This window comes from Lampetra planeri, chromosome 5 (assembly GCF_965212315.1).
Source record: "Lampetra planeri chromosome 5, kcLamPlan1.2.h2, whole genome shotgun sequence".
Lineage (NCBI taxonomy): Eukaryota > Metazoa > Chordata > Hyperoartia > Petromyzontiformes > Petromyzontidae > Lampetra > Lampetra planeri.
In genome coordinates this window covers 21823016-21924905 of record NC_136111.1, presented here as the reverse complement: position 1 = coordinate 21924905, position 101890 = coordinate 21823016, and the positions used below count along the sequence as shown (strand labels likewise).

The following is a 101890-nucleotide window of genomic DNA, read 5'->3' as shown; positions in this document are numbered from 1 at the left end:
CCAATATGTCGGGTGGTGGCGGGTTTAACGACACATTTCTCTACGAGATATAACCCCCAAAATAAACCCGTATTAAGGTTAACATAACGTGCCAATTCGTTACTGTGTTAGGAGAGCAAACCCACAACATTTACAATCTAATTACAACCGGCATCATCAGGCGGACAGATAGATTGCCACCCCGCCCCCATGGACCACGATGACGACGCCGATTGGTGGCCTCAGCGGTCACGTGCGTGCCGCACGCTCCTACTGGCCGCGTGTTTTGCGCGACCGCAGCCAATAGAAGCGCGCCGCACGGCGATCCGTTGTAGGGTTTTAGTGAGGCGCGCTGATCCGTTGTAGGGTTTGTGTGAGGCGCGCCGATCCGTTGTAGGGTTTGTGTGAGGCGCGCCGATCCGTTGTAGGGTTTGTGTGAGGCGCGCCGATCCGTTGTAGGATTTGTGTGAGGTGCGCCGATCCGTTGTAGGATTTGTGAGGCGCGCCGATCCGTTGTAGGGTTTGTGTGAGGCGCGCCGATCCGTTGTAGGATTTGTGTGAGGCGCGCCGATCCGTTGTAGGGTTTGTGTGAGGCGCGCCGATCCGTTGTAGGGTTTGTGTGAGGCGCGCCGATCCGTTGTAGGGTTTGTGTGAGGCGTGCCGATCCGTTGTTGGGTTTGTGTGCGGTGCGCCGATCCGTTGTAGGGTTTTAGTGAGGCGTGCCGATCCGTTGTAGGGTTTTAGTGAGGCGTGCCGATCCGTTGTAGGGTTTGTGTGAGGCGCGCCGATCCGTTGTAGGGTTTGTGTGAGGCGCGCCGATCCGTTGTAGGGTTTGTGTGAGGCGCGCCGATCCGTTGTAGGGTTTGTGTGAGGCGCGCCGATCCGTTGTAGGGTTTGTGTGAGGCGCGCCGATCCGTTGTAGGGGTTGTGTGAGGCGCGCCGATCCGTTGTAGGGTTTGTGTGAGGCGCGCCGATCCGTTGTAGGGTTTGTGTGAGGCGCGCCGATCCGTTGTAGGGGTTGTGTGAGGCGCGCCGATCTGTTGTAGGGTTTTAGTGAGGCGCGCCAATCCGTTGTAGGGTTTGTGTGGGTTTGTGTGAGGCGCCGATCCGTTGTAGAGTTTTAGTGAGGCGTGCAGATCCGTTGTAGGGTTTTTGTGAGGCGCGCCGATCCGTTGTAGGGTTTGTGTGAGGCGCGCCGATCCGTTGTAGGGTTTGTGTGAGGCGCGCCGATCCGTTGTAGGGGTTGTGTGAGGCGCGCCGATCCGTTGTAGGGTTTGTGTGAGGCGCGCCGATCCGTTGTAGGGTTTGTGTGAGTCGCGCCGATCCGTTGTAGGGTTTGTGTGAGGCGCGCCGATCCGTTGTAGAGTTTGTGTGAGGCACGCCGATTCGTTGTAGGGTTTGTGTGGGTTTGTGTGAGGCGCGCCGATCCGTTGTAGAGTTTTAGTGAGGCGCGTAGATCCGTTGTAGGGTTTTAGTGAGGCGCGCCGATACGTTGTAGGGTTTTAGTGAGGCGCGCCGATCCGTTGTAGGGTTTGTGTGAGGCGTGCCGATCCGTTGTAGGGTTTGTGTGAGGCGCGCCGATCCGTTGTAGGGTTTGTGTGGGTTTGTGTGAGGCGCCGATGCGTTGTAGAGTTTAGTGAGGCGCGCCGATCCGTTGTAGGGTTTGTGTGGGTTTGTGTGAGGCGCCGATCCGTTGTAGAGTTTTAGTGAGGCGTGCAGATCCGTTGTAGGGTTTGTGTGAGGCGCGCCGATCCGTTGTAGGGTTTGTGTGAGGCGCGCCGATCCGTTGTAGGGTTTGTGTGAGGCGTGCCGATCCGTTGTAGGGTTTGTGTGAGGCGCGCCGATCCGTTGTAGGGTTTGTGTGGGTTTGTGTGAGGCGCCGATGCGTTGTAGAGTTTAGTGAGGCGCGCCGATCCGTTGTAGGGTTTGTGTGGGTTTGTGTGAGGCGCCGATCCGTTGTAGAGTTTTAGTGAGGCGTGCAGATCCGTTGTAGGGTTTGTGTGAGGCGCGCCGATCCGTTGTAGGGGTTGTGTGAGGCGCGCCGATCCGTTGTAGGGTTTGTGTGCGGCGCGCCGATCCGTTGTAGGGTTTGTGTGAGGCGCGCCGATCCGTTGTAGGGGTTGTGTGAGGCGCGCCGATCTGTTGTAGGGTTTTAGTGAGGCGCGCCAATCCGTTGTAGGGTTTCTGTGGGTTTGTGTGAGGCGCCGATCCGTTGTAGAGTTTTAGTGAGGCGTGCAGATCCGTTGTAGGGTTTTTGTGAGGCGCGCCGATCCGTTGTAGGGTTTGTGTGAGGCGCGCCGATCCGTTGTAGGGTTTGTGTGAGGCGCGCCGATCCGTTGTAGGGGTTGTGTGAGGCGCGCCGATCCGTTGTAGGGTTTGTGTGAGGCGCGCCGATCCGTTGTAGGGTTTGTGTGAGGCGCGCCGATCCGTTGTAGGGTTTGTGTGAGGCGCGCCGATCCGTTGTAGAGTTTGTGTGAGGCACGCCGATTCGTTGTAGGGTTTGTGTGGGTTTGTGTGAGGCGCGCCGATCCGTTGTAGAGTTTTAGTGAGGCGCGTAGATCCGTTGTAGGGTTTTAGTGAGGCGCGCCGATACGTTGTAGGGTTTTAGTGAGGCGCGCCGATCCGTTGTAGGGTTTGTGTGAGGCGTGCCGATCCGTTGTAGGGTTTGTGTGAGGCGCGCCGATCCGTTGTAGGGTTTGTGTGGGTTTGTGTGAGGCGCCGATGCGTTGTAGAGTTTAGTGAGGCGCGCCGATCCGTTGTAGGGTTTGTGTGGGTTTGTGTGAGGCGCCGATCCGTTGTAGAGTTTTAGTGAGGCGTGCAGATCCGTTGTAGGGTTTGTGTGAGGCGCGCCGATCCGTTGTAGGGTTTGTGTGAGGCGCGCCGATCCGTTGTAGGGTTTGTGTGAGGCGCGCCGATCCGTTGTAGGGTTTGTGTGAAGCGCGCCGATCTGTTGTAGGGTTTTAGTGAGGCGCGCAGATCCGTTGTAGGGTTTTAGTGAGGCGTGCCGATCCGTTGTAGGGTTTTAGTGAGGCGCGCTGATACGTTGTAGGGTTTTAGTGAGGCGCGCCGATCCGTTGTAGGGTTTGTGTGAGGCGTGCCGATCCGTTGTAGGGTTTGTGTGAGGCGCGCCGATCCGTTGTAGGGTTTGTGTGGGTTTGTGTGAGGCGCCGATGCGTTGTAGAGTTTAGTGAGGCGCGCCGATCCGTTGTAGGGTTTGTGTGGGTTTGTGTGAGGCGCCGATCCGTTGTAGAGTTTTAGTGAGGCGTGCAGATCCGTTGTAGGGTTTGTGTGAGGCGCGCCGATCCGTTGTAGGGTTTGTGTGAGGCGCGCCGATCCGTTGTAGGGTTTGTGTGAGGCGCGCCGATCCGTTGTAGGGTTTTAGTGAGGCGCGCCGATACGTTGTAGGGTTTTAGTGAGGCGCGCCGATCCGTTGTAGGGTTTGTGTGAGGCGTGCCGATCCGTTGTAGGGTTTGTGTGAGGCGCGCCGATCCGTTGTAGGGTTTGTGTGGGTTTGTGTGAGGCGCCGATCCGTTGTAGAGTTTTAGTGAGGCGTGCAGATCCGTTGTAGGGTTTGTGTGAGGCGCGCCGATCCGTTGTAGGGTTTGTGTGAGGCGCGCCGATCCGTTGTAGGGTTTGTGTGAGACGCGCCGATCCGTTGTAGGGTTTGTGTGAAGCGCGCCGATCTGTTGTAGGGTTTTAGTGAGGCGCGCAGATCCGTTGTAGGGTTTTAGTGAGGCGCGCCGATCCGTTGTAGGGTTTTAGTGAGGCGCGCTGATACGTTGTAGGGTTTTAGTGAGGCGCGCCGATCCGTTGTAGGGTTTGTGTGAGGCGTGCCGATCCGTTGTAGGGTTTGTGTGAGGCGTGCCGATCTGTTGTAGGGTTTTAGTGAGGCGCGCCGATCCGTTGTAGGGTTTTAGTGAGTCGCGCCGATCCGTTGTAGGGTTTTAGTGAGGCGCGCCGATCCGTTGTAGGGTTTTAGTGAGGCAAGCTGATCCGTTGTAGGGTTTTAGTGAGGCGGGTAGCGGGAGGAAGGGGTAAGAGCCATGGCGTTCCTGCAGTGGCGGCGCTTCGCCTTCTTCGACAAAGAGGCGGCGCGGGACCCCGCGGGAGGCGCCGGGGCCTTCGACGGCCTCGCGGCGCTCAACGTCAGCGTGTGCGCCTGCGGACGCGGGCAGATGCTGTTCGGGGATATCCTTTTGGCCTTCCCCGCCGAGTCGGGCGAGAAACATAAAACAACAAGGCAAATACCCCCGCTCGTGTATCGCCTCCTAACAGAATGTTTGGGGGGCGAGTTCCCCGTCAGCGAGTAGCACCTATGAAGGCGGAGACGGCACACGAGGAGGTGGGTGGTCAGCGCCACGCCCGGCCGCCTTTGTCTTCTGCAGCGGCGATGTCTTAGACACCGCACCAGGTACTCATTAAGAGGCCGAGTCGGCCTAGGGGAGACGCGGGACCGGTTCAGACAATCGTCACTGGTGTTGGTCGTGAAGCGGGAATCGAACCCGGGTCTGCGGGTTCCGTAGCGCGGTGCGCTAACCGCTGCGCCACCGCTCTCTCGGGCAGACACCGCTGAGTGTATCGGGGATTGCGGTGGGTCTCATCAAACTTCTTGGTGTGCCCCCCCCCACCAAAACAACACCACTGGTCCATGCCCCCCCCACCACCCTAGGTTATTAATGCTACAGAGACATAAATCACATGCCCTCGCCATACCGGTGATACGCGTTTGTCGTGTGCGGTGTCTTCATGTTTCATGCAGCAACGTGGCCCCCAAGTTGTGCGCGTTCCAAATGTCTCCTGCGCGATATTCCACGCAGCTTGCCCCGACTCGCAGTGTTGAGAACCCCTGTACTGGCTAGAATAAGGTTGTGTCCGCGCACTTGTACCAACACAAAGGTTTGGACAAATGGAATTCAAATTTACATATCAGGGTTTGCGTTGGGACTACATTGATAGCGTCACAGGCAGGAAATGCATGTTATATATGAACTGACAATTGTGTGGGTAATAGAGCAGATGAGTTGTATTTTATGGAAAGTTAGGCATAATCTGTGAACATGTCTGCAGTGACAACTCGTGCGATGCTCTTGAAGTTCCTTAACACGCGCACATTTCGAAGGGAACATTCACTTCCTCAATCGGAATCTGCAGCTGAGCAGCTTCAAGGCGTACGAACTGCGGGTGTCGCACCTGTACCAGCTGAAGCAGCACAACCTGTTCGTGTCGGTGGGCGAAGACGAGCAAGGAATCAACCCCATGGCAAGTAAATTCTGATGCTCGTTTTGCAGCCAATGGGAATGTGAAGCATTGCAAATCGATATTCCACATTGTCAAGTAACTGCATCACTAATTAGATATTTAAAAACGCTGGATTTGAATACACATCTCGTAAAATAGATTAATTTATAGCCCTTTGTAAATCCACTTCTCGGTGAAGGCCTACCCACCCTTTTCGGTCATGGGCAGGAGCCGGCAACCAAAATAACAAGAGCCATTTTTCCGAATTTTGTAAAAATGTTTGTGAATACACGATTGTGGTCCTTAATAAATAGCGTCACCGAAAAAGTCCTTAAAGAGCCGCATGTGACTCCGGAGTCGCAGGTTGGCGACCCCTGGTCATGGGGTTGTATGACCATGTGCCAGCACGCTGGTCATTGTGGGTTGGAGAAGGGGCCCAGGGCCCACGCTGGTCACTGTGCCATCTCTAATCTTTAGTTTTGTTCAATAATTCAAGACATTTGAATTATACATGTGCATGCCATTCACTTATTACTTATAATCGCTAAATAATGTTGCTTATTAAACAAATTGGCTTTCCTATTAAGTATGTAACTCTCTGAGGAAATTGCTCAATTACGTATTTTTGTCTATTCGTCAACATAGGTAAAAGTGTGGAATATGGACAAACGTGACAAGACAGGCATCCCACTGTGTTGCCGCATCTTCAGAGCCATCCCCAGCAACAAGCCGACCGAAGTGACTTGCCTTGCCATCCATGAGGGCCTCAACTACATGGGCATAGGTAAATACCTGACACTTGGAGAGTGTTTTAGCATTTGTGAATATTGATAACGAGAGACCCTGGAAATGTGGTCATCCATATAATCCAAATACCAGGAAACATACATTTTGTTTTCAACGAATCCCTCAATCAACTGTCCTTCAGTTGTAATTTGACCATTCTCCTCTGCTACCCTCATTGTCTAAAACTGCCATCGACCAATTTGTGTTGTTGATTTCCTGCCACTGTTAAATCCAGGCTCAAGGCATTAATTATTTCCTCTGCCAATGGGCCTACTTCATTTATCTAACCGACCTACTGTTTCTGTACAGCGTCCTGAGATACGGTTGGATTTGGACACGTTGAAATGTTTTGTCATGCGTGGGCGGTTACTGGCTGCTGTTTTGCAAGTGAGGGCCACTGCTGCGTTTGTGCTGCAGGATTCACGGACGGCAGCGTGGTTCTTATCAAGGGAGATATCACACGTGACCGCCACAGCAAGACACAGGTGGTGCATGAGAGCACGTACCCCATCACGGGCCTGGCCTTCCGCCAGGTGGGCAAGGTGATGCACCTCTTCGTGGTGACCACCGACAACGTGCAGGTGACTATACAATTTTGTGTGGTTTAATAACAGACACAAAAAAATCTTACACCTTGCCAGCCTTTATACTGAAAAATTAAGAACCCGTATTTGAATATATATTTTTTATTGAATATTCATATTTGATGCATTTAAATCACACTGCATATGTCACATTTTAATAAAACATTTAAAATGAACAATTTTTTCCCACTGTTCTCTTATACTAATTTTCAGCTTGTTTGTAGCTTCAACCATTGATTTTAAAATAAATAAGAAAAAGTATTTTCATTGTATTTGTACATTTTTTTTTTACTCTGTGGCTTCAAACAATGCATTACATATACATCATCAGCTACCATGATCTGTTCACTGCTGAATGAAGGCCTACACAAGCAGTCGCCATCTGTCAGTCCTGTCGTCAACACAAACGATGTAGCATTTACACATGTGCTGAATAATCACTCCTTGTCGGTCGTAGATGTTCTCTACATTTTTCTAAATACTAAGGTTTCTTCTCCACTCTTGTTTTGACGTTCCCTAGTCATACATACTCCAGGCAAAGATTGAGCGGCACGTGCTGGACCCCCACGGATGTGCCCTGCGCTGCTCCACGCTCAGCGACCTCTCGCAGGACAATCAGTTCATCGTGGCGCGCGACGACTGCGTGTACATGTACCAGCCCGAGGAGCGTGGGCCCTGCTTCGCCTTCGAGGGAGAGAAACGCCTCGTGTGCTGGTTCCGCGGATACCTGGTCGTTGTCTCCAAGGACTCGAAGTCCATGCCTAGGTGGGTCCACGTTTCGTGCAGCCCATTTGAGAAATGTCGAACCTTTATGAGTGATCAATGATGATGATGATAATGAGTAATTCAATATAAATGGCCAATTTTAATAAATGTGCCTGTGTGGCCCTTTTTGGAATTCACTGCTGGATGAGGGCCTCCCCACGCCGTGCGGATTGTGGGGGGTTATTTTACGTAATATTATTTTCCGTATAAGGCTAACGTGTCTTATTCTTAGGTTTTTTCGGTAAAGTCACGTAGGTAAAAAATTTAAATTAATAAAAGTAAAATAAAAATAAAAATCACGACGTTTCAGAGGCAACACAAGCTTCCGCCTTCAGGTGGAACCGTCACAGCCCGACAGCTGTATCAAGTAAATGAGGGATTACAGGAGATACCACTCCGTATATATAATGGTTGAGGGGGGCAGGGCCAGGAACGGCACACTTTTTATTAATATGGTAAGGTGAGGCTTAAGACTAAGAATAGAATGCATAACAAATGACTGAGCCTTTATTATGGAGAGGTGCGGTTTGTGACTAGCGCCTAGCCTACATAACAAATCCTGCAAATGAGACCGAGACTCTGCCATGTAGATGGTAATAGGCTACATAACAAAAGACTGAGCCTTTATTATGGAGAGGTTCGGTTTGTGACTAAGCCTGGCCTACATGACAAAAGTGTGAAAAAAGAAAGCTAAACCTGGTAAAACAGAACTGGCTGTCTATCAGTAACCTGTAATAGTTGTCTGTCAAATAAGATGGTCCAAATAAGTGTAGTTAAATCTTTTTTTATTTTTATTTTACTTTTATTAATTATAATTTTTTACCTACGTGACTTTACCGAAAAAACCTAAGAATATGAATCCTTGCAGTCACGAAAGCTTCAAATCTAGAGCTAACGTGTCTGTCAATGACATTTTAAAATCTATTTTCTCTGGGCTAATAATTTGTTTACTGACTCTTAAAGACGGTGGTAATTTCTGTAATGAAGACCAGATGTTAAATTTACAGATCGTCAGGGAGTGGCTTGGACCGGCAAGCGATGGACATGCACATGGTGACGGTGTACGACTTGGAGAACAAGCTGATTGCCTACTCGGCACCCTTCCCTCACGTGGTGGACGTGCTGGTGGAGTGGGGCTCCCTCTTTGTGTTAACGGGCGACAACAAGCTGGTTGCCCTGCATGAGAAGGACACGCAGACCAAGCTGGAGGTAAGGAACATTAACTTATTGTACCAGACAAAAACAAATCGATCCTTTCCACCCTAAAGAATTCAAAAGACCAGGAAACAAAATAATTTGTTTGATATATTCCTTGTCTGCATTATCTTACTATTATTGGTTTGTTCAAAGGTGGTTATATTTCTGCTCTTATATATATATAAAAAAATAACTCAAATAGTTCAAGAATAAGAAAATTAAACAAAGATGGGAAAAAAATATTCCTTTTCCACAATGTAAATCTATTGGAGAGTGGCGGAAAACTTTGAATGGAGCAACAGGTCACTCAAGGCACCCAATTGATGGATGGCTGAATTACATTATTTTCAAATTATATTAGTATTGCTTTATCTAAAGAGTTTTTACACTTGTCAGTCACTCTGCTTTTAACTCTAGAACCAAAAGGAATTTAGATGAGTCTCTATGTATTCAGTAGCCTTCCTATGTAGGTGGTCATGGGGATGAGATGACACCAAAGGTGCCATTCCAACAAAAATGGGTAAATGTTGAAAAAATTATGAAATCCATTGGGTGTGACAGCTGAGCTTAGGTTCAGGCATGATGGATGTACCCGGTACAGTAGCAGTAACATGCATTTCATTACCATCACAACAGATGCTGTTTAAGAAAAATCTGTACGTGCTGGCTATCAGCGTGGCAAAGACACAACACCTGGACACGGATGGATTAGCAGAGATCTTTCGGCAGTATGGGGATCACCTGTACAGCAAGGGAGATCATGATGGAGCCATCCAGCAGTACATAAGGTGCGTCAGCTGAAAGAGGCATACGAACACTGCATTGAGAGCACTTGTCTTTATTCTTATGATGTTATTAATAACACTGGTCAACACACTTTTTCTGGCATATGGTATTCCAACGGTTTTAAGGTAATTTTGGGATGCTGATTCCAAATCTGGCATCAGTTTTTGTCTATCACATCAGGTTTTTGAGATATCAAATATTGCATTTTCAATAAAAACGGCAGAAGAAAAATATTAAATAAATGTGGATATCTACATAAAATGATATTATAAACACACTATCCTAAAAATACAGCACCATATTTTAACACTAAAGCAGTCACTGACTCGCAACAACTTGCAATCATAAGTGACAGAGTTAATTTCGGGTAAAATCAATGAAAATGGGGTATGCCGATAGCATAAATCAGCACCCTGAAATTAGTCTAAAACAGCTGCAAATGTCCAGGCCAGAATTTTTTTTTGTTGACCAGTGTTATTTTACATGAAAGTATCTGAATTGTGACTTAACATATGAGTGCAATACATGTGCATTAAATTTAGAGCATTGGTTTATGAGATGTATACTATGTGTAGTGTTGAATGAAGTTTTTTTTTCACCAGGACCATTGGCAAGTTGGAGCCGTCATATGTCATTCGCAAGTTCTTAGACGCTCAGCGAATCCACAACTTAACGGCATACCTGCAGGCCCTGCATCGCCAATCCCGAGCAAACAAGGACCACACCACGTTGTTGCTCAACTGCTATACCAAGCTCAAGGACAGCTCGAAGCTGGAAGAGTTCATAAAGGTATGCTGGAGTGTACTTAAGTAATATTTTGTATCACTTCCAAATTGACGTATAAACTACTACTGTATTAATTCTTTAGCATCGTGGAGAACATTTCGTCATGTGGATATATGGTCCTTAAATGGGAATTTGGACTAATCTACACTGACCTGTGTGGTAAAATATGTACAAACAACCCGAATACTGACCTGGTATGTGAAGGCCTTCATACAGCAGTGGATTGACAAAAGGGCTGTGAATGATTACCTTCACCATTATACATTTTTCTGGAGATGATTAACAAACAAGGAAATGTCTTCCCCAGCAACACTTTCCTCTGTTTAAAATTGTAGCTCGCATTGTAACGTTAAACGTGCGTGCCTGTTATGTTAACAGACGAGTGAAGTGGCGTTCGACGTCGAGACGGCCATCAAGGTGCTCCGCCAGGCAGGATACTATGACCATGCGCTCTACCTGGCTGAGAAGGACGCACAGCACGAGTGGTACCTCAAGATCCAGCTCGAAGACATCAAGGTCACTTTTTACCCATGACCCCTGCACGCTTCACCATTTTATCACTAAAATTGTGTTAATCTCGCAAGAGTTCTAGCAAGAATCAGAATATTTATTTATACTGGAGAAATCTGATGAGCTATAAAGCTCTTCTTGACAGATGTCCAGTAGGAGACGAGCAAGACTCAAAGGAGGCTCCTATATAATCCCTTGTCATAGTCATCTCTTTGGCATACTTCTGCGATTGTTTTTGCTGTGGTTGTCCCCGCCTGATGACGGACGCTTGTGTTGCGCCCAAAACGTCGTGTTTTATTTTATTTTCTCTACCTACGTGACTTTACCGAAAGAACCAAGAGTATGGATCCTTGCAGTCACGAAAACGTCAAGTCTAGAAAGCTTTTTATGATTTACTCATCATCATGCTTTACTGCTTCCTTACAACAGATGTGAAAAACTAAGTCAATTTAAACTGTATTTTGCTAATCAATTCATACCGTCTCTCTGGTGCATTAAAGTAGCATGCCATAACAGTTATTTAATATTGCAATTTCATGACTGAAATATGGGAATAAAGTCTTCCAGCAGGGTGTGTTTCTTGTATTGGACTGCTGCAGAGGAGCACAGTATATCACCAACTAGATATGCAGGTGTATGCGGTACGGCACCAAACTATGTTATGGTTCTCTGAAGGCCAAAACTAGATCTTGTTTTTTTTACGTATGTAACTCAAATCACATCTTTGTAAATCACATGCTCTAGTTAAATAATATGTCAGTCTGCTATCTTCCTTGGGAAAAAATGTAATTGTGAATGTAAGCAAAAGTATATTTCACAAGTCCCAAAACATGCTTTGTCTTTTTTCTTTCCCCTTCTGCTTTGTGGACGTCACTCACGTGTGCAGGACTGCCACAAAGCTCTGGTGTACATTGCCAAGCTGCCGTTTGAGCAGGCCGAGAGCAACCTGAAGAAGTACGGCAAGACATTGGTGCAGTACGCCCCAGTGGAGACGACAGGGCTGCTCAAAGTTCTGTGCACGGGGTACCGGCCGCGAGCCGATCCCCACGGCGGCGACGGGGATACCTCTGCCTTTGCGGCAGAAACTGAAAAGGTTAATTCAGTCGCACGAAATTCCCTCTTTGAACATAACAAGTAGAAACTAAATTGTAATGTTTGCAAGAATAGAACAACGGCATGACAAATTCTTGAGCAAGAAACGTCTGCCTGGCACATCCTTGTTTTTTCCTCCCACGTTTGTAAAAGTAGCTGCCATACACATGGCACTGTGGTTTGCTTTTTTTAAACATGAATCTATAAAGGCGAATTGAACTGTAAACGGTACATGGATTTGCTGTAACTAAGTGAATGTAATTGTGGTCCAGGTTGGATGCCTGTTTTGTCTGCGTTGATCTGACGTTTTCAATTGTGTACTCGCGCAGGCAAACCCGGAGGAATTCATCCACATATATGCCAATAACCGGGAGCAGCTGAAAGCATTTTTGGAGCACATGGCTGAGGTGCAGCCACGATGTTCGCAGGGTGTCAACGACACCTTGCTGGAGCTTTACCTGTGCGATTGGATGCACGAGACTGATCCACAGGTGTGCCTGCATCAGAATACGATTCATTGCTTAGCTATTAGGTGTTATTGATATTAAATTATGTAAGTAGGTGCAGACAGTTAAGTGGGTTGTCTATCTCTATTTCTCTCCTTTTGCTGGTGGGAGATATTGAGATACATGAAATCAGAGACATTTTAGTTACACATTTTCCCATTGTATATTTGTACCTCTCTTCAAGGGGGTATAAGACAGACCACTACCAATCACTGCTTAACCAGGTTGAACTTTCTGAGCGTTTGGTAGGTATACTTTTGCCCAAATGGTTCGGTTGTTTGTCAAAATATATTTACATTCATGTTACACAATGACAGCTTTAATTGAGTTTGTTAGACATACCATAATGGGAGTTGAATTCTAATAAAAAGTACACGGATGACTCAACGTTTGTTTTAAGTTAACTCATAATCATGCAATTTTAGTTCTGCCTTGCAAACATTAATATGTGTTGATGCTTGTGTACATATTTCATGTTAATTAGGCTCAAGTTGTAGCTCATCAGTAATATTATTCAGAGGTTTTAAACAGAAGAGAATAGCAGGAGATGCAAGATATTCAATTTTTTAATAACTGCATTGTGTGGTGGAGCAAATGGCTGCAGTGTTCACAAACGCAGCAGGCATTTTCTCTCTAATAGGAGCACATGGAAGTAATGACACTCGGTTTTCTTTCGTTTTGATGAGTTAGAAAAAAAACAACCTGGAAAATGCCACAATGGCTTTGCTGACGAGCGGAGCGTTCAACAGCAACTTCGACAAGGCCCTCATTATGTGTCAGATGAACAACTTCAAGGATGGCATTCTGTTCCTCTACGAGAAGGCACAGCTGTGAGTGGGCACATTTTCCGCTTTATGAACTCTGTAAATATTACTGAATAATAAAGTTACGTTTGCCATGACTCATGAGCATCCGTTGTTGAGCACTATTTGCGATATTGCAAAAAAACATTTATTCGGAAGATTGAGAGCCTAAGGGTATGGGATGATAAAGTGAAGCAATTAGGGAAGAAAAGCACAGTGTGGCAACAGCAGATGCTGGATGCCTCATTAAATGCACTCCTTTGGCAAGTGTGACCGTAATGATTTTCTACATCATTACATGTGTGTGGATATAAGAATTCTGCGTATTTGTTTCCCGGAGCAGATATCAGCAGATAGTGCGGTTTCACATGGAGAGCGATGACTACCAACGTGTAATCGAAGCGTGCAAGCGCTACAGTGATCGTGAGAGCTGCCTTTGGGAGCAGGCCCTGGGATATTTTGCTCGGAAGGAGGAAAACTGTCGGCCGTTCATCACGGAGGTGCTACAGCACATCGACCAAAACAACCTCATGCCGCCCCTTCTTGGTAAAACCACCGCAGCCACATTGCACATTCGCATTCATAAATATTGTCAATGTTATGACTGTTAAACGCTCTTTTCGACATTTATAATTATCACAGTTCCTAATGTACATACCATTGTCAATCAATTGTTGGATGAGGGCCTCCATACACCCTATAGGTAATAGGGAGAGGGGTTATCTGATCATACTTCACCATGCTGGTCAGTGCGGTTTGGTTTGAAGGTGGTTCTGAGCATAGAAGGACAGTTCAACAATGTTGCTGCGCGGCCCCCAACAATCCCACAGCAGTCTATAACACCTGTTTTGTGCATCGTGGTTGCCCTTCCAAGCTCTATCCAGGCTCCACCGTGCCGAGTTTTCAATATCTGTGGGGTCGAACGTATTCTTCTGGGTGATTTGGTCAAATGTTCCTGATATTAAACTTATTAAATCTCTGTCGTGGTACGTACATATTGTCAGTGGTGCAGACCCTGGCTCACAACTCAACAGCCACACTGGCAGTCATCAAGGACTACATCATCCGGCGGCTACAGTCAGAGTGCGAGCAGATAGCGGAGGATGAGCAGTACGTGCGTGGGTATCGAGAGGAAACGGAGAAGATCCGTGGCCATATTGAGGAGCTGCGCACCAGGTGTGTATATGTGCTGGAGAATAAACCATCACACGAACTCTGGTCATCCTCACAGCAGCTTTTGACTGGCCATCGAACAAAGATGGTCACCACATCGCGCGCTTTCAGATGCGCTTCTGTGGTCGTCTGGAACGCTCTTCCTTCTGATATTAGGAAATCACTGGAGCTATGCACTTTTAAATAATCTCGATTGAAAACTAATTTTTTTTAAATTGCTTTTTGTGTAGTTTGTTGTCCTTCCCCCAAACCTCCGATTAGCACGGTTATACATAGAAGTTATACATACATATGGGTGTGTGTGCACAGTTACAGCACCACTTGTACACAAAGCCTCTTTGCCCACCAAGGTTTTACTCAAACTGTAATACACAATTGTAGCAGTTGTTACTGTAATCTAGTTTCTAATGAACTATTTGGATCTTTTAATAACCGTCATGCATGACTATGAAATAGGAACAATTCGATTTTGGAAAATAATAAGTTGTCGAAGTTAATACATTTTTCTTTAAATAAAAAAAATGTACAGCAATTAATCTTTCTACTGTTTTATCAAACCTTCCCTATACTTGACCATACTGCGCCATGCTGATTAATGCAGTGTAGGTTTGTGAAGGGAGGCCTAGGACCAGTTCATATATTGCTTGCCACTGATGTTATCCTTGGCCACAAATCAAGCTCGGGTCGCTGAGTTCATAGCGCATTGCGCCAACCCCTAATAATATTCTCAGTTTGAAATATGAGAAAAGACTGTCTGTGTTCATCATTATCAACTTATTTGCATTCCTGAAGCTATGCTTATGTTTCATTGGCTTTTATTTAGAACTAAGTGATATCTTTTGAGACAACAAGTTTTCATTTCAAGGGAGACCTAGTATGATTTATTTACCCTTGAAAGAAATGACACAAATTTTTATCATGGTTGTGACTAATTCCCGTAGAGTTGCACCGGTACTTATCAACAATGTATTCACTGTTACGAGGAAAGGTACTTACAGATGAAAAAACGCTCTAGACAGCTGTTTAGTGACTTTATAAGTTGATGATTTACAACTCTCTTTTTTCTCCACTAGTGCGAAAATTTTTCAGGTGACAAAGTGCAGCGTGTGCAAGCATCCGCTGGAGCTACCATCTGTACACTTCTTGTGCGAGCACGCCTACCACCAGCACTGCTTCGAGGGCTACGCCGAGAGCGATGCCGAGTGCCCCGCCTGTTTGCCCGAAAACCGCAAGCTGCAGGAGCGCATTCGCGCTCAAGAGCATTCACGGGACCTGCATGAGACGTTTCACCACGAGGTGTGTGTGTGTACAGCCCTTTAGTGAATTCACTGATCGATGAGAGGGGCTGTCGATGTTCTATGTGGTTGTGGGGGTTACCTGACCACACTTCCTGCCGGTCAGTCCGGGTTGGAGAAGGCGGTGAACATACACATGGTATCATCTACGATTAGCACGTTTGGCTACGAATGGTGTGAAAGAAGTTAAACATACATACATATAAATACAACACAGCAGTGGATTTTTGCTGCAATGCCCTCTGCTACCCACTACATTACCCAGCAGCTTTTAAGAATCTGATGTGCATGGTGGGCCACCCTGCCGCACACTATCCAGGGTCAACCTGGTGAGCTTCTGAGATCTGATGAGATCGGGAGCATTCTGATTTATTTAGTTATAACCATGAGGTATTGTATCATTTGGTAAATATATCCAACAATTGTTGGCTTTTTTGGTAAAGTCACGTAGGTGAAAAAAAATAAGAAACGTCGTGATTTAATTTAGTGATTTTCTTATCTTGTTTTTATTTTTTCACCTACGTGACTTTACCGAAAGAACCAAAGAGTATGGATCCTTGCAGTCACGAAAACTTCAAATCTAGAATTGTTGGCTTAGTCATCCACACAAAACTTTTGAAACATTGATAAACAGAATAATTGTTCCCTATAATAAAACACAAGTGGAAAATTGCTGAATATTTATAGTTCTAATTTTCATAAAATTATAACAATTCGATTTGAAAAACAATGTTTGTAGACAATGCCAAATTTTCTGTTGGTAATTATGGTCCCTGGAAAAATATCACATTTTAATGGGTCGTTAACCGCTATGTATAAAGTTCCTGCTTGATTACATATTGCTGAAATAAGTTGCACTCTTCTGTCACGATTGTCTCCCGACAGCTGCAGCATTCATCGGATGGCTTCTCTGTTGTGGCCAAATACTTTGGTCGCGGAGTGTTCAACAAGATCACGCTGGTGACGGACAGCACGGCAGGGGGCCGGCGCGTACCAGTGGGGGGCGACCCTGTGCTGCAGAGAGAGCTCCTACTCATGCCACAGACAGGGCGCATGCTCTGAATACCCACACATCACGCAGCGCCTGGTACTTGTGTCATGGCTGTAGGCTCTACGCATGAGAAAAAAAAGCTAATGCTACACATACAGAATCTGTACAACTTGGTGTAGATATAAAAGGTGCATTGAACACGGTGATATTGTACGGCATGATTAAAAGTGTTTTTGTACATAGTGTTAAATGTCATTCATTTGTTTCCAATACTCTATTTAACAAGTGTGTAATAATGTGCATACTTTAAAATATTAAAACGGCTAATGCATTAATAACGTGAATTGCGTGCAAATGTCCTGATTGATTAAAATGATCAGCTTGTTTTTACATTGTCATTACTTTTCAAAATTGGCAACGAATAGTAATTGGCAAGCAGATACAAAATGCTTGCAGATACAAAATCGCATTATATAATTAGCAATTTCATAATTCAATGCAAGCATCAAATAAGTGTCATTTCTTGGGTGTATATTTTATAACCACTGCCAATTACACGGCGTCATTGTCTATTACGTAACTCGTATGACTGGGAAGATGAAAACTTGTTTTAATTCAAAGTTGGGCATTTTTTCCTCTTTCAATTGAGATTTTTAAACTCCAGAAATACACTGCATTGATAGAGAATGCATTTCCTCTGCTGCTGCCAAACAGTCGAATGTGCGTTGGTGATTTGCACATCCAGAACTGGAGGTACGGGTAGGTGGGTCACGTCCAGAGGTCGCAAATGGGTTTTGATTCCTTACCCGTACCCATACCCGGCCACACCAGGGTCGCAAATGGGTACCCGTACCCTACCCGAAATCAGTGACAAACGGTTACTCACCGGTGACTCACGGCCTACCTGTACCCATACCCGGCCGCACCAGGGTCGCAAACGGGTACCCGTACCCGGCCGGGTATGGGTAGCCGGGTATCGGGTAGGGTATGGGTATCGGGTACCTGGTTGCGACCTCTGGTCACGTCCGTCTGTGAATCACAATGAAGCTTTGCTGCGAGGAGGTCAGTAGATGGCAGTGCAGGAAATAATCTGGGTTGAGCTTTTTGTTATTCCGTGGAATGTGATTTTCTGCGGGTGCTCGGATTTCCATACCACAAATTCGCTCATTAAAATTGGTCAAACATTCCATTGCAGCACCCTCCCTGAAAAAGTGTTGACGGTGAAGATTTACTTTCTGGATTAAGTGTATTTTTTTTACTTAAGTGATTGGGCTTCTTCGACTCTGCCCAATTTGCGAGTTGATTCCTGTCGGCCGAGTTGCATGGCTGGCTCGGCCGGTTCGGTTTTTGACGCAGGGGGAGGTCAATCCTATAAAGTGGATGATGAAGGCGGAGGTGAACGTATTGAAGGCATGGATTTGTGGTGAGGGTAAAAAAGCAATGGTTCAGCCCTGTGATTCCTTGCTCACGCAACTGCTGGCGGATATTAGGAAGCCACTGGAGCTATGTACTTTTAAATTTAGATTGAGAATAACTTCTTAAGAACTGTTTTGTGTTTAGCTTGTCCCCCCTCCCGCATCTCTGATTAGCACAGTTGCTACGTATGGTGCGAAAGAAGTTCCACGTACGTACAAGGGCCTCCACTAGAGAACCCTCAATAGCGATGAGGGGCCGTCCATAAATGACGTCACGGGGGGGGGGGGTGAGCAATGTGACGTCACATCAAAATGCACAACTTTAAATAAATATAGACAACACGTTCTACTTAATTAAATAGACTTTTTAATACATGTTTTCTCCCATTCCCCGCTGTACCACGAGGTGACCAGGAGATTTAAGCACAGAGAAGTTTAAAAAAATGTTTCATTTTTTTCAGTTTCATGTATTTGGTATAACCCTGTGAGCCAATTCGGCTCTTGAATCGGGTTGACGTCCCACACTTGGGTACGTTTGTTATCCTCTCGTAAAGGCGTGGTGGGTTTTTCTTCGTGGGATTCGGTTTTCTTTCAAAACTTAAGCTAATCAAGGACAGTGGACTTCGCCAAAACTCACTAATTACTGGATTCTTAGATTTAAAGCTTTCGTGACTGCAGGGATTAATATTCTTGGTTCTTTCGGTAAAGTCACGTAGAAGGGAAATAATAAAATACTATAAATAAAACAATTACATTCTCACGACGTTTCGATTGCAACACAAGCAATCATCATCAGGTGTGAAAACCACAGCAAGAAAATTTGAAAAAAGTGGCCACTTTTCTTGCTGTGGTTTTCACACCTGATGATGATTGCTTGTGTTGCAATCGAAACGTGATCGTTTTAATTATTTTTATTTTATTATTTCCCTTCTACTTGACTTTACAGAAAGAACCAAGAATACGTGTATTTTATTGTTTAAATTGTATTACTTTATTATTTCCCTTCTACGTCACTTTACCGAAAGAACCAAGAATACTTGGACTTGCGATATCTCGAAGCTGTGAATGAGCTTGCATCATAGCAACTGTTGTCTAGGCAAGCGTTGTCATGGCAACCGTTGTCAAGGACTCGCGGCCTGAGCTGAGGGCGAACTAAGCCTACGGTCTTTCCTGGTCTCGCGGGGCGGAGCATGACGCACCTCGGCCAGTGGGGAGGCCAGGCCCGAGCGCCCCTAGACGGGGACGGTGAGGAGCAGCAGCAGCTAGATACGATGGAAAAGGAGATGACGATGGAGGAGATGATGATGGAGGAGGAGGGCACCCGATGGTGGGAGCTTTGCGCCGCGTTCACCGGCTCTGAGGCGGGGGACGTGGAGGTGGCCCGGGCCCTGTGGAGGTCGGCCTGCCTGGAGCCGCCGCTCGAGTCGCGTCTCGTCTCGGCCGACATCGGGCAGCGGCTACGGGTGGCTGACAGGGAGCGGGGCCCACGTACGTGGTTGGAGTTGGCCAGGGCTTCTTTTTTCTCATACTCTTGGGGTTTTTTCGGTAAAGTCACATAGGTAAAAATAAAGATAATAAATATTTATTTATTTTAATTTTTACCTACGTGACTTTACCGAAAAAAACACCCTAAGAGTATGAATCCTTGCAGTCGCGAAAGCTTCAAATCTAGAATTTATTTTTTCTCATCGCCGAATGTTTTCCGGGTCGCTGGCAGAACGTGGTATACGTGGCATGTTGTGTCTCGTGGCCACAGCCAGCAGCAGTTCGAGGTAATGTGGCGTGTGCCGTGTGCGGAATGATTTGACGGGCCGCTGACCCCGACATAGCCGGCTGAATATAAAGCCCCCCGGCCTCAATTGGCTGGGTTTTACTGAGCGATGAAGGAATACACCGAGAGACAGAGAGGCACGTCGAGACGCAAAAAAGCCACTGGGTTGGAGAGGCACAGACGCACGTCGAGAAATGGACACCTTTGGAACCTCATTTGCCAGTAGAAAAATATGATAATTGTTGTTTTACCCTTTTATCTGGTGTTGGACCAGATGACGCCTCTTGGCGTCATCTGGTCCAACACCATGTGAGACTAGGCTCTAAGGAAAGCTGTCTCGGGTGTGGACCAATCAATTTCAAGGACAGTGCATACATTATCAGAGTTGTGTGTTTTTTGTTTGTATTCCGACTGCAGGTATTGTGGTCAATGCAAACAAGACTCCTTGTAAAAAAGGTGTCAGTTTTGTTGCCAGATAAAAGGGTAAAAACAGCTATCAAAAGGACACCTGTAGGACAGAGAGGTGGTGGCACACATAGAGACATGCACAGAGAGCAACTTTGGTGTGTTATTCATACTGCAGCATCGTATTTGTAGGGTTTATATGGGTACTCGTGTCTCCTCTCACAAGCCAAAGACTAATTAAAGGTATTTGGCAAACATTCACAATGCAGGACCCTCCGGAAAAAGTAGTGAGACACTCAATGAGGCTTTGCTGGTTAGATAATCGACAAAGTAGCATTTCTCTTGTTAAACGGAAGGTAAGATATTCTTGGTTCTTTCGGTAAAGTCACGTAGAAGGGAAATAATAAAATAATAAAAATATCAAACAAGATATTACAGATCTCAAACCACAACTGACACCACAGATCAATTTAACAAGTAGGCTTATGAATGACTCCACAGAGATTTGGTAATAAAAACTGGCAGGCACTCACCGCTGGTTATAACTTAGTTACGATATTTCAAGGACATACAAAGTGAAGTACACAGAGTCTTCACAGAAAGTGTGAAAGATAAACACAAGCTGACTGATGAATTTGTATTGGCATGTGTCTTCAGCAGGAAGCGATACTCAGGCACCACTTTCAACTGACGCAAGTAAGCTGCAGATGAATCAGACACGTTCACATACAGACGGCTATCCACGTGTTTTTATTAAGGAATAGCAATGCACGGTTTGATTGTACACAATTGTAACAATATTAATTTACAGCCAAATTAAATCTGAAAGTATCCATGGGTTGGCTCCCGACCCTGACGTCTGCTGTATATTTGGAGTTTCCGTGCCTCTCTCCCCGTGGTCGCGTGGATTTTTCTCCGGGTCCTCTGGGTTTTCTCTCAACATTTAGAATCAACATCACGGCGTTTAGAATATATAGCTGCTGCTATAAATTTCCATGATAGGCCACTTCGTTGAGCTATCATTTGTTATATGACTTAATCTAAGTTGTTAGATTGATGGCCTTAATCTAAGTTGTCTTGTGGTTGTTGTTTGACTTGCATCCCACTGGGATTTTTGCACAGTGTTGGTGTACGGTGCTTTTTCTGCAATATTTTGCTGTCTTTTCTTGGATTTTCTGTTTGCACTTAGTCACATATTCACTTTAAGATGTTTTCTTGTTCATGTTTTTTTTGTTTGTTGCGGTTGCACCCGATTCAAGAGCCGAATGGCTCACAGGGCTATACCTAATAAATGAACTTGAACTCTGTGATAGCCAGGTCGCTTCTGAAAAAAGCGATATAGCTCAGTGGGCCTTATCTGGTAAAATCAAAAATGGTTTAGTTTATATTTGACTATACTTCACCACGCTGGTCTGTAGGAGATTGTGAAGGCGGAAGAGCTCGGCACGGTTCAGATATATCTCGCCTCTCATGTTTGCCACGGGCGGAAATCTAAACCCGGCGCCACTGGGTTCACAGTGCACACATTTATACTGCATAGGGGCCGTCCATAAATTACGTCACGCGATTTTGGACGATTTTTGACCCCCCCCCTCGTCACACGGCGCCACAAAAAGTCAGACCCCCCCCCCCTTAATATGACGCCACAAAGCTCTCCCCTCCCCCCCCAAAATAAAACATGCTTCAAATCCCTTTAAACTATTGTCATTGTAGTGCGTATTTAATGTACTGCTGCACTCTGATGTTGTGGCAGAATTTTTTTTATTAAAAAGTATTTAATTAAGTAGAACGTGTTGTATATATTTATTTAAAGTTGCGCATTTTTATGTGACGTCACATTTCTCAACCCCCCCCCCCTTGTCACACATCGTCACAAATGTCTGATCCCCCCCCTAGGTGCGTGACGTCATTTATGGACGGCCCCATACAACATATAACAGACCGAAATTTATTTCACTTAATGATAAAATGTTGCATTATAAAGGTATATTTTGTATGTGAAGTAATAATTTTGGATTTTAGAAGTACAGTATTGAGAAATGTTTTACGTGCAAGCAGTGTTACATAACTCATTGAGTTGCTAATTATATAAAAAAAAGAATAATGAAATGTATTTGTTTCTGGCGTGATATTTGTAATGTCTGAATAAAACACCAATGAACAGAAATAATATGATTGTCTCATAATTTTTCTACCATGTCCACAGAGGAGCAACACTTTTCCATGAAGACAAGGTTAAAAGAAAAAGTGGAAGAGAGGGCCAAATATGAAAAATGTGTGCGTATATTAATTATATTATTGATGTTGTGTATGTAGCTTCCCACACCTTTGCGTTTAATAACACACATCAATTACATGCTGCCTACCATTTCTTACACCGATCATGTTGAACAATTATGCACGTGTGATGAATGTAAATCATCGTGTTCCTGTGTTTAACATTTTATCAGGCGAAACGTCGTCAGGAGATTCTGACTTTGCTCCGTAAGCAAAGGGAAGACAGGATGAAGGTAACACATTACTGTACAATCGAGTATTTGTTTCTCATCGTCATCATCAGGCATGATCAACCCACTGCTGGGTGAATGCCTCCCCAAGCTGTTGCATCTCTGACGGTCTCGCAATGACGCATTCATTTTTTTAGAACGTAAAATTAACCAAGCGAAGGTCACATTGCCTGCAGCTTTCGAGACAGTGTTGATGTTTAAAATAATGATGCAGTCTTACGAGAAATAGTCATCTGGCACTGCATCGTGCATGCATTATTTCTGTGCCATTTTGAAGAATGGGGGGGGGGGGGGGGGAGTTTCTCAAGTATAATATTATGGGTGTATCCTCAAAATAGCATTAACTGGTGACTGTCCATAGCATTTTGCTTGGGTGTGTTTGCAGAATCACGAATTGGACCACTCCAAAACATTCTTTAGCTGGGTGTGTGTGTCACATGGAATCTGTGTTTTCACGTTACACAGTTTATCTACAGTACATGGCTCTGAAATATAAATTTCCCTCTAACCTTCTAACTGCCGATTGAGACGAATTTAACTCATCCCTCTTTTACATGGAAAATGTTGTTGAATCGTGATTTACACAGAGATTGCTGTGTTTCACCACAACTAGTTGTGAGCTAATTTGTAATGTGTGGGTTGCTGTAGGGGATTCGTGAAGGTGGGAAACACAGGCATGGCAGTCTCTAAGTATTGTACAGCAATGGATTTTGCTGCAAATTCCTTCTGCTCCCCAAACTGTAGTCCCACAGCCTATTACGCCTGTTTTATGCATGTTGCCCATCCCAGCACGAACTGTACCCAGCCCTTAGATCTGACAAGATCAGGCACATTCCAGGTGAATTGGTCAGAGGCTACTTGAATCTATCGGTACAGAAATCATTTTCCCCAGTACCTTTAGCTTCAAAAACGAGAATCCCTCTTCTTTCGCCATTATCTCATCACGTGTACGTCTTTATTATTGTACATCATCTTCAGATGCATTTATCCTCTTTATATATAAAAATGTGTTGAAATGACATCGATAGCGTCAGTGTAGTGTACAAGCTATGCAATTATATTCGATGTGTGTACTGAACGGATCTGCTCAGAAACCCCTGAAATGGTTGGGTGATTGGCGTGATTTTTACAATTTTTCTTTTTACGGTCGTGCGTTCTAAAATCTCTCATGGAACAGAAAGAGCTGGTTTCCCTCCCATACAAACCAAAGTGATGCCGAACTGCACTGGTACGAACTGCACTCCACCCAACTTAAGGTGTGTTGACTGGCATCTCTGCAGCATGGGTTTATTAACAGGAGATATGAAGTCGAGCGATGAAGTAATTAATTGTCCCTGTCTCTTGGGTGCTGTTTTTAACGTTAAAAAAATATGTTATAGCTGAATAAAATATGGTCGTTATCACTAAAAGTATATTTGGTAATAATACTAAATAGAGGGCTCAATAGTGTACTGTTAAGTGATTATTTGTGAAAGTTAGTTGCATTATTTTATTTTGCTTGTTTACCAATCAAAGCCTCACTGAGCCTCAAGACCCTTTTTGAGGTTTCTGACACGTTTTTTTGCAGTAAAGGATGAATTTGCTAAGTGTCATCCCAATTGAGTCATTTGCAAGTGATTTTTTAGCGATGGTGTGTTTGGCAAATACCATTTTGCACGATTTATTTTAACTCTGTTGTTGTCGTCGTATCCTCAAATCTTGTAACTCAATTTTAACCCACTTCCCAATGTTGTATCGACTGCAAACTTGGAATACTTATGTAATATACTGATGACAATACTATATTCTATCATGAAAAAAAAATGACATTATTTTTTATATGTTATGTTTCGGCTTGGGTCTAATTGTCCACGGTCAACTGACGTTGGCTGTAATTGGCTACGGTCCCTTACGTTATGGCAAGCTTCGGGGCCACTTCCTGGAGTCGTGGAGTTCTGCCATTACTAGTACATTTCTTAAAAGCGTGTTTTAAAAAAAGTGTTTAAAAATATTATTTTAGCTATGAGAGCCGACTGGAGGACCTGGAGGAAACTCGTGCAAAAACAGGGAAGAACATACAAACTCCACACAGAAAGGCGTTCGAGTCTGGAATTTAACTTTTGGATTTCTTTTTGTGACGTGCAAGTCTTACCAGAATCAGAATCTTAAATTCAACCTAAGGCATCCAATGAGCTATGAAGCTCTTTTTGCACAGATGTCCAGTCGAGGCGAGTCAGAAAGTTAGAATAATGCAAAAATCTTTCGGAGTGCAAAGTATAGGTAAGGTAAGCAAGTCACTCAAAATAAATAAATACACATATTAATGCAAATTACAAAAGTATATCAATTCCTGACGATGTATTAATAAATATAAGCTTGGGCAAGGCAGACAGTCCCAGACCACAACAATTATGCCACCCTGCTACCCAAAATGAGTGAAGTGTTTTATTGTATGACTTTGCTATTGATCCTCAAGCATTATCATTTTCCATGAGTGTCATACATATTGAATATCGATAAACATTTCCGCGTGTGTTTGCTATCAAATCTACAAGCCTCGTTAATGATGTTGCCTCTGAACACTCACAGTCGATATTTTTGAAATGCTTCACGCTTTTTTCATAAAAGGTAACAATTGAGGCTGTTGACAAAAATGACAGCCTGTACAGCATGCATTTGTGAATGTGTCTGATGGGATTGTGCTGCTGTTATTATTACCGGTAAAAAGAATGAGGCAAGATGCTTGCACGGACGAAAGTATACTCTTTGGTTCTTTCGGTAAAGTCACATAGAAAAATAATAATAGATCACGACGTTTCGATCGCCACACAAGCAATCGTCCTCACACAAGCAATTGTTCCCATCCGAGGACGATTGCTTGTGTGGCGATCGAAACGTCGTGATCTATTATTATTTTTCTACGTGACTTTACCGAAAGAACCAAACAGCATGGATTCCTGCAGTCACAAAAGCCTCAAATCAACATTGTATCAGAAAGTGTTGTCATAATGATGTAGGATACCCCCAAGTGTTCATCGATGCATGATAAAAAATCTCCCACAAAAAACATACAATTATTGGACGTTAACCTCCTACATAGACATTGGTTTAATATGCGATGTACGTATACAAGTTGATAAAAAAAAATTCCATTACAGTTAACAATGTTAATGTATGTGTATTGTGATTGGTACTTTTTTGTTGTTTATTTGTTCATCTTCTCAGGGTCCCCATGTGAACGGGATTCATTAATACAAATGCGAGATGCCTCCGTCAACACACACCCAAGGGATGACCAACAACATGAGAGTGTGACGTTGGCAGTGAATGTCTGACTGATTGGTGTGACGTGAACATGTGCTGTTTAGAGAATTGGTGGCATCTGTTTCGACAGCAAGACTGTTGGCTGTTTGTCCATCATATATTATCAAACATAAAATCAGGCTTCGAACAAGGCCTCTATTGTTTATGCTGCGGTTAATGTTGCCCTAATTATTCAACTTTGCATGTTCCTACAGCATGAATAGTTTTATACATCACACATTGCTGTGTTGTCAACTTAACCACTATGTTCAAATAAGACTTTCGCATGCTAAAATCATATATCACCCCTTGATGTGTGTACGGAGATGTCGGTGTGGTTGAAACTGTTTCTGATACAGGAGTCTTATTCATCATTGTAACCACTCATAACCACTAAACAAAAACTTTAATAAAAATACAATGCTAAATATTTTTGAGGGCGTTGTGTTAGGGTTTGTGCGTATGCTTCATTAAATAGATACGCAATAGGCACACCCATGGCTTGGGTTGGGTCTTGGCCTTTTTGCGCACTTGCCTGTAAGTGTACGTGCGTACTTGGGTAGAACTTGTGGCTATAAAGCCACTAGGTGGAATTCCGAGGCGTGACACTACAAGCGCTTGCCCCACCTGGCACGTTTAACCCCAGCATCTCGACGAGTGTATACAGGTAAGGGTTTTCTATTGCTGTTGCATTTTAACTTGGCTTTAAGTAATGTGTAGCAGCGGTTCCCAAACTTGGCTCACTCTTATTGTTGTTTTTACCCCGCACCTCCGATTAGCACGGTTAGCTATGTACGGTGCGAAAGAAGTTCAACTTACATACCATAATTTTAAACAACTTTAGCCGATGTGCCACCTACAAAATGGTAATATAACCTCTCAAAACTACTTGTACTGAACGACATAAAATATTTAGCACTGTGTTACAGTTTTATACATATACACGATTTGGCGTGTCGCCGACAGACTGCTCATATAACCACTGCTGATATACGCATGCTGCAGTTTGGGAAACGCTATTGGAGAATAAGTCTTGTTAGCAAAGGTTACAACGTTTCACAGAGTGTATACAACAGCTGCAAAGGATGCAAGTATATTCACTTCACTGCTTCAGAACATTACAGAACCATCAAGTTGGCATAGAAAAATACCATGTAATATAGGATACTTATATATCTGGTTTAATGTACCGGTAAAAACCTGAAGCTGCTTAGGGTTTTTTTCTACGCAAGGAGACGTAATTGTGTACTTACACACGTTTTCGACTGATGGCTATACGTTACCTTTCGATTTAAAGCTTTCGTGACTGCAGGGATTCATATAGAACCAAGAATATACGTTACCTGTTCTGCTCGTTTTATTTGTCAGTGAACTGAGTGATAATCAAGAAACATGACCTTTGATTCAAATGACATGCCGGATTTTTTAAAGGCATTGTGAGAGTGTATAGATAGGGCTGGATTTAAAACTAGATGTAGAGTAGCATACATTTGTCATACACGATGAGAATGCGTGTTTTATAGGTTGCCTGCACTGAGTTGGCATTACAGAACTTTGATGAAAAGTAATTTTTTACTCTAAATTTGCTGCATTTGACATGGAACAAACAAAAAAAATCATGTAGATACTATGCTGCTTGCACGTGGCATGTCGGGCATTATTTACCCAGCACACTGCAAGGCAGAGAAGATATGCTATTCGATTCTGCACATATGCATTCCTTCATACATGATTTATCGTCACGCATTTGCTGCCATTTGTATGTGTGCATCGAGTAGTGTGCAACTTTTAGAAAAGTAAACGACGTTTACAGTAGATGCTTGATGGGCGATCAACATCTTTTATTTAATGGGATTTTAAACGTTTGTAGAGATCGGCGCTGTGGGATTTAGCGTTGTAATAAAACCTTAATTTGGCAATTTTTTTTATTGAATGAAGGTGTGGGGGTTTAAAAATAAGCTAACTTCTAAGTAAATGCAATTTGGTTAGTATTTGAGAAACCTTTTGAACACTTGATGAAAAGCAGGATATTTGGTGGCCTTTAAAATGCCTGTTTATGCACACGTAACATTTATAAAGTTGCGGTTATTTATTTTGGTCCCAAATGAATGACATGTCAGCTGGCGGTGTATAGGAGGACTGTGGGAAAGAGAAGTTGCCTTGAAGGCTATATAGGTGTGGTGCTGATGTCCTGTAATCGTGCAGCTTTTCTCATAGAATTGACGTGCTGTTAATGAATGCCTCCGACCTCCCGTGTCACAGAACAAGCCCAGGCATGGTGAAATACGAAGAGGATTGGTCCTCGGTGACCAAGCTAGTTCGGGCGCTCGTGTTTTTCGGAAATGCCATCATTGCGGTACAACGCACATCTCCCACGAACGTGCTCACACAGTTGTTTTTTTGTGGTATTCATTTGGTGTGTTCATCAGCATGTGGATATTTTGTGCGGTGTTAATGGAACTTTCAAAATAATGTGTTTTTCTAAATAAAAAAATAAAAAAATATATAACTATTTAGGGTACAGTTTTTGATTTTTGAGGGCTTTGGATCTTAGTACTCTCCAGTTCCTGTGTATCCAGTAGAGGTGACGATGTATCGATTCATCAATTAATTTCGATATTTGAGCTCACAATGCACGCATCAAACTACATGTTAATATTATATGTGACCCCGTGCATGCAGTCAATTGTGGCTGCAAAACTGACCAGGTGTTGAACGAATTGAGTCTGTAAATCAAACCGCATCCCTAAATTGTGGCATTCCATCAAATCACTGCCAATATGAACTTGGCCAAAACTAACCAAAAGTACGGGGCGGGTATGCAATGTGGTGTGTCTTCAGCTGTGCGGAGTGGCCCTCATGGCCCTGGCCATATGGGTCGTCACTGACCCTTACAAAATCTACCCGTTCCTGGCCGCCGACAACAACACGGACATCTTCGCCGCAGCCTGGATCGCCATCTTCTGTGGCTTTGCCTTCTTTCTGCTTGGCATCTTTGGGATGTACGCCGTGTGGAGGATGCAGCGGTCTGCCCTGCTAGCGGTAGGCCGCCGAATTAGTTCGCACACACACACGCACACATATATCTCAGATTTAATTGGAGATGAAGATCGAGGATGTGGATGGCTATCTCATGCCATTTTATTACGTTTCTGCCCAACAGCAATGCTCCTTAGAGTGAAGATTGCAATATTGTGACAGTTTTATCTTCATTTCAAGTCTATTTTCTCTTGGGCAGAAAACTTAATACTGAGAGATAACTATCTATCCCATTGATCTTCAGTCAAGTCTAAAGTGTATTAAAGTGTCATTGAAGAAAGCCGCGTGGTTTTGGTTAGTCTGTACTTTGACATTGATGCACTATGAGAGACTGCCAAAACATGTTTGATAACATTTTAAGTCAACACAGCTCTACATCAAGTTATCAATAGAGACGGACCAGTATACAATCAGTGCACTTATTCAGGATTGGGGTGCATAATGACGGGTCTTCAAATTTAGAGTGATTTAAACTTGTGGACCTTATTTGGTAACTTAGCATTAAAACCCTATGAGAGTCTTATACGAGTCTGTATATGACATTGACGTTTCAGTAGAGGTCTTGTACTGTAACAGTTTTATTAACATTGTTATTAGTTATTATGAATTTTGCAAGGACCTTGGACCTTATTACCCGGTTAGCTCTCATAATTTTACTAACTCACCGTGATCGGTACTGGGTATTGAATGCAATTTTGCATGTAGTTAAACCAGTGCGACTAATATTGCATGATGATAAGGTGTTTCACACTTGTGTGTGTTTTTTTTGTATTTTACAGTATTTCATCCTCATGTTAATCGTGTTCATCTTCGAAGCAGCATCATGCATCGTGATCTTCACTCACAGGGACTATGTAAGTCAAATGCCACTGGGAATCATAGTCTGAAGTTTCAGAGACATTCATCTTCGAAGCAGGGCTTCATTTCTCACGAAATATTTTCCATGTTGTTGGTAGACTGGAATAAGCATTTAACTCGTAGTAACAAAGACTCCCCATATAGCCTTTAACAGACTCTTGGGGCAAGTGCTGTTAGCAAGCATGTACGAAGGCTGGCATGGCACTCGAGGGAGTGGATGGCCAAAACGCCTGGCTGCCTTTAACTCCCCAGTGACGATGTGTAATGAGTAAGCATTGCACCAGGTACTCATTTAAGGCTGAATTGACCGAAGGGAGGCCGAGGACCGGTTCAAATATTCGTCACTATTATTGGTCATGAGAAGGAATCAAACTCTGGTTGGCGGGTTCAAAGAGCAGAGCGCTAACCACTCCACTACCGCACTAGTAGCAACAGCTAGAGCAAGAGGCACTTGGGATGTGGTGTACCGGATGCAGACAGATGTTTCCAGGTCATTGACAAAGGCGGTCCCAGCTGAATTTGAGCCCTGCTTCTAAATCCCCAAAAGCCATGGTAGTGGATTTACTTTGTGACTTTTAATTCAGTTTCGGGAGATCGAACTGCAGGACTTGGTGTGGGTGCAAGAAAAGAGGCTTGTGGGTTTGGTTATAGCTCACAATAATATGGGAATTTACATAAATGTAATTACTTAAAATAGCATAATTGTTTTCCCCACACCACTTATTAACGCGGCTTAGTATTTTTTCTAAAAATCTTTTTGCAAGACTTAAATATAAAATTGTACCCGTTATACAAATTTGGAGTGAATTTATGAATTAAAGTAAACATTGCCGATAGATGGTTCAACAGTTAAACTGAAGATGTACTCATGAATTGTCACGTTCCCAGTTGGTGGGCACAAAGAACTTGATGCTCAAGCAGATGCTTCGTGATTACGGCGAGATTCCTCAACTCACGGACAACTGGAAGGACTTGATGTCAACGGTATGTGCATTTTCAGCATGTAACAAGTTCAAGATAACACACAACACTTTAAAATCTAGCAAATATAAGTCACGTGAAACATTTGTTATTGTTACCATTGATTAAATATCACTCGTGTCACACAATGATGTTACCTGTTTTTATCGTGCAGTATTTCAACCTCATAATAATTTATAACAAACATAATTGGTATAAACTGAATCCAATAATATTTTTAACTTTACCCAAAAAATGTACTTGTCATCTTTCGTGTTTTTGTACACGTACATTATGAAATAGGTGCGGTTGTTTTTTTAAGGGCCACTTGTGTGACCTGATTTATCTGCTATGCCCTTGATATTTTTCAGCAAAAATGCTGTGGGGTGGACGGACCTGAGGACTGGATCTCCTACACGTCGTCCTTTAGCAAATACCACAAGCAGGACGATGCCGACAGCCCATGGCCCACGAAATGCTGCGTGATGAACGAAAACGACGAATACATGTACGGTCGCATGGGCTGCATCCTGGGCAAGCCAGATGCCATCTTCCAAAAAGTGAGCACACTTCGGCCCTTTCCTAACCCCGGCACCCGAAAGCAATGCTCGGTGCGCAATGCCACAGGCGCTACATAATACTGCACGGTGACATCATATACTATACTATTAGTATCGTATCATTTGTATAATAAAACGCAAAGACACTTTTTTCCCACTATAACACTCTGCCCTCCTTTGTTTAGTCGTGGTGACGTCACGCACTGCATCCAATCGGCGTGAGCGACGGGACTCATTAACATAATGTTACTTAGCAACCGTTGCACAGGCTGGATGGCGGCTTGCTGCAACCGCGTTACAGCCCTCTAAACGTGATGATAACACATTTTTGCTAATCAAATAGAGGTTAGACACCCTATTCGTGCAATAATTAGTAATCCCGTGCGGCAAAATACAAAATTATTTGTAACTCACCGTCATAACACTTTTGGGCCAGTCCCCTTTTATCTGGCAACAAAACTGACACCTTTTTTTACAAGGAGTCATGTTTGCATTGACCACAATACCTGCGGTCGGAATGCAATCAAAACACATAACTCTGATAATGTATGCACTGTCCTTGAAATTGATTGGTCCACACCCGAGACAGCTTTTCTTAGAGCCTAGTCTCACATGGTGTTGGACCAGATGACGCCAAAAGGCGCACCTATGCTTTTAATTTTTATTGACTTTATTCAAATTTGTTCTATCTACGTGACTTTACCGAAAGAACCAAAGAATATTTTTCAATGCAACTTGCAAACGCCCACTCGCGCTGGCGAAACGAACCGCTCAACTATTTTGAGGTTTGGCCAGCTGTAATGAGTCCTCACGTCACCGCTGAGTGTGTGTGTGTGTTGAAAGTGTGTCTGTGTGTGTGTGGCCTCAAGGTGCACATGGCCTGGCACAAGCGTCGTGGTGACGTCGCCGCCACTTAGTGGCGAATGGCGGTTGTTGTGTGTGTCTGACACGCACATATGTGTGTGTCACACATACACATAGGTCGACTCAGCCTCAAATGAGTACCTGGTGCGATGTGTAAACATCGTCACTAGGGATACAAAGGCGGCCGGGCGTGGTGCTGGCCACCCACCCCCTCGTGTGCCGTGCTGGCCTTCATAGGTGCTCGCTAACTGCACTTGCCCCAACAGTCTGTCAAAGGGGAGATATTTGTCTTTGTCTTTTGTGTGCATGTGAAGTTGTATGAGTTTGGTGATAAATAGCGCCCTGCTCCTCATCATAAAATCCACGCGGAAGTTCCGCGGGTTCCTGCTCGTATAATACTAAATCTTTACTAGGCACCAGAGGTGTGGACTCGAGTCATGTGACTTGGACTCGAGTCAGACTCGAGTCATGAATTTCATGACTTGCGACTCGACTTGGACTTGCATAACAATGACTTTGTCCCACCTCTGAGATGTGGACTCGAGTCATGTGACTTGGACTCGAGTCAGACTCGAGTCATGAATTTGATGACTTGCGACTCGACTTGGACTTGCATAACAATGACTTTGTCCCACCTCTGCTAGGCACTATGTGTACATTGATGTGATTCATTATAATTCTCACTACAGATAGAAAAAAAAGTTAATATTTTATGTAGGCCTGCATCCACAGCTTAAATTTTGGTGAAATTATGCACGAGTGATGAAATAATTACAGGAACAGCAATTGTGGCATTTGTGGCTAATTCTTAATTTCATGTTTTTAGGGCTGCTATGGGCACTTTTCATCGGCTGTTGATGGCTACACCTTCCCTCTTGCCTGGTTCGGCTTTTCCATCCTCGTCTTGGTGGTAAGCACTCGACTGTTTCCCGGCACAGAACATCTTGTGGAAATGATTGCATGCAGTAAGAATATATTGCGATTCGAAATTTCTTTTTGGACTAGGCCATGTAGTTGTGTGGCCACATTTTTGTCGTAAGACCCTCCACCAACTGACATAGCCAAAGAATAGAGGGTTTTTTTACGCTTGAATCTGTGACCATTTAATTTGGTTGGCAATGTTGGTATGGTGAATGGTTTAACCTCAGAAATGTGGCTATATCATTACATGGCATTACAAACCAGTAGTGAATCATATTGGCTATGATAACCTCCGTGTCATTGCCTAAACGACACATAGGTTATCATATTGTTCCCTGAATGATCATACGTGGTTTAAATGTTTTCTTTTACTACTTTGCATTGAGTAGTTTAGTGCACTCCATATGGTCAGAACATAAAAGCCTGCTCGCTGAAATGTAAAGCCAAAGCGTCAATAAAATATAATAATTTGATACCAACGATTATAGTATAATGAATACGTGTGTATTTTTAACTTTAAATTGATTGACGTCCACGTTACATGATACATTATTTAATATTTAAATTATTTCCATGGCGATGGCAGGGACTTTTGTAAATTTTGTATTGTAAACGGAGGATTTGCATTTACGCCTGTTCCTGTGTTTGTGTGATCTGCAGTTCTTCGTGGAGATTGGCACCCTATACCTCTACACGGTGTCGTAAAACACACGTGGGATGTTCCGGCCTGCACGCATCATTCCAATCCAGGACAGCACATATAAGGATGTTAAAGCGTTGCTCAAAACACTTATCGATGTATGCTTTTGCAATTCAACCTAGTATATGTTATATTAAAAGTATTTTTTCAGTCAACGTTTTATCATCGTTACTCTATTATATTTGCTCTTTATAAAGTTGGGAATATTTTTTACCATGATCCAGGAAAAATCTCGGTCCATGTATTTTGTCCTAATATTTGTTTATGTCTCCGATCTGTCCTTAGCAGTTACACAAACGCATCTAGTTTGTTTTTATTGTTATCCTCTTTAAGAGTGTGTTGTGGAACCAGATGCACAAATATAAATGGAGCCGATAATTGTTTTTTTTACCCTTTTATCTGGCAACAAAACTGACACATGTTTTACAAGGAGTCATGTTTGCATTGATCACAATACCTGCGGTCGGAATGCAAACAAAAAAAACACAACTCTGATAATGTATGCACTGTCCTTGAAATTGATTGGTCCACACCTGAGACAGCTTTTCTTAGAGCCTAGTCTCACATGGTGTTGGACCAGATGACGCCAAATGGTATAAATGGAGCCGTGGTAATGTACGAGTCATGTCTTTGAAGTTAATGGCAGGGTGTGGAAACGAAGAGGACGAGGTCTAATTGCAAGTTTCTTAGCCAGAACGGTACTTTTGTTTACAACCTGTTGAACGAACACTGCGTACATTTTGGATAATTAGTCAAGGCAGGGTTATTTTTGATGTTATATTTAATCTGCATTTATTTTTCATTTAAATTCTGAAGGCCCATTCGGAAAAAAATATATCTGCTTGCTTACTTTTTGGATCTCTTTATGATTGTGTCTGTACATTTCTTTTAAAATAACTATAAAGAAAAGTATATGCAAGATTAGGAATACATCAATTAGAATGTTGTATCATGCTGTAACACGAAAACTACCTACAGGGGATGTAGCAGAGCCAATTTTGTCGTATGACGGTAGTTCTTGAATGTTGTTGACGCAGACTGGGAGGTTTCTGGTAACATAATTAGAGTAAAATGGTAGGCCAAAATGTCAGGCGTACCCATTGCATGAGAGGAGTGGCAGGACACCTTCATTAAAGTTAGATGCATTCTTGGACCACTAAACAATTGCAACAACTCTTTACTAGAGCTCAATGATGCTGATTTTGATGTAGTTACCATTGGTGCAGCATTAAGCGTACAAAGAATATAATGGCGTCTTCAGTAAATGGAACTTCAAACTATAATGTATACAAGCTTGGTTTGGATATTGTTAATTCACATTTTGTAAGTATAAATTACTCTTACAGTGGCATTTTTTTATCATTACCCAATGAATATCAGTATTATAAAATCATATCAAGTGTTCTATGCTCCTCCATTTGAACTGAATTATACAAAACCAAAAGTTTACACTTGTGCCTGCTATAAATATATTGGTAAAGCAGTTGATTTACCCATATTGACTACATCATATGTAGGAAAACCTGCCTAGCGAGCATCCACACCCTCAAACCCCAGTCAATGATACATATGTATGTGTGGTCTATTGTTTAATGTGCTCATCCCAAAAGAAGAAATACCTCAGTTTGGATTTTACACGAGTACCAGATTTTAATTCATAGCCAGCTCAGCTGGATATTTTTTCATCAAACATGTTCATACAAGATTAAGTTTAATAGACGTCATTCAAGTGCTGCTTTTCACTGAACGATGCAAGGTTAGTAGGAAAAAGCATGCAGAAGAAAAACTGGTTCTTAGAAATAAAAACACCTCCAGCATTGGCGAAAAATGCAGATATTAATGTACAATGAATCAATACTGTACACAAAGTTTTTAAAATGTTATTTATTTTTTGCTCACATGACATCAGCAACATTGTTTTGAAATCTGGATTATAAACTCGTTTGAATTATTTAACTTCACAACATAATGCACAGGTTGCATTAACTTTGGCACCTGAACAGAAAAACATGTCATCCAAGTTTAATACCAATCCACTGCCAGTTCGTCAATTTTCCTCAGTTGCTGAACACAAAATGATGAATCAGCAATTCAGATTTGTTTTCCTTTTGAACCGTTTTCAAAAACTTCTGTGTGCTTCAGACCTTGGCTTTATACTTTAAGACCATGCAGTTTATTTTCCCAACAAATAATCTAATAGTCAGATAACTGGATATTACTGTGGGCTCCTGAACAAAAGTCTAGGCCTTAATGTGGATGGCCTGGAGGTCTTCGTGGAGCTCCTTCGCGGCATCACGAAGCTCAACGTGCCGGTTGGCCAACAGGGACTGCAGGAAGTGCTCTGGCAAGCAGGCCCGCACACCATCTGCCACTTCCTGGCTGGTGCCGGGCTCTAGCAGCAGGGACTGGATGAGGCGCAGTGCCTGACAACGTAGCTCTGCATCCTGCTCACCTGATACAACAAGCAGTCATTGATCTGTTTAACACGTAGGCTTTCGTGACCAATATCCATAATAGAGGTTTTTTGGTTAGATCGCGTAAATAGAAATGTGTCGTTAAACCCGCCACCACCCGGCATAGCCAATTAGTAAGGTTTGTGATGTGAACAAAACATGCCAATTCGTTACTAGTTCAGCACACCCATGTTGGTGCGTAAACTCACACATTGTAGTACTAGAATTGTAGATGTTGTGGGTTTACTCTCAAACACACCGGTGTGCTGATCTAGTAACAAGATTGGCATGTTTTATTTCTGTCACAAACCTTACTAATTGGCTGTGTCGGGTGGTGGCGGGTTTAACGACAATATTTATATTTATGCGATCTAACCAAAAAACCTCGATTATGGAGATGGTTATTAATCTGTAAACAGTGATATGGAATTTAAGATTTCGTGTTTATATTGGAAAATATTCTACAGTACTTGTAAAATTATCCATACAGTAAAACCTTGGATTGCGAGTAATTTGGTCTGCGAGTGTTTTGCAAGACGAGCAAAATTTTTTAATAAATATTAATTTGATAAACGAGCGAGGTCTTGTAATGAGTAGTACGCATACGCTTTGTCTGCCGAGCGTCACGTGATCAAAACTGATATACAAGTGCTTTGATATACGAGTGCTTTGGAATACAAACACGTTTCCGGAACGAATTATGCTCGTAATCCAAGGTTTTACTGTATATACTTTTTTAATTAAATGTCACCGTTAGAATATGCAGTTCCAACAGCAGTACCTTCTAAAAGCCAACACAGGAGTTTGACCATCCCTTGTTTTTCTGCCAGGTACTGGAGTCCACTAGTGTTGATGCTGACATTATACAGTGTCATTAAAATGAGGCTGAAACAAAACAAAAACATGCACAAATATAGCCGAGATGCTTTCCTCACGATTTTACAGCAAGTTCATTTAAATAAACTACACATTCTATGACGTACGTTTTGAATTTGATGCACTGGCCGGTTGAAAGCTCCATTAATATCTGCAGAAAGACATCCAAAATGGTCTTCCCTCCAGGCATGCTCATCAAGTATTCCCGACCGCAGGCAGTGGCTGCAATATCTGAGCACACACAGGGACATGCATTAGAAGTCTTGCTAACATGTTTATGGAGTCAAAATATTACTTTAAGTACTTGGGCATATACAGTTGTAACACGATACTGTAGTAACATTTTATGAAGGCAGATTTTTGTTGACTTTCCATCTGTAAAGTAACAGGACTTAATATATAAAGTACAACTGTACAAAATGCAATAAACATTATGGTACAGTGAAGGGATTTTTTGGATTGGCTAATAGCTCACTTGTAACAATGCCAGCCATTGCCAACACAAACTGGCTTTCCTCTCCATCTTCAGTCTTAAAGTCGCCAGGCAATGATTTCACGTAGCTCTCCACTGTTTGGCTGGCGAGGGTGAAGAACTCTTTTACCTTGCACTGAATGACAGTTGCAGAAAGGTTAGTACGTTGAAAGCAAAGAACATTTACATGCTCATCACTGCAGTACTTAAGTTGGAATATCAATTCTGAATAAAACACTACACTGATGTGATAGGTGGTGTTTCATGGCCCATTGATAATTTATATTTGGTTTCATGGGAATTCACTCTTTATATAAGTCATAAATGCCCCATTTGAATGCCTATTAAACCGATATCAACATATAAAGAGTATTTTTGCCATCTCTATCAAAGCAACATTATAGTGTATTTTCAATAGAATAATGCTGTACATGCAGTCGGCACTTCAGATAATCTTACTGTATGTTTAGCAGGAATAAAAAATGTACATGAACTACGCATGGTATTTGAATGCCTAATATGCATATTCATCTTGCTGCACGCCTTGAGGTCACATGACAGATATAACCAAAACCAGCGACGTCAGGGAGCAGTCGTGATCTTCGGGACTGCTCGGGGGCATTCGGTAATGCATACCCCTCTAAGCTAGTATTTAATTGATTTTATAACAAAATATTTTAGCAAGATTCTCATTAAGAAGTTGAATTAGGTTTTTCTCTAACATTTTATCTTTTGTCTGATTTTTTTTCATTGTAAGATCAGATTTTTGTACATTAGTTCAGAGTAATATTGCTTATTAACATGCAAGGCTCTAGCTAATGCATGTTACATAAGATAGCATTGAAGATGGTGCGTAATTGTGCACTTTATTCAAATTACTCTAAAAGACAATGTTCAAAGTTGCAAACACATTTCTAGAGGAACGTGTACAGCTAATGCAGGGGTACATTTTTGTGCAAAAAAAACAATGATGCATAACCATTAGTTGAGCAATGCTTCAGGGAATTCAATATTCAGTGAAAAAAAACCCCGTATTACTAAATTGGGCGAAAACAAGCATATAGCACGCACCCATGTATGACAAGAACCAAAATAAATAGTGTAATGGAACACACCCCCACAAGGATTGACTGTACGCTGGCCTCGGAGCGAGAAACCCTCCAGAGAAGCGTGCACACGACCGCTCCCAGAGACGTGCAGAAATCCGCTTGCTGCTCCAGCTGCCGCTGTGCATCAGACAGCTGTCGCCGGGCCTGCAACTTGTCCTGAAGCACAGGAAACACTTAAGACAATATTGCGCATGCACACATGAAAGCCACCCTTAAGTAAAACAGTGAAATATTATACTTTTCGTTCATTGGCATTGATTATGCTATCTGATGAGGTTTCAATTCCATGCAATGCTTCTCCAGTAAGAATGTATTTCAAATTTGGTGGTCTTGTACGGTACTTATTATTGCATGTACTGTATTTAACATAGCCATGGCTGTAAGTTTCCACATCCAGTTTAGTCTAAAAGAGGGATTGTGGGACTTAACTGGTTTTTGCGCACAACTTTTAACTTAGTTTAAATGTTGAGTGTACATTGAAATGATGCAACTTTCATAGCATGAAAAGATGAAAGTTATCTGAAACACACTGACCAGGAACCTGTAGCCAGGAGTAGCAAAAATTTTTTTCATAAGATTAACATCGCATAAAATTAGCCTGTCTGCCTGAATAATTTTCTGCACTCCCTTGGCTAACAAAAGCAGCTTATACATCTGAGAAAATACACGTCTTGAGGACTGTACATTTTTCTTATCAAATATCTGGTTAACTGTGCCAGATCTATTGACAACATTTATTTTGAACATTATATTTCTAGAAAGAAATCTAACCAAAGCAGGTGAAAATCCCTCGGAAGGATTTGTGTGAAACGGCAGATGCATAAATATATGTATATTCTTTTATAAGCCTAGATACACTGGAATTGACGTCTAAAGCAGCAACGTTGTAAAATCCAAGTCGAGCACACTAAATTACCTCCTTCTCCTTTTGACAGTCCCCTAATGCAATGTCCAACTTTGCTCGAAGGTGCTCACAATCCACACGCAGTTTCTCCACTTCCTTGTCTCTATCTTCCAAAACTATCAAAACAGCTCACAATGCAGTGCACGACATAAGGTAATTCAGCGGTTCAGATTAGACAACAATGTACTCGTTAAATAGTTTTTATTATAAGTTCATGACTTCGAAACATGCAAATTCAACTCGTTATTTTATAAAGGAGTTTTTTTGCGGGTAATTCTTACGCTACGGCAGAGTGCTTGTAAGCCTTAGAACACCACCTGCTTGGTGTTGTAATGTTATGAGCATTATGTGCGCATATCTATTTTCATAAATAATGTTCACGAGCTCTGCAGCTTCAAGTTTCCGGAATGTTGAGCTCTCTCTGTTTGCAGCCTACAAGGTGGTGATATAATCAACAAAAGTTAATGTAATATGCATCACATCATTGGAAGCTGTCATGCACCAGTTAAATGGATTTGCTTTGAAAAGGTTATGAAGGCAGCCAGTAGAGTATTTCAAAAAAGTTATTAATGTTTTGTTTCTGAAATAAACAAACCAAAAAAATGCAGATTACAACACATGCTTTCAGAATGTATGATATGCTGAATTATTCTGATTACTTTAAAATAACACTTTCATTTGACTGTATTGATCAACTGACAGAAGATATTGGATCCCACCAAAACCATTTTTGAAAACGAATAAGCTGCTGTATTAGGCTTACAGTACTTGGAGGTGCGTTTGTATTTATACACTAAAAAGGAAAAGCACAGAGAGTGATCCCTGCAACAGTGCTTGTGAATTCAACTCTGCGAAAATGGCTATTGTGCAGTCAGGTGTGGCAAAGAAGACCCTTGAGCGATTTAACAACAAGTGACAGCAGGGTTCAGGGCTTGCTTTTGAAGGTGGTGGATGGCTCGACGTGTACCCATCTCAAGGTGTCCCAGCTTGGTGGTGGCCTGCAGGATGTCACCATGCACCACCTTGGGCAGCAATGCTTTCAACTGCATGGTTTCTGCCACCAGCTTCTGCAGCTTCTGCTGTTGCACCTTGACGAATATCGTTGCCTGCTGTCGTGTGCACACACACATGCACAATAATGTGGCTCAATAAGCCCCCTGCCACGTTATACAGCGTGATCCAGATGTCTTGTGACCCCCCCCCCCCCCCCAAATTAATTGACCCCGAACATTTTGGTTATTTTATAATGGTTACATTGCATTACAGACCGATTGGTATAACAAACATATTAAGTTTTAGAGTAATAAATGGGGGTCACAAGACCCTGTATATGATGGTACCGTATCTAAAAGAAAAAAATCGATGTATTTGTTTACACGCCTATGACGATCATCAAACCAACCCGGAATGTTTTATCATCATCTCGTGAAGATAAGCAGGGGCTAAGTCTATAATGCTTGTACAGGCGGTCACCCACAGATACAACAGTTGTTATAGACTGCTGGGGGGATATTGTTAGGCAAGCACGACTTCATTCACCAATCGATCCGAAAAGGACCAGGGCGATGAAGTATGGCCAAATAAACGAGCCCATACACAGGGCCTAGTTTTGTAAAAAAAAAACATCATTGTGTAGCGAACTACTTTTACGTAGAGCACTGTACCGTGTAAGAAAACAAACCCCCCACCGGTGAATAGAAGATCCAACAATTTTGTTTTGTTTAAGAGATTTTAAAAGCCCAAGGAGTGATGGCGTTCCTGCGAGTTTGCCTCAGGGGTAAACAAGATAGTAAATCATCGCGAGTGCGAGATTAAATACGACACAACACATACATTCTGAAGCAGGTGACTTCATTTGCAGTTATAATTGCAAGTTAAACATTTGCACACACGCGGTTTATATCAAAAGCTCTTCGCTATTTGGCGTCTTACATGATGATGGGCCATGGAGCAGACACGAAGGCCCAGGTCCCCCTCACCGACTGCGCCATAAACAACAAAATAAAAACATAGCATTAGCACAGCAACAAGACAAGTCTTTAGTTTTTTCGGTAAAGTCTTGTAGGTTAAAAGAAAGTAAATTAATAAAAAAAATTCATTTTTTTTTACCTACGTGACTTTACCGAAAAAAAAAAACAAAGAGTATGGATCCTAGCAGTCACGAAAACTTCAAATGTAGAATATTATGAGGGTGCCGAATGAGACGATAATTGTATATCGATTTCTTTTCCCGCCAAAATATCGGTGGGGGGCATGAGGCAGTTGTAGGCCTCAGGCCACGTGCCACTTACAAGACTCTGTCGGGGATTAAAGCAACGCACAAGTTGTGCGTAAACATCTACATTTACTTTACTCTACGGAGCAATTACAGCTGTGCAAAGATACACTTACCAATAGTGTGGAGAAGTATGGTCAAATGATCCCACACACGACACCTTCCCACAGTTGTCCAACCAATGGCGTAGTCTTTGGTTTCTTTCGGTAAAGTCACGGTTATTACTTATAACTACTTATATCTACTTATAACTAAGTGACTTTACCGTAAGAACAATAGAGTATGGATCCCTGCAGTCACGAAAACTTTAAATCTAGATTAGATCCAACCAATGCGGTTTAACCCCAAGTGTGTGTTCTTGTACAGAAAGATTGAGTTTGCAGGTCCATACGGCGTGGACAGCTGTTTAAATAGGGCAATATATATAATTATATATTTGATAAATATTTGTTTATATATTTGTTTATAAATATTTGCTTATGAATATTTATTTATAATTATTTGTATGTTTATACATATTTATTTATAAATATTTGTTTATAAATATTTGTTTGTGTTTCTCGCTTAAGATGGGATTTTGTAGGATGGACGTTGAGATTTATAAGGGCAACGTGGTGACCAATAAGGTCCTGAATTGCCGTCCATAAATGATGTCACGCACCTGGGGGGGGGGGGGGGGTTTGAGAAATGTGACGTCAATCAAAATGCGCAACTTTAAATATATATAGACAACACGTTTTACTTAATTAAATAGACTTTTAATAAATGTTTTCTCCTACATCAGAGTGCAGCGGCACATTAAATACAGCACTACAATGACAATAGTTTAAAGCGATTTGAAGCATGTTTTAGGTTTTTTTTTTGGGGGGGGGCAGAGCTTTGTGACGTCATATTTGAGGGGGGGGGGTCTGACTTATTGTGACGCCGTGTGACGAGGGGGGGGTCAAAATCGTCCAAAATCGCGTGACATCATTTATGGACGGCCCCTAAGGGGTTGACGGATATGCCTCCATTTGGTGGGTGGGGGGGCCCTCATCTAGCAGTGGATTGGCAAGAAATGGACTGAGACTGCCACGTATGCCCTGTACTCTTGCGTTTGTATTGAGCCCTGTGTAGTAAGAAAGCAACGTGGCCAGTTTGCATCAGCACTTCAAAGGACAATTCTCCCTGAGGTTCTTTAAATATAGGAGCCAAGGGAATGGTGCCCTCCTCAAAGTTACTTTACGATGGGCCTTTAACTCTCCCACGGGGTACGTGGCAGTAACGATTCTGGCACAAGAATCTGTAGTGCTTGTCTAGCAAACAATAATGATCTCACGCCGCCTACAGTCAGCATGAATACATTACCTGTACAGTACTTTGTAATCAAAATAAACAACGATTTATGTGTAGTTATTCCTCCTATAGCCCTCTAAAGTGCTGGTGTCAAGTCGCTATTGGTCAACCTCACGCCACCCACACTCAGACGTATTTGTGTCTGATGGTGCCATGCCCTTAAAAAAAGATATCTACCTTTATTTTGACATTTGATACTAAAACATGCATTCTCACGCAATGGAGTTACACTTTAAAAAATAAAGTACACTTCAAGATAAGTTACAAGAAAACTAACATGGTAAAATTTCCAGGGTCACTCCACAGACAATGTTAAGTTGAAAATGTAACCCCACTGATGCATGCCTGGACGGAGGATCACAGGATTTAAAGTTTTCGTGACTGCACGAATCCATACTCTTTGGTTCTTTCGGTAAAGTCACGTAGGTGAAAATAAAAATAATAATAAAAATAACTAAATTAAATCACGACGTTTCGGGCGCAACACAAACGTCCGTCATTAGGTGGCGACAACCACAGCGAAAACTTCAAATCTAGAATAATATTAAAGCTATCAACTCTTTTGGGGGTGCAGCAGTGGCGAATTGATTTGCACATTGCACTGCAGAACTATGACGCTTGGGACCTGAGCTTGGTTCCAGGAAACTGTAATACATTCCTGCGGAGGGAGCTGGTAGGAACGTTGGGTTGCTCGGTCAATGGCCAGTGTCAACGGCGGCGTGGTGTATTCCGCAAATATGTCCGACTGTGAGGGCGGGCACAAGCCGGCGTGAGTAGGTTAAACGTTGAGTTTTATAAGGGCACCACGGGGTGACTAGCCCCTCCCCACCCAGCTCCACCCCTCCCACCCCCCACCCAGCCCCACCCTCCCCTCCCAACCCAGCCCCTCCCCACCCTCCCCACCCAGCACCTCCCCACCCAGCCCCTCCCCACCCAGCCCCACCCCTCCCATCCCCCACCCAGCCCCACCCTCCCCACCCAGCCCCTCCCCACCCAGCCCCACCCTCCCCACCCAGCCCCTCCCCACCCAGCCCCACCCCACCCCCCACCCAGCCCCACCCTCCCCACCCAGCCCCTCCCTACCCTCCCCTCTCTACCCAGCCCCTCCCATTTTTGGATGCACGACGGACGGACACATAATCCCCTGTGGGTTGGTGTAACCAGGTTCCTTCTAGTAAAACATAATCTAGATTTGAAGTTTTCGTGACTGCAGGGATCCATGCATAATTGGTGAGTGGCAAATGAACCAGTAATGGCGCTCAATCTGCTTTCGCAATATCTGATAAGGTATATAATACTTCAATCATCCAATGTATGTCATTAAAGGATATATATGTGTAGAGATTTTATGTAGATGAGGGGCTAAAACTAATTTATACAACTTTTTCATCTGACCTTTCATCTCGATATCTGGGGATTCGTTTTGCTTTCAAGGCAATTTGGAGGTAGGTTTAACATTAGTTTTGTTTAACTAGACTAAAAAAAGTTATAGAATATAAATCACGAAGCATGCCTTTGGTGCCCAGTTTGGCTGGCTGCTGGCTCATTGCAGCATAATAAATTCAGAAGTTTGTCTTTTAAATGCCTGTTCTGGAAATTTAGAGTTTCTCAAACTCTGAAAGGCTTTGTATTGACAAAACTAAATAATGAAGTAAACTAAAATGTAAAAAAAAATGCTTTAAGAAAACTTTATATTGATGTGAACACCAGAAGAATTTGAATTCAGATAATGTATTATGACTGGTCCAAGCTTTTTACTGCTTAAACAAATGCTGCTGTAAAATATGAATTCAGAACAAGAGGCAACCCCACAGCATTAAACAGGCGACACTGCTGGTAAAGGACTCAACAGAAGCCGACATTTGCTGCTTTAAATAAAATCAGCTGGAAAACTAAGTTTTCTGAAGACTCATAAGCTGATGGATCTAAATGTAGCTTTGTGTTATTTAAGGCAGTGAAAGGCTCGTCTCTAATGCATGCTGTAAGTGAAGGCCTGCGATGTGCCCAGGGGATGGCAGTACAGAAGTGGGATGGCTTCATTTGTACAAAGTATTGGGGCGCTATCCCATCACCGCATGCAAAGGGATTTCTCCGGATAACTCTGGTTTGCTTACACATGTAAAACAATCACGTATGGTATTGGCCTATCAATATACGTCTTGAGACAGTGATGTTTTACATGGTTAAACAGAGGTCACCATTACAGCACTGTAGTGTATATTGCCAAATTACAGGACAATCTTGAAGAAGAAAAAAACGTCTGTTGAGTCAGTGAAGATATTCTGGTGATGATACACAGGTCATTACAAAATGATACAAATACTTTGGCCATCGAGTTTGAAGACTCGTTGAAGTTGTACTGGATCAAGTGCTCATCGCTCTTTCAACCCCAGTGTGCATTGTTGCTGCTGATGGACAATCAGGTCCTTGTTCGCTGCTGCTCAAGACATCGTTGGCGTCCTTCCACCCTCCACGTCTGGCGAGAGAGACAGAGGAGACCTCTCAGCTCGCATTGCAAGTGCGTTAGTTACCTTGTGTGTGTGACAAACGCCCTGAGGGCGTCGCCGCGCGATGGGAAGCGCAGCGCCCGCTTTGAGGCCGCCCCCGAGGCAGATCTGCACTTTGGAAGCTTCCATACGGGGCCTCGGTTGGCTTTGTACGAGGAGGCGCTGCTCTCAACCTCGTTTTCTTACCGAAGGGTTTTCCGCTCCCCCCCCACCCGATGTATTTCATCACTCGTTTAATCGCACAGCTAATCACACGACTAATTAAACAACGCACACGATTATTTATAGTCGGGGCTCGTACGTTTTGACACGAGGAAGCGCGGACGCCTGGGCAGATTTGGGACTAGCCTGGTCGATTTGTGCTAGGCCCTGGTGACTTTTTTTTTAAATGTGAAGAATATTTTTTGTTTCAACGAAAAAAAAGATTGTATTTTATATTAAGCGTATAGCGTCGTGGGGTTTTATTTTAAATACGAGTTTGTTGTTGAAATGACTGAAGTAACGCCCGTGAAAGTTATACATTGCAGCAGCCAAGACACGGTAAGGCGATTTTCTCAAAAGGGGGGGCTTCGCTCTGCACATGTGGCGATCCTGCACTACTGTACCGTGTAAACACGCGTGCTGCCCACAGCACGAACAACTGTTCACTCGTTATAACGCGTTGTTAAATCATTATGAGTATACTTTATAGCAAGTTCAGATGCAGAGTAAAACGCCATACACTGAGCAGTTACCCGGTATGTGCCTCCAAATCCGTTAGATTTTTTTTATAGAGACTAAGCATTTGTGCCTGGGTTGGTTTCTTTTGTTATGGGCTGTATGGTGGGCAGCAAACATTAATTGCAGCAACACCAATGGAGACTAGTCTCTAAGAAAAGCTGTCTCGGGTGTGGACCAATCAACTTCAAGGACAGTGCATATCATCAGAGTTTCTTTTTGTTTGCATTTGACTGCTTGTGTTGTGGTTATTGCAAACATGATGCCTTGTATAAAGGTGTCAGTTTTTGTACCCGTTGAAAGGGTAAAAATTTATCACTATTAATTGCAGGACTTTTTTAAAGTCCTAACTGCCTTTAAAGCTAGCACTAACCAGCACGGTGAGGTATGGTCAAACGACCCGCACGGCGTGGGGAGCCCCTCATCCAGCAGTGGATTGGCAAAAGGAGCTGTACATGTACTGAGGCACAGTGATGGGTTGCTCAGGTGCAACAGAAATTAATCCCGATCGATGCAGCCCAATCAACCTCACCAACGTCAATGATCCTCGTGTGTCGATGAAATTGGTAACCACCTCGTGAGGCGCTGCTGCCATGGTATTGGGCCTGAATTGTTCTTCGGATAGACTGGTCCCTGTCACAATAACGCGGAGTTACTTCCCACTGACTTAAGCCTGCCGGCGGGATTGAGCGGTTCCCACGACTTATTTTGCAAGTTGTGAATGTGTCTGCTTTTGATAAAGATGTACAGGGCTATGAAGGTCCTATAGTGTTTTTGTCAATCGCATCAGCTCCTGCTTGCACATTCAGATGCGTGGTGTTACAGGCAGCTGGGGTGCTACATTATGGGCAGTTAGAGGGGCAGTGCATCAAAATCTATGCTGCCACGTGAGCACGAACAGACGTGGTGAAGTATGGTCAACGACCCCCCACGATCCGCATGGCGTGGGGAGGGAGGCCCTCATCCAGCAGTGGATTGACAAAAAAAATCTGTATTTGCACAGTATAATGAAATCTATCAATTACTTGCTAACTTTGTTTAGTCGTGTGTATGTTTTAAAAAATAGTTATTAAACGAATATCGTGTCGAGCTTTCACGGAGGTACTGTTACGTGTTAAAATATGACACAAAACACGGCATTGTGGGGATGACATACTGTATATTGCATCGGCCCACTGGGAAATTAAAGTGGGATATGAGGTGCAATTTGATCACCGATCTTGCTCCGAAAGCAGATGGTGATGTACGGCAGTAGAGATCATGAATGGCAGAACACTGATATGCAGTCACGGGTTTTTATATTCTAAAAGATTACAATTTTGCTGGAAATCAAAGCTTTCGAAAATAGTGCCTTTTTAAGGATAACTTTTGTTCAGTTAGAGTAGATGATTCTTGAGCGTATTTTACATTACAATAGCATCATATTAAATGGATCTACGAACTCTTACTCTCCCTGTAACATTCTTTGTATTGAGGTACATGTCCCTTTACAAGAGCTAAAACTTGCCTCCAATAAAGACAATTGCCACGTTTGCTGCAGAATTAGATGGTTTTCGAAGACCCAAGTCGCTTTCAAATGCACCAAATCTCGTCAGCTTTAGGAAACTGCGGTTGAGCCTGGTTAGAACTTCGATGAGCCTGGATGACCACCACCAGCGCTTGTCAGGTGCTGTAGTCATGGGGCACCGACGAAGTGTCCAGGAAATTGCAGTGCTGTCCCCATCCCTTTGAGTGCCTGGAATATAAAATGTGTAACAGGGTATGTTTCCACAGGCCAAGCAATGCGTGGCAGTCTCAAAATAGTCGCACTAAATAATTTTCCATCGCAGAGTGTGCATTCTCAAAAGTTTGCTGTCTTTGAGTCTGAAATTAACATTTTTTTGACTTAAAGCTTTCGTGACTGCAGGAATTCATATTCTTTGGGTCTTTCGGTAAAGTAGCGTAGATAGGTTCAAATAAATAACAAAAATACAGAAAACTACGACGTCATCTGATGACGACCGCTTGTGTTGCGATCGAAACGTCGTATTTTTTTTGTTATTTCTTTAAACCTATCTTCGTAACTTTACCGAAAAACCCAAAGAATATGAATAATGTTTTGTTCGGATCACACGCGCCCGTTTCTGTTGATGACAGAGCTGTAATAAAAAAAACAAGGAGTAATGCCTGCACGAATGCACTTGAAAAGGACAGAGTCACACGTTAAAACGTGCATGCAATAATGGGGATCATAGTTATTGTACCAGAACCACCCACCCGTTTCAGTTCTTGGCAGATGGTAGAGCACTAAAAATGTTCGGTCAATAGGTGGTAGTAGTACATCAACGGGGAGGCTTTTTTTTACCACTGCGTATCATTTCCTGTCCAGCTTAAAAATGTAAGTTTTGTCGGTTGTGTATACCAGTTAATAAAAAATCCTTGTCATTTAAATGTACATGTTTACAATGGTATTTCACACATTGTGATGGAAGTTGAGTGATGGTTCTTATTTTTGTACTTAGGTTGCCACTGCTGAGAACCTCCTTAATACGGATGCAGACAAACCGTGGAAAAGTAAAAGCTATGGAGAAAAGCAAATCATTGTAACACTACAGGTACATTTACACTTTTAGTGGGACGTGCATTTCATGGGGGGTGGATCTTTGGCACAGTGATTGGTGCACTGATTCCTAGCCTTGGCTAACAGCAGTATCGAGTGATATGTGAACTGGTCTCGTAGTCCACCCCTCTCACCTACCCGCACTGATCAATATGCTGATGTATGGTCAAACAACCCTCTTATAAAGCACGGGGAGGTCTTCAACAGTGAGTTGACATGGCTGTATATGAGTGCATACATAACATGATCTTGAATGTCTATTGACAGTGAAATTGTCAAAATTTAAGTTACTAAATCGGTATTAAGGTCTGATTTTTTAAAATAAATATCTAACATTGATGGGCTATAATCTTGATATAAACAAAGAGAAAATATCGTAATTTTATTTCATTTTGTGACACTTGCTTACTTTCGTAAGAATTAAATTATACCTCTACTTGAGTTACCTAGTTTAAGGACTGCATATACAGGAATTCCTCGAAGTAACGGGTTACATTCCTGAGACCTGTTTGTAAGTCAATGTGTTCATTTCTTGGAACTAAATATTTAATTGTACAAATGGTCAGTGTTAATAAATGTTTTATGGTTCAACAAAAAAGGGAAGCATTGGTTAACTCATAAATAAGAAACATTGTACATTTGCATGTTATGCTGTAATAATAATGTACAGTGAATAAAACAAAATAAAGTCGGATGGTTCACTGTCATGCATCGCGCGGGATGCTGGGGATCATTACATATCGTGGGGGATCGCTCCACCAAACAAAATAGTTCCGTGGTTCTGTTCATAAGGACGTTCACAAGTTGGCTGGTTAAATATAATATCTTATGGTTGTGTGTTTCTAAGTGTTGATGCTCGTAAGTCAGACGTTTGTGTCTTGGGGACTGCCTGTAGTTGCACATACAGAGCTAGTTGTGGCATCTTTTTAAAACACTTACCAAACAAGAATAAATAGCCATTAAAACCAACGCATTGTATAGTGGCTATATGAATCTGTGTTGCAAAAGTATTTTTGGGAACCTCTTTGGTATGATGTTGTGAAATGATTTGGTTATGTTTGGCTTTTTTATTTTGCTAATGAAAATCACTAAATAACTGTGTATCCTTATATTTAAATATACACTTATAAATGCAGTAAAGACTGATGTACATTACCACTACAGATACATATAATTGGAGTAAGATACATTAACATTGTCACTCAAAGCTATTTTACTTCAATTTGGTTAAATTAGTTGAATATGCATTTTTGATAAAAATACTTTATACTCGTATACCTAATGTCTTTTGATTTGTATTGACGTAAACATATTTTCATCTCTTTGCACACTTCATAAAAAAATATTAAAGTTTGAAAATCCAGAGCAAATACATGCTGTGGAAATTCAAAACAATGGGTCTGCCTTTGTGGAAGTGCTGGGTGGCAACGTCAAGTCCTTTGACCAAGATTATGAGGTGAGAGTTATATATTTTTGTTGTATAAATGTTAACATTTTGCCTTTTTCTTTCATATTGTCAACGGAAGAGCAATTATTTGAGATTCAATTCTGATTGATTTAACTATTCAGTTTTGTGAATTGCCAATATGCTACCTTCAAATGTACATTTGGGGCAGTGCGAAAGTTCTGTGGTCCATGGTTTGGTGTTCGTGGCAGCAGTCATACAGGAGATTATTTTATTTTTCACTTATGCATCTTCAGTAGTTTGTGTGGATCTTATTAAGTGCTGCCCATTGTTTCTGTGGACAATTGCAGCCGGGCAGTGTTAACACGTGTAATTAAATATACTTTAAAGTGTTGTGTGCATTGAAAATATAGCATGGACATTGCAATGCCAAATAATATAAATCTCTATAATTGGCATCTCTGAAATTTGAAGGGCTTAATTCCATATTTTCATTATACAACACTTTAGAACATAAGACACACATCTAAACTTTTGCCCGGTGTCAATACATTTATGTAAATGTGGTCTCGCACATCCACAGACACCTACCGGATTATAAGACACATGCCCAACTTTAGTTTAAAAATACAGGGGGGAAATTTACTTGTCATAATCAGGAGAATACAGTAATGCAGTTACTCTGATGTGCACATACTTGTATTGAGTCACTAGTACGTAAGTCTGAACACTCTTATGAGTCAGGTACACTAAAAATGCACACTTAACTTTGTTCTCTCTCTCTGCAGGTGATTTGTGCCATGTCATTCTTTATGAGCCCTGGAGAGAGTAAGCGAGCTCAGAACACAGATAGGGTGCGCATATTTGGCCCTGAGAAGCTGTGTCGGCCTGCAGCTGATAAGCAATTTGAGACTGTGAAGATTGTTTGCACCCAGCCCTACACTAAGGTGTGCACTTTGCATCATAAACGTGACATCTACTGGTTTTGATGATTTATCACTCTTAGTTTTGCCTAGTCTCCGAATGCATATTCCAACTGATTATTGATACAATTAAAATGGTATTTAAGAAAATCCAGTCTCAAAAGAGAGCACATGTAATGCATATACAATCCAATATAACTCATTACTGAACAAGCCATAATTCAAGGCTTACTATGATGCAGGGCTTGAAGGGCAACTGGGAGATTGATAGTTTGCTATAATGATTACTGCTGCAGCTTTGTTTCTGATGCTTTTGGCAATTATGTAAAAGGCCAAAGAAGGCATAAAAGGAAATTACAATTGTATTATAACAGACTAATTAATTTCACATTGGCAGCAGCGATTTGCCTTAACCAATGCTTTGGCTGGCTCCGTGCCGATCTCTTGTGTCCTTACTTGGCAGAATCTCAAGTTTGGCTTGGCTTGCATAAAGTTTTACTCTCCTCCAGAGCCTGGCACCAAGTGGACTGGTCCAAGCACCTCCCATTTGAAAGACTCCCCTGTAAGATTGCACCATTTGCTAACGTCACCCATGACATTCACCACTCTCATTGCAGAGTTAATCTCATTTCACGGAATGAACGGAACCGCACTACATTAGCCAAATGAGTCACCCTGGATTTTTGGAGTGCCAACGGCAGCGGTAGATTTAATGTGTATTGCGTGAGAAAATTGTTAATCATTGCATGCACTGATTTAAGCACACCTGATGTATGCCTCAGAAAACGTGGGTAGACTCGTTAAAATCATCGAAGGGGAGTTCATTTAATTATCTGTACATTAGCATGTGTATCGATTGATTCTTATATGATATGTGTTTTTAATTTCCTGTTCTCTCCCATGCTGTTGGTAGAGAGGGAAAAAACTTGCAGGTTTTAAAATTAAAGAGGAAGATGAAAGTGAAGATATAAAGCCAGGGGCATTATTCTTTGGCAAGAGCAGCCCTCCAGATCATGACTCTCCAAAAGGTAAATGGCAAATGCGTAAACAATACTGTTGACTGTGCGCTTGATGTTTGTCAACATGCTGTAGAGTTCATAATCAACGTTTTTGGGTTTAGATCGCGTTATTTATAAATGTGTCGTAACCCTCCACCACCCGACACGGCCAATCAGTAAAAAAGTGTCACGTTGACAAAAGACAAATTAGTTCACTGCTTTAGCCCACCGGTGTGTTGAAGCGCGAAACCACAACATTTACAATTTGAGTACGACGTTTTGCTGGTAATTGCATCCAGCATCATCGGGCAATTCGCCAGAATGGTGAGGCTCTGCTGTGTCTCCCGTTCTTATATAGAGCAGCAGCAGGGTGACGTCATCATTAACTCATTAACTCATCAGGTGCAAAGATTTGAGGGGTGAGTTATTGTAATTATATACTAGATTAGTAATCAGGCTATTGTTACGATGCGAGTTGTAGATTAGTAATCATTTGGAATGTGTTTTATTGTGATTATGCTACATTAGTAATCAGTTAGTGTTTGTTTCCCTTATAAGGAATTGTAATGTATCTTATTTAATAATACGCTTCCAGGCCGCACTAAGCCTGTAGCTGTCTGAGCGATTAAAGTTATTTCTGTTTCTCTCAATTTCAATCGATTCTCTAATTAGTCTTTGCCAGTAGTAACTAGTTTTACACAACACTTCAACGTTGTCAAAATCAATTGAGTGTCCCTGTTGGCATGCATGTTCTGCCACTGCCGACAGTTGTGTTTGTGATAATTTAATATTTCTCTGGTGTTCTTTTAGTCTTACACTAACGTTACGCCCTATCTGTCCAATATAGCATCTGCCACATACACAATTAATCCGATATACACCTTCTGTTGATAATTTAGGTAATTCGTCTTTAGTGCACGTTACTAGTTGTTGAATTTTGTGTACTGTACCAAATCTTACTGTAATGTTTTGCTTTTGCAAAACACGGGCTAATTTGTCAGTTACTCCTGAGATAAATGGTATTTTTATTGTTTTAATAATCTGATCGCTTTCAGCAGTGTTGCTTTGCGATCGTGATTTGGCATTTAGTGCTCTGTTAATTTGAGCATTATTGTAGCCATTCTGTCTTAGTGCTTCTTTAACATGTTTAATCTCTCTGGTGAAAGTCTAGTGAGAGAGATTAAACATGTTAAAGAAGCACTAAGACAGAATGGCTACAATAATGCTCAAATTAACAGAGCACTAAATGCCAAATCACGATCGCAAAGCAACACTGCTGAAAGCGATCAGATTATTAAAACAATAAAAATACCATTTATCTCAGGAGTAACTGACAAATTAGCCCGTGTTTTGCAAAAGCAAAACATTACAGTAAGATTTGGTACAGTACACAAAATTCAACAACTAGTAACGTGCACTAAAGACGAATTACCTAAATTATCAACAGAAGGTGTATATCGGATTAATTGTGTATGTGGCAGATGCTATATTGGACAGACAGGGCGTAACATTAGTGTAAGACTAAAAGAACACCAGAGAAATATTAAATTATCACAAACACAACTGTCGGCAGTGGCAGAACATGCATGCCAACAGGGACACTCAATTGATTTTGACAACGTTGAAGTGTTGTGTAAAACTAGTTACTACTGGCAAAGACTAATTAGAGAATCGATTGAAATTGAGAGAAACAGAAATAACTTTAATCGCTCAGACAGCTACAGGCTTAGTGCGGCCTGGAAGCGTATTATTAAATAAGATACATTACAATTCCTTATAAGGGAAACAAACACTAACTGATTACTAATGTAGCATAATCACAATAAAACACATTCCAAATGATTACTAATCTACAACTCGCATCGTAACAATATCCTGATTACTAATCTAGTATATAATTACAATAACTCCCCCCTCAAATCTTTGCACCTGATGAGTTAATGAGTTAATGATGACGTCACCCTGCTGCTACTCTATATAAGAACGGGAGACACAGCAGAGCCTCACCATTCTGGCGAATTGCCCGATGAGGGGGAAACTGCCCTGGCTTGCCAGGGGAGACACCAGGAGCATCGAGGTGATCCTTCCAGCCCGTCCGGATCTCAAGTGAGACCTAGCCACCAGCCCCGAGGCCTGCGAGGGCCCTGACCGTGTGGCCAGGGATGACCACGCTGCCAAAAAGCGGGGACTGCTGGAGAATGGAGACGGAAATCGCAACAGACGAAGAGGGGAAACGACGAGAGTCAAGGACCACGAGGGCCACCCGAGTTGCTGAAGGAGACCGGGATGACCGAGCCGCCCAGCTTATGCTCGCAGCAGATGAAAAGGAAGCAGGGAGAGCGCCAAGAGAAATGAATGCCACCTGCACTGCTGAGGGAGCCAGGGACGGCAGAGTCGGCCAGACGGTGACTGCAGGAGACAAGAAGAAGACACGGCGAAAGCAGAGGGCCACCGACACCACCTGTGCCGCCGGAGGGGACTGGGGCAACCAGACCGACCCGCTGGCAGCAGGGGGATGCGTGGAGGAGGCACGGAGACGGATGGAGGGGAACGCGGCGGAGGCACGGCAGAAGGAGAGGATAGAGGAACTGGATGGGAGGGTGGGAGCTGATGGAGTGGGTGAGGGAGGCCGAGGAGAAAAAGGTATGGCGTCCGGAAGCAGAGAGGCGGGTGCCCCCGAGCGGAGGGTGGGGAACGAAGCCAGGGAGACGCCAGCAACCCTGGGGCAGGGGGAGGCCCGGAGGGAGAACGTGACAGTGGACGCTGGACCGGTGGGAGCTGGGAGGCCCCGGGAACGAGACGGGAAATGGCGAGGCGGGGCAGGGGTGAGTCTGACACCACCTCATGTCAAACGACATAATTGCGTCAAGAGTAATGATGAAGGACGAGGTAGCAGAAGAAGTGACCATCGACCGAGCAACCTTTGTACGGTCAATAATGATGGGCTTGCTACAAATAGAGCCGACAGACTTGTACTGTTTGATAACTCTGCCGGGAGGGAGGGCGTTTGATGTAAGCTTCAACTCAAGCCCCCTGCTACAAAGATTTATGACCCGCTTCGAGGAAAAGGTGGAGGAGAAGCCATTGATATCAATGAAGCTACAACTGTTATCAGAGCTGGACACGAAGGTGGTGACTATTTTCCTATACAATGAAGCCCTACTTGACCACGACGTGGAGGTCTGGCTAAGACAGCACTGCTCGGTACTGTCGGGCTGTAAAAAGGTGAGGGACTCGGTGGGGATATGGACAGGGGCAAGACAATGGAGGGTGCGGCTGAAAACAGAGGGAGGGACCTTGAGACACATCCCGAGTGCCCTGAACATAGGAGGCAACCGGGGATATGTTGTGTATGCCGGACAACCTAAACTGTGTAGGAGGTGTGGGGGCAGCGGTCACCTGGCCGCAGTGTGCAAGACAAAAGTCTGCTATAGATGCAAGGCACTGGACCACGAGGTAGAAGAATGCAGTGTTCCGGCACAATGTAACCTATGTGGTAGCCGAGAACATCTGTACAAAAATTGTCCGGAGTCGTACGCCAACAAGGTTAGGGCGTATAGGGTAGGAGGAGCGAGGGATGAGGAAGGGGGTGGGACCAAACTGGACCCGGATAAGGAACTGGTGAGGGAAGGACGTGGGGAGGTGGCTGAGCAGCAGCCACCAGCAACGGACGGAGGGGGAGAAGGGGAGAGGCATGCAAAAAGAGCAGAATCGACATCGAGCGAGCAGGAAGAGGGGCTGGCGGGGGAGGGGAGCGACGGCATGGGCAGCATCTCCGAGACGACCGTGGAAGACTGGGCGGAGGCGGTGGAGGAGGATGAAGGAAAAGGGGAACGACAGCAGGAGGAAGGCGGTAGCGAGACATGGGAGGGACCAATCGGAAGGAAAAGGAGGATAAGGAGAGCCCCAAAAAGAGGCGCCCCTTCAGGCAGCACGGAATCCTCGGACTCCTCGCCGGACACAGAGGCCTCGAGGGAGGGGATGGAGGAAAGGGTGGAGAGCCGGCGCAGGGGGAAACCCTTGAGAACAAGGGGCAAAATGAAATTGTGGGAACTGGCGAATGAAGATGCCCGATGTCCGCGGTTCTATTTGTAATGTGTATGGAACCCCTTGCACAGGCAATGAGAAACAATGAGGAGATTAAGGGAGTGACCATCCCCGGGAATAAGGAACAGGGGAAGGTGGCGCTATATATGGATGACGTAGTCGTGCTCTGTAGGGACGTGGCATCAGTGTGGGGGGCCATGAAGGAGACAAACCGCTTCGGCCTGGCCTCCGGCTTGAAGGTGAACGCGAAGAAGAGCGAATTGATGGCCTTCGGGGACCCGAGACTATTTGAGGGCCGGCCGCCTGAGTTGGGGATGAACACGGAGGAAGTCAAGGTCTTGGGAGTGTCCTTTTGCCGAGAGAGGTCGGCGGAACGAAACTGGGACGGGAGGATAAAGCAGGTAAAGGGACAGTTAGGCAAGTGGGCCGGGAGACGGCTCACGATGGAAGGGAGGATTCTGGTAGTGAGGGTGGTGGTTTTACCAACACTCAACTACCTCGCATATGTGTACCCGCCAGGTAGGAGGGAGGCAAGAATCCTGGAATCGCTGTTGTTTCAATTCATTTGGGGAGGCGGGATGGATGGAGTGAAGAGGGTGGTGATGTGTAAACGCGTCGAGAACGGGGGGAAGGGTGCCCCAAATATTGCACGTGTGCTGTCCTCAATTTTTGTGTGCAACACTTTGAGGTTATTCTTTTCCGAAGAGCCCCGGGGGAAGGCCGCTTGTTATTTAAGGTATCGCCTGATGTGGCTCCTGAGGGGGCTCGGGATGACCCAATTACCGGCGGGCACGCCCTTGGCCTGGCCACAAGGATGGCTGAATGCGGCGGTGGGTGACTACATAAAAGAGTACAATTTGAGTCAGAGAGGGGGACCGTGGAACTCCAAGGAGGTATTGGCCAAAGTAAACAAAGGGGAGGCCTGCGAGGGGGTGATGGGCGCGAAGAGGACTATGTACCGTCAAGTGTGGAGGAACACTTCATCAATGGCGCTCACAAAAGAACAGAGAGATCTGTCCTGGTTGGCGGTGTGGGATAGATTGGAGACGAGGGGCTTCATGTTTTCTCGCCGAATGACACGTTCGCCCAAATGCCCGAGGGGCTGCAACACAGATGAGGACGCGGTGCACGTCATGGTGAAGTGTCCCTTCGCACAGGAGGTGTGGAGACTGAGCAGTCCGCTGTTGTCCTGGTTTTACCCGTCGCAGGTGATAAGTCAGGACATAATAGGCGCGACAAAGGAGGCCTTGTGGGGAGCTCGCAGAAAAGAGTTGGATGGGTCCCCTATATCACCGTTGGAGGTGTGCTACTGGGCGAGGAGGTTGCTAGAAAGGGTGATGGAAGTAGACCGGGTTAGGCTGGGATACAAGGCCGCAGGTGTAAAGTGGAAGTGGCCCCTACCCGGGGTGGGGTAGCAAGGGGACCGGCGGGTATAGGGAAGGGATAGTGAAGGATGGCCATGCACATTTTAGCCGGCCTGCTAAGTCGTGTGGGCGAGGAATGTACGTGTTCGATTGGGGGAAGGCGATGTGATGGAGCAGCGCATGGGTGAATGGTGGTGATGAATGTGAATAAGGGGAACGGGGCGGTGTGCGTTATGGCGGCGAGCTTTTTTTTGTTGCATTGTATGTGGATGGAGCCCGCGGATGTGACGGAGACTCGAAGAGGCCAACCGGGGCGCCCGGGAAGGAGTGGTTTTCAGTACTCTCTTTGGTTTTCCTTGTACCCGCTGAGAAGTTAATAAAAACCTTTAAATCGCAATTACCAGCGAGACGTCGTACTCAAATTGTAAATGTTGTGGTTTCGCGCTTCAACACACCGGTGGGCTAAAGCAGTGAACTAATTTGTCTTTTGTCAACGTGACGCTTTTTTACTGATTGGCCGTGTCGGGTGGTGGAGGGTTACGACACATTTATAAATAACGCGATCTAAACCCAAAAACGTTGATTATGAATAATATTGGTCGCGAAAGCCTATGTGTTAAAATGCTGTAGAGTGCATGAGTCGACTCTTTAAAAATAACACCATTTAATATTTTGAAAAGACTGAGTTAATTTAGCACGATGACAACGTTTTCTTTTAAGTATGCCAAGGATCTTTGGTTTTTGTAACAATTACTGTATCCTTCTTCTTGGTTCTTTCGGTAAAGTCACGTAGAAGGGAAATAATAAAATAAGAAAAATTAAACATAATAAAATACAATTCTCACGACGTTTCGGCCACAACACAAGCAGCCGTCCTGTGTTGTGGCCGAAACGTCGTGAGAATTGTATTTTATGTTTTTTAATTATTTTATTATTTCCCTTCTACGTGACTTTACCGAAAGAACCAAAAAGATTAATCGCTGCAGTCACGAAAGCTTTAAATCTAAAAAATTACTGTATCCTTTTGGGAAATTTATAATAGCAAAAAAAAGTCCAATGAAGTGCAGGTTTTCGCTTTTAAGAAAATGTACACAATTACATTTTCAGCTAAAAATTCTGGACCAAGCTGTACAACACCGACTCTAACAACTGAACAATCGGAGAGTCCAGAGGGATCACCCAGTGCCAAGCAGCTTGAGTTCAGTGGAAGCAAACAGTTCTCAAATAAGGTACAATTCATTATTGGGGCAAACTACTATTGGTGCCTGATCCTCCTGTGAAAGTTGTCAAATGTAATATTGATTATTGGCTCATTTTTTTATTTTAGACATACAGAAACCAATGTTATGAATCTCGCAAGGGAACTGGGATCTTGGATCGTCGTGTTTGTGTGAAGCCACTGTGTGATAGTTTATTGACACTTGAGTCTTATATTCAATACAATACGGTGCAGTTTATGACATACAATTTGAGAGCCGCGTTTATTGGGAGAGTATTTTAGGGAGTTTTTTTATGTAGTGGTCAGGTGCGTGAAGTATAAGTGGTTGAATGTCAAAATAACATAAAATATTAATTGGAGTGTTGCTAGAAGGGATGCAACTTGGTTGAGCTTTTACATATGTTTTTTTAGCTCCTAAATATGAATGCTTTCCAATTAATAATTTTTCCTCCATTTTCAACCAGACCAACTCAGGGAAAAGAAAGGCTGATCACACGGGCGAAACAACGCCTAAAAAGCAACGAACAACTCCCCCTTCGGCTAAAAAAGACGCGCCTGAATCGTCACCCAAAACTAAAGGTTTGATAATGGGAAATAACATTTTACAACAGCTGTGCATTGTATACTTTTACCATTATGAGCAGCGGTTATGGCGAGAGCCTTTCAGCAAGTGATGTGGATTATTTTCATTGGTGTACATTTTCTGAAAAGTTCATAGAGGTCATTCGTTAATTTCACTTTATTATACGTTTTTGTGAGCTGGATTAAGAATGAATTTATTGGAGGAAAATGTAAAAAAAAACGTTTCCATAACCTTTGCAATAATGTTAAACTATATTACCCATAGCATCAATACTAGTAAAACCAATGCTGTGTGTGTATTTGGCTTATGTAAGGTCTTCAGTGAGAAACATTGATGTTCTGCCAATAAAAACACCAGCCTTTGACTACAGAATTACATCTGGCTGCAAAATGGCATGTGTCGGCATGCTCTTGTGAAAATGTCTGAACATAGTATATTCTAGTTCCAATAATGTATTAAAACATGCTTCCTTTATCACTGGAGTGTGCTATGAATTAGATAAAGATACCTCAATATGCTATCACTTTTTTGAAAAGTAAATTCAAGCAATGCTACATTAGAAACCTTTCCCCTTTTTGTATAAAAAAATATAAAGTGATAGGCAATTGATGACGTAATGTTTTATTTTAATATGGGCTTAACAAATAGTCATTTTTGTAAAAATATTAATACAGTAACAAATTAAAGGGATATATACAGAATACGTTACAGTTTATACATCACATGTACACGTGTTGTCAAACTGTTTGACTATTTGTTATGTACTTGCGTGCTGTAGGTGGCAGCAGTGCACCCCTTTCTCCAGGCAGTCTTAAGGCTGGAGACCCCTGGCCAGCAAAGGGTTCCAGAAAGGACTTTTCTCAGCCATTTACTAAGCAGCCAACGCCCGTGAAACACAGCTCGGCCTCCCAGGGCACATCGGGGGCTTCTCGGGGTCCTGAGGGTGGCGGGAAGGCTGTGGAGTTTGGCCAGCTTCTGCGAGGCGTGGCGTTCGTGCTGAGCGGCTTCCAGAACCCATTCCGCAGCGATCTCCGTGACAAAGCCCTCGCCTTGGGGGCCAAGTACATGCCTGACTGGACGGACAGCAGCACCCATCTCATGTGAGTGTTGTGATGGCAACCGTGCATTTTTCATTAATAACATCCGCCACTGCCACCCACGTAAAAATGGCAATTCCTCGTGCAACGCTGGAAGAATGCCACCCCCCAAGGCTCAATGCCATGTCCTCAGAAACTTGCGCAGCCACAATTTGACTATCTCACAACACCTGCTCTTGATTCTATCACTCCTTATCTCCTTAGCCCTTTTGTCACGTGTTTTCAATTTCGAGGCTGCCAATCAATCACACGTTTTTTCCATTAATATTGAATTGCATTCTTCTGCCAACATACAGTAATTATTTTAAATAGTTTGCTGTAACATTATTATTATTATTCATTATCTTCCATTTTCAATTCACCACTGAATGAAATTCTTTATTTTTTTTAGTAGCCATTTTATCTTGAGTTTTGTCCTTCATTTGTCATTTCTAGCAACATATCGTGCCTTTCTCACTTTTTTTTTCAAAGTGATTGCAATGTCTTGTTTTCTGGTTTCCCAATTCATGTTTTTTTCTATTTCAAGGCATTTCAGGCATGCATTTTTCCACACGGATCAATGTCGTTACGTTTTTTTTTACATTTTCAATGAATGTTCATTCTTCTCAATCAACTATTGGTTTTGTGAACATTCATGCATCAGAATTTTCGTCTTCAGATATAATGGCATTCTGTTTGTAATTACAAAAATCCACCAATGAATAAGTGCATTTAAATATTAAGTCACATGGTGCCATATGCCGTACACTCGTATTATCTCCAGTGGACCAGTGGTTGTCGGAAGTGTCTAAGTGTCTTATGTGACCAATACAATTAACACAAGTTGCCTGCAAAAAACTACTGCTAATTTAATAAATGTTCTATTGGCTGCCCCTTAGGTTTTCACACACAACATAGTTTGGCTGGTTAGATGTGAGAGGGCCCAAGAGTACTTGCTGTAATTGCAGCGCTATAAATTCGAGCACTGGCTGAGTAAACAGAATCATGTCTAAAAATAGGGCTACAACTAATGCCATTGAGTAATGCCTAATTAAACCACATTTTCTGCATTACAGTATAATTTTAAGATTTAGCATAGCGTTCTGGCAGTGTGAATAGAAAGATTAACATTTCTCATTAATTTTAACCAGTTATTAAATAGTGTGTGTTTCTGTGAAAGTAAATTACACGATATTCCATATAAAACAATCGTTTTGTAGTCGTGTAATAAACAAACTGTCTGACTACACACGGTCCATTCGTGTCTGAGGCTCTATCGTTGTATGGTATCTTAGAACGCAGTGTCAGTATTTAGTTTTGTATTTTTTCAGTCGTTTATATTCTGATCTGGAGTGAAAATGCCACCGTTTCTTTCGCTATTGAGAAAAAAAAATTCTCTTCATGACTGATGTGGTACCACTCTTGGAAGAATTGTGCAGTGGTGTTCTTCAATAGATCACCGGCTCAATTGTTTCCTATTTTTGGAAAGAGTGCTACAGGAGAAAGAGACAGATGTAGTTTGGGGATTGTGTGTACATCTTTTTTTCTGGGAGGCAAAATTCGCTGTCGTTGGAGAAGCACAAAGAGCTTATGCGAGCCGTTTTTGTAGTGTGCGCTCGATATGAGCCCGCAACTTTGGGGTCGTTGGTCAAGTTGACAGCAAGCTTTATTTTCAGACTTCAGTAAGTTGACTGCAGGAGAGATGTCATGATCTTTGCATGTCCTTTCGTTTCCCACATCTTTGTGTGTGCATTGTGAACTTTTGAAAGTGCTCTGACTTGAACTAGACCAACTTCCCAGCAACCTTGACATGTTTTTCCTTAATTTTGAGGGGTTCATTTCAACATGAAAAAGCAAGCAACATCCTCTAATGGTATATAGAATGCAGTGCGCTATTTAATATTCATTGTGGGCTTATTTATTTTAAAATCGTTTTTTAAGGTTGACATTTGGAATTTTAATTATTTGAATATTATAAAAACAACATCTATTTGCATAACAATATATTTCTATTGTTCCTGAAACACGCTTAGAGAATCAACATTAGGCGGATTTCATTATTATTGCTCACTATTGAATTTTCCTTAAATCCAACTTTAGTATTCATGATTGGCACATTGCATGGAGAAATATATTCATATCCATTCCCATGCTGTTCGTGAAGCAGTTGGACTAACTTTCATTTAGCGCCCATAGCTTATTATTTTTAAAGTGCAATTTGTGATTTGATGCTGTTTGGTTGTGTGTTCTATATTATATATCTATTTAAAAGGACTAATCCTTTTCGACAGTGTTTGTTCAAATTGCAATGTAAGGATGTCAAACTAGGCTGGAAAAAATATGTTTACAAAAATGCGTAGGATAGTGATACATTCCTTTTAGCAACAAAAAATGTAAACAGAGGATAGCTCCTAAGCATGGATATTAAGACAGAATATTTTACCAGAAATACCGACTGTGTGTACGTACATCCGTTTGTATATAAATGTTATTGTGTGGTTTTGTACCATCGTGAAACATTGCTAAGCTTCCAACAATGACGTAGAGCACAGTGAGTGGTTACTAGTAGCCTGGCCAAATCTTAACACGTTGAAGAGGTTTTCAATGTCTTTCACATCAAGAAATCAATTTCCAGCATTCGTTATTTAAGCAACATACGTGACCTTTCTGCCACCATACCGCCAACTGAAGGGCATGACTTGTGGACTGGAAACCTCTTTGCTAGACCCTCGGTCCATCATGAATGCCCATGTCTGTGCAATTTTGATGTGGAATAAAAGCTCTTATAGAACATGAAGGTTAAAAAATGTACTTTAAAACAGTCGTATCGATAAATTGTTACTCTGCATTGGAAAGATCCACCATCCCTGCTGCTTGCTTCGATTGAATTTTGACGAGCATAAATGCCCTTGGTTTGGTAGCGTGTATACATTTTAGACAAAGGCCCGAACATAAGACCGTTTACTTGAAAGCGCACTGTTGTGGTACTCTGTTTAATTGCAATGTTATTGAACAAATAGAGTGGATGGCTCATTTGGGACATTATGGACCTGGTGCAAAGTGGAGAAAGTAACATAATGAAGTAAAGAGGTTGTCCAACTTGGAATAATTTACTGACAATTAACCACATGATGTTAGCTGCACTAGTCTAAGCTTCTAGGAAGCTATGTTGGCAAAATACATGGCGCGTGGGAAATGGCAAACATTGTTAAGTAGCGCAATGCAATGTTGCATGAGAGAAAAACAACCATGTTTTTGCATTCCTACGTGTGTTTATTTGCATCTCAAGTACCAAACACACGATGTGTCCATTTTAGTAGATGGTAATGTTCAGGACAAATACAAAGTCTGTTGTAGGAATGTTTCTTTTTTAAGCATTTTCTATTTTAATTGAAACCTCTTAGCAGTCCTGCAGTGTTGCTTCATTAAGCTTTGTTATAGCTTTATTTTTAAATATCTTTGTTTCCATTTCGTCAGTTTTTCCAAAAAATTCCTTATATTTACTCATAATAGCCTCGTGCTTTTGAACTTTCTTGTGAGTTTTTAACATATACCAATAACCATCAGGAATACCTCTTTATGACGTATTTGTCCTAATTGTATTTGATGGGATATTAACATGAATTATCTAGTGGAGCAAGTGGTGATGAAGGCCATAATTCATCCCAACAGGATGCTGACATCCCTGCTGCTTAACATTCTTTTAGATAGGAATATGTAAGCACAACTTATTATAGAATTTAGACTCGGTGAGGTGCATACATAGGATCATCAACGCTGTTGGTATGCTCTAAATGAACCTGATAAATAATAGTAATAATTTGCACTTATAAAGCGCCTTTCACAACAAATATTTAGGCACTATGAATGAAGAAATTCCATTAAACAAAAAACCGAAATGGCAAAATAAAAGCCAAAGAGGAACACAACTAATTAGGAAAAACTTTTGAAATGATAGACGGTTCAGTATTTATAGATGTCAATGCTATCCGAGAGACTTATCTCCAATGGCAGAGAGTGCCAAAATCGGGGGGCCACCACCGTGAATGCCCGATTACCCCAAGAACGCAACAGATTGTGACGTGCATAAAATAAACACAAATATGTCGTGCTATATTGGAAGATAGTTTTATTTCGATTTAAAGCTTTCGTGACTGCAGGGATTCATCTTCTTGGTTTTTTCGGTAAAGTCACGTAGAAGGGAAGTAATAAAATAATAAAAATAAAACATAATAAAATGAAACAATTCTCACGACGTTTCGGCCACAACGCAAGCAGCCGTCCTCAGGTGAAGAATGAGACACTTCAAGCTAGGAACTTACATATAAGCTGGGTTTGGGGTGGTAGAAGAGCGCCTTAACAAAAACAATGTGCATATCAAGATGAGTTTAGCATATACATGGGAAATGCGCAGGGGGCGGGGGGGCTTCAAAGTCATACCATGCCCACGCACTATGCAGGATCAAGAGCACCAAGGGGGGGTGCAGGGATTAGCATTAACAAAGGAAAGGAATGCCAATGATATGTAGCTGCAGTAACTAAACAACACCGTAGAAAACTAAGGTATAAACTACATACAAAGACTAAAATATAAACTGCATAGCACCATCAGTATACTTACCATACTCTACAATAAGCTGAGTTACTAACAGCAAGTAATACATTACAATACTACGTCGTAAAAGTTATATAATATGCTTCCATCTAAACTTTATTCTCTTACATCAACTGAGCATATACCGTACTATATACTGCCATAGATAAACCCAACATTAAATTATATACTGTATTGCAATAAACCACATTTCAACATAACACTATGTATTTTTCTACCTACCCTAATGTGTATCAAAATGGTTTATTACGTCCTTCCAATGATTGCTAAGCCAGAATCCATCTTCTCGATTAAAATTGTCTCTGTGTTTGTATATGTGGATCGCCTCATGAACGAATCTCTCATGATAGCCAGGTGGCTTGCAGAGAACCTCTGTCTTGGAGAAGTCAATGTCATGTGAGCTCACTGAATTGTAACAGTGATCTGCCACGGCTGAGGTGTTTGTCCTACCGTGTTTCAGGTCAGCTTTATGTTCACGGATGCGGTCCGAGACATGTCGTTTGGTTTGTCTAATGTAACTGCTACCACAGAGGCAACTTAGTTTGTAGACACCAGGGTGCTGTATGTCTGGAACCACATCTTTTACAGACGGTACCAGATCACGGATTTTATGTACTGTGTTGAATCGGACCTGGATCTTGTGTTTAATCAGGATTTTGGAGATCTTTTTTGTGACCCCAGCAATGTAAGGTAAGGTGATGGTCTTGAAAGGCTCCTCAACAGGATCCTTCTTGATGGTTGGAGAGATGGCTTTGCGGATTGTGTAGTCGAAGTAACCATTAGCCTTAAGAGCTTGGCGTATGTGTTTGAGTTCACTGGAAATGTGTTCATGGTCGGATATGCATTGGGCTCTATGATATAGAGTCTTGATGAGGGAATTCTTCTGGGATGGATGGTGGTGGGAATCCGGTTTTAGATAAGCGTCCGTATGGGTGGATTTCCTGTAGACAGAGTGGCTCATTGAACCATCAGGTCTCCTTTTGATTAGGACATCCAAAAAGGGTAGCTTGCCATCTTTTTCGACTTCCATGGTGAATCTGATGGCTGGGTGTATGGAATTGATGTGGTCAAGAAATTGGTCTAGAGCAGGCCGGCCATGTGGCCAGATGACAAAAGTGTCGTCTACGTACCTCTTCCATAAGGTCGGGCGTAGAGTGGCAGTCTGGATGGCGTCCGTCTCAAATTTCTCCATGAAGATGTTAGCTTCTTCTAATGCGAAACGAATTCTGTCTAGAACTAGCTTAGCTCTTATCTCAGAGAAAATCAGACTTACGCGCACCGAACTAGATCAGTTAGACAAGACACTCTACAAATCACACTTATCTTTGAGTGCAACAATGTCCACATCGGATTGGGAACATGTAGAAAAAATGACTGCCTCTTCAGCTGCCGCTATGTCGACTAAATGTAAGGACAACTTGATTTCCAAATTCAACCGCCTCTCAAACAAGAAACCGGACCCACACATTGAAAAGCTAGATGTTAACAAAGTCGTAATTAATCGCAGTAACAAGCCTATTTCTGAAGGTTTGAAATCCGTTTTAGCTAAAGGACTAAACTTTGCAGTCACACCTAGACACATACCAGTTAATGATATAATTGCTCGAGTAGATGTAGCTCTCAAGGGCTTGAGTCACATCGCTGCAGACGTAGCTAGATCCGAAATCTCTGCAACCCTCAAAAACGCCAAGATGCCAGCTAGCAACATCAGCAAAGATGAGCGTTTTGAATTAGCTCAATTAAAAAAGAGGGATGACATTGTCATCTTCTCAGCCGACAAAGGCAATGCCACTGTCATCATGGACAAAATAGAATACAACAACAAAATTCAAGAACTACTCAACGATGGTAGCTATACAAAAATAAAAAGAGACCCCACCAACAGCCTTGTCACTAAAACCAACAATATCATTTCTGATTCAACCGCTTTATTTGATCAGACCAAACAGTTCTCGTTGAAACCTTCTGCAGCCAGGCCACCAAGATTATACGGCTTACCAAAGATACATAAAGAAGATACACCTCTTCGGCCCATTGTCTCTACTATCAACTCCCCCACCTATAAATTGGCTCGTTTTTTGTCTGAAATCCTACGGCCTTTCACTGGAAAAACCACCTCTGCGGTACTAAACTCTACTGACCTGGTATCGACAATCAAGGGGATTGCCCTGTCCCCAGACGACCTGCTTGTCAGTTTTGATGTGGTTTCCTTATTCACCAAGGTTCCTGTACCTGACACCATCGCAATCATTGAAGACTTGGTTCATCAGGGACTGAATGCTGGGGTACCCCCCCTGGTGAGACACTGCTTAACCAATACATACTTCACCTGGAATAAAACTTTCTACAAGCAAATTGAAGGCACCCCAATGGGCTCCTCCCTATCTCCGGTTGTAGCTAACATCTTCATGGAGAAATTTGAGACGGACGCCATCCAGACTGCCACTCTACGCCCGACCTTATGGAAGAGGTACGTAGACGACACTTTTGTCATCTGGCCACATGGCCGGCCTGCTCTAGACCAATTTCTTGACCACATCAATTCCATACACCCAGCCATCAGATTCACCATGGAAGTCGAAAAAGATGGCAAGCTACCCTTTTTGGATGTCCTAATCAAAAGGAGACCTGATGGTTCAATGAGCCACTCTGTCTACAGGAAATCCACCCATACGGACGCTTATCTAAAACCGGATTCCCACCACCATCCATCCCAGAAGAATTCCCTCATCAAGACTCTATATCATAGAGCCCAATGCATATCCGACCATGAACACATTTCCAGTGAACTCAAACACATACGCCAAGCTCTTAAGGCTAATGGTTACTCCGACTACACAATCCGCAAAGCCATCTCTCCAACCATCAAGAAGGATCCTGTTGAGGAGCCTTTCAAGACCATCACCTTACCTTACATTGCTGGGGTCACAAAAAAGATCTCCAAAATCTTGATTAAACACAAGATCCAGGTCCGATTCAACACAGTACATAAAATCCGTGATCTGGTACCATCTGTAAAAGATGTGGTTCCAGACATACAGCACCCTGGTGTCTACAAACTAAGTTGCCTCTGTGGTAGCAGTTACATTGGACAAACCAAACGACATGTCTCGGACCGCATCCGTGAACATAAAGCTGACCTGAAACACGGTAGGACAAACACCTCAGCCGTGGCAGATCACTGTTACAACTCAGTGGGCTCACATGACATTGACTTCTCCAAGACAGAGGTTCTCTGCAAGCCACCTGGCTATCATGAGAGATTCGTTCATGAGGCGATCCACATATACAAACACAGAGACAATTTTAATCGAGAAGATGGATTCTGGCTTAGCAATCATTGGAAGGACGTAATAAACCATTTTGATACACATTAGGGTAGGTAGAATAATACATAGTGTAATGTTGAAATGTGGTTTATTGCAATACAGTATATAATTTAATGTTGGGTTTATCTATGGCAGTATATAGTACGGTATATGCTCGGTTGATGTAAGAGAATAAAGTTTAGATGGAAGCATATTATATAACTTTTACGACGTAGTATTGTAATGTATTACTTGCTGTTAGTAACTCAGCTTATTGTAGAGTATGGTAAGTATACTGATGGTGCTATGCAGTTTATATTTTAGTCTTTGTATGTAGTTTATACCTTAGTTTTCTACGGTGTTGTTTAGTTACTGCAGCTACATATCATTTGCATTCCTTTCCTTTGTTAATGCTAATCCCTGCGCCCCCCCTTGGTGCTCTTGATCCTGCATAGTGCGTGGGCATGGTATGACTTTGAAGCCCCCCCCGCCCCCTGCGCATTTCCCATGTATATGCTAAACTCATCTTGATATGCACATTGTTTTTGTTAAGGCGCTCTTCTACCACCCCAAACCCAGCTTATATGTAAGTTCCTAGCTTGAAGTGTCTCATTCTTCACCTGAGGACGGCTGCTTGCGTTGTGGCCGAAACGTCGTGAGAATTGTTTCATTTTATTATGTTTTATTTTTATTATTTTATTACTTCCCTTCTACGTGACTTTACCGAAAAAACCAAGAAGATAGTTTTATGCCTGGATTCCTGCCTACCTGGCCGGTGCTCGACCAAGCGCTTGTGCGCAGTGGTGACAACACCACACACATCTGTCTGATGACGTCGCCCGCATCCCACAGTGTTGAGATGGGTATGCAATAGAGGAGAAAGAGGCGGGGAGGTATAGTTATGGAGGTGAGGGAGGGAGAAAGAGAAGGGAGGGAGAGACGGAGAGGAATGGAGAGGAGAGGGTTGGGAAGAGAGTGAAAGGGCGTCGAAAGGAGAGGAAAGAGAGCAAAACGGAAAGAGGAGCGCGATGGAAAGTGAAAAGCAATGGGAGGGAGGATTAGGGAGAGGCAAGCGAAATTGACCCGGGAAAAGTAGATGTAAGAAGGAGAGCGATGGTGAGAGGTGATAGAAACAGGGCGAGTGATCAGGGTGAGGGAAGTGGGTGGGATACAGTGGAGGGAGGAGAGGAATAGGGAGGGAGAGGTTGAAGAGAGGACAGAGCAATAGAGAAACAGATATACTAGGCAAGAAATAGAGATAAATGTGGATATACTGCAAAAATATGCAAGAGAAAGGTGGAGAGAGACTGGGTTCTAAGTAAGATTACAAGTTTTGCTCGCTGGCTGGCTGAGAAGGACGGACAAATGGTCACGTCCAAAGGACATGCGAGTTGTTGTTAAAGTTGAAACATTCTAGATTGTGTGTTTAACCCTAAATATTTGTGACTGTTTTTTTTTAGCTGTGCATTTGCCAATACACCGAAATACAACCAAGTCAAGTCACAGGGTGGAATCATAGTAAGCAAAGAGTGGATTTTAGACTGCTACAAACGGCGGCAAAAACTCTCCCACAAGAGGTAAATAAATCCTTCAATAATAACCGCAAAACAAAAATGTTGAAAGTGTTTCCTCTTTTGATTGAAATGACACGTGAAATAAATGAGACGGTTGCCTGCACCCATACATAAATCTAAGCCCATCATACGTGTAATGTAAAGATATATTTTCTGCTGCAGGTTTCAAGGTATGGCATGTCCTTTATTTTTGATGTATTCCTCTGTTCAGTGTGCTTAAAAGCTGTGTTTTTTTAGGTACCTGTTTGATGGCGCTTCCAGTGAAGAAGAAGATGACGATGAAGTGGAAACAACTGCAGGAAAAGTACAAACAATTTCACTCTATCCAATTATTTTTTAACCACAGTTGAAACAATGTTTTCTGTCCCATTTATTTTAATGCTCATTGTGCCGCTTTAACGTGAATTAATTATTGTTTGTACATTTGCGAGCCTTGTGAAATGTTAATTGCTTTCCGGAAAATTGTCATTGCATTCATCGATGCAGGAAAGCAGCAGCTCAACGCCTGTAAAGAAGCATGCAAATGGCCAAGGGACATCCCAGAAGACTGCAGGAATCCACAAAGAAGCGGAGAGTGATGAGGATGAAAAGAGGTATGTTGAAACTCATGCTTTGTAGTAAAGCCCATGCAAGATTGCAAAGAATACTTAACATTTCTAGCAACATAGTAAACATTCTTCAAGGATTTTCATTGTGTGTGGAAGTACGACCGAATCGATGGCCACTGTTCGCGACTGACTGAGGAAGTGGCAGCCAAAGGAGAGATTGCACCCGAAGGGGGGATGAATGCTGCGGAGAGATTGGGAGTGTTGAGATCCGCTGGTGTGCAGGGGCGATGTGGATTGTTGCATCGCGAGACCGTGAGGGATCGCGATGACTTGGAAGGGGGTGGGGAGGCCTTCATTCGCTAGCATCGGTGGCCGATGATTGATATGGTTGATGAAACAATTGTAGCTGATGAAAGATAATTCAATGCAATGATGGAACATTTAAACATCCATGAGCGTTCTTGTAAAAATTCTTTATTTAATTTTGTCACTTAACTCACTGTAAACAATTTCACGCCAAACCTTACAGAAAGCTGCGCTGCAGTGAGTTGTGCGCAGATGTTGGTGGGGATTCAAAGCCATATTTTTATCAGTGGGGGTTGTTCTGCAACAGATTGGTACGGATGAGACGTTGCAGGGTTTATGTTGTTTCCTGCTGTTTTTTGGCAAATCCTTGATGACTTAGGTAGTTTTGAGGGCAATCTGTTTTAATGACTCCATATGGGAGTAAAATAAATAAATTGAAAACGCACTGCTAAGACGATGGAAAAAAGATGATCGTAAGGGGCAGCCTTGCAATTTCACAGCTCGCGGGAGAAAATCTCTTGAGCTGTGGCGATGCTTATTTCGAGTAATAAAATATAAACCGATGTCATAAAAAGACCTAGGTTGGAGAGAATGTGAATGTGACAGCCTCGATATATTTTAATAAAAGTTTAAAGCAGAATTGGCTATGAAGTTGTTTTGTGGAAAATGACCTGGCAGGTAATGTTACGAACACACATTGTATGTACGGCGCACATCAAAAACGTTGGTGAGAGTTTGGAGTTGAGGTGCAACGATGCGTTGTGACGTTTGCTTGTTGCAGGGGGCATCAGGAGACAGAGGAGGACATCTATGATGCATCGACCGATGAAAATACGGATACCGAAGAGAACGGCGCAAAGTCATCAAAATCCAACGGGGATGAGAGTGATGAGAAAGAGTTTCCAATACCAGAACTCCCGGGTTAGTGATGTCTCCTTGAATGACTGGTTAATTAAACATGAGCATCGTTAAATATACAGCTCTGGTCATCTCAGTCTATGATGAATGTACTTCTCCACTCTCACTTGAATGTGGTTGGTTTGAAAATGTGGTTTTGTATCGTCTGTGTTTGGTGGAGGCCCATTCTCTGGAGATAATGTTTTGTTCAATGTCTCCCTTTTTCTTAATGCTACAGATAGAAATTTAAAGGTTCTAAGTGTGTCTGCATGAAACGATATGTGATACAAATTCTGCGTTGTAATGCTTTTTTTTTAATCTTCCCTTCTTTGGCCCCCTTGTGTGTTCCGTCAAAATGCAGACTTTTTTACAGGGAAACATTTTTACTTCTACGGAAATTTCCCAGGCAACGAGAGACGCACACTGTGCCGATATGTGGTTGCGTTTAATGGGTAAGTACCGTCGAAAACATGCTCGAGAGCCAAATCCAGGGGGGCACTTGTTAAGGTGTGAAGTACACTGATCGTTAAGGGAAGACAGATGGAAATAAAAAAAATCTATTAAATTACAGCCCTAATTATGGTTGCAGCATTCTTCGCATTCCAACGAGTGTGGCTGTACAAAAATTACTAAATAATTCTATACAAAAAATTACACCTAAATGTTCCCTTCTTATAATATAATACAATAAGACAGAATTTTTTTTTTATGTCTCCTGAATATATAAGAAATATTTGTTTTTTATTTCGTTTTCACTCTCCATTTGTAATGGGTAAATATGACTAAAAATATCACCGGTTTATTGCAGTATGTCGTTTTACCCTTGAGTTTATAGCAGCGTATTCAGCAGCCGTAATAAACAAGTTCGAAGCCGTTACTGTCTAGCCCAAGGTTTTCCTTGCCTCATCGTTAAATATAAATCACGTGGCTGCTCCTGGCAACCGCCCGTTATATCTAGCACACCTTTGCCGTAACATCCCTCGTTTTAAAGTGATGATTTTCAAAATGTGTGCTGTTTGCCACTTTATCCTTTTATTTAATTGATGGCACTGTTAAAAGCAGAAGATTATGTTTTATACACTTAAACCAATATCTGTTGTGGAAAATAACGGTCATTGGGGTTTAAGTGGAACATGGGTGAAGGATTGAAGCAAGATTTTCAATTCAAGTATGTCTGCAATGCTGAAGATTAATTGTTGGCTTACAACCAATGGAATGTGTATTTGAGCACTGTTATATATGATGTTTGACAAGATTGGGGATGGTTGGAAAAGTATAGATGGAGGTTTTAATTACATTTTTAAGTTAGTATTTATGGTTTATAAGGCAATTACTTTTTTGTACTTACACACACATTTTACAATATATCTCACGCGAGTATACATTGAACGTATCAACGTAGTAAAGGTTTGAATGTTTTTTCACGGTTTGTGTTTTTGCACTAATTGTTGCCGATACTTGCATGCGCACGCCGCCTTCTCAGGCTACTGGAGGACTACATGAACGAGCGCGTGAACTTTGTCGTCAGTGCTCAGGAGTGGGACGATAATTTTTACGATGTGAGTAAAGCACGGTTGTGGAGTGTCCCGCGGGTTGGTTGCTCGTGCTGAAGTGCAATAAGGGGTCTGTTGCGGTGTCGAAGTAGGTACGGCACATTTAGAGTCCGTGATTTGTGTTCATGTTAACCACATACTTAGCCGAATGTCGTGTGGGCACGAAGCATCTAACAAAATCTATTCCGCTCACGATTCGTGCATCAAATCGCGCGTGTGACAATTGATTATTGATGGTTGATTTAATCATATTCAATTTATATGCCAATGTTACATATTCTATTGTAACAAGCAACACTCTAGAGGGGAGACAGAACAACATGAAATATTCATTATTAAATGGCACACAACAAGACAACAGAGGACAGAAGACATCCCAGCCCATCCATGAAAGAATGCAATTCTTCTGACAGCATATTTTATTAGCCTTAAGAGATATCCTCCCAAACGTCAGGTTTAAATGTGTACGCATGCTAGTTCGCTGAGTTGCTTTCAATAAAGAAGGTAACATTTTTAATCTTTTTTTTTTACAATTATTGACCCATCCCTAAACATTGCCGTTTGCTTTTGGGCTCCAAATTTAGAGCACTGGTGGTGTAGCAAATATAATTTGTGGGATGACAAAAGTGCAGCATTTGTTGATATTGAAAGCACAATTTAAACTTTAGAGCTCTTAAATCAAGTCTATATATTTTTTTTACAATGGATTTTAAGGCATTTGGCCATAAAAATTTAAAGAAGCAACATAAATTGCATCGACTTTGAACTATTTATGAATCTTATAAAAACTAAAATAAAACGTTTAGATGGCCCGTGTAGGCAGCATTGCACATTGATAATGGATATTACACAAAACACTGGCGTGCTTTATACTTTACTCTTATTAGGTTTAATAATGTTTGTGGTGAGGTGAGTGGTATTTTTACTACACTTTAAATTATTTAATGCACCTTGTAGAAAGGAAAAAAAAAACCTTTCAAATGTATGTTTTTTATTTCGCTGTGTGGATGCTAAACTTATATTAGCGGAATATGCAATGCATTTTACATTTAGATACAGTACATGTGTAGTAGGTTCAACCGAGTCGCAGACGTGCTCTTGGAGGCAACACATTAATTTAACACCAACATACAGGGTAACTGCCCTTTAACAGAATAACAACCTATGGTGGTGACCACCAGGCTAACTACACTAATTAGAACGTAACTAGCTACTACGGACCGGGACCTCAGCTTGGGTCCAGGTCCACGTGTTTTAGACTCGGAGAACGTAGAGCGTAGACGAAGGTTTCTTCAGGATGAACAACAACGCCGGCCCCTCTGGGGGACCCGGCTTTTATTCTCTGCGGCGTGGCTGGCTCCAACCTTGGCCACGACCACCTTTCAGAATCCTCTATCAGGATCTCGACCCGGACCACGTGACCACCCTAGCCCCCACATGGGGCCCCTTTGTAGACTTATCTGGTCACGTGTTCTCTCGGGTCAACCAGAGTGCCACGGCCTTCAGTAACCCCTTCGTTACGGCCGGCACTCTCACACCCGATCATCTAGGGCTGGCACTGCACGCCGAGCATGATGCCCTCCAGCGCTATCAATCAGCGCTGACCGAGCCCCTCTAGGGCCGGTATTATTTTATTATTTCCCTTCTACGTGACTTTACCGAAAGATCCAAGAATATGAATCCCTGCAGTCACGAAAGCTTTAAATCGAAAAAATTGACTGAATCATGCTCCTGCGTATCTGTCATATGCATGAGAATGTGAGTGCTCAGGACAGAAACACAGACTGTGTGGCAATGCATAATAACATATACATGATTTTGTACTCACGGTTAATAGCACATGCATTCCAAAGTATATTATAATACATTCAGGTAATATTACTCAAGCGTCCGTCATCAGGTGATGATCAGGTGATGACAGATGCTTGTGTTGCGACCGAAACGTCGTGCTCTTTTATTATTTTTTCTATCTACGTGACTTTACCAAAAGAACCAGTGTGAGTATGGATTCCTGCAGTCACGAAAGCTTCAAGTCAATATTTAAAAATGTTTCCAATAAACAGACAACCAATCGGCTTCGGTTATTACCCTGGTAGTGGAAAGTGCAGCATATTTAGGCATATCAAATGTTCCCACAAAGAAATTAAATGTAGCGACAGATGGGCGATAGGCACTACAAACATCCAGCGACGTCTGGTCAAAGTTACACACTGCCATGTGTGGCATAAGGCAGTGTAATGGCCCTTTGCAAGTGTAATTCAGCTTGACTGCTGATCCAATAAATATAGCAATTCAAATGCCTCTCTCTTAGATCTCTCATGCTCACATGTCCGTTGCATTGCACTCTCATACTCACAGGCCCTTTGGATAACACCCGTTAGTATGCACTCCCTCGTCGAGGAGGCCGCTCTTCTTTTTTTCTACAGTTACATGCTAATTTCTCACATTAACAGGATGCTATTAACCAGCTAAAACCCTAACTGCTTTGTAGTGGTTGTCGTTCTTGATATCTGCCAGGTACCACTACTATATTTCTCCGAGTTAACTTCTCCCCCTCCCTGCATCCCCAGCTCTCTCGGCCTCCCACTCCCAGCCCCGCCCTCTTCCCCCCCCCCCCTCAGCCTCACGTCCCTCTCCTGGCGTCCACGCAGCACTCCCCCTACCCCACACCCCCACCTTTCCCTCTGCCCCCTTGCTCCTCCCCCTTTCTTACCTATATAACCTCTTACCACGGCAACTTTCTCTCCCACTTCAGCAAAAAAATTCTTGCTGTGGGTTTCCCACCTGATGATGATTGCTTGTGTTGCAATCGAAACGTCGTGATTTATTTTATTTTATACCTACGTGACTTTACCGAAAGAACCAAAGAGTATAAAACACATTCCTTGCGGAGGGAGCTGGTAGGAACGTTGGGTCAGCGGTGGCGTGGTGTATTCTGCAAATATGCCCGACTGTGAGAGCGAGCACAAGCCGGCGTGAGTAGGTTAAACGTTGAGTTTTATAAGGGCACCACGGGGTGACCAGCCCTTCCCCACCCAGCCCCACCCCTCCCACCCAGCCCCACCCTCCCCACCCAGCCCCTCCCCACCCTCCCCACCCAGCCCCACCCTCCCCTCTCCACCCAGCCCCTCCCCACCCTCTCCTCCGCACCCAGTCCCTCCCTCCCCACCCAGCCCCTCCCTGCACGACGGACACAATAATCCTCTGTGGGCTGGTGTAACCAGGAGGTTGCTACCAGTATAACAAGTGCATTATCCTTATTATAAGTGCTGCTGCATGAACTATGTAATTTCTTTACTCTTAAAAGAGAATAAAGTGTATGATTGAATAGTTTTCAATGATGTATCTGTATTTTTTAAATGTATTTCACCAAAACTCTTGAATGTTTTTGCACACAAGTGTCCGTCATCACCTGATGGCGGACGCTTGTGTTGCGACCGAAATGTCGTGTTCTTTTATTATTTTGTCTTCTATCTACGTGACTTTACTGAAAGAACCAGAGAGTACCTTTTAAATGTTGAGTGTCTTAATCTTAAGTTAACCATGGGTGAACTTCCCATTGAGCTGCCATGCTTATTTGACCTTTCAAAGACGAGCTTTCACTGGTTTTCCTTTATTCTCATTGAAGGTCTTAAGACACGTGATGCGTTGGAGTATTTACCGCAGAGGGCAAACGTGTTTCTCCCTACCCTTCCAAGTCAGGGGTCTTGTGGATTCAAAGTGGGACAAGCTGATTTTGTTGTGCTGTGACTGATGGTGCAGGCCCTGACGGAAAACCCGAACTTGGCGTTTGTGAAGCCCCAGTGGATTTACTCTTGCAACAGCAAGGGGAAGCGTCTGCCACACCAGCCATTTGTAGTCATCCCCCAAGAGTGATGCTGCCGACGGGCAAGAACTCGTTCCTCTTTTCTGAGAGAACGTCACGGTGATGCAGCATAACGACCTTGACGCAAAGTGGCAGAGGACATGGGATTAACAAAGACGTGTGTCCAGAAACGTCTGTGTTGTCGAAGCAAAATGCTGTTACTCCCAACATTTGATTTAAAAGAAGTAAAAAAGAAAATACAATAGGGGAAAGCAATCTTTTTTTTTTGGGGGGGGGGGCGGGTTATTTTTTGTACAAAATGACAAAGCGCTAAAGTATTTCTACTAAGTAATGAATTGCAAAAAAGAAAAAAAAATGTATTCAGCAGATTCTGTCAACCAATTGTATTGTTCTGTATGCATGAAAAATTAATACGCCCTCGTTTTTTGTGTAATTCAATATGCAGAAGTTAATCACTCGTGAATAGCGTTCACACATTGCATCGCGTCCCTTTTGTGGATGTGTATGGCATATACCTCATCGTCACAGTTCTGTCAACACCTGGTCGTGGTCGAGAAAGGTTTTTCTGTGATAATGAGTTCTGAGTGGATTAGCATAGAAAGCCAACACAGAATAACATTCACCGCTATTGAGAAAGACACTTTGTGTTGTGGTTGCATAATGGATTATTTCCATTAAAAGTTGTTACCAACAAGTTGCATGGTACTCCATTAGCGTTTAGGTACATGGAACCAATATCAATGAGTTAAAAGCTGGGATAGATCATTTTCTGTATTGGTCGTTTTTTTTACCATTTAAAAAAAGTTATCTCTTTAAAAAAATGTAATCATCAGCTGTCTGCTGAATGAGGACCCCTCCCCCCAAGCTACCATCATCCCTCGTGAGATCCTGTGATGTAAAACTCCACCTCATCTAGTATTTAAAGAAATACAATTGCTGAGCATAATAAGTAGGCTTTAAAATGAAAAAAAACCCAATGTATTCAATTAACTTAATTACCTGCAAATATTATTTGTAAACATACCACACTGTTGAAGGAGTTCATCACATTTCCCCGGACACATCAAGTGGCAGTTTATCCACTCGTATTTCTTGTTTGATTTTCTGAATGTCAATAAAAGCTGTAGAAACACTTGTGCAGGTGAACTCCACGGGGCAAGGCTGTCTTTAGCTTTGGCATGCCCGAGAGGTGGTGTTATATAAGTTGTGTCCCAAGTATCTAAGTGTTGGGGTCGGTATCTTATAAAGTGCTCATCTCTTGTAGATGTAGGTCCCTTCGTCAGTCCACTGCAAGGTGAAGGCCTCTCCATGCCATGTTGGTATTCTGAGTTGTTGGACCATACTTCACCATGCTGGTCAGTGCGGATTGGTGAAGTGGTTGGGGATGGGGGGGGCATTGCAGGATTGGATCACATATCACTCGCCGCTGATGGTAGCTGTGGCCGGGAATCAAAATCGGGTCGCTGATTTGTAGTGCACTGAGGTAAACACTGCGCCACCGTGTCACCCGGTCAATTCTTGAGGCCACAGTTGTTTCGTAAGTGTGTTTTGATACATAAAGTGTTTACATTGCGTTTCCTTACGTCTGAGCGTGGCGTCATTTTTCTATACACGTAGTACAGTATATGTAAGCTATGAAAATACGCTTTGTCACGAAACGTGTTTTTCACTGGACTTTAGGACGTCATGACTAAACCTGAATGTGTGCGTATCATTTGGAATGTCTGGAAATGCTGTATTATTTTAATAAACTGCAAGGTGCGCTTTCAAAGTTTATTGTGTATACAGGAGTATTGAACATACTTATACTTTGCTGTGTAATATATTGTATACAACTTTAAAGAGCTCTGCTGTGGAGTATCCTGAATAATGATTCATAATTGAATGTTTGCGTCAAACCGCATAAACAAAATGTATGTCATAAACCCTCCTCCATCCAACAGCCAATTAATAAAGTTGTCACGTAAACAAACGTGCCAATTTATGACTGCTTCAGCACACCGACGTGTTGAGCGTATGTCAAGAACATTTAAAGACATTTTTGCTGATAGTTCAAACCAGCATCATCACGAAGTTGCCAGGATTGTGCTGCTTGAATCATAATATTGGTCGTGAAAGTTCTTTAGGTAAAGTCACGTAGGTGAAAGTAATAAAATAAAGAATGAAAACAACTAAAATAAATCACGACGTTTCGGGCGCAACACAAGCGTCCATCAGGTGGGGACTACCACAGCGAAAACAATCGCTGAAGTATGCTAAAGACATGGTTGTAACAAGGGATTATATAGCTGAGTGGGCGGGGGGGGGGGGGCCAGGGTGAGTGGGGGCGGGGAGAGCGGCAAGGATGTTCCTAGAGTTCGAACTAAAACTGCTAATACGTTGGGGGGGGGGGGGGCGGTTGGGCCGGCGAAACACTGCACGTCAAATTTCCTATTGATGGTAGTGTGCAAGGCTGGGAGTAAAAGACTGGAGATGTGGGTATGAATATAAACTATAAGGCAGCTAAGGTGCAACTTGGTTAATAACATCCTTCCAATGATTGCTCAATTTGAATCCATCTTCTCGGTTGAAGTTATGTCTATGTTTCTATATCTGGATGGCTTCATGGACAAATCTTTGGTGGTATCCAGACGGCTTGTAGAGTACTTTGGTATCAGAGAAAACAATATCATGAGAGCCCACCGCGTTGTAGCAGTGTTCAGCTACGACAGAAGAGTTCATCCTACCGTGTTTCAAATCTGACTTGTGCTCGCGAATGCGTTCAGATACATGTCGTTTCGTTTCCCCAATGTAACAATTGCTTTCACACTCACATCTGCTACATGGATTTTGTTTAAAGCTAGCCTATCACTAATCTCAGAGAGAATAAGATTGCTCCGATTTGAACTCGATAATTTAGACAAGATTTTCTTACAATTACATTTAATGTTAACACAAAAGATGTCGCTTTCCGATTGGGACCGTGTTGACAACATGACAGTCTCCTCTGCTATAGTAGTAGGTTTTTACCCTTTTAAACTGGTACAAAACTGACACCTTTATTCAAGGCATCATGTTTGCAATAACCACAACACAAGTAGTCAAAAAAGCAAACAAAAAGAAGCAACTCTGATAATGATAATGATATGTACTGTCCTTGAAGTTGATTGGTCCACACCCGAGACGGCTTTCTTTAGAGCCTAGTCCCCATTGGTGTTGGACCAGATGACACCAGAAGGCGTACAACCCAAAGACAGTGCAATATCAAGAGTATTGAGAGCTCAGGGTAAGCATTTACACTATGATATCTCTTTTACCAGTGGCAAAATATAGTAGTAGGTTTTTACCCTTTTAAACTGGTACAAAACTGAAACCTTTATTCAAGGCATCATGTTTGCAATAACCACAACACAAGTAGTCAAAAAAGCAAACAAAAAGAAGCAACTCTGATAATGATAATGATATGCACTGTCCTTGAAGTTGATTGGTCCACACCCGAGACGGCTTTCTTTAGAGCCTAGTCCCCATTGGTGTTGGACCAGATGACACCAGAAGGCGTACAACCCAAAGACAGTACAATATCAGAGTATTGAGAGCTCGGGGTAAGCATTTACACTATGAGATCTATTTTACCAGTGGCAAAATATAGTAGGGTAAAAACCTACTACTATGAGATCTCTTTTACCAGTGGCAAAATATAGTAGTAGGGTAAAAACCTACTACTATATTTTGCCACTGGTAAAAAGAGATCTCATAGTGTAAATGCTTACCCCGAGCTCTCAATACTCTGATATTGCACAAATATAGTAGTAAGGTAAAAACCTACTACTATATTTTGCCACTGGTAAAATAGATCTCATAGTGTAAATGCTTACCCCGAGCTCTCAATACTCTGATATTGCACAAATATAGTAGTAAGGTAAAAACCTACTACTATATTTTGCCACTGGTAAAATAGATCTCATAGTGTAAATGCTTACCCCGAGCTCTCAATACTCTGATATTGCACTGTCTTTGGGTGGTACGCCTTCTGGTGTCATCTGGTCCAACACCAATGGGGACTAGGCTCTAAAGAAAGCCGTCTCGGGTGTGGACCAATCAACTTCAAGGACAGTGCATATCATTATCAGAGTTGCTTCTTCTTGTTTACTTTTTTGACTACTTGTGTTGTGGTTATTGCAAACATGATGCCTTGAATAAAGGTGTCAGTTTTGTACCAGTTTAAATGGGTAAAAACCTACTACTATATTTTTCCACTGGTAAAAGAGATCTCATAGTGTAAATGCTCTCCTTTGCTTATTCATTGTCAACCAAATGTAAAGCTAACTTGATCGCCAAATTCAACCTCCTGTCAAAGAAGAAGCCAGACTCACATTAAAAAGTTAGATGTCAACAAGATTGTTATCAATCAGATTAACATCCCAATTTCTGACAATCTAAAATCGGTACTAGCTAAAGGGCTGAATTTCGCAGTTACCCCTAAACATATCCCAGTGGAGGTTATAATCTCCCAGGTCGATGTAGCCCTCAAAGGCTTAGGACACATACAAACAGACGTTGCTAGAGCTGAAATTGCCACTATCCTCAAAAATGCTAAGAAACCCATTACCAACATCAGCAAAAACAAGTGCTCTGAACTCGCAAATTTGAAAAAGAGGGATGACATAGTCATCATCTCGGCCGACAAGGGCAATGCCACTGTCATTGATAAAACCACATACAACAACAAAATCCAGGACCTACTCAATGATGGCAGCTACTCCAAGATCAATAGAGATCCTACTAACAGCCTAACTACAAAAACCAACATGATCATTACCAGTTCGACTTCTCTAATCGAACCAGTCAAACGGTTCTCCCTAAAACCTTCGGCTGCTCGACCACCCAGATTCTATGGTATTTCCAAGATCCATAAAGAAGGTACCCCACTGTGGCCCATCGTGTCCACGATCAACTCACCTACCTACAAACTAGCCTGTTTTCTGTCGGATACTTTGCTTCCCTTTACTGGTGTAATGCGAGCAAGGATTGAGGGGGGGCGGAGTCTGGGTCACGTGGGGAGAGGGAGGAGTTAGGGTCACGTGGGAGAGAGGATTTAGGGGGAGAACCGGAAGGGGAAGGGGGAGTTGAGACGGAGTGAAACAGGAGGAGGCCACGCTGGGCAGTACGGGGAGAGTGGCGCGGTCGCCACGCGGTGGGAGACGTCGACACCGTCAGCCATCGGTGTCAGACGCAGAGAGCTAGCGGGCTGTGGGAGGCTAGCTGTATACGGGGCAGCAGTGAAGCTAGAGAGCGGAGCAGCGGTGTGGCTGCAAGGCGGAGCAGCAGGGAGACTGCATATCGGAGCAGCAGGGAGACTGCATATCGGAGCAGCTGGGAGACTGCATATCGGAGCAGCGGAGTGGCTGTGGAGAGATCGTCGGGAGAGACGCGGGCCTGAGCGAGGACGCCGTGGTAACGAGATTCTACGAACCCAATAAAGGACAACGGAGATTGACATATGAGAGAGAGTCCTTTATTACATTGGTGTCAGAAGTGAAACGGCATGTCAAAACAGCTCAGAAGGAAGAACGACCCTGCACCATCTTCAGCAGCATCTTCTGACGACGACCTCCCTCCAGCGGTGGCGCTACCGACGATGGAGGAGGAAAGCGACGCTGGGACGAGCAGGGGTCCGGGCGTGCAGGATGTGGCCGCCTCGGTGGGCCCATCCGCGCGACTGTACGCTGAGGACGGATGGCGACAGATGGCGGCCCAACTGGAGGCGCTGAAGACGGTGTTGGCGCAGTTGTGCGACCTTGTGACGCCGGCGACGACTTCGGGGAGGCCCGGCGGGGAACAGCGGGCCGGGGCCTTGCCGTCGCCATCAGCCCTCTCGACCACGCGGCACGAAGACGCCATCTTGGGCGTGGCCGAGGAGGAACGGCGGGAAGCCGCCATCTTGCGCCCTCCGCCGCGGGAAGCCGCCATCTTGCACACGTTGCGGAGTGACGCCATCTTGTCGCTGCAGCGTGAGTCACCATCGGCGGAGGAAGGCGGAGCAAGGACCCGCAGCAGTCATTTAACAAAGGTCAAAGAATTCTCCATCGGCGGCGATTGGAGCGCATTCACCTGCCGTTTTCAAGTGGCCGTACGCTCCGCCAAATGGACGGACGCAGAGGCCCTGGAAGTCCTACCAACACTTCTCGATGACGAGTCCGTCCGGTTTTTTCGCTCCATCAAGGCCGACAAGAAGAGGACGCTGCAGGGTGTCTTCGAGGAAATGGTGGATGCGTACGAGCCTCCGGACGATGCCCATCGTAGATTTGTTCAGCGGCAACGGGCGCCTGAAGAATCGCCGGTGGCTTTCAGAGGCGCCGTTCTGGAACTGGCGATGGCAGCATACCCCGAGACGGAGCCAGATTTGTTGGAGCCCCTTGTGTTGGGCAAGATGCTGGAATTGTCTAGAGACCTGGGGATCCCCATGCCGGTGTGCAGCCATGATAAGTTGACGTCCCGTGCTGCGGCTAAGTGCTTGGACGCTCAATTTAATCTCCGATGCTGGAAACAGATGTCAGCTTGGACGGGGGGCCCCATCGTTGAAGGCGGTGCTACGGGGTGGGATCCTAAGAAGGCGGTCTACGTTCCTGACGACAAGGGTCCGCAGGAGTTGACGGCCACCTCCGCCCAGTGGCTTGCTCGGGGGGGAACGGGGCCGAGGTCCGGCCCGCCGGCGCGGGAGCGTCGGGACAGAGGGGGTGCCGCGCGCCGAAACAACGTGGAATGTTTCCGCTGCGGCCGTAAGGGCCACTTCGCCAGGGACTGTTGGGCTCGCATCCCCGGGCCGCCCCAGCAGGAGGCCTCGACCACGGACGTCACGCGAAAAGACCAGCCGGGACAGGCAAGTCGGTGCGCATCAGACACCCGGCAAGGCCTGTCACCTCATGCATCACCATCGCCGCGCGGTCCGTGTGTCGTTAACAACGAGGTGCCGCCGATTGACCCGTGTCGCTCGCTGACGCAATGGTGGCGATTGGCACGGAGGGTCGTCCACGGTACCGGGTTCTATTCAGGGGGTCGAGGTGTGTATTTTGGTGGACTCCGGTGCGTCCGCGACCATTATTTGGGATGTCATTTTCCATCTTTTGGGCATTCCGCCAGGGAGAGTGCGAGCGGTTTATGATTCATGCATAGCGGCGAACGGGGGAAGTATGGGCATTGTGGGCCAGGTGGACGCCAACATATCGATTGGGGGGGTGTCGGCTTCAGGGACCGTTTTGATCTCTAGGTCCATCGCGGTACCCTGTTTGTTGGGGACTGATTTCCTGGCAAAAATGCCCATTCAAATAAGGGTTGATCAAAATTGCATTGAATTACCGGGGGGGCAGAAAATTTCGTTCTTACCATCTCCATGGGGCCGGTCTGCCCCTGTTTGCCAGGTACAGGCGCTGTCCGAGGTATCTGTTGACATTCCACCTGGTTCGCAGATGCTTATCCCATTGAGATATTGGAAGCCGCCCGTTATAGCCGTCCACGGCTATAACGGGCGGCTCGACGCTGGTTGGGGCACAAACGATTGTCCAGCCGGGCCAGCCCCCGTTCTTACAGGTGCTGAATGGGAGTGCGGAGAATGTCAGTGTCCCAGCCGGAACGGTTTTGGCTCACGCCACGACCGCGTTCATGGCCCATGACAACCGGGCCCGCCAGGACATGGTAGGGGGGGTTTCGGGGCCTACGGGGCAGGATGATCGTTGGGTTGCTGAGTTATGCGGGGAGAATTCATCCCTGACCGGAGAACAACGGTCCGCGCTTCACGCGCTGTTGCTAAGTTATTCTGACGTGTTCAGCTCGGATGATTTTGACTTGGGACGCACCTCCTTGCTTTCCCACCACATTGATACGGGGGATGCCGCTCCGATTCGGTTGAACTCGCATCGGTTGAGCCCGACGGAGCGGGATCAGGTTCGTGGTGCAGTGGAGGACATGCTGGCCGCTGACATAATATCCCCGTCTAACAGTCCATGGGGCGCGCCGGTAGTCCTTGTGAAGAAGAAGGATGGGAAACTGCGATTTTGCGTCGTTTTTCGAAAATTGAACAAGGTGTCCGTCGCAGATGCGTACCCCCTACCGCGTATGGATGATTCCCTCGATGCCTTGTCCGGGGCGAAGTTTTTTTCAACACTGGATCTCTCTTCGGGATTCTGGCAGCTTCCCCTCGATGAGTCCTCGAGGGAAAAGACGGCTTTCCGTACGCCGCAGGGATTGTTTCAGTTTAATTGCCTTCCAATGGGCTTGAATGCGGCCCCCGCCACTTTTCAGCGGTTGATGGAGCTCGTGTTAACGGGTCTGCAGTGGGAGACATGTTTCATTTATTTAGACGATGTCATCGTCTTTAGCCGCACATCTGACGAACATTTACAGAGATTGGAGACGTTTTTTGCTAGGATACGCTCCGCAAATCTAAAATTCAAACCAAAAAGTGTCACCTACTGCAACGATCCGTGCGTTATTTGGGACACATAGTCAGTGCGGACGGGGTGGCCACGGACCCGGAGAAGACGGCGTGCGTCCGCAACTGGCCAACCCCGGCCTCAGTTGGGGACGCACGTCGCTTCCTTGGGTTCGCCTCATATTATCGAAGGTTCGTTCCGAACTTTGCTATGATCGCTAGTCCCTTGCACCTCCTTACGGGTAAGGGTCGGAGGTTCAGTTGGGGTCCGCCGGAGGAAGTGGCGTTTGAGGGCCTACGCGATCGGTTGGCGACGGCGCCGACATTGGACTATCCGGATTTTGATCGACCTTTTATTCTGGATACGGACGCTAGTGACACCGGGATCGGGGCCGTTTTGTCACAGTCCAAGGGCGGCGTGGAACGCGTGGTAGCCTACGGTAGCCGTGTGCTGTCCCCGGCAGAAACCCGCTACTGCGTTACTCGCCGCGAACTATTGGCTATTGTCTATTTTCTCTGCCAATATCGGCCGTATCTATACGCCGTTCGTTTATTGTGCGCACGGACCATGCGGCTCTGCAGTATGCCTTGAGGGTTGACCAACCATCTGGCAAACTTGCACGATGGTTGGAGACCCTGCAGGAATTTTCCTTCGACATTCAATATCGGAAGGGGTCGCGTCACGCGAATGCGGACGCGCTCTCCAGATTACCACAGGGGTCCCCTTGCGCTTGCGCGTCAGGTACGAATAGGTGTATGCCGGTTAAGCTACCCCCTCGGCCTGTCGTGTCAGCTGTCGAGGTGCCTGGGGCTCCGGTGTGCCCCGGACCGGCCGATGGGGTTCTGAACCTGCCGCGCTCGGTATGGATTCGCGAACAATTGCTTGACGACTCATTGGGGGCTTTACGGAGTCGGGCTGCGAAGGGAGCGGGGGGATTGCTGTCCGGTGGGACGCCGGGGGCCGCTCTCCGGGATGGGTTGCTCATGTGGAGGGAGGGGTTGCATGACCGCTGGTGTCTGGTTGTACCGTCGTCGTTACGGTACGAATTGATTCGGACTCTGCACTGCAACACTTTATTACATCTCGGGGTGCAAAATACTTTGTTAACATTGCAGCGAGACTACTTCTGGCACGGCATGACGACGGATGTCGTCGGACACATTCGGGCGTGTCCCGAGTGTGCCCGGCGGAAGCCGCCTAAAAACCCTTATGTGCCGCCGGTGCAGTCTATACAGGTGTCTCGAATCAACGAGTTGGTGGCGCTGGATATTTTGGGACCTTTCCCGCCATCCGCTAGGGGTAATACATTTTTGCTGGTCGGGGTGGAATATCTTTCCCGTTGGCCGATGGCTTGGCCCTTACCCGACCAGTCGGCGGCGTCTATCACGGACGCCTTCCTGTTTGGATATGTGCTGGACAAAGGGGCGCCGGAGAGGCTACTCACGGATCAGGGGCGAAATTTATCTTCTAAATTGTTGGCGGAAGTGTGCGCTGCTCTGGGAACCAAGAAGGTTCGTACATCTCCTTACCACCCGCAGACGGATGGCATGGTGGAACGGCTTAATCGGATGCTGTCGGCCATGCTATGTCACACGGTTGACGAGAAACAAGCTGATTGGGACTTGCATATACCTGGCGTACTCTCCGCGTATCGGATGACGTCTCATGCGTCCACAGGGTATTCTCCATTTTTTCTAATGTACGGCCGCGAGAATGTGCCACCGGTGGAAGTACAGCTGGGTACAGGGGCGAAGGGTCCTGTTAAACCTCTCCCCGAGTACATTCAGGACACTGTTCGACGCGTCGCCGAGGCACGGGAGGGGGCCCGATTGGCTACTGCCAAGACTCAGGCGCGAAACGAGCGTTGCGCCCGGCGCTCGACCGGTACATGCCCCTGGCGAGTGGGGGACATGGCATGGCTGCACTGCCCGCAGGTGCGGCCGGGGACCTCCCCTAAGCTTCACAAACCATGGCAGGGGCCGGTTAAGCTTATTGAAGTCCCTAACTCGCAGCCCGGGTGGGTTCGGTTCGGATCGCGGCGCTGGTACGTCCATACGTCTAGGTTGAAGCCCTACGTGGCCCCGCGGACGGATGCGTCATCCCCTGATGTTGCCTTGCCGGTGTCTGTTGCACCCGACGCACCTCTGCCCTTGCCTGTTAACTCTGCAAGCGCGCCTGTCGTGCCTTCTACAGACGAACCAGCCATGACGCAGGCGGATGTGGCGAATCCTGCTCTGGGTGGGCCTACCATGGCGACGGGGCCATTTGACCCCGCTGCCCCTCCAACCCCACCACAGACACGGTTGCCAGAGACCCCGGACTTGGGTCTCTCTGGGGAACGGGACCTTGGCGTTGACGGGCCTCCAACAGCGGCGGGCGGTTCTATTCCCGTCGATCTTAAAACCCCGTCGCGTTCTCGGTCTGTGGGGGGACCGCTGCCCGTTCGTGACGGGCCGGCGACCCGCACGCGTTCCAAATCCCTTTCCTTTCGTTGATTGTTCTTGTTGTTCTTGTTATCGTTGTTATATTCTCCGTTGTCCAGTGATGCCAGATGGTTAAAATGTTGCTCGCATTATTTTATTATATTTATTGCAGCCAGGTTTTCATCGGGGGGGGGGGGGGGTCGTGTAATGCGAGCAAGGATTGAGGGGGGGCGGAGTCTGGGTCACGTGGGGAGAGGGAGGAGTTAGGGTCACGTGGGAGAGAGGATTTAGGGGGAGAACCGGAAGGGGAAGGGGGAGTTGAGACCGAGTGAAACAGGAGGAGGCCACGCTGGGCAGTACGGAGAGAGTGGCGCGGTCGCCACGCGGTGGGAGACGTCGACACCGTCAGCCATCGGTGTCAGACGCAGAGAGCTAGCGGGCTGTGGGAGGCTAGCTGTATATGGGGCAGCAGTGAAGCTAGAGAGCGGAGCAGCGGTGTGGCTGCAAGGCGGAGCAGCAGGGAGACTGCATATCGGAGCAGCAGGGAGACTGCATATCGGAGCAGCAGGGAGACTGCATATCGGAGCAGCGGAGTGGCTGTGGAGAGATCGTCGGGAGAGACGCGGGCCTGAGCGAGGACGCCGTGGTAACGACATTCTACGGACCCAATAAAGGACAACGGAGATCGACATATGAGAGAGAGTCCTTTATTACACTGGCAAGACCACTTCAGCAGTACTTAATTCAACTCACTTGGTCTCTCTAATCCAGGACATTTCACTGTCCCCTGATGATGTCATCGTCAGCTTTGATGTGGTTTCTCTATTCACCAAGGTTCCTGTGCCTTACACCATAACAATAATTGAAGACTTAGTCCAACATGGACTGAACCCTGATGTCCCTGCGCTGGTTAGGCACTGCCTTACCAACACGTACTTCACCTGGAATGGTACTTTCTACAAACAAAATGAGGGTACCCCCATGGGTTCCCCCTTGTCACCAGTGATAGCCAATGTTTTCATGGAGAAATTTTAAACAGACGCCATCCAGACATCTACCCTGCGTCCTTCCCTGTGGAATAGATATGTGGATGATATTTCGATTTAAAGCTTTCGTGGCTGCAGGGATTCATCTTCTTGGTTCTTTCGGTAAAGTCACGTAGAAGGGAAGTAATAAAATAATAAAAATGAAACATAATAAAACAATTCTCACGACGTTTCGGCCACAACGCAAGCAGCCGTCCTCAGGCGAAGAATGAGACATTATCAAGCTAGGAGCTTATATAGGTGTAGCGAGGAGGAGCGCCTTAACAAAAGAATGTGCATATGAAGAGGAATTTTAGCATACCAATGGGCAATGCGTAGGAGGGGGGGCGGAGGGGTTTCAAAGTCCCATTATGCCCATGCATTATGCAGGATCAACAGCACCACGGGGGGGCGCAAGGAACAACGTTAATAAAGGAAAGGAATGTTAATGATATGTAGCTGCATTTACCAAACAACCACGTAGAAAACCAAAGTAAAAACTACATAGAAAACTAAAATATAAACTGATACTTACTATACTCTACAATAAGCTGAGTTACTAACAACAAATAATAAATTACAATTCTATGTCGTAAGAAGTATATAATATACTTCCATCTAAACTTTATTCTCTTAGCATATACAGTACTATATACTGCCATAGATAAACCCAACATTAAATTATATACTGTATTGCTGTAAACAACCCTATACTTTTTACATTTTAATATAACACTATGTATTATTCAACTCACCCTAATGTGTATCGAAATGGTTTATTACGTCCTTCCAATGATTGCTAAGCCTGAATCCATCTTCTCGGTTAAAATTGTCTCTGTGTTTGTATATGTGGATCGCCTCATGAACGAATCTCTCATGATAGCCAGATGGCTTGCAGAGAACCTCCGTCTTGGAGAAGTCAATGTCATGTGAGCCCACTGAGTTGTAACAGTGGTCTGCCACGGCTGAGGTGTTTGTCCTACCGTGTTTTAGATCAGCTTTATGTTCACGAATGCGGTCTGAGACGTGTCGTTTGGTTTCCCCAATGTAACTGCTACCACAGAGGCAACTTAGTTTGTAGACGCCAGGGTACTGTATGTCTGGAATCACATCTTTTACAGACGGTACCAGATCACGGATTTTATGTACTGTGTTGAATCGGACCTGGATCTTGTGTTTAATCAGGATTTTGGAGATATTTTTTGTGACCCCAGCAATGTAGGGTAAGGTGATGGTCTTGAAAGGCTCCTCAACAGGATCCTTCTTAATGGTTGGAGTGATGGCTTTGCGGATTGTGTAGTCGGAGTAACCATTAGCCTTAAGAGCTTGGCGTACCTGTTTGAGTTCACTGGAAATGTGTTCATGGTCGGAGATGCATTGGGCTCTATGATATAGAGTCTTGATGAGGGAATTCTTCTGGGATGGATGGTGGTGGGAATCCGGTTTTAGATAAGCATTCGTGTGGGTGGCTTTCCTGTAGACAGAGTGGCTCATTGAACCATCAGGTCTCCTTTTGATTAGGACATCCAAAAAGGGTAGCTTGCCATCATTTTCGACTTCCATGGTGAATCTGATGGCTGGGTGTATGGAATTGATGTGGTCGAGAAATTGGTCTAGAGCAGGCCGGCCATGTGGCCAGATGACAAAAGTGTCGTCTACGTACCTCTTCCATAAGGTCGGGCGTAGAGTGGCAGTCTGGATGGCGTCCGTCTCAAATTTCTCCATGAATATGTTGGCTACAACCGGAGATAGGGGGGAGCCCATTGGGGTGCCCTCAATTTGCTTGTAGAAGGTTCCATTCCAGGTGAAGTATGTATTGGTTAAGCAGTGTCTCACCAGGGGGGGTACCCCAGCATTTAGTCCTTGATGAACCAAGTCTTCAATGATTGCGATGGTGTCGGGCACAGGCACCTTGGTGAACAAGGAAACCACATCAAAACTGACAAGCAGGTCGTCTGGGGACAGGGCAATCCCCTTGATTGTCGATACCAGGTCAGTAGAGTTTAGTACTGCAGAGGTGGTTTTTTCAGTGAAAGGCCGTAGGATTTCGGACAAAAAACGAGCCAGTTTGTAAGTGGGGGAGTTGATAGTAGAGACAATGGGACGAAGAGGTGTATCTTCTTTATGTATCTTTGGCAAGCCGTACAATCTTGGTGGCCTGGCTGCAGAAGGTTTCAACGAGAACTGTTTGGTCTGATCAATTAATGCGGTTGAAGCAGAAATGATGTTGTTGGTTTTGGAGACGAGGCTGTTGGTGGGGTCTCTTTTTATTTTTGTATAGCTGCCATCGTTGAGTAGTTCTTGAATTTTGTTGTTGTATTCTATTTTGTCCATGATGACAGTGGCATTGCCTTTGTCGGCTGAGAGGATGACAATGTCATCCCTCTTTTTTAATTGAGCTAATTCAAAACGCTCATCTTTGCTGATGTTGCTAGCTGGCATCTTAGCGTTTTTGAGGGTTACAGAGATTTCAGATCTTGCTACGTCTGCAGCGATGTGACTCAAGCCCTTGAGAGCTACATCTACTCGAGCAATTATATCATTAATTGGTATGTGTCTAGGTGTGACTGCAAAGTTTAGTCCTTTAGCTAAAACGGATTTCAAACCTTCAGAAATAGGACTGTTACTGCGATTAATTACGACTTTGTTAACATCTAGCTTTTCAATGTGTGGGTCCGGTTTCTTGTTTGAGAGGCGGTTGAATTTGGAAATCAAGTTGTCCTTACATTTAGTCGACATAGCGGCAGCTGAAGAGGCAGTCATTTTTTCCACGTGTTCCCAATCCGATGTGGACATTGTTGCACTCAAAGATAAGTGTGATTTGTAGAGTGTCTTGTCTAACTGATCTAGTTCGGTGCGCATAAGTCTGATTTTCTCTGAGATAAGAGCTAAGCTAAGGTAATACCAAACGCATTTACACTAACATCTGCTGCTGTAACTTCTTATAATGCGAAACGAATTCTGTCTAGAACTAGCTTAGCTCTTATCTCAGAGAAAATCAGACTTATGCGCACCGAACTAGATCAGTTAGACAAGACACTCTACAAATCACACTTATCTTTGAGTGCAACAATGTCCACATCGGATTGGGAACACGTGGAAAAAATGACTGCCTCTTCAGCTGCCGCTATGTCGACTAAATGTAAGGACAACTTGATTTCCAAATTCAACCGCCTCTCAAACAAGAAACCGGACCCACACATTGAAAAGCTAGATGTTAACAAAGTCGTAATTAATCGCAGTAACAGTCCTATTTCTGAAGGTTTGAAATCCGTTTTAGCTAAAGGACTAAACTTTGCAGTCACACCTAGACACATACCAGTTAATGATATAATTGCTCGAGTAGATGTAGCTCTCAAGGGCTTGAGTCACATCGCTGCAGACGTAGCAAGATCTGAAATCTCTGTAACCCTCAAAAACGCTAAGATGCCAGCTAGCAACATCAGCAAAGATGAGCGTTTTGAATTAGCTCAATTAAAAAAGAGGGATGACATTGTCATCCTCTCAGCCGACAAAGGCAATGCCACTGTCATCATGGACAAAATAGAATACAACAACAAAATTCAAGAACTACTCAGCGATGGCAGCTATACAAAAATAAAAAGAGACCCCACCAACAGCCTCGTCTCCAAAACCAACAACATCATTTCTGCTTCAACCGCATTAATTGATCAGACCAAACAGTTCTCGTTGAAACCTTCTGCAGCCAGGCCACCAAGATTGTACGGCTTGCCAAAGATACATAAAGAAGATACACCTCTTCGTCCCATTGTCTCTACTATCAACTCCCCCACTTACAAACTGGCTCGTTTTTTGTCCGAAATCCTACGGCCTTTCACTGGAAAAACCACCTCTGCAGTACTAAACTCTACTGACCTGGTATCGACAATCAAGGGGATTGCCCTGTCCCCAGACGACCTGCTTGTCAGTTTTGATGTGGTTTCCTTGTTCACCAAGGTGCCTGTGCCCGACACCATCGCAATCATTGAAGACTTGGTTCATCAAGGACTAAATGCTGGGGTACCCCCCCTGGTGAGACACTGCTTAACCAATACATACTTCACCTGGAATGGAACCTTCTACAAGCAAATTGAGGGCACCCCAATGGGCTCCCCCCTATCTCCGGTTGTAGCCAACATCTTCATGGAGAAATTTGAGACGGACGCCATCCAGACTGCCACTCTACGCCCGACCTTATGGAAGAGGTACGTAGACGACACTTTTGTCATCTGGCCACATGGCCGGCCTGCTCTAGACCAATTTCTCGACCACATCAATTCCATACACCCAGCCATCAGATTCACCATGGAAGTCGAAAATGATGGCAAGCTACCCTTTTTGGATGTCCTAATCAAAAGGAGACCTGATGGTTCAATGAGCCACTCTGTCTACAGGAAAGCCACCCACACGAATGCTTATCTAAAACCGGATTCCCACCACCATCCATCCCAGAAGAATTCCCTCATCAAGACTCTATATCATAGAGCCCAATGCATCTCCGACCATGAACACATTTCCAGTGAACTCAAACAGGTACGCCAAGCTCTTAAGGCTAATGGTTACTCCGACTACACAATCCGCAAAGCCATCACTCCAACCATTAAGAAGGATCCTGTTGAGGAGCCTTTCAAGACCATCACCTTACCCTACATTGCTGGGGTCACAAAAAAGATCTCCAAAATCCTGATTAAACACAAGATCCAGGTCCGATTCAACACAGTACATAAAATCCGTGATCTGGTACCGTCTGTAAAAGATGTGATTCCAGACATACAGTACCCTGGCGTCTACAAACTAAGTTGCCTCTGTGGTCGCAGTTACATTGGGGAAACCAAACGACACGTCTCAGACCGCATTCGTGAACATAAAGCTGATCTAAAACACGGTAGGACAAACACCTCAGCCGTGGCAGACCACTGTTACAACTCAGTGGGCTCACATGACATTGACTTCTCCAAGAAGGAGGTTCTCTGCAAGCCATCTGGCTATCATGAGAGATTCGTTCATGAGGCGATCCACATATACAAACACAGAGACAATTTTAACCGAGAAGATGGATTCAGGCTTAGCAATCATTGGAAGGACGTAATAAACCATTTCGATACACATTAGGGTGAGTTGAATAATAATACATAGTGTTATATTAAAATGTAAAAAGTATAGGGTTGTTTACAGCAATACAGTATATAATTTAATGTTGGGTTTATCTATGGCAGTATATAGTACTGTATATGCTAAGAGAATAAAGTTTAGATGGAAGTATATTATATACTTCTTACGACGTAGAATTGTAATTTATTATTTGTTGTTAGTAACTCAGCTTATTGTAGAGTATAGTAAGTATCAGTTTATATTTTAGTTTTCTATGTAGTTTTTACTTTGGTTTTCTACGTGGTTGTTTGGTAAATGCAGCTACATATCATTAACATTCCTTTCCTTTATTAACGTTGTTCCTTGCGCCCCCCCGTGGTGCTGTTGATCCTGCATAATGCATGGGCATAATGGGACTTTGAAACCCCTCCGCCCCCCCTCCTACGCATTGCCCATTGGTATGCTAAAATTCCTCTTCATATGCACATTCTTTTGTTAAGGCGCTCCTCCTCGCTACACCTATATAAGCTCCTAGCTTGATAATGTCTCATTCTTCGCCTGAGGACGGCTGCTTGCGTTGTGGCCGAAACGTCGTGAGAATTGTTTTATTATGTTTTATTTTTATTATTTTATTACTTCCCTTCTACGTGACTTTACCGAAAGAACCAAGAAGATGTGGATGATACTTTCGTCATTTGGCCACATGGCCTACCAGCATTGAACCAACTTCTCGACCACATTAACTCCATACACCCATCCATAAAATTCACCATGGAAGTGGAGAAGGATGGCAAGCTACCATTCTTGGATGTTCTGTTTGAGAGGAGGCCCAATGGCTCTTTGGGACATTCTGTCTACAGGAAGTCCCACACAGATTCCTATCTGAAACCTGATTCCCACCACCATCTGGCACAATAATTCCCTCATCAAAACATTACACCATAGGGCCCACTGCATTTCTGACCAACACCACCTGGCAAGTGAATTAGAAGATGTACACCGGACCCTTAATGGGTATTCGGACCGTACTCTCCACAAAGCTGTTTTTCCAACCATGGAGAAACAACCCCTTGAGACTTCGATCAAAACCATCATGTTACCATACATAGCAGGCGTTGCCAAAAATATTTCCAAAATCCTAAACAAACACAAGATCTAGGTCCGATTCAGTACAGTACACAAAAGCCGTGATCAGATCCCATCCGTAAAGGATGTCATTCCTGACTTGCAGTACCCTGGAGTCTACAAACTGAGTTGCATTTGTGGTGATTGTTACATTGGGGAAACGAAACGACATGTATCTGACCGCATTCGTGAGCACAAGTCAGATTTGAAACACGGTAGGATGAACTCTTCTGCCGTAGCTGACCACTGCTACAACGCGGTGGGCTCTCATGATATTGTTTTCTCCGATACCAAAGTGCTCTCCAAGCGGTCTGGATACCACCAAAGATTTGTCCATGAAGCCATCCAGATATACAAACATAGACATAACTTCAACCGAGAAGATGGATTCAAATTGAGCAATCATTGGAAGGATGTTATTAATCAAGTTACACCTTAGCTGCCTTATAGTTTATATTCATACCCACATCTCCTGTCTTTTACTCCCAGCCTTGCACACTACCATCAATAGGAAATTGTACGTGCAGTGTTTTGATCGTGCAGATTTGCCGCCCCAACCCTCTCCCCCCCCCACCCAACGTACTAGCACAGCTTTAGTTAGAACTCTCGGAACATCCTTGCCGCTCTCCCCGCCCCCACACTCACCCTGGCTCCCCCCCCCCGCCCACTCAGCTATATAATCCCTTGTTACAGCCATCTCTTTGGCATACTTCAGCGATTGTTTTCGCTGTGGTGGTCCCCACCTAATGAAGGACGCTTGTGTTGCGCCCGAAACGTCGTGATTTATTTTTGTTTTCATTTTTTATTTTATTTTATTATTTTCACTTACGTGACTTTACCGAAAGAACCAAAGAGTATAGATCATTGCAGTCACGAAAACTTCAAATCAAGAATTGGTTGTGAAAGCCCACGTATTCAATCCTGAATAATGTATTACCTGGCTAATCGATCAATATGTAAAATATTTTATCTGTAGATATGGTAAGGCAAGGGGTAAAGGCTTCCCTACCACGTGTTAGTCACGTGGGTGTGAGCAAGGTTCAAGCTTGTTCAGTGTCGGCTGGTGAATGTGGGGAAACGAGCGTGACAGCTTCAGATATGACTCGTCACCGATGTTAGCCATGGCCGGAAATCAGGCTCGGCTGGTCGGGTTCTTATTGCGGTGAAATAACTGCTTCCCGTATATTGTAATGTGTTTAGCAATATCCAGTACAGTACAAGATGATCGGTTGATAGATACGTCACCAAAATAGAGTGAAAAGTTTCACTTAACAGCCTCAAGAAATCCCCCACCAGTTCCTATACACTTGTTAAAATTGATAAGACTCTTAAGACATGGAAGGTTATTATATTTTTTCCTTTTAAGACAATGTGTTTATTATGAATGTGAGTTTTTATTAAATTGTGTTTATTGCATAAACGCCAACGCAGCATCACCAATAATTGATCTTTGATATGGAGCAATCACTTTCACAATCAGTGGGGGTTATCTGTACATGTGTAATGAGCGACTTCCAGACACGACGTGTAGAGGGCTTATTTATTTCTAACACATGCAGGCACGACAATCACTGACCGACATATATATACATAGGGCTACGCATAGCTGATCCATCCACACAGCCCCATCGTTGGCGTCTAACCACATAGCTGGCTGACGAATATAGCGACGACGACGATGGGAGCCGTACAGCGGATTGGCCATGAAGAAGAGATGACGGCGAAGACAGGACCCGGACCCCACGACAGCCCCAAACCTCTGGTCCTGCCACCCTTATATACTCCTTGGCGTGGCCAGGCCCTGCCTCCGGCCACGCCCCCTTCTAGAACCTTCGAGCAGGTTCCCAGAGCTTCGCGACTGACCCTGCTTTTAAGCTTTAGCCCAGTTACGTTCCCCTTATGGATGATTATTTTGTAAAGCACTCGTACTCGTGATTACCCCTCCTGGTCAACAGATGGCACCCTGTCATTACATATGGATCATCCTGTGCTATACAATCACTTGCACATGATTTATTAATGATCATGATTCGTACTTTTACCAGAAGGAACCATCGCCCTCTTAACACATCTTCAAACGCTTTCGACGTGCATGTTTCTCCTCTCTGTGATGTCTTAGGATTTGTAACTTGGGATATCCCATATGTCGTGTTTCCTATGAAAGCCATGGCATGTACCCAGAGAAACCCCACGCACACAAGGATAACGTTTCCGAGTGCTTCAGAGAGAGAGAGAAATAGCAACAAACGTGTAATGACTGACGACGAAATTAGAGCCACTTTTTATTTGGACACAGCCACAATAAAGGACCCTAGGCTTAGAGCTTGTCTTCCAGCTTGTAACTTCCTCCGAACGTCCCCACTCCTCGTGCTCTCCTCTTTTATATTCCTCAGCCCCCTTTCTCGAACCTTCTTGTCCTTGTTTTTCCTTTAGCCAATCCCTGTCCTCCTCTAGCGGATTCTACGCGATCTAACCCATAAAAAACCTCTTGGATACTATCTGTTTTCCGATTTCTCGTTCAAACCTTATTCCTCCAATCCCTTTAATAGTCTGCCTCCCGACCAATCACCGTCGAGGCCTCTTTCTGCCAATCGGAGACCTTTGTTTATTTTCAAATAGCCGTTCGCCTGCGTATTGGCTTGGGGTTATTTTTCGGTCATTACACATGTATAGCTTACGAAAACGAGGGTCACGTTTATTATGAGTTTGTTATGAAGTTGTAAACATCTGCTTGCTTAACAGGTAGGCTTTCGCGACCAATATCCATAACAGAGGTTTGTAATTACTGGCGAAACGTCGTACTCGGTTTGTAAATGTTGTGGATTGGCTCTCCAACACACCGGTGTGCTGTATGAGTCACGAATTGGCACGTTCTGTTTACGTGACAACCCTTACTAGTTGGCTGTGTCGGGTGGTGGCGGGTTTTAACAACATATTTATGCGATCTAACCCAAAAACCTCTATTATGTATCTGTTTGCTTGTCTTGCCACATTTTCAGATTACCATACTTTCCAACACATTAACGTTACCTTAAGTTGTATTTTACGTGCTGTGAAAAGGGCCATTGCCTGTTTTTTAATGTTTCGGCAGTGTTATTGACAAACACCATGGAGTTTGTATTTATACCTGCCAACTTGTTACAGCATGGCATAACCGTGTAGACTAGTCTGAATTTTGAAAAATGTGGCTCTGTAAGAGTTAACGCATTGTTGAGTTAAAGTTAGCATGTACTTTTTTATATATAGAAAGCATTTGAGATTGCTAAATCCATTCCTCCTGTCTGCCAAGCTGTAACTGTCAAGCTTATCCTTTCAAAGTCAGAAAAACAAAATGGGCACCATAAAAAACAGAACTCATATTTTTACTGGCTAATTTTCACTAAACCTAATATATAGCAATACAGTGCACACTTAATTCTACGTAATTTGAGGTTGCAGAACCGAATTAATTGTCAATGCTCAGGCATATTTATTGGTTTGTGCATCCGAAGTGCTGCAACATTCAAAATGGCTGCAGAAATAGAGCGAGCGTCACCGTTCTCAGCATGTGTTTCTTGTGTTCTGTGTGTTAGTGGTAGCCGCTAATTCATCAACGGGCCGTTTCCAATGTTCCTCCAGGTGTCATCATACATCACCCCTAGCCCAGGCCTCTTTGCCAGGGCATGTCCGCATTGAGTGCGAGCCGTGAGCAGTACTAGGTCGAGCGTCGGGATCCCCTTGAATTAGGAAAGTAAGTTCTATAAAAAAAAAGTATGGAAAGCCCTCAGATATGCTTGTAGTTTTTTTTCTCCATAATGTTGAAAACACTGTCACCATTCTTCAAATCATGTAAGCTGTATGAATCTCAAAGCAAAGACCCACTGCAAAAAATAAAAATTCATTTTCTCCCAACAAACCAGGAAGGAAAAACTGTTAAATGGCAGTAAACAAGAGTTTTTGACATTTAAAAAGCTACACATTCCAGGGCAAAACTTAAGAGATCCACAGAGCAGAATTGCAATTGAACGTATTCATACAATCTCCCCCATAGATAAATGGCAACAAGTTGCAATGCATAAGTCCTCGAATGCAGGTTTCACAAGCAAAACATCAAGGCTACAAACAATAACTCAAAGATACCTCAAGCGTGGTGAGCTCAAGAGATAAAGATGCCGGTAAAAGCAGACCTCTGCACTTTCAAGTCGTATGGATGCTGTCAACTGGGATTGCCATGCCACAACTGCATTAGGCAGTCTTTCATCTTTCACTACATTTAAATCGAGTAAGCAGATTTTCGAGGCCTCTAAATATAACCAAGTTGTCAGTATACGCTTCGCAGGTGAGGACAAATATACCAAGGAGAGCTCAGCACAAACATGGAAATCAAAGTATCAGCAGTTATGGTAATTGTACTTCAGCTTTCAGAGGTGTGGAAGACCTGCCAAATTAAATATAAATACCTCCTTTAACATCAACAGGAGATCAACCTTTAAAGAAAAACGTCAGCCATGTATAAGTAATATAGGGGTGGTCCTTGACTTACACAATTTGTGGGATCCATTCGTAAGTCGAACGGTTCGTAAGTCGGGAACATAGTAATCTATATTTAAATGCCCACACACAAACACTCCCAGCGCGAAGCTCCCTCAGCTGTAGAAGATAGTGCCGTTGTTCAATTTGCAAGTGAGAGTTCGCGTTTTAAGTCAATGTAAAAACATATCTTTCATGGAAGCTGTGGGAGGATCAAAACCCTCACTGATGGCCGTGTATCAACGCCCTGAAGAAGGATTTCTGGAGATGGTGCACTTAACTTTGAGACTGGGATCTGACATCCGGGCACAGCCTGTGTACAAAGAGTTTATCAAAGAAAATGAAACGATATTCTGCGTTCCTGACTGCCGGTTTAGGTTCCTCTGACTGATGTTTGGTGGCCACAACCTTTTGTAAGCAGAACGAACAGAAGATGCAAAGGTGCAAGAGAATTAATGAAACACTCAAGCGAGAATACACAGGACTTCGTGTACAATGTTAGTGGTCGCAAGCTCTGGAGCCCTTGCTTCGTTATTTTTTTTAGAATATTCGGACTCTTGGAGGCATGGGTTAAAAAGAAAAACGCGTGGGTCTAGAACAGCAGAACAGCTGATGGCTGGCACTTTTGTGCCATGAGGAATGAGAACACACAAGCTTAGCCTACAGGGCTTGTGGGGAATTGTTATCCCACAGCCGCTCTTGTACGTTGAGAACGCGAACAACTACAACATGAGATCCTGCGGCGGAGTCGTGTACGGATGGAACTCATAACTTCCAACGGGTACCACACGAGGTGTGGGTGCGCACTGCAAGTGTGGGAAGGCCCCGTGCACTGCACAGCAGCTTAGAAATGCAGAGGCACCAGTGACATTGAGAATAATGATAAGGTGTTGCTTGAAATTGTGCAATTCTATCACTGTCTTGTTACCTCCAGTTTACATGTGCACCAAGACCATTTTTTGTCCATATATGGTTAAGAATATTTAGCTCCAATGCAGTTCTTTTATTTAAGAAAACTAGTATATTTTTCTCTTCGTGCAAAACGCTGTTAACATGTGTTTCGTCATGTAGGTTAAATAGTTTTAGGAGAAAGTGTTGCCATTTTTGGTAACGCTTTGTAGCTAACTTTTAACTCTCCATAACACTGACTGAACTTATATGTGTTACATTTTTCTGGACAAGGGTGTGCAACAAAAATAATGTTTTTGTTTTTAGAAGACTTATCGGATTAATGGACGTCACAGTAATTCTGCTACAGGTCAAAGCTCTATACCAAAGTAATTATATATCGTATAATACATAGCCTTTAAATGTATTTTCATAAATAATGTTTTTGTAACAAAACGATAGTTAAAAGTTATGCAATAGAGAAGATGCCAAAACTATACTTTTAACCATATTTCAAGATTCAACGATTAAATAATGTCCTTAAATAAGAGTATTTATTACATTGCAGCACTATGTTGTGGCATTGTAGTTCATTCAGCTTAGAAAAAAATAAAAGTTCTAGTTGAGACTCTATTTAACTGCATCTTCATTGAGGCTTAATCATCAAATTTATAATAAAATATCTCTGAACAAATCACATGGCATCATCGTCTAGGAAGCAATGGTGATGCCCCTTTTTGGTGTCCGTTTTATTTGGGCGAAGTTTGAAGGTCAAACCTCTGCCCTGGGATGTTTCATAGACGCGAGAAACAGATTCAGCAGAGAGAAGAGAAAAATAAATACTCGAAAAAGCGATGACTAAAATCCATGCGCGAAGCCTGACATCAAATTAAACTTGTCGAGTGTAAATTTTGATTTAAAGCTTTTGTGACTGCAGGGATTCATATTCTTGGTTCTTTCGGTAAAGTCACGTAGAAGGGAAATAATAAAATAATACAAATATGATGATGATTGCTTGTATTGCAGTCGAAACGTCGTGAGCATTTTTATTGGTTTATATTTGTATTATTTTATTATTTTTCTTCTACGTGACTTTACCGAAAGAACCAAAAATATTCGAGTGTATTTACTCATTTAATTGCCTTCCTTTTGAGAGTAC

The 101890-nt window shown here is 43.7% G+C and overlaps 5 protein-coding genes across 10 annotated transcripts; 4 read left to right on the top strand and 1 right to left on the bottom strand.

Annotated features, from left to right (window-relative positions):
* Positions 1-3985: 3985 nt before the first annotated feature.
* Positions 3986-17678, top strand: VPS11 (VPS11 core subunit of CORVET and HOPS complexes). The gene is made up of 16 exons (XM_078595009.1): positions 3986-4169; positions 5092-5238; positions 5863-6001; positions 6421-6584; positions 7108-7352; positions 8360-8561; positions 9186-9337; positions 9938-10124; positions 10500-10637; positions 11518-11724; positions 12053-12214; positions 12920-13059; positions 13376-13578; positions 14037-14208; positions 15279-15501; positions 16386-17678. The coding sequence occupies exons 1-16, from the start codon at positions 4023-4025 to the stop codon at positions 16560-16562; spliced, it is 2805 nt and encodes a 934-aa protein (XP_078451135.1). The 5' UTR covers positions 3986-4022; the 3' UTR covers positions 16563-17678.
* Positions 17679-18247: 569 nt separating this feature from the next.
* HOATZ (HOATZ cilia and flagella associated protein) lies at positions 18248-26301 on the top strand. 3 transcript variants are annotated; one of them, XM_078595018.1, is made up of 6 exons: positions 18248-19394; positions 20743-20778; positions 22289-22359; positions 22533-22592; positions 23767-23845; positions 25794-26301. In XM_078595018.1, exons 1-5 carry the CDS (start codon positions 19097-19099, stop codon positions 23800-23802), a joined length of 501 nt encoding a protein of 166 aa, XP_078451144.1. In that variant the 5' UTR covers positions 18248-19096; the 3' UTR covers positions 23803-23845; positions 25794-26301. The 3 variants fall into 3 exon arrangements, with proteins under 3 accessions (XP_078451144.1, XP_078451143.1, XP_078451142.1); XM_078595017.1 differs by having other exon boundaries at positions 20740-20778; positions 23767-23817; XM_078595016.1 differs by having other exon boundaries at positions 20740-20778.
* A 122-nt stretch (positions 26302-26423) lies between these two features.
* On the top strand, positions 26424-34622 carry LOC144719142 (uroplakin-1a-like). 2 transcript variants are annotated; one of them, XM_078595015.1, is made up of 8 exons: positions 26424-26538; positions 28134-28227; positions 28713-28913; positions 29690-29764; positions 30657-30752; positions 31100-31288; positions 32979-33062; positions 33734-34622. In XM_078595015.1, exons 2-8 carry the CDS (start codon positions 28147-28149, stop codon positions 33776-33778), a joined length of 771 nt encoding a protein of 256 aa, XP_078451141.1. In that variant the 5' UTR covers positions 26424-26538; positions 28134-28146; the 3' UTR covers positions 33779-34622. The 2 variants fall into 2 exon arrangements, with proteins under 2 accessions (XP_078451141.1, XP_078451140.1); XM_078595014.1 differs by lacking the exon at positions 26424-26538 and having other exon boundaries at positions 26545-28227.
* A 1247-nt stretch (positions 34623-35869) lies between these two features.
* Positions 35870-42287, bottom strand: HSF2BP (heat shock transcription factor 2 binding protein). 3 transcript variants are annotated; one of them, XM_078595011.1, is made up of 9 exons: positions 41979-42287; positions 41520-41569; positions 40555-40696; positions 39600-39715; positions 38690-38839; positions 37578-37710; positions 37210-37333; positions 37008-37111; positions 35870-36225 (listed from the first exon to the last, which is right to left on the bottom strand). In XM_078595011.1, exons 2-9 carry the CDS (start codon positions 41532-41534, stop codon positions 36014-36016), a joined length of 996 nt encoding a protein of 331 aa, XP_078451137.1. In that variant the 5' UTR covers positions 41535-41569; positions 41979-42287; the 3' UTR covers positions 35870-36013. The 3 variants fall into 3 exon arrangements, with proteins under 3 accessions (XP_078451137.1, XP_078451138.1, XP_078451139.1); XM_078595012.1 differs by having other exon boundaries at positions 40555-40693; XM_078595013.1 differs by having other exon boundaries at positions 39600-39703; positions 41979-42286.
* Positions 42288-45810: 3523 nt separating this feature from the next.
* LOC144719139 (DNA repair protein XRCC1-like) lies at positions 45811-78844 on the top strand. Its single transcript, XM_078595008.1, has 16 exons — positions 45811-46244; positions 48923-49015; positions 50372-50476; positions 51214-51372; positions 51812-51910; positions 52262-52376; positions 58865-58986; positions 59441-59555; positions 60338-60659; positions 70019-70135; positions 70370-70436; positions 70619-70725; positions 71768-71907; positions 72245-72335; positions 73367-73442; positions 77199-78844. The coding sequence occupies exons 1-16, from the start codon at positions 46194-46196 to the stop codon at positions 77310-77312; spliced, it is 1893 nt and encodes a 630-aa protein (XP_078451134.1). The 5' UTR covers positions 45811-46193; the 3' UTR covers positions 77313-78844.
* The last annotated feature ends 23046 nt before the right edge of the window (positions 78845-101890 follow it).

What these genes read in the sequence shown, in the direction of transcription:
- VPS11 (XM_078595009.1), top strand. Translation starts at nt 4,023, where the DNA reads ATGGCGTTCCTGCAGTGGCGGCGCTTCGCCTTCTTCGACAAAGAGGCG. An exon ending in AGCAAGGAATCAACCCCATG is followed by an intron (nt 5,239 to 5,862) that starts GCAAGTAAATTC and finishes TCGTCAACATAG; the next exon opens with GTAAAAGTGTGGAATATGGA. An exon ending in ACACGCAGACCAAGCTGGAG is followed by an intron (nt 8,562 to 9,185) that starts GTAAGGAACATT and finishes CCATCACAACAG; the next exon opens with ATGCTGTTTAAGAAAAATCT.
- HOATZ (XM_078595017.1), top strand. Translation starts at nt 19,097, where the DNA reads ATGACGCACCTCGGCCAGTGGGGAGGCCAGGCCCGAGCGCCCCTAGAC. An exon ending in GGGCCAAATATGAAAAATGT is followed by an intron (nt 22,360 to 22,532) that starts GTGCGTATATTA and finishes ACATTTTATCAG; the next exon opens with GCGAAACGTCGTCAGGAGAT. An exon ending in AAAGGGAAGACAGGATGAAG is followed by an intron (nt 22,593 to 23,766) that starts GTAACACATTAC and finishes CTCATGGAACAG; the next exon opens with AAAGAGCTGGTTTCCCTCCC.
- LOC144719142 (XM_078595014.1), top strand. Translation starts at nt 28,105, where the DNA reads ATGAATGCCTCCGACCTCCCGTGTCACAGAACAAGCCCAGGCATGGTG. An exon ending in TCGGAAATGCCATCATTGCG is followed by an intron (nt 28,228 to 28,712) that starts GTACAACGCACA and finishes GTGTGTCTTCAG; the next exon opens with CTGTGCGGAGTGGCCCTCAT. An exon ending in GGAAGGACTTGATGTCAACG is followed by an intron (nt 30,753 to 31,099) that starts GTATGTGCATTT and finishes GATATTTTTCAG; the next exon opens with CAAAAATGCTGTGGGGTGGA.
- HSF2BP (XM_078595011.1), bottom strand. An exon ending in GCTGGGACACCTTGAGATGG is followed by an intron (nt 39,716 to 40,554) that starts GTACACGTCGAG and finishes CTGCATTGTGAG; the next exon opens with CTGTTTTGATAGTTTTGGAA. An exon ending in CCTGTGTTGGCTTTTAGAAG is followed by an intron (nt 36,226 to 37,007) that starts GTACTGCTGTTG and finishes TTGTTGTATCAG; the next exon opens with GTGAGCAGGATGCAGAGCTA.
- LOC144719139 (XM_078595008.1), top strand. Translation starts at nt 46,194, where the DNA reads ATGACTGAAGTAACGCCCGTGAAAGTTATACATTGCAGCAGCCAAGAC. An exon ending in CCTTTGACCAAGATTATGAG is followed by an intron (nt 50,477 to 51,213) that starts GTGAGAGTTATA and finishes CTCTCTCTGCAG; the next exon opens with GTGATTTGTGCCATGTCATT. An exon ending in CCCATTTGAAAGACTCCCCT is followed by an intron (nt 51,911 to 52,261) that starts GTAAGATTGCAC and finishes TGCTGTTGGTAG; the next exon opens with AGAGGGAAAAAACTTGCAGG.